Raw genomic sequence first — 144179 nt, 5'->3', positions numbered from 1 at the left:
ACTTATTTTTCATTAGTACGGTCTCTAGCAAGCCTCATCTTGCCAGTACCGCAAGTACCACGCTGCCAGGACGAATGGCATTTCCAGCACTTGGGAACCGCGCGATTTCAGGCCCTGTTTTTGGGGCTGGTGGGGCTCGCTGAGCTTTGCGGGCTCCTCAAGCCCCGCGGGGCTCGGAGAGCTCCGTGCGAGCCGGGCTCGTCAGCCGCGGCTCCGCCAGGGCCGCCCCAGCCGGGGCAGCGCGGGGCTGTGACCTCAAGCGCCGGGCCCAGGCCAACTCGTGCTCTCCAGTTCATTGAAACCCTGTTGGCTTTAAAGTTAATAATTCACCACTCGCTTTCCATTTTTGAACAAGGTCTTTATTTGCGTAGCTCAAGGTTTAATCACTTCGTTAGCAACTGCTTTGAGCTGCTGTCCCACGGCCCGTGGGGAGGGGAGGGGGGCATCTAACCCTGACTATCACACGCGTTTTGCAAAAAACGGCAGGGGGCTCGCCGGGTCCGCCCCCCTACGCAAACCCGGCGCCTTCCGCTGCAGGACCCCCAGAAACAGCGGAGCCTCGGGGCGGGGCAGCGGGACGGGCCGGGAGACGGCCCGGCCCCTCAGGGGTTAACGGCGGCAAGATGGCGGCGCGCTGGCCCACCCCTCCCCGCCCCCCGCGCGCGGGGCAGTGGCGCGCGGCCGGGCCCGCGGCTGTCGCGCGGTGATGACTCACCGGCAGGCGCGCGGCGCGGGGGCGGCGGGCGCGCAGCGGGCGGCGAACATGGCCGGTGTTGCCGACGCCGCCGCCGCGCCGGGCAGCGGCGGGGACGGGCGGCAGGACGGCGGCCGCGACGGGCGGCAGGACAGCGGCCGCGGGGAGCCGAAAACTCTCTGGGGGAGCAGCGAGCCGCGGCCGCCCGCCGCCGGCCCGGGACAGCCGTCCCCGCAGCAGCGAACGGAGACGTTGGGCTTTTACGAGAGCGACCGGGGCAGGAAGAAGAAACGGAGCCTCTCGGGTGAGGGGCGGCGGCGGAGCGAGCGGCCTCCTCCTCGCGGCAGCGGGGGCCCCGGAATAGGGTGACCCCCACGGGGAATCGGGGTGTCCGTGGCGGTGTTGCTCGGGGCGGGCGGCTCTTGGCAGCGCTGCCGCCGCCCGCCCGTGCGAACTTGGGCGAGCGACTTCAGAAAGTGCGCCGGGACCGGCGGGGCCCCGGGAACGCCGGGCGGCCACCGGCCTCACCCCCTGCCCGTGGCTTCGGTCCGTGAAGTGGCCGTGGCCGGCTGTGTCCCGGCTCTGCACGGGTCCGTTGGGGAAGGGGAGCGCGGGCGGACGGGTCCCCGTGCCCTGTTGTCACTGTCACGGAGTTTGTCAAGCGCTGCTCCTCAGGGGGCTTGCAGGCAGCACGGGCATCGTGCCGGGGGGTGTGTTCTGCCCGAAAGGTGGGACTCGATACCTGCCCGGTTCCAGCGGGCGGAGTGTGACTGGAGCGGAGAGGGGCCGCTCAGACCTGGCCCCGTGGCTCCCGAGCCTCGCGGGCCGGGAGGCTGCGGGTTCGCTCAACTTTCTTGCAGAAGTGCTAGAAATGTTTCATCGTCTTACCAGGTCTTGTTACACGCTCACAGATGTATCTAGGGTGCCGTTAGAGCTTGGAAGTTGTAGGCAGATTATTAAAAGTAATTTAAAGTAAATTAAATTTACCATCTGGGGATTTATAAGGAAAATTAAGGGGAAATGTCATGGACTTTGCTATCAATATGCAGCTATATTTACATTCACACTTCAACCGGTTATTTCGGGTATCTACCGAGTAATTTTTGTAAATAACCTTACTGTTTTTGTAAAAGCTGTCAGTCACCATGTCAGGATTAATTTAATGTTGGTAAGGTTATAAATAACTATTAGCACTGTATTCTTAATTGATTGGCTCAAAAATCTTGAAAGTGCTTAAGTGTTAAACTTTCAAGGGTTTCTCAGCCTTGGCTTGAATGTGATAACAGAGGTCTTATTAAAAAGGGAACTAGGATTTAACTTTAATAATGTGTCAACAATTGCATACTTTCCTTCTGAGTTTGATGGGTGCCGTGTCTGTTTCTGATGTGTTATGTCACCAGACATGCAGCATTATGGACTGCAGTTCTGTGGTGTTGACGAACATTACAGAATATAAAGTTGATGCAATTGCCGTAGTTATAAAGGAAGTGGCTTGATTGTAGTACTATGAATTGCTTTGAGGTGAAAAAAAAGAATGCTCAAGAGGCATACTAATGTGCCCGAAAAACAACTGAACAAATAACTTTACAAAAAGGTGATTGTTATCGGAGGTGGTGGAGAATACTTAACTATGTTCATGAAATTGATTTAAAATTTTAAAATAGTTAAAAATCTTTGGTGCTCTCTGATGGTTTATGTCAAGAAAAGATAAGAACAGGCTTCTTGATTGAGCAACTAAAAATTCTAACTCATCTAAGGGTGGAAATATGTTAAATAACAGAAGTAGGGTTTTCTTCACATTGATGAAGCAGGACAAGTATTGTAAAGAGAAATTGATTAGAGGAGAAGAAAGTGCTTTTTTAAATACATACTTTCTCAATTGATTAATTGGCATACTTATGGAAGAAGTGTGTATTTAGGATTGACAGGAGTGAAGTGAGTGCCTGGAATTGTTGTATTTAGGATTCAATTTATTATTATATAGTAGAAACTTATTGAAGTGCAGTGCATGTCACATTTCCACAACTTTTTCCTCTCCTTTCTGGTTAATGTTTATCCTTTGTGTAGTTATGCATTGAAGTATAACTTAGTTAAATCATTATCTTCATACCTTGAAGGAATTTGTGTCCTTTTGTGTTTTTTGAAGATGCTTATGCTTTCCAGTCGTGAGGTGTGGAGACAAATGAGCATACTGTAAGCATTAAGAGTATGCTGTCTGAACAGATTAAACTTGGGCCACAGTCTAAAACTTTCTGACTGCAAAAGAGGGGAATTTGAAGTAGGGAAGGAATTTGAAGTAGGAGTTAGAGTTTACTTTTAAAAGAAAAAGTTGCTTGATGCTTTAAGAGCAGAATTAAGCTGTTTTTCAAATGATTTATTACTTTGTTCTGCCTTGATGTCTCATGCTGTTCTTTTGGTTACTGTGTTTTTCCTACAGGGTCAGCCACTAATCTTTTTCACAGCTGGCACAGAGCTGAGGCTGGTGCTGGGTGGCAATAAGTGCTCAGAAGGGAGGTGGCTGAGTAACTGTGCGCTCCAGTGCATCTCCTGTCACTGGAGAGATGATTTTGCAGTCACACTCTGGAGCTTATGTGCTGATCAGCCTCAGTTACAAGGATTGATTATCGGTCAATATCTAGGGCATGAAAGTCTAAGGTGTTGAAAACATAAAATCATTTGGTTTTCAGCTATAGGCCTCTAAAATACTTAGTGTGAGGTAAGAAGGGGTGCGAACAAATAGCTCATTAGCTAAAATCTTAGAATATCTGAAGTTGGCAGGGACTCATAAGTTACTCTGTGGTACTTGCTTATATACATGTATTTAGTGTGCAGGAAACTTCAGTTGTTTGAGATTGCTTTATCTTTAAGTTAGAGAAGGTTGGTTATTTGAGGTGGAAAAAAATACACCTGGGCAGTTAACAGAGTAATTGCTTGGCGTGTTTATACATATCTGTTTTTACTTTCAAGTTTTTAAACACTGAAGAATTGGCATAACCAAAAAAGTTTTTCTTGTTACAAAGGAAGACTCCAGAAAACAAGTTTACAAGAGGTCTGAGAAGTGATTTCACAGGATGAACTTTGATTGAAACTTTATATGTAAATATTAGTTTATTACTACTCATTAAGCAACATGTTGATTTGTTTTTTTGTTGGTTTTTTTTTAAAATAAGTGCCTTTAAGGCTTTGAGTAGTTTTGGCTTACTTAGTAGGAGTGGATCAGTAATACACAGATCATCGAAATTACTATCCAGTGACAAGCTCATACACGGGAAAATGGTTCAGTTCTCATTGTTTAAAGGAAATCAAGATTTATTAACAACACATAATTAACGTGTAGTTAGTGAGTTTTATGGCTGTGATATCAGCAACATGATATAAACCACAATACTAGACATACAGAGAATATTAATGCACTACTACAAAGTGCCTGTAATCTCCCCAAGTTCTAATCACACCTCCCACCCAAGGTAATGCAGGCTGTAAACACACACTCTTTTGCTTCTTTTATACTTCTACTTGAGCTGGTTCCTTCTTTGATTTAAAACTCTTCATAATCTTCTGGCTACTGTGAAAGCATTTATCTTCAGTGTGATGAATATTAAGAAGGCATTGCCTCAGACAGTTTTGGGTGAATTCTTCATGCAGGGCGTCAATACTCGCATTCCCCTCTTAACACCTGCTACATAAGTTGTTTTGCTAAGAATGTATATACAGCCTCTTCCTGCCCTGAAAAATGCAGAGCATTCTACCGTGAAAGGTTATTTCTACCTCCTCTAGTCCCCAAGACTTTGGCTGAAATCTGAATTTACTGTTTGCGAGCATGTTCTTGTATCATAGTAAGTGTCTGTAGCTTTTTATCTGTTTGTCTAGACAAGTGATTTTCATCTTCTGGGTGTTGTGTGAACATTGAGAGTTTCTGTTTTTAAATGCTGGTAACCAGAGATATATTGAACTTCATTGTAGTGTTCTGTCACTTCTGAAGTGTTACAAGGAGGTGGTAATGTCAGACCTCCTCAGTGAGTGCTGAAGCCTAAGTTCAACATTCTTGTGCTGACAGCCTGAATTTCACAATTATAATTTCTTATGGTATTAATTCTGTAAGGCTACTCTGTGCAAAGTCTTTCTTAGAAGCCATATGAGCTGCTTTAACACAGGCCAGTCAGCCTTCAGGTTATTTACCTACAGCCATTAAAGCATAGGAGAGCTGTTTGTGCATGATGGCTTTTTGGTTGTGAAAGACCTGATCACCAAAGTTCTGTGTTTGTGCTGTTTGTGCACTGAATCACTTGGGATTGTGTATCTGTGAATGTTTTGCTGTTGCAGAAAGCTATTCTTTATTTTAAAGAACAAGTTGCTAATGTTGCTGAGAGAGAAAATAGCTTTTAAGAAGTCAAATATAGGGTTTAGTAAATTTAGGAGTTCTGATAATACAAGAAGGATTAGATTCACTCAGCATGTTGCATTTTGTGTAGCGGCTGTGAGTAATGTGTTGTAGAAGTGGGATGTCTGCCTGGGAAAAGTAGCTTGTTCGTTGGGTGGCAGCAGGGGAATGAATGGGGGAGCTTGAATCTCCTGTAACTCCTTCCATGGAAAGTTACTTAAACATCAGCAGAAACCTTCTGGGATAGAGGCCATGTAAGGGAAACATGTAGCAAGTAATAAGTAACAAAAGCATAGCAGCTTCTCACCCTGTGGAGGTCATGCCTGAAGTGTCTTCTGCTTATGTATGTTTCTGAGTAGATCTTTCGTTGCTGAGATTCATCAGTGCTGAGCTAACAAGAGGTTATTTCCTTGAACACAATGAAGCAAAATACACAGAGCGGCGAGAGAGGGTGTACACATGCATGCGGATACCAAAAGAACTGGAAAAGGTGAAGTATGCTTTAACATTTGATTCAATTTAGAGGTGAGATCTGTTGAATTAAATTATTTAAAGAACTATTTAGTTTTAAATCACTTTAACTACAAAAACAAGATGTAAATCTGTATCATAATTATTTTTCAATGTTAGTAACTTAAACATTTTTGTTTCAGGGGTGTTTTGCCTGTTTGCTTGTTGCTGCTAGCAACTCTTGTTATTAGTAGAGACAAACAAATCCAGATGATGACAAATTAATTAAAATATAAAGATGTCACTGATCATTAAAGGAGTAACCAAGCAAAAGACAACTTTTTACAGCAAAATGTAATTTTACATTTAAAAAAGTTTGGGTTTTTTTCAGATTTTTTTCAGTGTAAAATTCTATGAGGATGGGAAGGTTTAGAAAAATGTGGTGACAGATGAGTTTTTCTAAGGTTTTTGACTTAATTTTCCTAGTCTTTTATTTTGCTTTTTGCCACTGTTTACCACATCTTCTGTCTCAGTGTCAGGCCCTTCCTGAGGGATTCTTGCCACCTCCTTTATGTCAGCTTAGATATCATTCTGGCCATGCCGTGAGCCAGTTTTGTTCTGGCTTAACCATGTTGATTTGGGAGGCAGTGGCAGCAGCAGTGCGCTCAGGAATGATGAGTAAGGCAACATCGGTAATAAGGTTTGGCTAGGCTGCAGTGTAATGATTACATTAAAATTAATACTGCTAAAATTGCCAAAATCTCTAGGGATGAAGTTACGCAGGGCTAAATCATTTTAGTTTAGTCTGAAGGAAGAAACTTGTTTTGCTCTTTCTCCCACTTCAGTCTCCTGATTTATGCATACTGCCTGTTTTGCATGAGCTGTGGTGCTTGTTGGACCATTCCAGGAGTTAAATCCACTCATAATTCAGCAGTGAATGTTATACTTTACCTGCTCTGTTTGCTCTGTGCTAGAATAGTGAGCTGATTTGGTCAGCCAATATTCTTGAGAATCCAGAGTCTACATGAGGACAGAAGGGGAGCTTTATAACTAAAGATGAAAGAAGAGGGAGGAAGGGTAGTCAGGATTCCCTTGATCAGTAGTGCTCATGTTCCTGCCTCAGTATCATTAAATTAATCCGTCAGCCATGATGAGGCCTGGCCTTACCAAACTAAACTCCCAGTCAGTTACTGCAGAAAATCACAGAAGGAATGAGATTGGGATGGACCCGTGGAGTAGTCCATGCCCTTGCTTAAAGCTGTGTAACCTACAACAGGTTGTTCAGGGTTGGAGGCTTTGAACATCTCCAGGGATGGTGTCTTTGCATCCTCTGTATTTACCTATTCCGCTTACAGTAGAGACTCAGTTGAATGATACAGTATTTCTACATCATCTCCATTTTAATTATGTAGATTATTACATGCTGTCTCCAAGGCACAGAAATTATTCTGAAGGATCCTCACCATAGCTTTTCAATAAAACTTTGAGTGTGCAAGAACATGTAATATCCAGCAGTCTTTTTATAAATAAGATTAATGCTGTAAGTGGTGCAACTGATGGGTTTTGCATGGTAAATCAAACTTCAGTCTGTGCTTTGAATATGAAATATTATGAAACCAAATAATAAAGAGATTTAAAAAATGATAGTTATGTTTTGAGAGATTATGAAATAATTTTTTATGAAATAATTTTTTAGTTATTTGCATTGGCTTAGTCCATGTAAGTAAGTATGCATACTAACTATATCAAATTGAGCACCTTGAAGTCAACTAAATAGTGTACAGATCATCACCTGTTGCAGAAACCACTTGCAAACATGATATAAAAATCTGCTTACTTGAAATAAAGCATGTGAGACACTAGTAAAGGGAGAGAAGAATTTTCTTGATGGCTTGTTTTTGTTTACTACCTAATAGTATAATTGCAGAATAAGAATAAAAACTATAATCAGGCAGAGTGAGAATAAATTGGAGTAAATTTATTAAAGCTTAATCTCAGGACATATTACTTAATAGGCATTTAATTAACATCCATAGTTTTAGAGAGGGGTGTAATGTTCAAAGGGTGGTATTTTTGTTGTTGTTCTGAGTACCCCTTTTTTATTTAGAGAAGCAAGGCAATTTACCATGAAATGTGCAGTTTCAGTGGGAACTTTTCATTGTACTAGGTTACTTATACTAAATAAGGTGGTCTGGTGGTCTCTGTTTCTGCCATCTTAAGGGAACAGTTTCCAGTTGATCTCAAAACTAAACTTTGTGCTGCTCTGTTAAATTATAGTTATGATGATGGAAAAGCTCTGTAGGCTTTTCTGTTAGTTCCTTAATATCTGGAAAGGAGCAGCAAAAATAATGTTTACAGAAAGCAGTAGAAGGTTCAGCACTGATTATATTTCATCAGGTGCATGTAGTAAAAACATTGGGAAAATGAGGACAATATACAATAATTGCAAATATTAATGCAAGCTTATAGAATGTGAAAAACCATCAAAAAACCATCACTGCATTCAGGTGGAGAAGTCTGACTAAATCTAAAAGAAAAAGTAGTGCTGTTTTTGAGAGCATAAAGGTGTCCTCAAAGAACACAAGCAAAATGACAGGCTATCTTTCTGTTTTATTTGGATTAAGGAGTTTAAAAATACTAAGTGATCAGTTCCAGTTGTCTTCAGTGCTTGAATATTCAACACCTAGTTTAAATGTTATTTTAAAAGAAATAGGTAGCTTAATGACATATTAAGGCAGTGGATAAATTTATCCACAGTTCATGTAACCACTGCTCCTGATAACTTGAATAGTAACTCAAAATGCTGAAATTTTAGAAAATGGTACTAGAGGTGAATGAGTAAATATCAGGAAGGAGGCCTTAACATCATGATGGTGTTGAAGTATTCTACCACTGTAGAATTGGTTGAAATAATATTATAAAGGAAAGTAAAAACTCAGGGATGATGGCAGTGCTATTGTGGCTGAGTTAGTTGTCCTATGTGGCTTGTGGATAGTTGTTCTGGAATGCAGTCTGTAGGATTGCTTTCGGAGTTACAAGGGTGTATGAGGTGTAAGAGTGCTCACTGGATGTGGAACTGGCTGTTGCACAAGTTAACAAGGTACTTTGAAAGGCAAAGGGATTGTGAGAAATAAAAGTAATTTACTATTACTTTGTTTTACACCCCCACCCCAGTATCTTCCCTTTCCATCAGCTGTATATACAACTTTCACATGTAAGTGTGTATCTGACATGGATATCTAGGTCTGCTTAGATGTTGCTAGTTGTAATTGTGTAGCCAGTTAAACTGGCTTCTATGGGATTATGCTCACAGGAAAAAATACTAGCTCATGACAGAAGCATAAAAGTATATTTCTAGACTTCCATTTAGATAGAACACAGAAGATAAAGAAGGAATTTCATATGGGGATGGTCTGGTATATAGGAGCTTTGGAATTGTAGCGTTTTTGTCTAGTTCAATTATCATAGAGTTGCTTGGCTTGTAGCCACAATGAATGGCTTTAATGTTTGTGTAAATTAAGGATAAAACATTTAAACTGAGGGCAAGTGGAAGTTTACCTCTTCATATTTTATATTCTTTTTATGAAAATGGTGGTTATACTTTGAAGGAAATCTACCACAGCTGTAAGTAGCTGCACAATAGAAAATTTACAAGGTAATATAAAGCTTTTTGGAGAAGGAAGTAATGTTGAAAAAGGAGGTAGGCAGAACATGGCTGTGCACATTTATGCACAGCTCTATGGGTTTTTTCTGCTAAGGTTAAAACATGAATTGGTAACCTTACAGGAAAGTCACCATTGGAAAATGAGCTACAGTTATATTCAACTGCAGTTTATATATTAAATAAAGACTAAGTTCAGTGAGCTATGAAAGTCTACAAAAGCCTTCACTGCTTGGACCTTGTGGTGCAGAATTTTTGCTGAATAGTCTTCAAATGCATAGCATATTAATTTTTTTACAGTTCAGCTGATTAAACAAGTGAGAATATTGTGCTTATTTTGTTATTCTTATGTAAATCTATTTTTCCTAACATAATTCTTTATAAACTTTTTGTAAATTTTATAAATTACTAACATACTTCTGTTTTATTTTTGTAATTTAGTTGATGTTTTTTGGAATCTTTTTGTGCCTGGATGCTTTTCTGTATGTGTTCACCCTGCTTCCTTTGAGAGTTTTTCTGGCAATGTTCCGGTTCATCACTTTGCCTTGCTATGGCTTACGGTAAGTTGATTCAAGAGAAAGGTGTTGATACCCTTAGTAATGTTTCATTGTTCATGTGTGTGCTTCATTTTATGGCCTTTCAGTGCCATTTGAACTATTAGTGACTTCTTCCACTGTAAAATAGCAGTCTCAGTCTAAATTAGCCAAAGTAAAGGTGTGTGTGGGACCTTTAAGCTTTACCAGCAGTCACCAACTGTCATCGTTGCTTCCTTCAGACACAACAGTTGGATAACAGCACTAGTTAGGTATATTCAGGTTAGTGAATGACAGAGGTGTAACATTACCTTATAGTTTTATTCTTTTATCTTACATCTATTTGAACATTTTTAAAAATTTCTTAGATTTGGCTCGTGTCTTTTGATAGGCTCTTTGGTATTGAAACAATTTGTTTGGTTTTTAACAGTAAAAGCGTTCCTTATTTTCATGGAAAACTTTGCTGAAAAGATCCCTGAATAAAATATGTTCTTTTCTTTCCTCTGAGGAATCCTAGGGACTGAAACATAGAGAGGAAAACCAGTCAGAATAAAAAGTAATTTTAGATCTTAATGCCTTGATTTTCTGTTCATATCAATACTAAGAAGTTGCTAATACATAAAATTTTTAGATTGCCCTTCTGGCATAGGCATCAAAAATTAGAATTAATTTCCTTCATAAAATCTGCTACTTCATGGTGAAGTTGGTTGTATAAGCCTTAAGTGTAGTCTAAAATAAAAGGAACACTTGTATTGTTGTTATCTTTTTTGCTTGACTAAATAAAGACTTCAGGATCTTTATTCTGAATTTTCCAAAACTTGAAGTTGATTTATGGTTACTGATCCATGTTATTTTTAATCAAGTTGTTTCTATTTGCATTATCAGTATTATGTGAAGGTCTTTCAAATGTATAGTTTAGAAATGTATGTTCTGATTACAGCAAGTGCTAGTCTAGTTGCAAAAAATTAATATTTTAAAATACAGTCTAAAGCTGAAATGTTTGTATTTGGTAATGTTAAACATAGGCACTAGATGGCAGTCTCTAATGTTTTATTGTGCTGTTAATTTTGAACTGAACCTCAGACTTATTAGGTCAAGAGTTTTCTTAGCTGTGTAAAAATGACAGTTATTTGGTTTTAGCCTGATGACAAATGTGCCTATTTTTGGATATCTATATGGATACTATTACTAAATTCAGGTAAATGTAATTGAGTTCAATGTATCATTTGAATCTTACTTTTTTTCTTTTTAAAAATGTTCTTTCTTGTTTATAAACTCAGCTTTGCTTTTAGCAAAGAAATTTTCCTGCTCTTCTGAAATTACAATTAAAGATATCAAAGACAAATTGCTGGTTTATTGTTGAATATGCTGATGAAAGTGGCATTTGAAGCACCATATGCAGTCACATGTATGTAATATGTGTATATATGCATACATGCACCTGCAGTGCTAATATTTATTCTGCTTGCTTGACAGTATTTTGTGTATAAGGCACAATAGAAGCTGGTTTAATCCGTTGAATTTGACTCTGTTAAAGTGTTATCCGGTGCTGTGCTGTGAACCTGAGATTATCTTGAGTGAAGAAGTCTTTGTTTCTGTAACAACTCCTGAAGCAATTTATTTCGTGACAATTTCCTCCAATGTGTTTGGAATTTATTTCATTAGAATCTCTACGTGTTCAGTACCTCAGACTTTGTCTAATTCATTCATGTTCTTAAAGTTGGTGGCTTTTTACTGAAAGTTTTAGCACTCATGTCTATAATATGTAATAGAATTTCTTTAGATGTTATGGTTCTTATTTCCAAGTATTCAGAACCTACGCTTTGAATTCTTTGGGATTTTCTTGTTTTTTGTAGTTATACTGATTTTATTTGTTACAGCAAAAGATATTTGTGATTTTCTTCCAGCTCAGGAAATACATCTTTATGTATTTGTAACAAAACAGAGTTGAATAGGAAAAATGCATTTATAATTACAAAAGGTACTTACAAAGCAGGTGGCTGTTTATCTTTTAGCTTGCTCTTTCTTGCAAATATCAAATAAATGTTGACTAGTTGTTACTTGAACCTGCCACATCATATTCCATTCTGTGTGGTAAATAAAAGTGCTCCTCCCTTCATCTTGACTTTTTTCTCAACATCTCAGTGAAGTAATTGAGTAGTGAGTGTTCTGTTTTCCTTCCAGTTTACTGTCCAGTTTATTTCCTCATAATTCTATCTTCTTTTTTCAGTGTAGAGAAAGATATTACCCACTATTTTTTTAGAACAATGAAATTGCATTCTGTATAAATGGGCTATGGTATATTATGCCTATGGTATATCATGCAAAGTGCTTAAATATAGGGGAAGTGGTTTATAGCCTCTTCCACATGTTGTAATATTTCATTTTGCAGAGTTCTGAAAGAAAACAAAGAGTAATGTATCTTAAAGAAAATAGTTTCCTTTTTCTGCCTAGTCAGTATAGGCACTTCAATTGGACTTCTGTCATTCTTCCTTGTCACTTGATCTTTCCTTTTGAGCAAATTTAGTTCTGTGTTTTTGTCAGAGCTATATTGGTGTTTCAATCACAAACCAATTTTTTTAAAACTTCAAGAACTTCAGTCGGAAGAATCCAAGATTTTACCACTGAGTGAACTAAACTGCTTTGTTTAATCACTGAGATCAAACTGGCAAAGGCTGAATCATTGCATGGTGGTAGTTTTGGCAGGTGCAACTTCATTACGTCTATGCTCTATAAGTGGCAGGGTGCTTTTAAAAAAATTAACAAACACAATTCATAAAATTAGATTACATCTTCTGAAATTACAAAAAATCAGCTCTACTGTATTTTCTTTTGAGACAAGAAAAAAACTTTCCTAAATTATTCTCTTTGAATCTTATACACTATTCTCACTTCATTAAAATATTCTTTGCCAGCATAAAAGGTTTGTTGTTCCAGCAAAGTATGTGCCAAGGTAGAAAAGTGGACCTGGGTGCAGTTCTGTTTGAGTTAGAGACCTTGGTGACAGGTTCCTAAAGTTAACTCTACCCAAGGTTGAAAGGCAGAGTTTCATTTTACAATTCAGATAATTTTTTTATCAATACCTCAGACCCAGAGATTCTGGGTAGATTAATATTTTTGCCTTTTTTTTTGAAGCTCTTTCATAGAGCTAACTTATTCTTTTTCTTGAAAATATGTTGTATACCAATAATGTGGAAGAGAATGTGGAAGAGTTATTCTGTATTATTTGTGAAACATTGTAATATGAAAACTAAAATTGCACATTAGTGAAGCTCTTGATGAGACTCCCAATTTCATTATGTTTAAAGGCATTTTACATCATCTCAACAAAGCAAGAAAGGATTTGTGAGGGAAAGTGAGGTTCTTTTCTCCAAAATCTAGTTTTCTCAAGAAAATACAGTAGAAGATTATGGGGGTTTTTACATGTAAAGATAGATTGACAAAACTTTTACAAGACACCTCCCACACACACCTCATCTGAAGGGGTTCCCCATTCCCCACTGCTGCGAGTGTGTCCAGCACCTTTGGGCTCTTCTCAAGGGTTGAAGGCAGCACCTGGATGGTGGAAGCCCAACAAGATTCTGCTTTGTGTGAGCAGCACCCACTACCCCTCATATGCCCCAGCACCTCCAGTGCCTCACACTGGAGCTGAATCCCTGCAGGAACTAGAGCTGGGTGCTAATGACACCAAGGGTGTGGGTCCAATCCCTGCACAGGCCATTTACTTACCAGTTGGACTTAATGGTCCTTTTGGGTCCCTTCCAACTCAGAATATTCTGCGAATCTGTGAATTCTTCCATGTGGAAGTAGATATAAATAGATTATAAATACATGTTCTGTATTTTTCTTTTATTCTGCTCTCTGAAATAAGTGAATTTAGGTCCTGTCAGCAATAACATCAATAACTTCAGCTATATTGTATGTACCTCTCAAAATTACCATTGACCTCCTGTGAATTCACAGATTCATGTTTTCCAATAGGAAATAAATAGGATAGCATTATTCCAAGAAAGAAACTGCAGAAAGAAAGCATATCTGAAAGAATAAAACAAGTACACTGGCATTCTTCTTACGGATATTATATATTTCTTCATATTATCAGCCTATTAAATAAATTTAAACCTCTGTTGCACACTTATTTCCAAGCCTTTTTTTGCTGAGGAATTTAGCTGTGAAATCCATGAACTTCCTTTTGTCACCTGAAGTTCATTGAGGAAATTATGCATCTGCCCATCAAAATGTGTAGCTTTCTGCCAACCAAAAAAAGGAAGATGCATTCATTATTTTCTGTAGTATACTCTCAGATCAAGTACTCCTTTCTCCTTTCCATAACAGTGCATAGTGTAGCAACATTACAACCTTCTCTTTCTTTCTTTCTTGTAAATCAGACCGAAGGGAAGAGCACTTTCACTTCCTTTATAGGATGGAATGTGGTGTCACAGGGATTCCTCCTTGGTGAGTAAATACTGATTTTCTTTTTCCTTCTGTGCTGTCAGCCAAATTCACACATCTACATGTAATCAGTAAAAAGTCTGGTTACAAATGAATAGTGTAGCTAAATTAACCAACATACCTCAAAGGAGAAACCAACACTTAGGTTTAATAATAAACACATGAAATTGAATCAGTGCTATTTGTAGTAGGTGTATTTTCTTACATAACTTTACATCATTGTGGAAGTAAATTGTTATCTTAGATTTAAAACATTTTTCACACAGAGTGCCTGTGGATCAATTTGGCCCAGTTTAAAAAAGGATATCTTCAAAAAACTATAGCCCCTGCTGTACTTCAGTTTATAGTGTCTTAAGCTTTTTGAGGTTTCTTCTAAGTACTACTTCAGTCAGGTTCATACCTATATTTTTGCGTGTACTTAAAGCAGGTTTTTTTTGTAATACTTAACCTCAGTCTTAGGGAGTTCAGAAAGTTCATTGCCAGGTATCCTAATATTAGACTTACAGATAATTGTATTCATAATAAAATACAGCACTTTAGCACATATTAGTTTACTGTCTTCAGTTATATTTGATTCTGTTGCCTAAAAAATAAAAGCTTAATGAAAGCTTATTCTAGTTGTCACTTATTTAAAACATCTTTTTTTTTTATTTTTTTTTATTTCTTTTTTGAGACAGCTCTCATCGGGGCCTAACAGCAAGGTTGGTTTTGTTTCATTCTTAGCATGGTCTCGTGCTGTATTGTGTGCATGTAGAGGCTTTTTATTGTTTGAGCAAAATGCAATGCCACCTAATCTTGGCAAGCTTGGCACTCAGTTTTTTAGAATTCTTCATTGGGACATATTTTTGTATAATCACAATTTTACATCAGTGTAAATATTGATACTACATACTGTAAGGTGTAGTTAAAAATTCTCTTCTTAAAATATCAAATTAGAAATTAGATTTGCTCAAGATAGCTTATTTTCTTGAAGCTAAACTTGAGCATAAATATGAAAATATTTCATAGATCACATAGTCCATTTTAAAAAATTTTAGTGTATACTATGTGGGCAAGTGTACCCTTCTGACAACCTTGCTTGGATTTTATTTTCCTGACATCTTTACTTATGCTAACAGGAAAAGATCCCTTTATGTGTTCATGTAACAATTTTTTGCTAGTGCTTCATGTAAAATTAGAAATTTGACACCACAGTTCATTAATGAAGGATATATTGAAGAATTGAGAGTTTGGTAAAAACTACACATAAAATAAAACCCCGTTGTTCAGTTTCCATGTGAATATCTTTGATGTAAAATGAAGAAGAGATACCTAAGCAAGACTTTTAACTAGATCACCATATCTATAACTGAAATACATTATTACAAACCTCAGTGGTTGCCTGTTTGAAAATATTAGCATTGAATAAATAATACAGTTAGAAGAGGTTTACTGTAAAATACATGTATAAACTTGTAGCATGCTAAAAGACTTCTTCAGTGCATTATTATCTGAACAATAACTCAAATAAAAAGGGTTTTTTGTAAGTGTCAACATTTATGGAAACACTACTCTTACAAAAGCTTGAAAATATATATATGTGTATGTTATTAAGACGAAAATATGCATCTAAAACTTTTGCAGTAAGTGTTCATATCTTTAAATTACTGTATATATGACATCAGTATTGGAAATTTTATATGTGTTGATTTCATAGGAGTAATTGTTTAGAGTAATCTTAATTATTTGGATGAGACTAAATAATCTAAACTAAAGGAACCAATTAAAATACAGTGAATTGTATAGATAAACAAGAAAAAATCTTGAATGCTTGTTCATTAAAAAAAATCTAATAAAACAATCAAAACACCAACAACTCTAAAAGATGATTAGAATGTGTAATCAGACTAGTGAAGAACAGAGGAGCACCAGGAAGCCTGGAAGACAAATAAAGAAATCATATGACATCATGTGATAGTCTGCAGTTAAGTTTAAAATAATAAATTCAGGGTACATATGGGTTGGATGCCAAAGTAACTAAGTACTCAGACAAGTGTACTTGTCTGCAGATTACACAATGTAGTGAAAGCATTGTTCATTTTGTAGTGTCAGTTGCTGAAAAGCATACCAGAAACAACTATAGTAAGACATGTTTTTAGACTTCTTTATACAGCAAAAACAAATTTCTCTTTGTCCAAGTTGCATTTCATGTTCCCAATGGTTTAACTGCTTTAAATTCAGTAAGCAAGGCTTATTAAAATACCTAACACACAGTCTTGGTTTTCTTGGAAATCACTTGCTTAAGCAATCTTGTACATCAGCTACTTGTGATTTTGAACATATTGAAGACAAATATTGGTAAACTGTGATTTATTTTTAATAATGTTCTACTCGATGCTGAGTAGCTTCAGTTGTACAGCTGTTGGAACAAAAATGAGTTTGGGGTGGATACCAATACTTGGAAAGCCTTGAGCTGGTTTGCCTCTTTAATCAATTAGAGAAGGTACTGTGAAATCCATCATGCTGTTCAGTAGCAAACATTAAGGATCAGTAGTGTGACCATCTGTGTAGTAATAGCCCATACGGGTGATGGAACCTAATGCTTTTCAACCAGTAGATGGAGACAGAACTCACACTACTGTATAAAACATGGATCATGGCATTCTGAGTATGATGGTAAATAGAAATACCTTGAAAATTACAGACAGGTAACTAGTTCCTTAAATTTATACTTATTTAAGGAGTTTGCTTATGATGAGCACTGGTTTTCACACTAGATTTTTCTTCATTGGGTAGGAGCTGTATGTAGATTGTGATATAACTTTGACTTAATTTTGCAACGGGATTTTTTTACAAGTGTCACAAGTCACCTTGGAAAAAAAAATTACTGTTTTTCCTAAGATTTATCCAAGTTTGTGGGTAGCAGATATTTGGTAACATTTCAATTTGATAGTATTTTAATTTAATTCTATAGAATAGCAAAGTAATTCTAACTATTTATAAGACAATTTCCTTGCTTTTAGCTTTCCAAAGGGAGAGGACATAGACTGATCCAATGGTTTTCTTGGAAAAACAGAGGAAAGACTTGGATTTACACTTCGTAAATTTGTCTCATGGTGTACAAACCATAAATTAAAAAGATTGAAGCATGAGTATTAAACCTTGATTTTTATTGTGTTGTATAAAGTAGATTTTTTCTGTAGCAGACTGATTTGCTCAGTTCCTGGTTGATGTCAGTCAGTGCATTGTGGAAATTTTGCCATGGTTTGACTTTCAAGTGCTTTAAATACTGTGGGATAAGCATTGAGCGTGGCAGGCTTCTGCTTTTTTAACAATTGACTGGGCTGAACCAGAAGTGTGCTGTGGTGGAATAGGGAGGTATGGTAGTATGGCTTGCACATCACTTTATGTTAAAATGAATAATAAGCTTGTATATCCCCTTAAGTATGGATTTCTGTGTTTATGGTATTTTGAAAAATAAGGCTTTGTTTCAATGGAGATTTTCAGTCAATTAGTAGATGTAATGATAAATATACCCAAAGGCTGAGGAGTTTGAACATCTTGTTAAGTACATGCTGTAGGATGGTGAAGTCTCTGTGTGGTTTTTTTCTGTATTGTCATAATTTGCTGGTTACATTACAGTACAAGAGAGTTTCTCTGGAATGCTTGGATTTTCACTGAATTCATGCACATTGAAGGATCATCTCATGTTTGAACATTTTGGTGTATTCAGTGTTAGTAAAGCAATATAAGATTTTTACATAGTGGATAATAGAAAGAATGAATAAATCTTACTCTTTAGTATTGAGGTACTTGGCTGTTTGAAGAAGTTTTAAAATTTGATTCCATGACAGTCTAGGCTCTACAGCTAATGTAGAAACTTGAGACTTAGTGAAATAATGAAACCACTTGCAAAATTCTGTAAAGAGCATCTGAGAGACATGACTTATAGAAAAAAATATTTGAAGTAGTAATGAAATAATTGTAGAATCATTGAATGGTTTGGGTTGGAAGGGACCTTAAAGATCACCAGTTCCAGTCCCGTTCCCATGAACAGGGACACCTTCCAATAAAACAGGTTGCTCAAATAATGGCAGAAAATAATTAGGTGAAAAGATATAAATCATGTATCATAATAAGGTGCATTTGAAAGACAGACCAGATGCTCTGTATCCTTTTATTTACTGATTTGAGGTGTGAAAATTGTGAAGTAAATTATATTCAGCTAAATTTTGAAACCATGTAACATTATTTCTGGAATCTGGTGGGATATGAGAGGAACTACATCTTGGACAAAGGCTCTTATGATACTGTCTTTCAAGACCAGAGTTCATTAAATCCAGGCAAGTGTTAATATTTAACTCATTTGTGCAGCATCACTGTATGCCTGGGATAGCTTTGAAGGAAAAGACTTACTGCTTTCCACAGAAATTCTACTGCCCACTGTTCTGTTACCTTGCTACCAAAATGATTGAAGTTGTCATTGTAGTGCTCTTTAATTATTGTTCTCATTTTGTCACTCATGAGAAAAAAAGACCCATTTGTAATTTTCATGTGAAATCTTCCTCTCTGTATTCTGTTATACTTCATGCGCAGCTGTAAAAATATGAAGTGTTTGGAAATGAGCTAAGCTGTTTCAGCTTCTCATATCTCCATTCAATGGTTTTTAAAGTTGTACAATATCACACTCTGACTTATCACATCAGCTCTAATGTCAATTCTTAAAACTTGGGTCCCTACTTTCAAGTGAGGTATTGAAATTACAAGCACTATGCTATGTTTTTCGTGTTTGTTTTTTGGCCTTTTTGTAGTTGTCATACCTTGGCCAATGTTAGCTTTTTAATTTTGTTTCTTTGAGATTCTGTGGTACTCATGATGTGCATGACTACAGCAGTATGAGTTTGTATGTGATATTAATCACAAGATCTGATTAGTTAGTGCTTAAGATGTCCTGAAAGTACTATTCAGTGTTGGCATTTAGTAGTTACTGAAGACAATAAGTAGAATCGTATATTGAGAAGAATGAATACAGAATGCTGGGATGGTATGACAGGCATGAAATCGCATCAGGCTGTGTGTGTTTATGTGTACTAAACAGCTTAATGCAAAGGATAGGAATGATTTGTGACAAATACAGATGGAACCCCTGTGCTTGATTGTATACTAAAACTGCAATGGACAGCTCTCACTGAACACTGACTATATAATTTCGTTACTGTAGGCTTTGCAGTCTGCATATTCACCAAAAGGTGACAAATCATTAGACTTAATCTGTTTACTTGTTTTCCTTGTATTTGTAGGAAATAATTGTCTTTTTTCTATATTGTATTCAGAATCACACTGCAAAATCCTTCTTTGAATGTTACTAACCAGAGTGGAATGATTCTGCTACAATAAAAATGCTTCTATAGATTTATGGAGTAAACATGTTTAATTTCTCTCAATTGGAAACGTGTTAGTGGTACACTCTAGATTATTTGTTTAGTCAATATGAAAGGATCTTTCCTAATGTACTATGAAAGAACACTAGAATAAATTTTAAATGCCAGGATCTTCTTACTCTTTCTGGAAAACAGTTCTCTGTAGTCAATCTTTGCAGTAATCCCTTATGCTGAGTAGAGGGTTGAGATGCTGGCAGCTCCTCTGTCATCAAACTAAGGAAATTGAAACTCTGAGGATATTTTTTTGACTAAGATGTTGTAGTTTAGTCCTAGCTCACAACTAAGTACCATGCAGCCACTCACTCACTCCTTCCACCTTCTAACCATGGGGAAGGGAATTGGAAAGCTAAGGTAAAGCTCATGGGTCGAGATAAGAACCATTTAATAATTGAAGCAAAATATACTAATAATACTAAATATGATAATAATAATAGCAATGAGAAGGAGAGAGCCTAAGAGAAACCTTTTAAGAGAAACAAGTGACAGAGTTGTCCTCCAGCCTCTGCCTGGTACCCAGGCAGTCCCTGAACAGTGATAGACCCCATTCTGGGTAACTCCCCCAGTTTATATACTGGGTGTGATGCTCTGTGATGTGGAATGTCCCTTTGGCCAGTTTGGGACATCCTGTCCTGGCTACACTTTGTGTCAGCCTTCTGTGCAGCTCCTCACTAGCAGAGCAAGGGCCTCTGAAAAATCCTTGACTCACAGTAAGCACTTCCTAGCAACAACCAGAACATTCAGTGTCTTACCGACATTCTTACACTAAATCCGAAAAACCAGCTACCAAAAATAAAAGGTACTCTGTCCCAGCCCAAACCAGGACACTTGTTCTGAAGTTGTCACAGCATTTGTTGGTTCTGCTTCTCATGTGGATGAGAAGCACAAGAAGTTGTATAGACTGTATTTTTAATTAAAATGTCAGAAAAATATTATTTATTGCAGTTTTTTTCCTAGACATCCAGACAGACTACTGAGAAACTAAATCCAAGTCACCTTGAGAGGTAGGACAAAAACTTCTAGTTGTGAGAGGAGGTTTAGATTGGGTATTTGGAAAAATTTATTCACCAGAATGATTGTAAAGCAATGGAACAGGCTACTGCTCAGGGGAATGGTAGAATCATCATTCCTGGAGGTACTTAAAAGATGTAATACTTTGGTTTAATGATGGACTTGGAAGTGATAAGTTAACAGGTGGACTCGATTATCTGAAAGGTCTTTTCCAACACAAATGATTCTAAAATTCTCTAAAAACATAATTTGAATGGAATCTGCTCTACAAAAGTTTAATTCCTCTAAAGCACAGCAATCAAGAGTCGTTGATCTGACTCTTTAGGGACAGCTTTTGAATTGAAATTCAACGATAATCAAGTATGTTCATAGCACATTCTCAAAATCTTTTCATCTTATCAGGGTATAGGATTTGTGTGCAAGCTTCTATGCAACTTCATACAGAGTTAGTCTCCTGAGATAGATTTCATAGTTGAGACCACCTTTAGAAAAGAAGTTGTGCTCTTGGTTTTATGTAGTCTCTTCTCAGAATTTGTAGTCCCCTGTGATGGTTGCAGTGTACATTTACATTGGCTTCTCATGAGTTGGCTTTACTTGTGTAGTCATACAGATGAAATTGAACACAAGCAGAAGAGTGATAGAGTTATCAGTAGAGAACATCTTCAACTTCTGACTGGTGGTTGAGCATCTTTGATGTTACTTGTAAGCCAAAAAATCTTTGATGTAATATTTTCAGTCTGTATTGATTTGGGGACATCAAAGCATTTTCCTGTGAGAATCTTTCTGGACTGCTTTAGAAGCTTCATAAATAGATTCTACTCACTATTGCATTTCAGTAAGAGACCATCCTATCATTAAAATTCTTACCTTAACAAACTTTAAAATGACCATGAATGAGATTTTCAAGTCGGGTGTCTCTTATCAGGTTTTCTCTACCAGGTACTCACTACTTCTCTAATGTTAAGGTTGTTGTTGGCTGGAAGAATGAAGATGCTGATTTGCTGAGTGATAAATTCTGATTCTCTTTTTCATGTGCTAAGGCCTGGCATTACTGTTGTGACATAACAGTACCTTTACCACTGTATCCCAGTCTGTATTTCAGAGTTTGAGTGTTGGCCAGGAAACTTGTACAGAAATGACTGAATACACTTCCAAAATGGAAGTAGCTTGGAGAAAAAGGAATATGCTGTTACTCAGCATATGAACAATTAATCATAATTATGGGCTTGTTTAAGTCATGTAAACATTTCAGTGTATACCATTATATTTTAATAACTATAATCATTTAAGTCAGATGTTATTAAATAAGGCAGTAAATTTTCAAAGTGTGGTTTTACAGATTGGGAAGGGTGCATTTTTTTTTGTGCATCATGCAAGGACAGTCACAGGCTTTTTAAGCAGTAGGCAAAAGGTACTTTTCAGTTTAATTTTTTCAATTGGTGTTTGCAGTTAAAACTCAGTTTGGGAGCTGAAGAAAGGAAGAAAATTCACTGAGACATTTTGTCAAGGACTTATGCTGAAATAAGATATGTTGTGAATGTTTGTTACTTGAGTACTTCTGAAGGCAAGAAAATGTCTCTTAGGGAGAGAAAGCCTCTGTAAGCAGTTCTGGTATGCTGGACCAGGTTGAATTCTTTTATTCAGAATGTAATTGATTTCAATGCAGTTTATGCAGTAAAAAAGTATATAATAAAAGGAGAAGTTGCTCTCAGTTCAGTGTGCAATACTGTAAATCTGAGAGTTCTGGAAACTTTCTTGTTCGTACTCGCAGCAAGAGCACAACCTATTTGCCCGTTGCGGAATGTCACTTTGTGGTTCCATGACTGATATAATGTGTGAAAGTTGTTTTCAGGGCGTTTTGCTTTTGAATGGAAGACAACAAAGGAACCCAAAGTATAACACTCCAGCTGTGATTTAAATAGAATGAGTGAGGTAGCAGGGAGTTTTGACTTTTCTGCAGGGTCTGTAGAACTACTCCAGAGGTCATAAATAACTGTTTGGATGTTTTGTACAAATGGTGTACATTTTTACATAATAACTCTTAATTTTTTTTCTAAATGTGTTATCAGTTCATGGGAACATTGCCTAATCACTGGATGACCTACAGATTTAAGAGTACAGAAACTGGAAATTCATAACTTGAATTCTGCTATTTGCTTGCAACTTCTTTGAAACATTAACTTACGTTTTCAGTGTCTTTAAAAAAATAAATACATTCAATAGAAATTATTTCCTCCATTTTTATATCTAATTCTCAACCTTTTGAAGAAATTCAAAGGCTTTTTAACTGCTTTGCATCCTATTAATACTACACTAAATAAATAGACAAGTAAATATGGCCTTGCAATTTCATTATGCTTATGTATACTGTTGTGGCAATTGAGATAAAGCTATTTTCTTCCTGTAGTTTTACTAGGAAGAAATAGTGTATGATTCCTTTAGTCTTCTGGGTTACTCATGAAAAACTTCTGCATTTGGTTCACCTCAATCAGCCTCCAGCTCTGAGTTCAAATTGTTTGCATTTACTGCTTCAGAGCTTAGAGCTCAATGAAGATACAGAATTTACAAGCTGTTCCTCAGCATTTGGTTCACTATACTGAAATTGAAGATGACTGCTTCATATCTTCTTGATCATAGTGAATACAGTTTCTGTAGCTGAGGAAATCAAAATCATAGAATTGTGTGGAAGAGGGAAGGTAAATTAGAAACCAAAGAGCATGCATGCAGAAGGTTATTAAAAAGTGTGAGCTCTCAACAAGTGTTTTAATTACAGGGATGTAGCAAGTAAGAGACTATGATCCTGGTCATGATTGTGGTCTATAAATGTGTATCAGTCGTGGTGTTGGAGGGAAGGAGCACAATAAACTACATTAAAATATATCCATGATGAACAGCTTCTGTAAATTCATATTGACTTAGTAACGTCTGTATTTTGTGGGTATATGACATTTAGTGGAACTTTTTGCCCTTTGTATTTCAGTGACAGACGTTTGCTACAACCTGCTCAGGTATGTGACATGCTCAAAGGAGTTATATTGGTCATCTGCTACTTCATGATGCACTATGTTGACTACTCTATGATGTATCATCTGATAAGGGGACAGTCTGTCATAAAGCTCTACATCATCTATAACATGCTTGAGGTAAGAATGTTGGCATCAGAATACGAAGTATGCTTTTGTCAGACTATCTAAACTATTTTGTGTCCCAGTATTTGTACTTAGAGTGTGGCACATCTGGTATTCTCACAAATCAGTACACACCTAAAGTAATAAGCATAGATGCAGTGAAACAGACAGGTTTGTGAACAATAATGTTTTAGATACTGTTTCATAATGCCTAATTTATGGAGTTTATTAATCAGTTTCATAGCAAGAGACTTGAGAAATAGAAATGAAAGAAGTGTCTTAAGAAGTGGAAGGTAATGAAAGAGATTTTCAGCTTGCCAAGAAAAGTAGAAACTCTTGATTTGAAATAGTGATAAGAGAGCGCAGAGAAGGAAGATAATAGAAAACATGGAATTTGGGTTTTAATTCAACATTATGGAAATATAGCTTTCATTGTGTGCAAAGACATGTGTTACAGCTTTACCTCACTCCTGGCTAGCAGACACAAGCCTATAAGGTGAATGAATGAATGTAGTGACACAAGAAAAGGAAATTCTGTTTTGTGAGGTAAGGTAAATTCTGTCGAGAAAAACAGTTTGTTTTGCCCTTAATGTAAAGTATAAGATTTTTAATTGTACTTCTATGATCAATAGTTCACAAAGTAAATAATGTTTTCATAGGCACAGTGTTACCTTCATCCTGCAAATATAGGACATAGTAGGAATTAAAGGGACACAGCACCTTAAAGGGACTCAATGAGAGCTTTGTACACAAAAGTTATTTTGCTAGGGTTCTGGGATTTCTGAATGATATATTAATCCTTGTTTGAACATCTGTTGTACCTTTGTTTGAAGACTGCTGCAACAAGGTTGCATTCTGCAAAATCTGAATATTTTGTCTAAAGGCATTTGTTCTTTCCTAATAAAATATGAAAATATTGCATAAGGAACACAGTTGTACTAAATGAAATAAATATCATACAAGCCACCTCAGTTGTTTATTCATATGGTTTTTGTTGCTTTTAGTTTTACATTTGCTGAAAAATATGTACAAATATTAAATTGGCGCAGAGTTACTGTATCTGGATTTTAGTTATGTGGGGAAATACTCATCCACATAGAGTTACATAGATGAGAGATTATCACTTACTAAATAATTCCATGTGCTTAAATTAGCAATTTCTCTTTATTTCAAGACTACTTCAAATCACTTAGTGCTGTACTTTCTCAGTTTTGTGTGCTTACCACATAATTTGAAGTGATGCTGCACTGTTTGCTGTGAATTGGAAGCCATGTGCTATTCTGTTTGGAATGAGGAATTGAATTACTTTGCTATGTTTGGCAGAATCAAAACTGTGTGTCTTAACAAAGAAAAGTGCTGCATGAGTTTGTTTCCTTTAGGAAAGGGGGAAGTCTGTTACTACTCATGGTTATTAAAAAAATTACATTAGACTTTGAATTTGGAAACATTATTTAACTTCCATGGTGTCTCATGAAACCCAGCATGCCAAGCAGAGTGCATATTTTTAAGGAGCTTTTTTACTGTGACAGGTTGCAGCAATATCAGCAGAAAATGTTCTTGGTGTCCCACTGAAAGACTTGGTTGATAGTCAGCTTTCAAGAGTCTGAATATTGGCTTGCTTAGAATACTTTGGTGACTTTTATTTGCTACTGATGCAAGCAATTCTTTTTAAGGAATTCTTAATATGCTCTTTTTTAAGCAATACGCTTTACATTTTGTCACAAGTTTTCAAACTAAGGAAGATCTTCTTAGTCTAGTAAATCACTGAACAACAGAGATGTTTACAATGTCCTTATGTTTTCGGCTGTTGGCAAGTCCAGGGAGTATTGTCCTGGACACATATGAGGAATGCAGAATTATGTGCTGAATGCTCCCAACTGACAGGCTAAGGGGAGCATTCAGCACATTTGGCTTAAATGACACTTTTCTTTTTTAGATTCAGACCCACCGGCTCCTGCTCCTTGTGAAGCCCCAGTGTGCGTTACGTTGGTGACAGCACTCACCATGGAATTCTGCTGGAGCCTGGAGCCGGCATGTAGGGTTTAGGTAAGTCATATTTGGAAAAGCAAGCAACAATATTGTGTGGTGGGTTTTAATATTTTCTATCCTTTCAGCAAAGAACCAAGGACTGCTTAAATAGAAAGGAAAGCAAAGCCTCTATTTTATCTATTAAAACCCTCACAATATTGTGAACAAAAACTTACCAAACTCTTAAGGCTTCTGTATCTGGTGTTACTACACCAGGTGTAATTACTCAATGGGTCGTCACAATGAGCAGGAACCAAATAATGCAGACATTGTCAATTTACAAAATCTAAAAGCCGAAAACAGTGCCACTGTAAATATCTCTCAAACTGTTGGGATTGGGAGCTTCAGATTTATGATTATTCATCAGCTCATGGCTTTGTTCATTTTATTTCAAAGGTGACTCTTAGAGCACAGCACATTGTATGTTTGCTTGAGGCATCCTGTAAAATTTTGTTTTAATTCAATTTTTATATTTTAGGAAACTTCATTCAGTATAGTCAGATAGAGTCAGAAACAAGTACGACTTTCCTCACTTTGGTATCTTTACCTTGAGAGCTATTTGATTTAAAAGTCAGGAAATTATCATGAGTCTAGGTTTGTGTTGTCCCAAGAACTTACTTTCTATTTAGTAGGATCAAAATTTGCAGGTACACTGTGCACCTGGTTCTGTATTGCTGCATGTTGATTTAACATGTCCAAAATTGTTGTTTTACAGAAATACACTAAGAGAAAATATTCTTTGTCTTTCTTAAGTAATCAGTTTGTCATCTTTAACTGTTTTAATTTGGTTGAATTAGTAAGCAATGTTTTTAAAGCTAATTTTTTTTAGCCAGACATGTGCCAGGTTTAATTTTTGAAGTTCTGGTTTTGTTGCCCTGTGCAGCTTGGTTTTAAAATTACTGAACTGCAGTGTATGGATAGAAAAAATGTTCTTCCATGTAATGATTTTCAGTTTTATGTTTGCTGCTGATGAAATGTTTGGAACTGGTGGAACTCCCTGTGACCTTTCTTGCTGTGGTATTAAATTACAAGTTCAAAATGCTGTCCATATGTTTTCTATCTTTAGAATTACTGCTAAAGGGTTTTTTTCCCTATTTGTGTATATATTCTTCGGATTAATCACCAGGTATTTGTTGTTTTTTCAACATATTTTCCCTTTTTGGCAGATTTTCAAGTTCCTTTTAATCACTTTTTTTTGTGTTATAGTACTTTTAATTTTGAATTCTGCTTTATGCAGACATTTGCATTAAGTATCTATTTCAGTATGTGTAAAGCAGAAGAGCCAAGTCTAATTTCAGGTTTTTTGTACCTGTAAGCTAATGTTCCCTGTCATCCGGAATTCACTTTTTATTCTTGGGATTTTTTCCTATTAAACCCAGAGGGATGGGGAAAAACCTTTTAAATGGTTTGATACAAAATACATACTGCTTTATCAAAGGCTGAGGTTTGAACTGTACTTGAGTACAGTACTTTCAAGAAAGCACCTAAGATAACAATATATGATTATTCTGAATACTGTTGCAAAGGGGATAGTACATTTGAAAGGGAAAGTAAACTGCTTAATATACAAAAGGAACAGTATTGCTGTGAAATCCAGAGAAAAAATGGAATAAGTAAGAGATCAAAAGTGATAAGTATGTGAAGCTTTTTTTAGGTTGAGCTGTACTTTTACTTTGAACTGTTCTTGAACTGTGCATATTCAAGTGTTGGAGAGAAAGGTAGGCAGTAAAAGGCAGTAAAGTTGTTCTTGTTTAGGTGGCTGATCGTCTAATTTCTTCATTTGGACAAGATATTTTGGATGCTCTTTATTGGACAGCTACAGAACCTAAGGAAAGAAAAAGAGCTCACATAGGTGTGATTCCTCACTTCTTCATGGCAGTGCTGTATGTCTGTATCCTTTTTCTTTGATAAATTGCAAAATTTCCCAAGTTAAATTACAGAGTAATTTCTCTGCTTTATTTTAATACATTTGAAAAATGGATAGTATTCCTGAATCAGTGTTCCTGTACTTGAAAAGTTAGATTGTCAATACCATCTGCTTTAAAAAAAAAGAATCTCTTCATGATGGTGTACCTATTGTAAAATGAAAAATCATAATTGGATTGTTCATGGAAAATGTTGTTTGATTTGTATTTGAGTATTTTGGCTCACAGGGCCTTAAAGACAGTGTGGTTTTGTTATTTAGCAGAATGTTAAATGCATACAGCTTGAATATATTTTCTTGAAGTAAAGGGATAAACTCATGCATATTCAATATGCAAATGTTCTTAGTGTGAAATAATTTTACGATGAATTGATGAATATAAAGAGGTACCGTAGTCCAGTAGTTTTGGTAATGAATTTAGACTTCTTACTATTTTTCCCTATTTTCTCTGAAATCTTTAGGCCAATTCTGAATCTTTACCTTAGATTTTTTTCTTTAGATTGTACTGATGTTTCTCGCAACTAATTTCATTGGTTCTTTTAGAACAAGAAAAATTAGCATAATTATTGCATGCTGCAAAGCACCGTGCATATATTACATGTAAGTATTGTCTTGCTGTAAGTCTGGTTTACAGGGATATGTTAAATTTCAAAAGCAAAATAGAAAATCTGTGGTTCATTGCTCTTCAGTACTGTTGTGCAGAAAATGTATTTCAAATATTCTTCCTTAACCCTGCTTTGCAGTCCTGCATGCTATTCTTATAATGGTTCAAGCAACAACCCTCAATGTGGCCTTCAACTCCCACAATAAATCACTGCTTACCATCATGATGTCCAATAATGTAAGTATGCAACTTTATCATATAACTACCCTAATTTGTTTCAGAATCCTATGTCTTTGTGTATCATATGTTTTAAATATTAATATTTTAAAGTAACATCGTTTTTTATAATTATTCATTTATATCAGCTTTTTATGAATAAAAACTAACTAACTTTCTAAAAATTGCAGTTTGTCGAAATAAAAGGAAGTGTTTTCAAGAAGTTTGAGAAGAACAATCTCTTTCAAATGTCAAACAGTGGTATGTATAGCAGTGTTGATCAGGAGAATATATGAAGAGAGAGGCTGTTATTTAATTCATTAATATACTTAATGTAATCAATGTATTTAATGTTATTCTTACTATAAACATTTTACCTTGGTGAATTTGAGTGTTCTGACTTGTTCTGATCTCATCACCCCTTTTACTGTTTGGTTCAGTAGGATGAAACCTATTTCAGGGAACACTTACTCCTTTTATGGCAAGTTTTTAATTGAGGTGCTAAAAGAGCCTCCTGGCTTTGTGCTAAAATGCCCATGCTTCCAAGTGATCAAGTCTTCTGTTCTCAAAAAATTGACTTTATACTGTCCTGTATTGACAGTGATCTCAGAATACATGTTGTTGCGTGGCTGTGAGGGTGGGTCTTGAAGTACCTCCCCTCTAACCATAAAACGAACAATAAGCCTCCAAACAAATAAAACTCCAAACAAACAAAAAACCAATGTTACAAAGTAGCTGATAAATGAGGGAAGTACTAGAGATTACTCTATTCTTTTATATGCTGTCAAGATAATAGTTAGGGGGTACTTAGAAAACATGCTTCTGCCACTTCTTAACTGTGTTGCTGCTTAGGATGAATTTTGGGAACTCGTACTCAGTGTGTCTCATGAGGAAAAGCTGTTCAGGTATCCTTTGATGAAGATTCTTCCTGATATTGATATCAGCCATAATAAATATTTATTGAATTCTTGATTTCAAAGCTAGTAGGAGTGATTACACTTAAGGCTGTGCTAGAGCTTCTTTGCTTGTACTAGTTTTGTAGAATCTCAGAATGCCCTGAACTGAAAGGGACCTCAAAGATTGTCTCATTCCAACCCCCTGCCATGGGCAGGGTCATCTTCCACTAGACCAAGTTGCTCAAAGCCCCATCCACCTTGATCTTGAGCACTCCAGGGATGGGATATCCACAGCTTCTTGGGGCAACCTGTGTCAGTGCCTCGCCACCCTCACAGTAAAGAATTTCTTCAGTATATCTGATTTGGATTTCTCCACTTTAACTTTTACAGATGAGCAAAGCAAATAGAATATATTCTTTTCATTCCAGCGCATAGTTTTTAAGCCAGATAACTCAAATGTGCAATAGATTTAAAAAAAATAAAATAGCTACTTATTTAAAAACAGATGATTCATGTTTTTGTGTCACAAGTTAAATTTTCAACAGATTTACATCAGGTTTTCAGTTCTGACTATTGATATAACCTTTGTCTAATTTATCATCAAACATGCAAATGTTTTGTAATTCTTTGGGTGAAAGACTATTTACATAAAACTTTATCACAGAAAATTATATAACAGAAAATTAACTCTGAATTTTAAGCTACCACATAGATGCTCTTAAACCTCCCCAAAAAGATCTTCCCAGCTATGCTGATAATCTGTTTATTGTGATAATAGTATTCTTTTTTGGTTCCAAGATTTAATTACTTACATGTTTAAAATCAGAGGTATTTAACTTTACAATGAGAATGCTAAAAATGACATTGACTTAATTTTTGACAGAAAATTTAGAAAAGGTTTATTATTAATGCAGAAAACAGTTACAACTATGCATCTAGCTCTTGTACCTAAAGGTGAGGCCTCTCTCATGTTGAAATAAGCAAGGGACTGATCTTAGAAATTGCTAGTAACTTCCTCCATAAAAAGAAAAGGGTATCAATATTTTATTGCTGGACATTATTATTGAAGACCCATAATAGCAAAACCAGGTTGTCCTTTATCAGTTGATGGAAGAATTATTGCCATTCATTAGACAGTATGGGGATGGAAGCAGTGAATACATAGATAGAAGAGTGCACAAAACAAGCTAATTTATTCCTTTCAAACAGACAACTTTTCCTGGAACACCTTTCAGTATGCTTATAAATAGCAGTGTTTTTCTTCTCAGAGATAAATAAATAGCAGACAGATTTTTACTAGAGCTTTTTACCTGTTTTGAACTTGAACATATTTACTGCATCATAGCTTCAGTAAGGATGGAAAAGTACTGTTTCAATTCATGTATCAATTCATTAAGTGTCCTTTAAATGTTTTATTTTATGCAGCTGGAATGATGTTGCATCTTGTGTTGGCATGCTGTGCCAATACTTTATCCTACCCTGGAACTGAGGCTAGTCTGGTCCTGTCAGCTGAGCTTCCAGTTAGCCTTTGGAGTGTCTTGTGTGTCCTAGAACACATTGTGCTTAAACTGCATGCCTGGGCTGAACTAAACTTCTGAAAGGAAACACTAAATCTAGACACTCATATATTTCCCACCTTTCTCTGCTTCTTCCAGTTGTTTTCTGAGGTCTGTAGTTGTCTGTAGGGTAATGATGGCAGCAGTAGCTGATTAAGCTTGGACACACTCAGTGGATTCCCCTTGCTCCACCTTTTCTGGGGCTCAACTCAAAATATTACTGTTGTCTAATACATGTTTTAAATTCAGTGTAAAGGTACTGATTAGTACACAGCAGCTAAATATAGTCATTCTTGAGGGGAATAACAGGAGTCTCACAGGGTCATCTCAGGAATTTCTCAGGAGTAGGTGAAACTCTTCTTATTTAACATGTTAATCAATAGAAAAAATATGATATAGCAGAAAAGATAAGCAATGGCCACAAGAGTAGATGTTTTGTTCAAGAGGAGTTACTACAACTAGAATTAAAAATCAAGTAGTCTTGTGAATACAGATGTGAAAACAGAAGTGAGCTGTGCAAGCTTGTACTTTCTAAGAAATGCCCTGTATCACATATTGAAATGAGCCCTGCCTAGCTCAAGCTTCTCTGTAGTAAGACATCAGGATAGGAAGTCCCACCAAGCTGCCAGTTTAGATCTGGAAATTGTGAAATCGTGTTCACTTGGCATCATGCTCAGCAGCAGTTGGTGGATAGCAAGCTGATGTGTGGCTGTATTATTTTTCTCAGTATTTACATTTCTGGACTTAGTGGAGTCAGTGATCCTTCTCACTCCTGTATGGCCATTTAAAATTCTACTGTAACAGCTAATTCAAGACTAAAACTTCAAGACTAAAATAACTGTGAATCATCTACATAAAAATTAATTGAACAGGACATAAAATATACATTAGTTAATTGTTATCTAATAAAACTAAACCTGTTCTCTTTTAGGAGCAGATCAAAAAAGACCTTGGGGTTTGTATAGCTGCTTGAGACTGCAGCTACAGAATCTGGGACTTCAACCATGCTGTTCCTACAGCTTTGATTTATCAGCTGCAGCAAAATTACTTTTGCATTGTCACCCTGACTTTTACAAGGAAATTTATGTACACCCAGGCATTCTAAACACCGTGGTCATTGGAGAACATTTCTATACAGAAAACCTTTTATTTGTTGTATCAGGAAGAAATATTTCCCTAAATTTAAATAATGTATTCTCTTTTTGAAATAGTTATCTGTAAATTAATTTTGTAGGGTCAGTTTTAGAGAACAAGGAGACCAAATTATAAAAGAGAGATTCCTTCATCACTGTTGAAAGCCCAGCATGCTGCCTTCCTTTATGTTTTTAAATGTCTTATTTTAATTTCAAGCTGGGATCTAAATTAAATTTTTTCACAAAACTCTATTGTACCTCATACAAAGAAGTACATTTGATGTAGTGCATTAGGTTATTTCCAGTTGGTTGTTAAGCCTGACTCTTCCTTGTTTTTTAAATCTCTTATCTCAAAAATATAACATATTTATTCTGAAGTTTTAGGAACTTCAGTTTTCTTCTTTATAATTCTGTACTTTTTTTCCTTCTCTGTTCTTCTTAGTTCCCAATTTATCAGTCTCTTTGACTTTGATCACAATATTAAATAACCTTTATTTTTACCTTTGGTCTTTGAAATTTGAGCTGCTTTCTCATATAGCTTTAGGTTTTTTTAATACCATTATTCTAATCTAGTTGTTCATTTTAAGGATGAGGGATTTGGGGGCAGGACTATGTTTAAGATTGGTGTGTCCTTGGTGATTCCTTGTTCAGTGTTTGATCCTTTCTTGTGCTCTGGTCACTTGTTAAGAGGTAGTTGGCACTACAGCTATTTAGGAATTGCTGAGACTTAAACGAAAAGATCTTGTTTTGCTTCTTGCATGCTGCAATTTATAAGTAGCCTTTGATCTAAATGTATAAACAGTGGGATTAACATGATAAAAATTACTTTTTTTTTTTCTTTCTGATTCCTGCATAATGTGTATGGGAATCTGGAAGGAAGTAGCTATGTGTTCTAAAGACTATTTACCCCACTTCAGGATCTCTGTTCCTGGTGTCTCACTGTGTCCTAGGTACTGCGAAGTACCTAAGATCTTCAGGGTTCAGTAGTTGGTTAAGATATTGGCTAATTAATTACACTAATCCATACTAGATGCAGTGCTGTGCCAGGAACCTTTATTTCTAGTTACATTTGTTTAATGTATTTTACATGCTTTCTAAAAGCAATGATACCCTCTGGGGTTGCTATTTTTCAGGAGAATTTATGGATGGGCAGAATGTGTTATTAATATGGGGATAAAATTCTGTTAAAATTAGAATGGCAGAGTTCATGTAAGTGGGGGAAAAGTATTTAAAATCTGATTTGGCTATGTGCAATCCTTTTCTGGGCCTACTTTACACAGTGGTGAAAAGAAAATGCATCTTGTGTTTTTTCCCTTTATTGCATTTATAGCAGTTTGTACATTACATGTCTTTGAAATAAATGTTTACCACCTCTCTTCATATGATAACCCTTATAGGCACACATGACTTACCTAAATGGAAAAGGGTGTATTGTGGTTAGTTTTTGCCATGTGAACACTAAGTTCTGATGTACTAAGTTTTGGAATGTCTGATTCTTCCTTTCCCTTTTCAAAATACTGAAATGCATACTTTAAAGGCAGCTGAAAAGATGTAATCATATCAGTTTCACCACTAGAGGATGAATAGAAGCACAGGCAAATAATCTGGAGCGTGTATGGGCAGTGTGTAGTATGATGCGTGTCAGGCTGCAGGGCCAGCCCTGGTAAGAGTGCAGCTTCAGCATGGCATTATAATCCGGTCTGTCAGTCATGGAACAGCCTGGGTTGGAAGGGAACTGAAAAATAATCTACAGTTCCAACACTTCTGCCATGGCCAGAAGTGACCTTTTAGTAGATCAGCTTGCTCTGAGCGCTATCCAGGCCTTGGGATGGACTTCCAGGGATGGGACATCCACAACTTCCTTGGCAACCTCTGCCAGGGCCTCACCACCCTCACAGTAAAGAATTTTTTCCTAGTATCTAATCTAAACCTACTTTCTTTCAGTCTGAAGCCATTCCCCTTGTCCTGTCACTATGTGCCTTTGCAAAAAGCCCCTTTCCATCTTTTCTGTTGGCTCCCATCAGGTGCTGGAAGTCCACAATTAGGTCACCCTGAAGCTTTCTCCTTTCCAGGCTGAACAATCCCAATTCTCTCAGCCTTTCCTCATAGGAGAGGTGTTCCATCCTGATTATCTTGGTGGCCAGCTCTGGACTCACCCCAGAGCTGGATGCAGCACTGCAGGTGGGGTCTCACTGGAGTGGAGCAGAGGGGCAGAATCTCCTCCCTCACCCTGGTGCTCTCAGTGCTTTGGATGCAGCCCAGGACACGTTTGGCTGTGAGCACACGTTGCCAGCTCATGCCCAGCCTCTCATCCACCAGAACCCTCAAGTCCTTCTCAACAGAGCTGGTTTTCATCTGTTCATCCCCAGCCTGTGTTGACACCTGGGGTTGCCCCTACCCAGATGCAGCACCTTGCACTTGGTCTTACTCCACCTCTTGAGACTCCCACGGGTCCACTTCTTGAGCTTGTCCAGGTCCTTCTGGATGACATCCCACCCTTCTGGTGTGGCAACCTCAGCACTCAGTCATCTTCAAATTTGCTGAGAGTGCACTCAATTCCTTCATCTGTGTCATCAATGATGATAATAAATAACACTGGTCCCAATATGGACCCCTGAGGAGAAGCACTTGTCGCTGATATCCATCCAGATTTCATGCACAATATGTCATCAGCACTATGCGTGGTATGTGCTGACAAGAGACTGGTCAAGGACATAAATATATCTGAATTAGTGCTACATGTCAGGTTTTTAACACTTAGGATCATAAACACTGAGAAAGTAAGCTTCTTAATCACGTCCTTGTGGAGGTAGCTGAAGACTATTTAAACTGTCATTGGTCTGTCATTCTGGCTCTCATTTAACCCTGTTTTATAATGGCAAGGGTTATTGAAGCTATGCCGTGTCCTAATATAAAAAACATTATTTGATATGCTTATCATATATATTTAGTGGAATACATGGAAAACTGAGTTGAAATGGCTTATATCAGTGTTACTAAGCATTGTCACATTGGAGAATGAAAAGAGATCACTTTTTCTTTACTCCTTATTATGCTGAAGCAGAATAGAATGATTTCCTCCTGCTAGTACCTGCGCTGTCTGTAACTGATCGCTAGCACTGGTGGTTTGTCACTGTTTTGCCAACTTCAGAAATATAGTGATATACTTTGCCTTTGTCCTTAAGAGTGTGAGCAAGTGTGGATCCAGGGATGTAGCTTCACTTGTTTTGTAGTTCACCACGTCATCCAAGAAGTGGCAATGCATGGTACAGGAAAATCTCCTCACCGCTTTAAAAAAACCAAATGTACATATACAACATCAAATAAGCTCACAATAAATGATGAAACATTACTGTACATATTTTGTATTCTGGAATTTAATTGGTATTTAGGACTGATTACCAGTGGTTGTTTTGGATATCCTGAAGCCTTTTTTGTCCTTGTCCATGAGGGTGAGAAATGAAATGAATTTTTGAATTATTTTGAGTTTACTGTTGAAGCTGCTTTAAAGTGCCCTGTCTGCCTTGTTTGCAACTCTGACAGTTGATGAGAGGGATGAGGATGAAGAGCAGCAGCCACAGTCATCCCTCTCCCTCCTAACAGCCTTGAACAGCTGTGGCAGCAGAGATAACAGATTAGAAGGGAGACCACTGAGAATAGGGAAAATAAGCAGAGGGGAAAAATAGGTACCAGCCTGTCACCCAGACTCAGAAATTAGTGGAAGAAAAATAGGTATTATTACAGCATTTTAAGAGGAAATTTAAAGCCCAAAATGTCTCTTCTCAATTTAATCCTGTTGGCTGGTGAGCTAACATATACCAAGCAGGTAATAAACGTCTGGAGGATTAGCTTGAGACATGCTTTAATGTTAGGCCTGAGTTAAGGTCCTTGCTGCCCACTTGAGAGTATCCCTCTGTACAGGCCTCCCTGGGACCTGAAAAACTGAAGATGAGATCCGTGTTTGTCATGCATTGCTGACCAATGATGTGTTGTGACAGTGTAGAAGTATGATATGTGGGAAGTAGAAGATAAAACTATTTTGAAATTCTATGTGGAAGTCTGAAAACTCAGTGATTATTTCCGAGTCACTAATGGTCATGATAGAGAATGTAGATCAGTAAGTGCTTGACTGCATTTTCATCCATTTGTGACAGCATCAAGTGGAATCTTATAACTAGGTTTTTCAGACAATACTGTGCTCTGGTCATTTGGGCAGTATTTTGTGAATTCAGATTCACAGAAGAATGTACTTCACTCATTGGCCTGTTATTTACACAAATTCAAGAAATTAGGGTTAGGCTTTACCTATGTCCTTTTTTTCTGATTTAAATTTATTGTACTAAAATATTTCCTTTTTCTACCCCCCCCCCATATATATGCCGTTCGTTCTATTTTGAAAGCTCATGCTTCCTCTGTCCCTTCCCCAGCCCATACTGACAGATGAATTTATGTACTTAAAGATGTACCTTTTTATAATGTGCATGAAATCTCATTCTTCTTGAATTCTGTGTGCTCTTTCTTTCCTTCTCCTGGAGGATTTTTTCTTTCCTTTTTGCTTCATTTTTTCAGACTTGCCAGTATTTCCAAACCTCTATTCTAAAATTAGGGATATTATTGTACTGTAGTAACATTGCTGTTGGCCTGTAGTCAGTCAGAGATGATGGAAACTGGTGACAGAAAGTCAAATATTTTTTTTGTCCAGCTTAATCCTTGTGTGTTCTTCTGAACATTTCTATTTGTTGTTTCCCAAAACCAGTCGGTAGAACCCCACACAATATTAAAGGTGCTGAAGAAAATGCACCCTTTGGGTTTGGAGGGCTCACAAATTATTTTCGTGGTTATTGACAGGTGTAACAAGCAATAACAGTGTCTTAACAGATTTTCTTAGTAGCTCTATCTTCTAAAAAGACTTCTTTGGACTACCTAAATTGTGATGGTGTTATGTTTTAGGTTTTACCTTGTTTTTCAATACTACAGTTTCAGGAAGGTAGTTTTTAATAAGCTAAAAAACGTGATGCTTCCTGAAGCAAGCTGTGTGTCATCTCTGGAAACAGGACACCAGAGTAGAAAAAAAGGCTGCCTTGTCTGGGAGGCAAGTCATGGACTTTGTCTCTAGTTAGATTGCTTTTGTGTTACAGTGCTTACAGTTTTGATAACTGTGCTGATACATCCTGCTGTTCCCTTTTAAGATGGCAGTGTGAAAGACTGGTAGGAACCATCTAGCTAAGGTGTAACAGTTGTCTTCAAACATTTTTTCTTCTTTCTGCTGAACCCACTATACAGCAATTTGGATATCTAGGATCTGTAGAAAATGAAATGTACCTTGCTAATAGCTTGAAAGGACAGATAGGTATATTAATTTTAGTAACTGGAAGAGCTGGTTCTTTTTGAATCACAGAAGGAACGCACAGACTTGAACAGGAAGAATGATTATTTTATTAATGTATTAGAAGAGGTGATAGTAAGTCACAGGTCCCTTCTGCTGCTGGGAACTGGGAATTGTGTCAGCACTGGACAGACCAGGTCACAACCTACTGCAGAAATCCTGTCCATGATGTGGTTCCCAGAATTTTCCCCACCCCTTAAATCCAGTTAAATAATTTGTAGAAAGTGTTATCTAATCCAAGAATTAATAAATGATAGAATCTCAGAATGAGTAGATATCTTTGTATGGAAATAAATGTTTCTTTGGAGCTGACAGATTTTGGTTTTTTTTAATCCAGATATAAAGGAGAGGTTCACCAATTACGTGCTGCTACTAATTGTATGTCTAAGAAACATGGAACAGTTCTCATGGAATCCAGGTGAGTAAACTAGAAAAATTCCTATGCTAACAAGAGCTGTATCTCTTACTTCTTCCCTCAATCTGAAGGATAAGTGTAATCAACACATTTAATTAACAAACCTTAATTTTGTCAAATACCTTAGATTCTCATTTTTCTATTTCTGGTATTCTTTTAAGAATGACTCTGTTCTTTCTGCTAGAAATAGATATTGTTATGCTATAAACATGTATGGTTTTCTTACAAGCAGCGTCTGGAATGATTTTCTTCCCAGCCCTTTCCTTTCCTTGGAGTATACACTGTGAATGAAGGATCCCCTAGAAAGGGGCTAGTGAGATTGAAATGTGATAACGATTACATTAAAAAATACAATTCTTAATCTAATGCTGATTATACTTATACTTAATGACATATTTAATAAATATTGTGTAAAATACTGATTTTATTAAAACATTATTTTAATAATTTTGACCCCTGATCTGTGTGATGTATTTTGCCTGGATCTTACCAGTCTACCTAAATTTTACTTTAAGTATCTAAAACTTCAGATGCTGTGTCTGTTTTATACACACTGAACACATAGTATCTAGTACTTACAAAAGTTATCTTCCTACTAGAGGTAAAGGTTTACAAAGTGAAGAGTTTAGAGCCTGATTCTAACTGTGGTGTGATTGTACAGTACTGATAAGCTTTTAGGACAGCAATGGAATAAGCAAGAATTTGCACAGTGCATGCACAGTGATGATGTAAATTTACAGATTATTCAAACTCATCAGGATTTTTCATTGTTGAATAGAATTTTTATAATTCTTTTTGTATGCTGGCATTAAATTAAATTGCCTAACTTCTTCTTCACAACCTTCAGATCACCTCTGGGTGTTATTCCCAGATGTTTGCATGGTGGTTGCTTCAGAAATTGCAGTGGATATTGTGAAACATGCCTTCATAACAAAATTCAATGACATCACAGCAGATGTAAGTATCTTGTTTGGAATGCTGGGTGCTATTTTAAATTGTATTTGGTTTTGCTAATATTGTTTAAAATATTAATTTTTTTTCCAGTGCAGAAAACATAAAAATTGTTGTTTTCATATATTTGGTATCACTTGGGAAAGCTTGCTGATTTCCTAATACAATATACTTTTGAGGATCTTTTTAATATGTAACTAATACCTCTGTTTCTAAATTAGTAGTTCCAGATCCATAAATTATTGCAAGTGTTGTGTAACAGCTCATGTAATGGCTACAATTCATATTACTAGCAGATCATTTTGTGAAGAGATCATTAGTTAAATTGAAAGAAGGTTACTTGTTTTGCAGTCTAGGCAGAGCTTGCAGCCTTTCCTAACAAACTGGATTGTAGGTTAAAATTCAGGCTTTTGGAGAAACGGAGCTCGTTAGGCTGCTTTAACTCTATTCTTGCATGTGTGTTAAAAGTGGAATTGAAATCAGAGGTATTTTTTCCCACTGTCCCTAGAGCACTAATATGAAATAGGTTATGTTAGTTTCCTACTCCTGAAATTTCTTAGGCTGCATATATTACCCAGTCCTTATTTTAAAGCCGTAGATGTGGTTGCTTCTTGTGTGTTCCTGTGCAGAATCATACATGGGCCACTGGTGTTCCACACTGTGTGAATTCAAACATGCTTGATAAATTTGTGAATATATGAGTTAGTGTCTTTTCACTATTAAAACCACTTTTCAGGAAATGAGATCAGAACTTGTGAAGTGCTTTCTTTTTCAGCATCTCTAAAGTAACTACATTGGGAGGGTGTAGAAACAAGTGTAATAGATGCGCTTAATAAGCTCCCTTATGCCAGAGGCATTTATGCATGCCCTACTTTTGTACAGAGAGTGTGGAAAAGAGCAGTAATGAAGTCATGGTAGCCAAAAATGTAGTATGCTTCAGAGTGCTAAAACAGCTGGAGGATGGAGGTAGTCACTGGCAATTTTGCTAGGTTTATTTAATAAACTTTGTGGGGTGTGTGTATGAAGTTCTAAAGATTTATGGTTGCTAGGTCAGACTTTTTTCAGAATTATTAACACCTACAGTGCAAGTTGTCCTGCCACTTATCCCTAAAGTAGATGCTTTTCTTTCTTAATATGCTGAACTGTTTTAAAAAGAAGCAAAAACTTACTTCATCTTCACATGCAATTTGCTTAGTGTATAAGAAAGCTCTCTCATTTGTTTAATTTGTTCCCAGGGCTAGGTTTCCTGTAGCTTAAAAGCAGTTATGAACTGTGGGAAGAAAAAAATAAATATGATTAATATGATTTCTGTTATTTTGTGTTTCTTATGACCCTGAAATTCAGTAACTTCATAAAGTCTCATTCAATTCCTAAAGCACAGCGTAATGTTGTTTGTTAGTTGTATATATATTTATATATGCAAATTACTTTATTGCAGAAATAGAGGCTTATCTCTTGAAGAGTACAGTTAGATCTAGAAAAACTGGCTTTGACTCTTTCAGCAAATGCATAATTTTGTAATACTTTATGGAAATATTTTATTAATATCTGTGTTGCTTTTATAAAGTGTGACAATAAATTAGTCACACATCTGATGTGCTGGATTTTTTCCAGGTCTACAGTGAATACAGAGCCAGTCTTGCATTTGACCTTGTTAGCAGTCGACAGAAAAATGTAAGCCTGAAAATAAAATGCACTTTCCTGTATTAACTAACACAATTGTTACAGGGGGGATATTGGAACAAACACTTAAAGAAATACATGCAGTACTGTTACACTTACTGCTTTCTTTAATAAGTGATAACAGGAATATTTATGATTTATATTATTTTGTTGTTGTTGTCCGGTCAGTTTGAGCTTTATTTAATATACTGCTGAGTAGTCTCTTCCAAATACACTTATAATAAGGGGACAGTTATGACAACTTTACATCTTTGACATACATGGGGAGTAAGTAAGCTTAACAAGGTAATTTTAGATTACTGTTCTTTTCATGATATTTTAACTGTATTGGGTTACACAGTATTCATTAAGAGTTTGTTTCTTTACAGACAGAGTGCACAGATGTTTAGAGTTGTTTGCACTATGCATGTTACTGTCATGGCATGGGTATTTATAGAACACACAGACCACTTGTTCTTAATTAGTATAATTTTTGGAAAGCTGTTTACTGCATACCTTTTGTGGATGAGGACTCGTTAGGTTTTACTTGTTAGCATTCCACATGGCTTTAGATGTGTGCTCTAAATATTAAATGAACTTTATTACTATGATTTCTGTAGTTTTCTTGGGCCATTGTGAGGAATGCAGTAGTTAAAGCTCATAGAGAAGCTAGACACCATCAGCTACAAATAGTAATAATTTCTTAATAATAAAACCACCAGTTTAGTAGTTTTGAAAACTCCATCACTTTTCCTAAGGATTACCTGTGAGAAATAAAATAACATCACTTAGGCACTAACTTTGTTGTGATGTTCAATACTGCAGGCAAGCTGTCAAGCAAAGTACTTGTGTTTTGAATTCAAATGTAAAAACATTTTCAAAATAATTTCAACACAGTTATATTAAGGCTAATTATAGATGTTTGTAGAACGATTTAAAATTGCTAGTGTGGTGGATAATTGTTCTTTTATCCCTGTAACAGTTTTTTCTGTAAAGTATTTGAGGATCAGTCAAATTAATACAAAAAGGTCTCTAAGCTGGTAATAATGTACAGATGAAGTATCATAGCGCCTTTGGATTCTGTGTCCTAATTGCTCTCAATTTAGAGATTTGTATTATACTCCAGTTGCTCATGATTTAGAGCACTGGAGCTAATCTTTCTGGTCATGGTAGTATTACATTTTTGTCTGAGAGTGCAGCTATCTCCATGTGAATTCCAAAATGTGAACAGGTACACTTTATACCAGTATAGTGTTTGTTAACAGAGCCGTATTCTTATCTGAAGGGTGTGCCAAGCTAAAATAACTTTGCAAAAGTAGTTCATTATGCTTCCTCTTCTTTTCCTAGGCATATACAGATTATAGTGATTCAGTTTCCAGAAGAATGGGTTTCATTCCTCTTCCACTGGCTGTTCTGGTAAGTTGTATCATTCCTATCAGTTTTCTGTCAATAAGATCTCACTTTGAGAATGTGTCCCTCTGAGATAGCTGGCTGGATGTTTTGAGGATAAAACTATCATCTGAAGTAACTGAAATGATGCTGAAAGGTTGAGATAACTCTTAGTATAACCTATATCATACTACTTGTGGCTTCACAAATACATTATTGTTTCTCAGCCTTGCTTAGAAAATCAAATATATATTAATTTTGTGGAATTTGTAAGAACTTGAATTGTACCAGTGGAATTAAACTACATCTGTGTTTACTAAGCATATATTCCTTCTGGCAGTTATCCTATTCATTCATTTGGAATAGTCAAAGCAGCTGGTTGCCAGAAGGTTAGCAGTTTATTTAGGTTTTTCATAGGAGTCCTTGTGGCTGTCACTGTAATGGCATGCTTAATGACTCAATATTCTTTTATATGGGGCACTGAGCTCCTGAGCTGTTGCCGAGTGCATCCCTCTGAAATAGTTGACTTTGTAATACATACATGTTGCTGTAAAATTAATTTCTTCATTAATGGAACTGTGTCCACATGCTTTCCTGATTTAATTATTGCAGAATGTTTTCTCTAAATAGCTGCTCTGACTTTCCCCATACACACATGTAGACAAACAGTACTTACTATGCTGAGGATCTGTACATGCTTTGTCAGCAAATATGCTAATTCACAATGTTCCTGGAAGGATATCAATATGAATTAACTTAAATATAATGTTCTCCTGTAGAGAAGGGGAAAAATACTATGCACAGGATTTGCTTAAACTGCTGAAATAAAACTGAAATTTCAGGATCCATTTGTTAGTCAAACTTGGGAGTCATGTGCCTTGTCCACAAAGCAATTTTGTAATCATAAGGTTAGTATAGTGTGTAACACTGATTCTGTTTTTCATTGCATCTCTTTACATTTTCCTCAAAATTAGTTAACTCTTCTTCTAGCCTTTGAGTTTTGGAGGTTTTTTTCCACTTCTTATTTTACTTGCAAGTCAGTGTTAAGAAAACATTGTCAGATTCTGGTTTTGACAAAGTTGCAACTAAGTACTTGTATAATACTTATTCAAATCAAAATCTGGAGTAGTTAGTACTGCCAAGGGGAACGTTAGACTAAATTTCTGCTAATGTAAATGTTTCTGCTTTTTCTTAAATTTACCAAATAAGAAATGTCTGTTATAATGTTCTGTCAATAACTGTGTGCTAAGTTTTAACTTTTATTCTTCAAACAGCTCATCAGAGTCGTTACAAGCTCAATAAAAGTACAAGGAGTCTTAGCTTATGTTTGTGTTGTGCTGTTCTACTGTGGGTAAGTAAATTCACACAATTGAAAAGCATTCACTATTATTTGATTACATATGTGAAAGAAGTTTCTGTTGATAATTCTGGATGTAAGAATAAACACAGTTTATATTGAGTAGAACATAAATGTAAAACCCTTATGTTCATAATCTGAAATTGAGAGTGCAGATTTGTCCCAAAGTACTGTGTGAAAAGGGAAATTGAATTCCAATGAGTGAAGTTTTCTGTAAAATGACCAAAAGATTCAATAAGCAAACAAAAAGAAGCAGTTCAAGTGCTCTGAGCAGACCATTAATTTTTCTCTCAGGTAGTTAAATGCAAGGTTCACTTGAGTTTGGGAAACTGGTGTTAAAAAAAAAAAAAAAAATAAATGCAAGGCTCACCTTTCCTGGGAAGGGTGGGGTCAATAAGTAATCGTAATTAAGAAATACAATGTTCTATGGAAATTTGTTTTCCATAGCCAATGATGTGCAAGTATCCCTTCATTATCTTTTCACTGCCAAGTCAATTTATACTTGCCTTACCTTTAACTTCTCACCAGTTGTTAGGTACTTTCTGAGACTGCATAACTGTGCTTTACATCCAATTTAGTTTGCCTGTCTTGAGACACTTGCTGTGTAATATCTGTGGATGGCCACTTTCCAGGAAAGCTGTATGCTACATGTCATTGTTGTCTTTCAAAATTGATCATAAGCAATTAAGTGTTTTAAGTTGCTGATGGAAGAGGAACCTGCCTGCAGTATTGTGGGAGTACTTCTTCCAGTGTCCTACTAAGTTGTTTTAAGTGAAGGCAGCAAGGCTTGAGAAAGGTAAGACTTCTAAGGCTGAGGCAGTGATTCAGCAGGAAGAGAGGAGACCATGCTGGAAGAGAGATCTCTTACTGTTTTACAATAGCTTGTGAAAAGAACAGGATTACTACACATTCTTTATTAATAGGTGGACTCTTACCTCTAATGTGACCCTGATCTGCAAAAAACAGAGTTCGATAAGATGTGTTCTGTCTACATCAATGTAGGGACACACCTGTTTAGTGTCAGATAACTAAGACTTTGAAATACTGCATATAGGCCAAATAGTAAAATTTTAGCCACATCCCTCTGCACCATACATTGATTTTTCCCCAGCATACTATACTTCATGCTATGCCCATGTTCTCCCTAAAGCCAGCTTTGTGTAATTAAAAGCACTATGCCAAGCTCTGGTATACCACGGTCGCACTTTAATCCTGCTCAGTGGTTTTTCCTTTTTCTCAATATATGTGATATTTCCCTGCTTCTACCATTCCACTGCTGCAGCCCAGGATTTTTCACTGTCTCTGTGGCTTGGAGAATGGAGGGCAGAAAGAAGTAACGTGATTAACATAAAGTGTTAAATGGTGCTCTTTAAAGACATAGCTCACAAAAGTAAATACATTTTGGTCTATTTTGCCCTTATTAAAAAGTGAGAACAAATTTTTACTTTTCCTGTGATCTCAGACTTGGAGCTAGGTCACCTTGCATCTTTCAAGTAATTTTTGTTCTGAACATAAATTTCAGCTTTTCCTCAGACGTGAGAATATATATAGAATACAAACTTAATAGCACAGATATGTGAGAAAACCTGAAGCAGTTAACTGGGCAAAGAATTGAGCCTATACTATGGATTTATGAGTTTTGTGTTGTTTATTAACAACTCTAGTTAAATTTTAATTGTAGTTAGAGTCTTGCCAAAAAAACCCTTGAGTTTTCTATTCCTAGAATTTTGAATAACTGCAAGTTTACATTGTTGTTAGAGATTTGAGCCTGGGGTAGGCTGGCACAAAAGACTAAAGGAGAATTTCTAGAAATGCTTGTATAATGTCCATGAGAAGCTGGAACTGATACAGGGAAGTGGTGATTTATGGCCTTTTACACTTCTGATCTTATTAAATCAGAGTCAAACTATGCTGTGAAAACCTACTCTCACAGAAAAAAAAAGTTACATAAGAAGCATAAGAAAAACACCTCTAAAACATTAAAAATTAAGGAGAGCTTCTCAGTTCTCTGAAATAAAATCTGTCCCTACAATATAATAAAATTGAAGAGAAGCACAGCTTTCAACCTGTATAAAATGATATCTTTGTGGTTGCTTGGATACTAAAATGTCACTTTCTTCTGAGTACTGAAAGTGGTGTGCTTTGCTCATTCTTCCATTTCTCTATTGAAACAGAATAAACATAACTGATTTTTTCCCTTGGAAGTATAGTGTCGTTTGTTTTTCTGTTTGACAGGTTCTGATTACATTTACACAGAGAGATAGGGGAGCTGCTGCTGGAGTGTGCTTGGGTCACTTTATCATTAAAGAGTTAGACTTGCTCCACAGATCTGTGAATGTTCAAGTTGTCTTTTTAGTCTGTTAATGATGTACATGACAAACTGACTTTTCAGAGTGGAGAATGAATTCAGAGTCTGCATTTGGTTCACTCTTGTTACATAGCTTGATTTGCATAGAGAATATTTCATTCATCCTGCAGAGAACAGATCACTCTCTCCTTGTCATTCTGCAATGAGCCTTCGCTCCCTGGAGTGGACATTGCTCTACGAGTCATGTTGCTAGTAATGAAAATTAAATTTTGCAAAACTCAGTTGAATGGTAAAAAAGCACTTGATTGTAGGTGAGGCTTTCCTTTTCTTCAGATGAGCAGACAGGTGTAAAAGGGATTCAGTGATCTGCTGAAGTTCGTGCTGCAGTTTAGTCATAGTAGAAACAGAATCTGCTATCATCTGGACTGCACTATGATGGTAATGCAGTGCTGCCTCTTCAGATTTGTTGAGTTTTGCGGACTGTCTTCTGTGACGTGAAAAAGGACTTATTATGATTAGCCTGTAGTTTGTAAAAGCTAGATATTGGACTTGGCAGTGCTGCGTTAATGGTTGGACTCAATGATCTTGGAAGTCTGCTCCAACCTTAGTGATTCCATGGTTCTGTATTTGCTGTCCTGTGGTTCCAAGTTCAAGTAGAGATCCTTGGCTGGACACACTTAATTTGGGTGCATTTATTTTGTACTTGCAATGTTGAGGGCACTTTTTAATTCTGTGTTTAAATATTCGATGTCTTAAATGGCTGCTTAACTGTCCTTATAGTTCTTACTTAAATAATAAAACTTGACAATTTTCTCTAGATGCTTTCTGTGGGAAAAAGAAAATTAAGCATTGAATCTGAAACAAATTGTTCAGAAAAGGAAATTACCTTTTGATCTTGATATTGAAAGGATTTAATTTGTTAGCTGATCCTTCTAAGACAGCACTTACAAATATGAATATATGAATAATTTAAGTATTAATAATATGCAATTATTTTAATACACTAATGCAAATATGTAAACAATTTTTTTTTTCAGGTTAATATCTCTCAAAGTCCTTAACAGCATTGTATTGCTGGGGAAATCATGCCAATATGTAAAGGAAGCAAAAATGGAGGAGAAATTATTCAATCCTATCCTGACTGCCACCCCAGGGAAGCCAGCTGGCAAACAGCAAGGCACATATAAATCTACCCAAGGTAAGGCTAGCTGCCTGGTTTGTTTTCAGTGAAAATTTTTCGGACTAAATTTGATATTAAACCAGATGTCAATGTTTGCTGCACAAACCCTGTTGCTGAACTCTAATTGTGCCATAGCACAGCTGTGAACACAAGTCTGTAAATGTAAAAGAATTAATTGCTTTTAGGTCATGCATCTTCTTTTGGTAATAATTTCATATCTCTTATAAGATCTCACTGGGATATGTGGAGGTGATAGAAACAATGGAATAGAAGCATACTTTTATTTTAAAATCATAATTCTAGAATGGTTTGGGTTGGAAGGAACCTTTAAAGACCATCCAGTCCAACGCCCTCTGCCATGTCACTGCACAAATCAGTGAATATACACATCATCTGTGACAGTTCTTAAGTTTAGTAGAGAAGGAATCTGTATTTCTCATGGAAATCAAAGTAAAATGTGGTAGGCTTATGCATTGGTATAATTAATTGTAGTTGTCATGAACACATAATGAAAAGCTTTATGAAATCCAACTAGGAGTTTCAGTGGGTCCCTACCCCATTTCCAGTCTATGCAGCACAATTTCCTCTTACAGGTCGTCAGCATCATTGGTTAATTTATAATGGGAATATGGCATGATTGTATTTGTGTGACACATTATAGAAGGAAACAGAAACCTTCATTGTTCCTGTCAACTGAATTGGATTGCATCTTCCTGTGGGAAAAGCTCAATGAGAGCTTTAGAAAATTTAACAGTGGGGCTTTTATTGTGTTTATTCTGTGGCTTGCCAACAACTTGAACAGCTTGAAATGCAAGGTGCTCGTTAGTCGTCAGAGTGTCTCGCCAGCAAGGGGAGAGTTAAGAATCTGTCAGTGTTTGGCATAAACCTCTATGTCTCGTATGTGTGAATTCACATCAGGCAGAAACTTGGTGCTAATGTTTACTTCTAAATTCATACAACTGCTTTACTTTCATCATGAAGAAATGTGACATGAATTGTTCTGAATTCATATTTGCATAAAATTTTGCATTTCATTAGCGGACTATAATGATGATAATGTTCAATTAGACATTCTATTAATACTTTTGGATATGGAACTTAGTAAATTGTACTTAGTTATATTGAGCCTTTAACTTACCGTATATAAATCCTGAAGACTATTTTGAGCTGAAGTAGCAGGGATGCTTATCTTCTCCAGTGGAAAGATTTTGAGCAAAAAGTAGCAACCAAAAAGCTTTTATGGATTTTATTCAGAGTATTTCTAGTTTCCATTGCTAATGGCATTGCTCAATTTTACAGTTTTTTGGGGATTTGATATTTTTTTAACACCTCTTTATTTACTAGGAATCTTGATTATGTGAAATGATGATTTTACCTTCCCCCAGCTTTTGCATTATTACTGCTGGGCTCTACAGTATTAGTTAATCTCTGTGCCCCACTTACCAGGTTTTTACAATACGGTCTCTCAACCCATCTCTGATTAGGATGAGGGTAAGGGAATTAATCAGTCTGGTCTCCTTTCTACCAGCTTATGGTTTAAGTCAGTTAATTTTCTAAAGAGTTTCCACCTTGTCCACAAAAACAGTTAAAATCTTGAAGAATAAGATTCTAAATTTGCTCTTGAAGGATCAAAGCTCTAATTACTGGTAGTAATTTAAAGACTGAGCAGCTACATCTAGAAGCTGCTGGGTTAGGAAATACTTAGGTTTGTAACCAAGTTCTAGAATTAAACTTAGTTGTCTCCTTTCTTCATGCAAGTTTAGTACCTTTAACTTGCATAACACTGTAGAGGGTAACCCATGTACCTCCAAATAGTAGATGTCATACTGTGGACAGATGCTCTGCAAAAGTAAGTTTTTGTAACAATTTGGATAGTGCTACCATTCTGACAGGTAACATTTCCTTGGGCTGGTCTGCAGTACTCTCCACATTAGTCAGATTTTTTCAGATTCCCTTAGAAACTCAGTCTTTACTGAGGAGGAGATAATTTTTTTTCTTACCTTTTTTTCATATCTCTTTGTTGTTTGCTCGTACGTTTTAATTCTTTAAACATTTTAACAAAACGTGGAAAAAATACATGGATATTACTTACCAATATGCTAGGTTAATGAAGCCAGTGTTCAGTTCCACTGAAGTAAAAGACAGGAATAAAAATAGATATCTTTAATAGCACTGCTTTAGGAGCCAGTGCTATTAAAGTGCATAGCAGTGCATGAGTCATTTATTAGCTATCCTTGGAGAAGGCAGGTTTATTGTACTTATGTAGAGGATTAGGCACATCTAGTTCCTGCCACAGAGATTCTTTTTGTTCATTTCAGTAATAAACATTTGTGTGTTTCACATAAGGACTGTCAGAAATCTTTTTGCTTAAGCCAACAAAAATAAGCATATATGTTCTAATTTCTGCTGCTTATGCTCTTGCTGATTATTTAAACTTCCGTCGAATTTGTATTTTCTTTCTATTTATTTTATATATATTTTCTAAATCAGAAAAGGAAATATCTTACAGTAAATCTAAGAAGAGGTAGTGGCTTCCAGAAAGCATTTTTCTGTTGCTTCTGCTGACTTCATGCAGCACACTTTTTCAGGATACCTTTGGATGAATCTGGATGTTGCACATTGTATCAATATGTCTGTGTTAAATTCATTATTATCTTTGTAATTGTCTTCTGTTCCAGCAGGAATTTCCACGGATGAAAACGGTTCTACATCAGTTACCAATCAACCGGTGCATCAGAAGGAGAATATGCCATCTTTACTTGTTACAAGCAATTCTGATCAATTTCTGACAACTCCTGATGGAGAAGAAAAAGATATAAGCCAAGACAGTTCAGAATTAAAACACAGGTCTGCAAAGAAAGACTTGCTGGAGATAGACAGGTTTACTATTTGTGGAAACAGAATTGACTAAGAATTTATTTTTTTTAAAATCAATGTGCTAAGGATACTGAGCTGTTGGGACAGCAGATGCTACCAGAATGGACAGTTGCCAAAAGGCACATAAATATTTATTTAAAAACTTAAATTATTAATGGCAAAAAAAATTATTAATTTCTTTCTACAAGTAACTTGGTTTGGTATCTGGTCAGGTCAAGTAAGTGGTCTTTTACTTGCCTCTTGGAAAATGTGGTGGATCGTGAGTCTCTAGCCTGGTGGCATAGCTGCAGTATCGCTTTTCTGGAAAACGGACTGGAAAAAAGCATAACCCTGTTCTGCGTTACGGAACCATGCTTCCAGAACACTGTTTTTCCTGAAGGTTCCTCCAGTGTAAGGATATTCCTGGAAATTTATGGCGACTTGACCGGAAGCTTGCCTATCCAGTTACCATGTTTCATTAAACAACTGCAAGCAGAATTCAAAACTTGTGCTTATATCAACAAACACATAAAGCATTGGTACATAAAACAGTAAGTCAAGATAGCTATTCTTGTCAACAAAAATCTTTTCAAGATGTATCTTGAAAATCTTGTAATCAGAATAAAATTTTGCCTTTAAGTGAAAGACTTACTGCTTAGTATTTTATCTGAATACTAAACACCAAGGAAAGATCACAGTAATGAAGGTTCTGCTTAACTGGGCAAATATGAAGCATATTCATTTCATGTGTTGTGTGTCCTGCAAGGCAAATTATTTAGAATTTTTTTTTTTTTTTAAAGCTGAGGATTTTTTGTTGCTGTAGGAAAAAATATTAAAGGGGCACTTCTAATGTCAAGAAATGGCAGTGTTAATTGCAGCAAACAAGTGTTGTGTTGGAACTGTGTGTATGGCATTAACACAGCAGTAAAGAACCTTGCACTGCATTTTGCATTTAACTCTTAGAAGAATGACATCTGTGTATTAACTTGCCTGAGAACATGCCTATAGAAGCTCACACTGACAATCAAATCATAATTATCCATTTAATGTAATTGATTGGTTGTAGTCAAACTTAAGTAGATGGACTAGATCTATAAAGAGCATTTAAGCATTACAATGCATCTTAATTTCTGGTGTGAGATGCAGAGTTGAGAGGGTTGACAAAAGTAGTTTTGGAATCCTCAGACCAAGAATGGATTAAATTCGAGCTCAAAACATAGGCTGGAGAGTTTTATCAGAAGAGACCCCGTAGTTAATGATAAATTCTTCATACGTTGTTAAAACACAGCATTAGCTTCCAAAATGCCTTTCAGACATTCAAGTAAGCACCAATTTTACTTTCCAAGGGAAGGTATCATAAAAGTACTTTAGTGCTGAACAAATGAAGACAATTTGCTCTTTGTTAATTTCTTAATTTGTCAGAATGGGAAAGCCAAAGTTTATTTGCTGTATGAGCATGTGAAAGATTTATGTACCTGCTAATCCCTGAAACTTGCAGGACTACAGTAATATAGCAGATGGAGGCAGCTGGACAGAGTTACATGTCTGAGCAGACTTGGTAATGAGAGAACTCTGCTGTACAGTTTAGAGTTGTCTGCTCTGGTGGGAACTCCTTGCTGTGCTCTTTCAGCCTCTCCTCTCCCATAAGAATAGTGGGACTAATGGCCAAAATCTGTGGTTATGTTCAGGGATGAAAGTAAAGAGGACTTGTGCTATGGAAAAATTTGAAAATCTTTAATTTTTGATGTATTTTATACTAATTGGAGATGTTCACACATTGAAATTAAGATTATCTGTCAATTTGGTGTATCTTATTTTATAATTATTTAGCAGTTGCTAAAGAAAGCTTGAAATTGCTTTCATTTTTTTTCTGTTGAATGACATTCTGTATCAATTTTATAAGTGCATCTTGTGTGAAACTCAATAAAATTCAATTTTGTAATATTTGTTTAAAAAAGGAAAAGTACAGCGTTGACATTTCTTTTTTAGTATTCAGAGTTAGTGATCGTGCAAAGTATTTAATGTATTAAATTCCAGTTTCCATAGTGGAGGATTCTTGCGAATGTGGGACATGAATGGGTGTAAGAACTGGGTTATCAATAGCTATATACAGATATATTTCTGTAGCAGTTGGTTGTTGCCACTTGTAGAAAGAAGATATTGATGCCAGCCTATTATTAATTTGGTTTTTAGGGGCACACACCATGTGAATGAAAAAACACTGTGTCTCAGGAGAGTTGTAATTTCTGTAGTCTCTTACTACAATTGGATTTACACCTACACAGCAAAGCCAAGTGTGAACGCAGGATCAGCACAGGCTGAGTCCTTGCTGAGCACAGTGGTGGCAGGGGAAGGGGAATGGCTCACAGCCTGAGTCCTCCTGGGCCTTTGTTCTGGCCCTTGGATTGTGGTGCCTGGGTCTAAGGCAGTCGAGCTGGGCTTTGGGGTACAGCTGGTACATCCCTGCGTGCTGCAGAGGTGTGACTGCATTGCCCTGGGATCACCATAATGCCCTGGTGTACTCAAGGTACCGTGCACAGGGCATGGCAAACACAGCGCTTCCCCTTAAACTCCCCAAGTCTGGTAGGGGCCCAGCTGGGCTTTCCTTCCTTTTGCTTCAAGCTCTCTGATTGGTCTCATCTTTTTGTTCATGATTTATAGGGATTCCTTGCATATCTAGTAGTGTATCTTTAATGAAAAGTCACAGTTGCTTCTCTGACCCTGGGTGGTCCTCTCAGAACTCTAGAGGTGGCTGAGGGGGAACAAACCAAGAACAAAACAAGAAAAAACAGCAACACCAAATTTCTTGTCAATAGATACAGCTGTTCATTTGGGTTTTCTTGAAAAGCTTTTCTTAATAGTGATAGATACAAGAGCATCAGAGATTAAGTAGTGAATAAATTAAGTTCTTCAATTGATAAATCCCTCCAAAAATAAAATCTAGGCAAGCAGTGATATTTCAGCTAAAGTCACAGTTGCCAAATTAATTCCAAAAGCACACGTTGAATACAGTGTATATTCATAAGTAGTGTTATTCATTATGGGAGCATTAAGAAACAACTGGTTTTGACAGGATTATTTAATTTATCTTTTGAAGCTTTTCAGATGTTCATCAGCCAAGCAGATTTTCCCCTCAAGCACAGTAGTTTTACAATCATAAGCACACTGCTAATTTACTCTATTAATTTAAAGTGAGTTCATGGAAACTTTTCAACTTTGTCTTAATTTTTGTGGTGCAAAATTTTTAGTAGTCTAATAATTTGTTCCAAAGTCTGTTTCTGTGACTCAGCATAACTGATGAGGTCACTGTTGTTAAAGCCAGTATTTGCCCAGTTGTGGCTGATGTGCCGGCTCAGCTGTTGGGCTGGAGACGTGAAGCCTCTCGGTGGTGGTGAGCAAGGATGGATGCAACTTAATTATAGCACAAATGTAATCAGACTCTGAAGCTCCTGAAGCACTGGAACATTTTGTCTTACAAACTGGGCTCCTCCATTGTGAGTAAACTAGGAGTTGTACCAACTCAGTCTTGGGGTGTCATAGCTTCAGGATGCTCTTCACAAATGTTAAACAAAATTTGATTTTAAAACTTCTTCAGGATAAATGCTCTTTCTTGGAAAGTTGGACTGTCTTAACTTTGCTGACTGCAGGGAAGCAAATAGCTTTGTGTAAATACTGAGCAGCTGTCGGGGGGAGCTGCAGTTGGGACCACCTTTATCTCAAGGAAATTTTCCTGTATATAATGGTATAAAGCGTTCAAACTGTGAAGGTTGTCAGAAAATATGATACATATTTTGGATAAATGATACACGTGATGTTTCATTTCTGTAAATATTTTTCTTAGTAACTTTGATCAGCCATACCTACCAAGCCTGAGTCTAGTTAGGCTTTTTTTAGGCCATCGGTATACCCTGATTTAGAAAAGCACTGCCAGCAGAGTTGTAAAAGATCATAAATATATAACACCAAAGAACATTCATTAGTAAACTCACAGTTACAGTAACAGAAAAATCCAAAATTGCAATAGGTTTTAAAAAAATTCTCAATTTTGACCAAAACACCATATTTGTGATGAAATAAACTCAGATTTTAAAATGTGCCCTTGTTGTAATTCTGCTGCCCACCTGTGCCTCACAGCTGCAGCTTTAGGCTGTGTCGTCTGTCATTGCTTCCATTCATCACCACTGCCTAGGAGTGATGCTATCAAGCAGAGCTGAGGTTCATTCTCAGCTGGAGGCAGCTCTGTCTGAGAGATGAAGTGCAAGGAAGTATTGAGCACTGGGGGGAGAGGGAGAGAGAGGAGTCAATTTTTGTGTGTACAAAGATGTGGGTTGCAGCAGCACTCCCTTGGATTCTAGTTTTTTTAGGCTGACTTGTGCAGTTCTATTACAAGCTTTACTAGGTAAATCCTGTATTATATAGGCAAACATGTTGCATCCATTATATGTTGTGTTTACTTGTTTCCACATTTTTATATCAGAAATTACTAATCTTGGATTGGTGGTATGAGAGCTGTGTTACAAGGCAGTATATTTTTAATAGAACAATTTTTGGTGTTAAAGAAGGTCTCAGGTTTTATGTTGGTTGTTCCTCCCATCCATGCTCACTTTGTTGGACAAGAGCAGTAATAACTTTATTGACTGTTTTCAGTAGCAGGAGTATGTTCCTGTGATGCCCAGTCCTGACAGGTGCTTAGGTCACAGAGTCATTGAATGTTTTGGGCTGGAAGGGACCTTAAATATCATCTAATTCCAACACCACTGCCATGGGCAGGGACACCTTTCACTAGACCACATTGCTCAGCCACACCCAGCCTGAACAGCCTTCAACACTGCCAGGGATGGGGCATCCACAACTTCTCTGGACAACCTGTGCCAGTGTGTCCCACCAGCCTCACCGTAAAGAATTTCTTCCTAATGTCTAATCTAAACCTACTCCCAGTTTAAAGCCATTCCCCCTTGTCCTGTCACTACATGCCCTTGTAAAAAGTTTCTCCATTTTGTAGGTGCCCTGTCTGCTGTCCCTGAAAATACATTAAGTATCAAGGTAGCTCAGGAATCATTTGTTTGATGCTGACATTTTAAAATAAATGGAATTGGGGATTCTTAGGAAGTGAGGCATTTGATATACTGAGAAGTGTGAAATGAAACTTAAAATTCAGCATTGGACAGCATATTCTTAGGGTCAATACACTAAATCAGCACAGGAAGGTGTCAGTTGATGCTACCAAGTACAATCCTGGTGCCAGCTCTGAGTGTCAGACCAAAATTTTCCTGCAGGTTTGATTTGAACTTGACACTCCTGTTAAAGGCAGCAATGCAGCCACCAGACACCTTTCTATAGCCAAGGCAGCAGGAGCTGTGATAAGTGAGTTTCTTCTGGGAACAACTCCTGGAGTATCGTGTGTATCTAACCTGGAAGCTGTGGGACATTTTGTTCAGGGTGATGCTTTCTGTCCTTTGGATTCTCTCAAGGATAGCTGCAATGAAAATGAACCTTGTTTTGAAGCTCAGCACTAACCACTGATGGGAGACAGTGTCCCTAATCCAATAGCAGAGGACCCACCTGTTGGGCTAATCAAAAAATTCTGAGTGTCTTTAGTCACTTAAAATTACTTTGACATTGGAGTAGAGCAAGTTCTGCTGCATCTGAGGTAATGCTTTGTGGTGCCTGTTCAGCCATTCACTGACTGACCACGAGCTATTTGGCTTCCATGTGGGGGCAAATTAATTCTCCAGCTAGTTTTTGTGCTAGACCCTCATTTCTCAAAAGCAAGGACCAAAGCCCCAGTAGTGATTCTTTGCATGTTCTGCTAATGGCATCAGAGTAATTTTGTGGAATTGATCTACCTGCCTTGTAGAAGGCAAAGGACGCACTAAAATCATCCTACATCTGCTCCAGCCGTTCCACTACTGGGCCAGACACAGCTTGTAAAGAATCAGGGAAGATAGTCCAATGCACTAGACTAGAGCAACTGGAATGTTCTGGAAAGCCAGTGTCAAAATCTGGATCTTCTGGTTCTGTTCTGCTGCTGTTTCCCCCTTGTTGCTGTGTGTTGGAGCTTGTCACATAGTCCAGCACCCGTGGCTGGGCTGAGGTTTGTCCTCTGCACTGTTCAGCTGGTGTCTGCTTGCTTTGTTACCTATTTTTTTATCTTGTTAATAATCAAGCCTGTTTCACAGTATCAGAAGCTGAATAGAGCTGCTGATTCTAGCTCAGGTCCTGTCCAATGCAGTATCCAATCTTGATATTAACATCATTAACATCTTTCTCAATCTCACATGAGAGATTCCACAATCTTCTTGAACAGTAAATATGTATGCTGCAAATGCTGTTACTACTCTCCTACTATCTCTTTTAAGTCTTCCTTACTGAAATTTCATCCTCCCTACTTTTTGTCCATCCCTGGCATAGAGAATAGATTTTGCCTCTCCCTCTCTTTTCTTCTTACATCCTTGGCAGCTGAGACTGCTTTGTGTTTCCCTTCAGGCTCCTGCTAAACCCCCACAATGAGTTCAGCTTCTGTTTGTGTGGAGAGCATGTCCCATGCTCATTCTGAGCACAGAACTCCAGCTGATACTTTCCCTCACAGCTGAGCTGAACCTGCGGATTACATCAGCCAGCTTTTAGCTGCCATATCCTGCTATGGAATTTACCTCTTAAAAACAGGATGCCACTTCTGACCCAGGAGAGTTCAAATGTGCTGCAGCAACTATGTGCTTCCAGTGGAGCTGCCTGATTATTCCCAAGCCTGAACCTGTGCTGTAGTATACTGCTGCCAAAATGTAAAATCCTGTATGAGAACTGCTTCAGTTCATTTTACCATCTGTTTCTGTGGTTAGTCAAGTTTGTTTTGAACTCCTGTCGTGTAGTGTATCCACAGCCTGCACTTCACCTTTCTCTGGCACCTGCCCAGTATTACTGATTAAAAACACCGAGTGGCAATGGAGAATGAAGAGGCTCCTGCAAAATCTAACTGCTATGTGAAGATGAAATAGTGATAAATATTCCCCAAAGAGGATTTCCCAAGAAGTTTTATCAACTGCTCGAAGAAATTTTAATCTCTCCTATGTTTCCTTAGTTTGGGAATATCACATGAAAGAGTATCCAAAGCCTCATAAAAGTCAACATATGCGATTATCTGCTGCTTCTCACCTTATGGTGTGCTGTGTTGTTGAAGGGAAATGCACTGGTTTGAAATGATCTGACAAATTTATGCTGGCTTTCATTCATCATCACGTTACTCTTTAAATGCTGAAAAGAACAAAACCCAAATCTGATTGTGTGCCCAGAAAAACTGTGGAACACTGCAGTTGGTTTGATCTATCATTTCCTTTTTCCCTTTTCCAAAGATTGCTCTTTTAAATCACAAGAAATCTGCTAACAACTACGTTAGCCGCTTTTCAGAGTTTTCTGTTTTGGTGCCAAGGATAAGACCTAAGCCGAGTGAAAAATCTCACGTACCTCCATACTGACGTGTCAGGATCCCTGTGAGTTCCCATGAGGTTGCTGGTGGTATATTTGGTAGGGAGAATGGTGGGTTTGTACTGCTATATTTTGTCTTAGCTCTGTGCTTCTACAAAGAAGGGTGACATGAATAAAGAAGCTCTCACGATGTGCAAACCCCTACTAATGTGCCTTTGATTACCTCTAGGGGTAAAAGGAGAAAAGAGCTAAGCTATCACCAGAATTGATGTTTACCAAAGGCCCTTCAGCAGGAAGAGAGAAGCTATGAGATAAATCTCTGAAGCATTTTGTGATGTCCTAAGTGCCCAGTGATGAGAAACAAGAAAGTAAGGTCCTGTCAAAGTCAGCCACCATCACCCTCAAACACAGGGTAAGGGCTGTGGCTCTCTCTCTGTCCTGGTCCTTTGCTGTCTCAGGGAGATGGAGCGGTATGCAGCTCAGGAAGTATCCACAAGCATCTGAAACATTCAGTGGAGGCATATTCCTACCTGTTGTTCCCTTGGATCTACAGGAACTACCTGATTTTTTCTGGTCCTTAGCCTTTAGTTGAGATTGAACTGTTACTGTTTACCAATGGGCTCCTGTTATTCTTTTGCCGCCCAAATCTGTCATAAAGCCTCCCCATCCTTGAAAGCTGACAGACAAAGAAGCTTCCCTTGGAAAGAGGGTTCCCATCTTCCTCAACAGCTCATGCAATGGCATCCCAATGCTGAGGGTGACAAAGCCATCTTGGAAACATCACCTGTGTGCTTCCCTCCAGGAAGCTTTTGGCTTCACCTGACCCTAGTGCAGAAGGCTTAGAATTCAAAAGTCTAGAGCAGCATCCCTACTATTTTCTCTCCTGCTCTTTCTAAGTACCTTAGTTGATTGGCCAAGGTCCCTTGTCCCTTCCTGTGTGACTCTTGGCTATCTTTGTGCTGATTGGGTGCAGAGAACACATCTCCTAAGCAGGAGTCCTTCCATCACACCCATCTGAAAGTTTCACCAGTCCCTGCTGCTTTTTCATTGCAGTGATGACTGTAATTTATTTTTTTGGCAAGTCATTTGTTCTTTTCTACAACAAAGAATGAATTCTTACTTGCTTGCAGGATACTGAAGCAGCATAATAAACCATCTTTATTCTGATGATACCTGCTAAGAGCGGAAGCAGAGGAAGCCTGTGATACATTCATTTCCTTTCTCCTTACAAATCACTTTCTTCCTAACTATATTTTTAGTGGAAGACTGCTATCATAACTCTTCTTGATCACCTCTTTTGCTAGACTAAAGTAGCTTAAGGTTCTTCCCTCTAGACTCTCTCTATTTCATCTGCATTGGTCCCGAGACTGGAGCCTGTCCTCCTGTCAAAGCTTCAGAAAAACCTTCTGTTGGAACAAAACAAACAATGTGATTCTTCCTTTCCATGTTACGCTCCTATTGAAGTACCTTATCGTTGATAAAACAAATCTATCATTAAGTTAATCTATAGAAAATCTATCATCAAGTTGTCTCTGTCAGCATAAAGATTAGATGTTTCTCATGTAGCAGCATGGCCAAATTGCACTAAGTCTGGGCTGGACTTTAAAAAGATTTAGATGCTAATTAATTTTATTTAAGCACCTGAATACTTTTATGAAGCTGATCTCTTGAATATTCTGTTGAGATTGGCACTTCTCATTATTAAGGTGTAATAGCCATAAATATAGATTAATGGTTAGGCTTTGGGACCCTTGATTACAGATAATCAAATGTCACTTTATTTCAAGACCTGAAGCAGGCAATTGAGATGCAATATCAGCTCCACTTACAATGTCACTATCTTGACACAAAATCCTCAGTGCTGTAGTGCTGTGAAAGGGAGATGAAAGCTGCAAGCTTTGCCCAATTTCCTTTGCACTTCAATAATCTTTACATTTACACTTCCAGCGAGGTGTCAAAGATTTGGATGTTATACTTTTGGATGAGAATTGAAATAAAATACATCAGGCATGAAGTTAAGTTCTTAAGCCTGAATTCTCAGTGCAATACCACTAGACCACAAAGAATCAGAGACATCTCTGTGACAGGCTTTCTAGGCAATGAATGTATTTTTATACAGTGCTAATTTAGTGTAAAGACCCCAAGCTTGTCTATAAAATCTAATGAAAAAAACCTGAAGTCAAATACTTGTTAAAAAAACCAAACAAACAAATTCCACAAAAACAAATAAGAAAATAAAACCAAAGAAGCAAACAAAACCTCACAAACAGTAAAGGCCAAAACAAACCCAAAACTTCACAAAACCCATCCCACAATATTGCTATCAGGTAAATGGTAGCACTTTCCAGGGCACTGCAATTTACAAAAATCTTCAGAATTATGTGGGAGAGCTCCTCAATTGTAGCTGATTTTCCTAATTAAAACTAATTCAATCAGTAATTTCTAGGTTGTAAGTTGAAAGCACCACTATAGCTTTCCCTTCAATGCAGTAACATTTAAATATACCTTTAATCTGAAGTAAGTAATTAGGAAATACACTATAGATCGTCCCAGGACACTCCACTAGCAAACAACTGGCACCACTTAAAAGTTTCTGTCTGCTTGAAAGTGACTTATGAAAACCTACACCCAAAATTCCATGATAGCTTTCACCTAAGCCACAGTCCTTTCTGCTTTTTGAAATGTTCATTAAATCACTGTGCAAATGTAATATCATGCTTTCTCTTTTCAGTCAATAATCTGAAAACCAACAAATCTCAAGCCTCACAGCAGCATGCTCTCTCACAGTGGGACACAGAAACTATTTCTGCTTAAGAAATCCATGAAATGAAGAATGGAGAATCTAACTCACTGACCCCAAATCTGTCTCAGAGTAAGGAACGAGACCAGAAGGACCTATAGTGCTGGTCCATCTTAAAGAATAGCACGGGCCTGAAGCAAAGAAACTCTTTGATTTACTTTAGATTTACTCATTGTGTTAGGGCTCACAAGGGGAATGTGCAAGGCAATTTCAAGACCATATTTCAGGATTATCCATTCTCCATGGATAAAATTCAGGGCAGGTTCACCCCTGTCTGAAGCACCATGATTGATACACACTGTAATGTTTGGAAAACAAAAAGCTTTGAATGCCACTTTCTTTTCTTGGACCTCCAGGACATCTTTTTTATTAGTGGTAATTACTTGGAGGCTTTTGCCTGTAACCCTAAGAACTGGAGATGTTTTCTCTAAAATAAATACATAAATTGCAGATTGCTGTACATTAAGATGACCCCAAGAGTTTCAGCCTTAGGAAATTCAGCAAGCACAAGTGTTGTGAGACTGCAGTGCAAAGACACTTGCCACCTTAACCAAACATTTTCTCCCAGGGTAAAATGTTCCTATAGTGGAGAGAACCCACAGAAGAAATTTTGCATCATATCATATAATTATACGGGCTTATTAAGAGCAATCATGGTAAGAACTGAACAACTCCTAATTCCCATGTCTGTAACAAGCACGTTACTGAGTGGCCTTGGCTGTGCACAGCTCTCTTTCAAGGCAGCAATTAGAGCAGACCTGACTGTGAGCAGGGTTAGCTGACATACAGCTTGCAGAACAATCTACTTTGACTGAACTGTTGTCACAAGTTGTTGAGTTTACAGTCACATGCAATTCTCTAGAGCTAATAATAATCTGATAACACAGAGAACATTTTATCTCTTTCCTTCTTTAATGCATATCTGAGAATTCAGAAATCTAATTTTAAAGAATAATCTTCCTCCATCCTGACCTTATGATTTCTCCCTGTATTTGAATGGTACAATTAGGAGTGAGAAGGCAGATCTGCTCCAGGCCTGATGTACAACTAGACCAAATTTAGTATGGCAATACTGAAATTATTGCACCACTTTGGTAAGGTAAAGAACACATTAATCATACCTACCAGTTAAATTCTGACTGGCAGTCATGCTCTACTGCAGCTCCTCTGTTCATCTGGCAGCTGTCATTGGCCGTAGTAGAAAGCAAACAGTAAAATTCAGGTTGGGAAGCTACTGAAAAAAGCATCTTTTCCTTTATTTTCAGTTTATTTAAGCAACATTCTCCAAAACACATCAATGTGTATATCTGTGCCATCCAGAAATGGCTCTTGAAAACGAATGAAATTCAATAATTGTACTGGTCCCATGCTCGGGGATGAGCGCTGAAGACATTTCCCTCTCTAGCAGGAGCATTTGTTATCTGGTGGCTGCAACTGGTTAGCCAAGGCCAACCACTGTGCTACAGTTTTAGAGAAGCTGCTGTTGGGAATGCCCACAGCTCTGTGAACACTTGAGGACAGTATGTGATTATCTGAAAACTTGACTTGGGTGAGTACCATTTGCTTCTAGCAGTGCTCACCTGCAGAAGTTGAATGGGAGCATGAAAATATAGCAGCACAGCAACTTCCGTGCTAAAGAAGGCAGGTTTTTTTTCCAGGGATTTGGATAGACCAATTCTCTTCAATAAACTCTGAGTAAGTTGTAGTTCAAATTTATTTGTTTTCAAGAAAATCACAAAACTCAAATGCTTCTGTCTCAAAATCCAAACATAATACATCTCTAGCTTATAGAACAGATCAAAGATATACTAACACTGTTTGAAACAAATGCTGGATTTCACATATTCCTCAATGCAAAAACAAAACATTCCCTTAATTTCAGAGAGCTTTATTAGGAGGCTTTCTTACAAGAGTCGGAAAGAAATATAATGCTCATCTTCATTTTCTTGTTCCTGGTAACGCAAGGACAAGCCCTAAATCAACACAGGTTGTTGTGCAGATTTAATTTGTAACCTGGGGAATTTTTTAAATCTTCATAGGTTTCACTCTGTATTGCTGCACAACTGAACCAAGGCAGTGAAAGATTAGAAATGTGTTTCAGACTGTTTTAACTGCAGGAGGGAACTGAACATGGATGCATTTTTAATGGGATGCTGGCAAGACTGGCATTGTTTAGCAGAGCCTGAAAAAGACCAAACAGGATGGTGTCCTATCTCACATACCCAGAGTCCTGTCTTTAAAGACTTTCTTCTAGGGTCCTTCTATGTGTGCTTTTGCAGCTGTACCCCCTGGCCCCCTCTGAGTTCTTTCTTTTCTTGAGCTCCTACCTGCACAGACTAAGCAATACTCAAGTGAGCTTTGTGGCTAAGCTTGTACTCAATAAGATTCAAAGCTTTCCTCCTGAGCTTGGTGCCACTCCTGAAAACACAATGTCATGGGTTGGGAGCAGCACTCCCCAGGTTAGTGACCTCCCTCTCCACTGAGAGCCTCCCAAGCCAGATGGTACTCCCCCTTCCTCCCCTTCCTCCCCTTCCTCCCCTTCCTCCCCTTCCTCCCCTTCCTCCCCTTCCTCCCCTTCCTCCCCTTCCTCCCCTTCCTCCCCTTCCTCCCCTCAGCTGGTGGGGGGCAGAAGGCAGAGATTACAGGACAAGATAAGAACAAATTACTGGAAAGGACAATGAGATAAGAAAACAAAAGTAACAGCAACAATACTAATAATAAAAGGTATAAGACAAAGAAGATATTTACACAGAAAAAAACACGATAAAGTATCAACCTGCTCTTCCTCACCACACCATTTTTCCCTGCCCTGACTCCCATACCTTTCAGTGATGTAGATGGTACTGAATTGGCTACTGTAAAAAATTAACCCTGCCCTGGCTGAAACACATCCACTTTACTACGTCAGTCCTCTTCCCTTGCTGGACATGGTTTCAGTGTGGACATCCTGGTAGCTGATGGAAAGAAATGAGTTTGAATTGGACTGCCAATGCTTGCTGTGGGGCTTCACACACATTCTCCTCCCTAAAGCAACTGTGATCCTCTTTTTAACATTCAGCCCCTCCTCTCAGGTTGTTTATTTCCTGCTACAAGGCCCTTCTAACACCTGAATAATCTCCTTTAACCTAACCATGTCCTATTTAACCTGGTGGTTCCCACTGGGGGTTAACAGAAGAATGATGAGTGAGGTCATCAGACGCTAGGACAGTTCCCTAGCACACCAACGAGCAGCTGATTTCCAAAGAAGACCCTGTTTCACCAGCAGTGGTGAAGAGATGGAGATAAATGCAACAAAAAGTGTACAAACTGGGTTGTCAACAATTTCTCATTTCCAGTCAGGACCACTTTTTCTAGAACATTTGGCATTGATGCGAATCAGTTCTCCATCTTCAATCTTCCAAATTTTTTTACTGCTTTACTATTATCTCTTGCACAATTAATGCAAGTTGTTTGTGTCCTTTTATGGCCACCATATGTTGGAAACCTGAGCTCTGAAGGCAGACTCAGTGCTGCACAAGCTGTTGCAGTGTTTGAGCGGAGCTGCTGGAGTTCTGCCAGGGAAGGTTTCTCTGGACCCCTCCTGCTGCACTTGCTGCTGTCTGTTTCCCAGATTCAATAATATTCCTGATAGCTCTAATGATCCAGGAAGACACTTGCACAAGCACAAGCAAGAGTAGTTCCTATAATCCCCACAGATTGTCAACAATTGAGACTGAGCTGGAATTTAATATCTGTAAAAGACTCCAGTGAGAAATTTTCCAGGTTTATGTGCTGCTCTGTCCAGTAGTTGTTTGATGTCCAGCTCAGAAATAAAAAACACCATTGTCAACAGAAATTCTTTTGATGAATATCAGAAAAATACTTCTAGTAGGATCACTATTTGCTCTGATGTCTCTATTTTAAAAAACAAAAAAATTAATAAAATAAGGCAAGTTACTCAGAAAACAAATTAAACTTCTTGTATATTATTTTGACAAGAGACCCAGTCAATTCCCAATATTTATGTAAGTATTCTGTCCTGAAATAAAATAGAGTCTTTGAATCTGGGATATATAATTTTCTGGCAGGTAACTTTTCTGTTTTCAAGCTACACTCCAGGTGATTTCAGTACAGGTGATTTCCTGTACAGGTGATTTCAGTGTAACTCTGCACAGCCAAAAGTGTCTGAATTCAAGGCTTGGATTCCTTCATGTAACAGGGACTGTAGTCCTGCAAAGTGAAGGCAGCACTAGCTCTGGCTGTCTTAGATGCTTTACAAAGGTACAGATGGAGCATTTGGCTTGAAATTTTTGGATATCAGACATCCCTTCTTCCTGTGGATCTTCTTTATAACGCATGCTGGCAAACAAAGGGTAGCTCCTGCTTCATTCTTTTTTAGAGGTGTCCATACTTTTGCTTTGGCTATTAGCATCTGGAGGCTTGGAGTTCTTGTCCCACTGTATGAAAAAAAAATATTTTTTTTTTGTGTCTATTTACACATAACTGTGTAAATAGAAATGGTTGGTTTGATTTTCAGAGCATGAAGAAGATCTCCCTGATCAACAAATGCCACAAGGGAGTCAATATTCACCCAGCAGGAGTAAAGAGGGATGCTGAGTGAGGAGGGCATGGTATGATATGGACTATAACATTGGGTGGAAATATTGCATGAGTGCAAATAAACCCCAAATTTCCCCAGTCAGCCAAATTGCAGATAGAAAGAAAGTAGTGGCCATAGAAGATGAAACACAAAATAGCTAATTTCTTTTTTTTTTTTTTTTTTTTTTTTTTTTTTTTTTTTTTGTCATGGCATAAGTATAATTGGGTGCACCCAGAAAATACTGAGAAAAGGCTCCAGGTTAAACAAAAACATCTCTGTTTCTTTTCAACTGGAAATTGAAATAACTGTAAGGTGTGTTTGTGTTTTGGGGGTTTTTTTATGCCTTCAGTACCTGTTACTCCTAAACAGAGGAGGGAGGGTGTCATCTCCTGCCTCTAAGCCGGCTGTCCTGATGGTGAGCACGATGAACACCGAAAAAACACGACTACTGCAGCACCTGAGGACGGACTTTTCCTTTTTTTAGTCTTTCTCCAAACGGGTAATGGGAGAGGTTTCAGCACTGTCATTTTCTTGTGGAAGAAGTAGTTCTTCCTTGCTCAGGAAGAAATCTTGAGGAATTGCATGAGTGACACTTATTCTCTCTCTTTTTTCTTTTCTCTTTTAAGGATTGTTATTTCTGTGTCTTTAAGCAGCTTTGCACTGTGGATCACATCTATTTTGAAACACAAAGACTAAGTTTTGTATGAATACCAGTTAGGGAACCAGAATCCTTATCAGCAAGGCTCGAATCCCATTAGTATTACATTTTGCATAAAATATTCAGAATTAATTACACATCTTTGTAGGGCAAAGGAGGTGCAAATTAGTAAATAGGAAAAAAAATTATGTAGGAAAGCATGGCCTGAAGTGTATATCTGAGACTTGGGAAGTTATGTATGATGAATAGGTAAGTGTGCTGTTGAATTTGGATAGTTTCTGTAGGTGGATGATGGAAATTGCACAGTGCTGATGTGTAAATAATGCATAATCCCATAGTAACTCTGACCTGTTACTTACGAAACAGAGGAGAATGTTCCAGGAAGAGCCTGACAATAATGCTCAAAATAAGTCTCTGATGAGCATATACAGCTCCCAGCAGCCATTACAAAGGCAGTATGACAATTTAGGAATGGCATTTTGATGATTCCTTCACCTCTCCTGCCCTCTGATCACAAGGGGTTTTTTTCAACTCTGTGGATGAGGGCTTCCATTGCAGGATGTTCAAATACTGAACTTTTCAGTTTCTGGAGGGGAAAATTCACCTAAAATGTGTGTCCTCTCTACGTGCAACTGAAAACAAGTAAATGCACAGTCTAATTTATTTATAAAATCTCAGAAATGGGCATGTGCTGCTGTAGATGAATCTAAAAGAACAGCTGGCTCAAGCTAGATGCTGTGGATTGAAATACTAATTAATGTTTTTCTAAAGGCTGTATCTCATACTGCAATTCACCCCAGGACTAGGGAAAAACAATATTCACAGCAAGAGGCTGAGCACTGCCAGTGTTTATATGCTATTGAAACTTCACTCAAAAGCAGCACAAATTTACCCTGAGCTCCTCCTCTACTTCCACATTCCTAAATGGCTTTTTGCAATAGACCACAGTGTTTGTATTTGGAGCAAAACAATTGTAAATACAGAAGGCAGTGAGCAACTACTGTTTTCTATATCCTGACATTTTACCTACTGCCTCTCTGCTCTGGTAATTGCCATGGTGTTGGCAGAGTAGGGACCCCCAGGTAACTGCCTAGCAGGAAAATTGAAAAATTGTGTTGTCTCCAAGAGGGGCCACATGCTGGGGAGTCTTCCTTCACACCCTCTTCTTTTGGTCAGTAAAAGTAACTACATCTTTTGAAATCTGGAGAAAATAATTCCTCTACATATTTTTCCAATTACAGAGGACAAGAAAACCCCTTTACCTCCTCTTTGATTTCAACAGATTAACTGGAGGGAGCTAAGTTGAAGGCCTGGGTCTTTCTCCACTTGGCAGCAGTGTTTTGGTCTTTATTTCAGCCCCTGGTCTCTGAGGCACCAGGACTCCTGCTGTCCTGGCAAGTCGCTCCAAAACAAAATAATGCTGTGGCTTTGGTAGCTTTCCATTAGGCTTTCTATTGCCTCACTTCCTTCAAGTGTCACTTCAAGTGTCCCTTCCTTGCTTGGGGAGGGAGCTTCAACAGCCTCTCTCTTAATGTTTGTTTATAAGACCAAAGGAAGATCTTCACCTCCACAGTACAGAACCCAGAGCTTTGTCCCTGTCTTATATGCTGTCTAAAAAAATTGATAAAGGAATTAAATCTTTCAGGAAACATCTTAAATATTTGTGATATTTGTGCTTGAAGGAGATGTATGTTTGAATATGGAAAACTAACTCCCATCCAGTGCATTCAGAATGGATAAACAAGTTGTCATGCATAATTTTAATGGTGAAAATAACTTTCCATGGGTGACGGAATGAGGATAAATGCATGTAATATGAAATCCTTCTTTATATATGGACATATAGGCTAAATTTCTCATACATGGTGATGCAATTTCTAAAGCGCTTTTAAGGTTTTTATAGCTCCAGTTCTGCTCAAAAGAGAATTCACCAGACCATGTGAAAACTCTCCCCTTCCTTTAAGTGGTTTCATACATGGGCAAAAGAGGCAGCTGCTGAAGACAGAAGCCTGACAGGGACAGCAAAAACCCCACTGCCAGCCACTGCCTCCTTTGCCTACAAGAAGAAGAAGAAGAAGAATTGCTGCTGGTGGTGAGGGTTTTGGCAGTGTGGGGCAGGGCTGCTCTGGTGGCAGGCAGAGGCAGCTCTGCCCCATTCTTCAGTGGGAGCTGTATCAGGAGAGGTTCACTGCAAGAAAACACAAGTTCAGCTCTTTCTGCTCTGTCAAGAAGACTTGCTCCAGTCTTGTCCTTGACCCATGTAACATTGAACCCCTGTGGAGGATGAGTCTGTACTTCTAACATGACACTCTGATCTCAGCTGAGCTCCTCTATGTGGTGGGGAAAGCAAATTAGAGCATGAAAAAGGGGCTAAAATATATTTGGAATCTTCTGTCCTAACGTCAGTGGCCATGATAGCGGCATGGTTGCCATGCTGAAGGCAGTCTTTTTCTCAATCAAAACACAAAAAAAGGGCACAATTCTTAATGCCGACACTGTAATTTCATTTCCAATATTCTACTATCTGAAGCGAAAGCCCAGCACTGCCAGAGGGCTCTTGAATGGTTTTGACCAATATAAACAAGTATTCAGATGAGATTCTTCCTTTGCAAGCTGGTCCCCTAGTGTATTTACCTAAGCCATTCTCTTCTGGGGGTAGCTTGATGACACACTTCCAGCATAAGAATCACTAAACTAGATTTAGTCATGCATACTTGAGTCACAGTCTTGTGTTACTTAATTTAGTACAAGCCATTAAATATTTTTACCTCTGTATTAGGGTCAGGGTAGGAGAAATAATCAGGAGAGATTCACAGAGGCTTTATGTGTCATACAAAGTACTCAAGCTAATCTTCCACACTCAAACTTACGCCTCACCACACGTGACTGAGAGAAAAATACACAGAGGTCACACATTTTATGTATATACACATGTATTTACATGTGTGTTTGCTGAGACAAGTGTGCATGTGTGCAAAGGAAACATTAAACATTAAAACCATCTTCATTTCAAAGGAAAGCTTTTCAAGGTGATAATAAAGACGTTCATGGTAACAGCCAGAGCAGAGGCACAGAATCCCCAGCCTGGTATGACCTGAAGATGTTTTGTTGATACACCACAGAAGTATTGCAGTGTCACAAAATACTGCTTAGTTCAGCATTGCTATCTTGGAGCAGGATATGCTTGTTGGTGTTTCAAAGCACATGGTTTATTAATATATTAAGAGATAGTTGCACTGGTGCTAACATCCTTGCTACACAGAGGCCCAAAGTGAAAAAAAAACACGTTTGGCACAATCATTTTGGAAATCTTAATCTATTTATCCACTTTAGCATCCGTCTTGTTAAACATTTACAGCACTAGATAAATTGGTACTACTTAAATATTTATCAAATGTCTCCCTGCATGTTTAAAAAGCAAGCAGGCAGCCAGTCGTAAACATCAACTTTTTTTTATAATTCCTCCAGGATCATCTACATCTCTTTTTTTCCCCCCAAAGGCTCAGCATCACAGTCAGCCCAGTGGCACAGAGCAGGGAGAAGCGGGGCAGGGTCTGGCAGGCTGTGCCAGAGGTGTGGGAGCAGAGCCCGGAGCCCCCAGGTTCCTGGCAGTGCAATCCCTGCGTGGGGCTGCGGGGCTGGAGCTGTGCTCAGCCTCCTTGCACGGTTACCCAGTGCTGTGTGGGGCACCAGGCAAGCATTTCAGCACATTTTTATTAGGAACAAGTTTTGTTTACTCTCATGATTCCAAATCTCACTCTGGCTTCAAGCTGTTGTATTATCACAACCTTTTTCTGCAAATAAGCTTTAAAAACCTAGTTTGCATCACTATCAGGAAGCTTAAAAGCAGAAAGGAAAGAAGAGAACTATTTTAATATGAATTACAAAATCATAGCAACAACCGTGAACACAATCTCATCCCACCTCCTATTTTACTGGTGACTGGTACATTTTAGCAGCGCTGAAGTTTGTGCCAGGTGCATGCAAGGAATTGCAATTAGAATTTGCTTCCAGACACGTTTCACACTGCACCAGTGTTAGCCAAGCACAAACATGCATTCCACTGCTGGGGACCAGAAGGAGAAGTGGAAGCAAAGGGTCCTGAGCAGACCAGGACATGGTACAGACCTGGGTTCTGACACTAACACTGGATATCCTGCAGGTTCACTGGGCTCAGCACTGCTTGTTTCAACTGCATGAGTGATGACAGGGCTGGAGCACAGCCACAGACACCCTATGCTGCAATAGCATCTTCCCCTGAGGAGCCATGCACTTCACAAGCATCTTTGCTTCCCTTTTACAGGCAAGGAAATCAGTGAAAAAAAGAGGTTATAATAACTCTCTGACATAGGTATTAAAAGTTGGGGACAAACAGACCAACAAAATCAAACCTCTTGGACTCCTAGTTTTGTGCTATTCCCACAAAACCATGTTTAACCCTGCAAACAAGAATAATGATGGTGCATGATTCTTTTTATTGTACACAATAGGATGTTCAGTATCAATGGTTTAGTGACAATATTTGAAGTTGTTTCAAGTAGAGTTTTTGGGGGCCCAATTCTGTGCCTTCCAAAACTTTCCTTAATGATACAGATAAGGGAGTGGAGGGTGTCCTTGTGAAAAATGCAGCTGATACTAATTTCAGAGACAACAGCAAGCATTTTGGAGACAGAATTACTCAAAATAGTCTTTAGAAACTGGAAAAGTTCTAAATCAAATATATGAAATCAAATAAAGCAAAGTGAAAAGGAGGAAAAAAAAATCAAACACACACCCCACAAAACCCCAACCCTGAAAAGACATGCCTTACCAGCAATATTGCATAAGAGATTCTGGATATTGCAGGAACCAGTACACACACTGATTATGTGCCTACCAAGAAGGCAGATTCATCAGTGCATGAAGAAGAGGCTCTTTATGATGTGGGATGTTGTTAGGTTGCTTTCCTCGGGAAAGGAGCTCTCAGCTGGAGTAGCATGTTTACACAGGGGAACTACATGCTTTAAAGGAGACATGCAAACTGGAGAGAGGTCACAAGACAGAAATGACAACATGGCTCTTAGGATAGCTTTGAAGAACTGGGCTTTGATCCAGAAACCAGAAGACAAGGAAAGGACATTATAACATGTCTCAGTGTGTGTTTCAGTACTTCAAACACCGTTACAAAAATGACAATCAATTATTCCCCATGTCCACTGAGGGAAGGATGAACAGAAATTAACCTAATTTTCAGCAAAGAAAATTTAGGTTAAATATTAGGAAAATTTTCTTATTAGGAGCATAATTAAGTGTTGGACCAGACTGCCTGAGGGACATGGTCTGAGGCACTGCCTTCAAGGGAAGTGCTAGAGTCCAAATTGGACAAGTGCCTCAGGATGTTCTGGGAAGACTTTGCAGCTGGGAGTGGGGACTGGGGACCCTTCCCACTCTGTTTCTCTACACATGTGGTATTTCTCCTGTTGTAAGATCCACTGACACAATGAAATGTAATATTCTTGACACTACTATCTGTCTTAATAGTCATCTGGTCTTCATAGCAACTTCTGGAACAAAAGAGAGAGGCTACAAGCTTGCTCCAACTGATTAAACAACTCAGTTGATGAGACTGAATAAAAGTGCTCCAGAGAAACTACTTTGGTCACAAATAAGTTCAAAATTACTTCATACCATGATCAAAGTACTGCTAAATCTGTGCTAAACCTCTTCCTGCCCACCAAGAGGAACTGACATTCTGCAGATTTGAAATACAGCAACTGAGGCAGCCTGGATACAAAGGTTAACCTAGACAGATTAATATGAGCTTGTATAAAGCTCTTAATGCTATTCCAAATGCTAATAGTGACTGACATTATAGGGTTTCCTGGAACTGATTTAGAAAGACAAGAATTGTTTGCAATAAAAGTCTGTTTATCTAACAAGAAGAGCAAGAATTCCTTAACTACCCAGAAATTTAACCAATTATGATCTCATTTAACAGAAACATCATTTTAAAACATGGCATTTATCTTTCTGATTTCCCAAGACATTGTACTGTACCATATACTGGTCTTCAAACAGGGCTCCAGAAGCACTGCTGAAATACATGTTGGCAGAAAGCTGCAAAAACACACAAGTTTTATTTTAACCATTTTTCCAGTCAGTAAAGTGAACTGCAGCAAGTGCAGTGTTTTCCTCAAGGTGAGAACAAGTGGGACAGACAGATTTCTAGTGAGGGGCTTTAATTGTCAGTGTCCATCCCATGTCTGCTGTTCCAAGCCCTGGGATGGATGGCTCCTGGTTAAGCAGCAAATGATTCTCAGTGCTCTTCAGCACACAGGAGCTCTAGTTGCTTTTGAAGCTTTTCAGCCATGCACATATCTCCTTTTTATTTCAGCCAAACACATAATTTTCCCTTTTATTTTTTTTTTTTCTTTTGAGTGAAATAACAAATGTGAGACTATTGTGAATCTGGCAAAGGCATAAGAGGAATTTTGAGAACCTCAGGGAGCTGAGCCATTTCACTGAGAGTAATCTTAGCTCACAAATAGAACAGCAGTCCCTGGTAGTATTGGAAATCCTGCTTCAGCAGCAAAAATATCTTAGATTTTTTTTCCCCTTGTAAAGAAAGTGAGAAAATAATACACTTTGAAAGTGAGAAAATAATATACTTTAAATCTTTAAGTGCCTCTGCCAAGAACTTTAGACCAGATGATCCTTGAGGTTCCTTCCAATCTGGTATTCTAGGATTCTGTGATTTAAGCTTCCAGTTACAAAATACTATCTCCCCTCCTCCATCACAGAAGAACCTCAATTTTGAGAAGAATTCAAAAAATAAATTGAGCTTCTCAGTAAAAATCAAAAGACAGGATACTTCCAGAAAATAAATATCCAAATGGCTATAATATAAACTATTTTAGGCTGGAAATTCAACTGGAAGAATTTTTCGAGTATATGTGCTAGTTGTGTCATTAAGTACAAAGTAATAACATTTGATGTATACCAGAATTCAAATTTTTCCAACAGCTAAACACACATTTATTTCCTCTTGTTGAGTTCAATGTAAACTGTATTCATTCCCATCCAAGGGAATGTTTCCTAGTATTTCTGGGAATTTTTATAAATTCACATAGGCAGGAAATATTTTTGATCTCTCTGCTCTTTCTTTGGTAACTCTTGGGCAGAATTACTATGCACACTTTTTTATAACATTTTGCTGGGTTTTGCTCTGTGTATTGAGATATTCTGCAATCTACTTAAATGTAATTACAAAACCACTGCACTGTACATGTTTCATAATATGAAACAGCTGCTAAGGAAAGCCCAAAATACATCTCATGTGCACTTTTTAATTACATGCCTTTACTGTACCAACTCTCAGCTCATATAGAATATATAAACTAATACATTTTACTGCAGTGAATTGTGGATTACTTTTTATAGGATGATTGCTTTTACAACTACAGCACAAATTGGGAATTCATTTATTTCCATACTACAAATAGCAGAGGGTAACAACTATAAATCTGAAAAAGCAAATATTCAAGCCTGTACAGAGGCAAATGCTAGGATGAGCAAGGTGCATCAGAAACTAAGAAAGTTTAACCAAAACATGGTGAAAATTACTATTATTTGGACTATGCCTATAATTCTCTTGTAAGGCCCTTCTGTGGCTGTCTCATCAAATGGGCAGAATGAAATGCAGAGGGATTTAATGAAGTGTCCATTTAGCAAGAGAAATGGGAACAGAGTTTGCAATGTAAGCTCTAAGCTATTAGACCTCAGATCTTCAAGTATCTGTAATTCAATGTCCAGGGAATTAAGGAGCAGAAAGACTGCCACAATATGAGTGAGCCTCAGATTTATAGATAAAGCATTAGAATGATAAATAATGGCTTCCAGATTTGTCAAAAGGCCTTTTCTACCTTAGCAGCTGTGGAGGATTTGCAGGCTTCATATGCTGAAGGAAATACTGCTGCTTTCTAGTTGGAATTGGCACCAAAATCACAATCATTTACTTGTCACGTCCACTTTGGACCACTGCCTGTTCCAAGAACAGACCATCTTTTTAAAAACTTGATTCATTATTTAACATGCTTTTTTCTAATACATTATTAAGAAAGAAAAAAAAAGAGAAAAGTATGGAAGTTCTACCTGGCAAAATTCAAGAATGGTGCTACACTATCATAGTATCTTCAGTTTGTCAAAAGAAAAGACTAAAATAATCTCATAAAAGTCAAATGGCACCAAACAGTGTTGGGCCAAGATGTAGAGGTCAGACTTGAAGGCTTAGTCGTACCACACATAATTTTTGTTATTGCTTGGTACTGTGCAGCCACTACACTGATCATGAGTGAAAAAGAAACTGGAAAACTAAACTAGACTGCTGAGGTGAAGGTTAAAATTTTAGTCTTTAATGATAAGAGAAGATGTCTGTTCAGACTTTTCACAGTACGCCAAAGCCTACTCTCATCTGACACCCAGGTACCTCTTCCCAGGACTCTGCCACACCTGCTAGCTTAATATTGAAAATAGTATAAGTCTTCCTGGATTTGCGTATGTTGTGCATATGAACCACATGCAAGGTAATCAGAACACTCCTCTCTGGCTTAAAAGAAAAAAAAATATAAATCAAGGAGCTTATGAAACAGCACCTGGCCATTCCTTTCTTCACAGGCTGCAGCATAGACTGAAGAGTGCAGGACTTGCTGCAATCACCTTTATGAAAGCGTGTGATGAGCAAACTTGATGAAAGTCAGTCTTTGTTTTGCTCAATTATGGATGATGTGTGCAATGTCTGTTTTCTGTGTCTAAGTGGGCCTCTATTCCCAAGCCAAAGAGTACAGACTGCAGGATGTCCTCATGTGAACGACCTGCACCCCCCGATTTCACTATTCCTTGAACTGTACCAGTCTGGAGACTCATGTGGACTTATGGAGCCAGAGACCAGACACTTGAGCAAGGATGAAATGGGCAGAACAGCGTGGATGCACCCCTGCTGTACTCATCATCTCACTGTGAACTCAAGCAGAGAGGGAGGGAAGCTGTAGCCTGCAGCAGGGCAAAACCAAGAGGCACGCTGCAGCTCTTGGAGCATGAGGCTGATTCTTGCTCTGCTGCCTGCACAAATACAGCTGCGTGCTACCTCAAATCAGGCTACATTTTCACATTACAGATTAACTTTAAAGCAATGAACCACAGGTGTCCTCCAACATACATATTCTCTGTTCTCAAAGGCTTAATGCTGCCATGAAATACTTCTAAAATGAAAATCATTTGATATTTTGACATGCAAAAAGACAAAGGGATAAAGGTCAGGTTTTCTTTTTTGTATCTCACATGCTTCAGTAGTAGAAATACTTCACAGTTTCTTGGTCTTTTATAGTTTAGCAGCAGGAAGGTAAAATACAGGAAATAATAAATTAATGAAAACATTAGGGAAAGAAAGAGCCCATCTTCACAAAATTCTGAAAATACCTTCCTCGAAAAAAAAAATAATCATTACATTAGAGGGAAAAAAAATATAATTTTGCTTGGATCAGGGTATCATCAGGGCTGCAGTCTTTTGCTCAGCCACAATGAACGGTTTTGTATCAAACTTGAGAAGAACAAGGAGGGAGCTGGAGCTGTGAGGTGCCAAAGAGGAGAGGTTGCGCTCCTGTTTTGTGTGATAACAGCTTGTGGGTAGTAGGTTGCTATCCCAACTGCCCAGTGGAAATTGGGAGTTTGGGATGGGGACAGAAATGTTGGGGGAATTTTTAAGTGTGGATCTGAACACATGGAGAGAGAGGGAGAAGTTCATAACTTAGACCATGAAACTTGGACAATGATAAAAATTGCTCTCTGCCCACACTGTTAGAACCTTAGGGATCAGGTGCTTAGCACAGCTCTGTGAAGGGCTTATAAAACCCAGGCCTTTACTATCCTGCTAATAAATTTACAGCTGAGGTATAGTCTGTGTTAGATAAATCATTTTACCTCATATAGTTCATTTGAGGAGACTTGCACTAGGTGTAAAGTTAATAATAGAAACTGGAGCGAAGGGGCCTTGTCAGGTTAATCCTGCAAAGTGTGTTGTTTATGAGCTCCCTACAAGATGTTGTTGGTGGTGGTGTCATTCTCCCTGAAAACATAATGAACGGATGCCTTCCTTTCTTGTGTTTTGTTGTGCTACAGATTATTTAATACTGATATTAAAAATAACCTTCTTCCAATCTTCTTTACTAATGTCAGACAGCATTTACTACAGAGCAAGAAGACAAAAGAAGGTCACTGCAGCAGCTAAGCTCCTGAGGTAGGATTACATTTTGTGGAAAGCATGGGATAGTCACCCTGTGCTGAGGCGGCTTCTGTTTGTCAGAGAGTCACAAATAGAGATGAAAATGGATCTTTTTGTTCCTGAACAGTAACTATCCAGATCAATTACTTTGCTTCTGTGATAGCATTCATGTATGTACTCGGTTTGGCTGATTAAGTATTTTTGTAGTGTTCTGTTCTTACTGACATACAGATACTTTTATTGGATTTATAGCTTGTGTAAACTGTGTATTACAGCCTCTCTTGCCTCTGCCCAAGCAGTCCATCTCAGTTCCTGGCTTTCAGAAGAAATTTATAAATGCATTCATTTAAAAAAAAAAACCCAAGATAAGTAAGCCACAAGAAAGAAGGAGAATCTATCAGTTCTAATCCCCAGGTGTCCATGACAGTAGCCTGAGGTGAGGCCACTGTCTGGGCTGTCCCACATACAGCTTCTGGCCTCTTGCATCATCTGCACAGACAAACTCGTTAGCTAGGACTGAATTTTGTGCCTGTGCCCGTGGGACTCAGCCCAGCTGAAGCCTGTAGGTCCCCCACAAGATATCAGTGTATGACAAGAAAGAGCTGCACTGGTCACAAGCAAGGCATTTCCAGTATTGAAAACAGACAGTCCTGTGTCCCATGGCAGTACCCTGATTTCTGAAGGGGAAGGCACCAAACGGCGTGTTCAAGTTTGGTAAACAGGAGCATCCTTTTTTAAAATCTCTTTCTTTATCAGGTGAAATTACACATGTGCAGGAGGTTTTCAGGATTTCATCTGAAAGCGTTCATTCAAAGCTGTAAGTTGCTTTCTAACAAACTGAAATGCCCTTGCTAATATGGCCATGTCCTCTATCAGACAACTCATTACATTCAGTTCCCACAGAAAGAACCTTGGATATGCTGACCAGGCCCTTTTTGTTAACTAAGAAGCATAAGGTGCTGGAGCTGGAATCAAAATCTGGAGTGGTAGTTGGCCATTGCACCCCAGCCTGTTACCAAACAACATCTGAACCAAGTCAAGAACTTGAAAAGAATGTGAAAATGCAGAGGAGAAGAGCATGGAATGAAGCTGCAGAAAATCTTGACTTGCTGGAGCCAAAGACATTTAATTTTGAGTTTATAATTTTGTTCTAGTGCCAAAAAGACATGTGCCTTTCCCATTTTTATTTCAAGCATTCCTGACTTTGTAGCTTATCAGGATTCCAGGAGTCAAAGCTTGCAAGCAGAAATAAAACATAGAAATGATGGAAAAACAGAGTGAGTCTGTGGGGGGAGTGGGGGGGAGCTCATAAAAGAAGATACAAGCTTCAAGTACATGCATCATGTAATCCCTGTCATTTTGTATCTTTGTTTAGCTGTGAAATCTGTTATAGCAAGTACTACTGGTTTGTTTCCTCAGATGAAAAACAACGAGTATAATTTTTAAGTTCCCTGACGAGTTGACATGCAGATTTATCACAGTCACAAGAAAGGGGCACAACAGTGTAATGGCAAGATGTGTAGCTGACAAAACATCAACTCTCTGAAGGCATCCTAAAGTGATATAAATCTTCCATTCAAATGAAGGCAATCCTTACTGAAATCATATCCTAAACTGGCATGAATCAAAGGTCACATTGAAATGTCACATTGTTTTCTAAGCTTGAGAATTAATGTAACATTGTCCATTTCATTCTTTTATTTTTCCTTGTGAGTAAAAAATTAAGCAAGTACATGTCAGAGTATAGCACACAGCAATTGTACTGTTTCCCACCATTTTTATGGATTCCAATAATTCTTTCAAATTTTGCATGTTTTGTGTCTCATATAGCAACATGTTCTTCCTGCTTGCTCTAACTCCAGCCCTCTACTCTCACAGCGCCTGCAGAGCCTGGGTGAGCCTGGCTCCAGCCTCGAAGAGTTCACAGCTTGGAGCTTGGGTTGTGAACTCATACAGCCTGTAATCCTTTAAGCCTTGCATCCCACAGAAGAATTAAGGATAAGGAAGGCTGCAGCTGTGGACGTTGGAGAGGGGAGAAAGGGCGACAATGGGAGCTGAGCAGAAGGAGGGCATGGGCTATGCCGGTAGCTGCTGAGTGCTGCTGGACAGCATTTGCTAACTGGGAGGGCTGGCAGAATCCAAGGGGCTAAGCCAGGCCTGAAGGGCAGGGTGATATTGAGTGGCAGGAGGAAGGGCAGAGTCAGGCAGGGTGCACAGTGGCAGAGGACAGCGAAGGACTCAGGGAATGTAACCCACAGAAAGCAGAGCAAAGTGGGCAGGCATTGGGCTAAAGGGTAGAGCTGGCAAGAGGGATAAGTAGACTAGCTCGATTTTGGGATGCTGGCAGAATGTTGGATGCTGTCACTCTGACATGTTCTTGGCAAAGGGTTTACATAAATCACTTTTCCCCACAGCCCTGGTGTGCGGAAGGCATGCTGCTCCTCTCCCACACTTCCATGCACCCTCCTCTCCCTAAACAAACATCCAGAGGAAGACTAAACACAATGTAAGAGGTTTTCTACCTTGTCTGTTTTCTTTTTTGGGAGGTGTAAAGTTTGGAGTTATGATTTTAAGTCTCTTCAGGGAATATTATACCTAGCTTGACTCCAACTAATGAAAAAGGCTATTTGTCTAATAGACCTTTAATCACAAGCTCTACTTAAAAATCAATTACATGATACAACCATTATAGTTAAGCTCCAAATCTCATGTATCTTCATGTTATCTGAGGATTTTCCTCTGAGATAACAGAGATGATTGATATGCAGCCAGATTTTCAAATGCTCACCACAGAGTATGGGTCAGGTTTTTTTCATCGAGCTGTTTCTGTTTTGGATGCTTATACAGCAGGTTTTCAGAGGCCTTATCACCTACTGTGCTGTGGTTTGAACCACTGCTTCCTCATTTACGTGAGCAATTAGGGTTCAGCTGCCTCAGGAACCTGACCACAGCTCTGAGTGCTGACATCATTTAAAAGTTTTGGCCATAAAAAACAGAGCTAGAAGGAATCCTGATTAAATTTAGCCCAATAAGCCTAATAAGGCACAAAGGATAGCAGATAGAAGACAATGCATTCCCTCAAGGACAAGTTTTCTTGATGTCTCTGAGCTTGCGAAGAGTCCACCGTGTTTTTACACATTGTGCCTCTCTAATGTGACTGTGTTCCACATGCAGGCAAACTGCAGACCAGCACATCCTTCGCCATGCCCACAGGAGCGTGCAGCTAAGCAAGCCCACGCACAGCTGTGATTTGGAAGGCAGGGACACAAGAGGGAAAGGGCTGCAAACTAGTGCAGTATTTCCCACTTTACAGTTGTCTGCCTCTACCTGACGTACAGTTAACAGAGAAGAAACATCAAGGAAAGGTCACCAGCTGCTCAGAGCAGTTTCAGGTCAGACACATGCTTGGGGTTGCCAGCAATGTGACGGGAGGCAGCTGAAGAGGTCATGTTTCCATTTACCATCTCACAGTGACAAACTCTGACATCCTAACTAGGTGCTACTCAGACAACACATTTTCAGAACCCAATACAATATAAATTATCTTAACTCAGTCACTTCCAGACACCTTAGGCAAGTCTTTTATTTCAAGCTAGATCCCAAAAATAGAGAGAAACTCAGATATGACTGGAAAACTTTCTTATATTGATAGCAACATCCATGAAAATAAGCAGACTTATCGTACATACTAATCATGAAATAGGTGTTGAAGAAATAGGTGCTGAAGAAATGCCTCCATTAGTGAATTGGTCTTGATTCAGGTTCAATTTTTGTCTGAAAGCTAGTATCTTTTTCCTATTACTCTAGTTTTGTGCCCTTGTTTATGCAAACTACTGACATTTCTCACCCAGAAGTACTGTGGTAGCCTACCATAAATGGTAGAAAACCTCTAACTTGTATAAATTAGTAACCCCAGAGAAAATCTAAATTATTTGGGCTCCAGCAAATCAAGATTTTCTGCAGTTTCATTCCACACTCTTCTCCTCTGCATTCCCACATTCTCTTTGAGTTCCTACAGACTATTCCATCCTTGCAGATATCTATCGCTATAGCCATATGCCTTCACTCTGCATTTTAAAATCAGTCAATGAGTCACTGAGGTCAATAGGACTTGGTCTTTCTGGTTTAACCCTGAATGGGAACAAGGGAATCAAACTCACCATGTGGTCTCATTAACAGTGTTGGGCACTCACAACCCATTATCTGGAAGGAATATTCTCTTGTATTTAGAACAAGCTTCACCTAAAGCTTAAGACAGGAACTGCAATTCTCTTTGTCAGACTATCTGATTAATATAACACATTTGTCCATCTGTCAAGGTGTTCTGTTTTCCCCAGGCTACTCTGTTGCTCCTCTCTGACACCTGGCTTAGGGTGCCTATGACAACTATAACAAGAACTTGCACAAGAGCCTTTCTCTGAGCTCTGTACCACTCTATTTTGGGTTATGCCTTTACATATCCTCCTGCTGAACAAGCTAGGACTAGCTCTGGTCAGGATAATTGTTCTGTGTGCTGCCAGTGTAGCAAGTTGTTCTTTGATGTACATTGCTGGCAAATGCCCTGAGCTGAAATACAGGTAGATTTCAGCAACACCGAATACTGCCTGTGGGAAAACTGTTGGATATTTGGCCAGGCTTAAATTAGCAATGCAGAGTGATGCTACAGTTGTAGCCTTGTTTTGTTTCTGCCTTCAAAAATGAGACTGCCTTCTCCATCAGTTTTTTTACTGATTTCCAAGGAACCAGCATAACCTTGATGTCCAGCAAAAATTGCTTTGTTTTGCAATGCATTTGTGATGCTGAATAACGGAGGGTGTAGTAACAGAGGCAAGAATCATGTTCATATTTTACTATTGCAATAGAAAAACCACATTAATGCACCAAAGTTGCAAATAAAAATCAAAAGCACAAAAAAAATCTGCACCAAGGCAGAAGGAAACCACAACAGCCTTTGAACACGTAAGTTACTGTATTGCAACTTGTACAAGAAACACTTCTCGTTTTATCAATAAATCACTAACCTTCGGGAACAGAGAAAATTTCGGAAGATTGATAACAGCCTTAAAGGAAATGCTAAACCCATCAGTAAATAAGGACACCTCTCGAGAGGAGTAAAATAAGATTTTTTTTTTTCAAAAGCTAATAGGTAAGTAAGTCATCTTGATGGGAAAAGCAAATCCGCCTCGAACCAAAGTCGAGAGGCAATGGCTAAGAGGAGATGGCACGGCCATGTCCGGGACGGCGAGGCGGGATGTGCCTCGGCGGAGCCCGGCCACGGGTCCCGGCGTGGCGGAGCATCTTGCCGGTCCGGAACAGGGCGGGAGCCTGCCCGGGATGCAACAGGTCACCGATCGCTGCGCACTCGCAGGGGTGCGGGCTCAGCCTGACCCGCTCGGCTGCGTTAGACCGACCGCGGCAGGCAGCCTATCTGCGGCTCCGCTCGCCCGGCACATCCCGCCGGGGTTAAACCCCTCACGCTCCTCCTCTTCCTCCCCCCACCATCCCGGCCTGTCGGGGTGGTCCTGCAGCCCCGGCCCGGGGCAGAGCCCGCCCTCCATAATCCATGCGCGGGCAGCACCGCCACCACGGCTGCCGCGGCGCTCTGAGTCTGAGGCGGAGCGGGCTGTGCTGTGCTGTGCTGGCCGTGCCACGCCGCCTCCGCCTCGCTGTCCCCTCTCGACCGGTGAGTGTCTGCGAGCGGGGGGGTTCGTGAGCAGGGGTCCCGGCCAGTTCCGGCGGAGCCATGGGGAGCAGCCGGCGGGGATGAGGCTCCTCCGCCTTCTTGCACTGCGGGCGGGAGGTCCTGGCCGGGAGAGCGCGGCCCCTTTCCTCTCGGGAGGAGAGCTTCGGCGGGCGGGGGAGCTCCGTGGGAAGCCGGGTGAGGGGGAGCGGGTGCCTGAGAGAATGGGGCTGCCCGCGGGAAGGGATCCCAGGGTGCTCAGCAGGGGCTGGGAGAGCGACCTGTGGGAGCGGCGGGATGGAGGCGCCCGGAGAGCGCGGGGTGAGGCGGGGGCAGAGGGGCGGCCGGCTGGCAGATCAGTGCTGCGGGGGGCTGGGGAGCGGGATGGCGGGAGAGACGGGTTTAGCCGCGGAGAGGGGGCTGCGGCACGGCGGGGGGATGCAGCCGGTCCTCGGGGAGCCAGGGCGGGTCCGCCCGCCGAGCAGAGAGGGGCAGCGGACCCGGGGTACGCGTTCCCTTCCCACACGGGGTCGTGTGTGGCGGCGGCGGCTGGGGAGAGGTCGGGGGCAGCTGTGAGCTACCGGCAGATGAACTGAGAGGAGCGGCGAGAGCTGGGCGGTAGAGCCCCGGGGATCTCCGGGGAGAGGGGAAGCCGCCCCACAGGGAGGAGGAGGAAGAGAGGGCGGCCACTGAGGGCACCTGTCCGGGGCGAGGAGGGGCAAGGCGGGCGGTGAGGCTCGTCTGAGCCGTCTCGGGGAGGCGTACAGGGACGGGGCTGTGCTGTCCTCGAAATCGGCTCATCAGGGGCGGGGGGGAGCAGGGAGGCGACCCGCAGCCCGGGCTCTGCGGTGGATGTGAGCGGGGAGAGGGCCCGTGCGCTCCTGCGGGCTCCGCGCTCGGCACGGCAGCGCTGCGGCGGCTGCCGCCCGCCTCGGAGGAGCTCTCTGCTTGCTGTGCACCTGGGCAGATCGCGCCAGCCCACCCCGGCTGGCCAAACGTTTTCCTCAGCAGAGGTGAGCCCTGCAGTGAGCAGGGACCTCATCCGAGGGCTGGGGAGAAGGGGCAGTTGTAGTGGTAGACATGGGCTGTGTCTTATGCACACAGATGCAGAGGAGCCGATAAAGAAACTACCACATCGGTCGGTGCTCCAGCAGAGGCAGAGCTGCGGTACCCGCGCTCCTCTGCAGTTTGCAGATAAGGACTAGGCAGCCTGTTAGAGGAAGAGGTCTCTACAGTTTAAGTGATTGGAAAGAAGGTGAAGGAAAGGCTTGGTCTCAGCTACTAGTGGGAAATACGTGGGTCGTGTTGTGGTACCTTGGTGTTGGGACACGTACACAGTGCTTATCAGTTCACACTTGCCAAAAACTGCCTGTTTATGGGCTGGACTTCCAGTGTTTAACAATTTTCTATGTGATGCTGAAAAGAAATTTAACAAAGAATATTCTATGAATACTGGAGTAAATACACCACTTAGAATCAAATTAAATAAATTATTTTATTTGGTTAGTGAAAATGTACTTTATCTAGACAGTCAGCTGAAAATCAGACCTGCTTATACTTGGGGGAAGGTATCTCACCTGGAATTTTTACAGGTGTGCTTCCGCTTGCAAATGGCTGTGACTTGTAAAACAGATTTTTTTTTTATTTTTTATTTTTAGTTTATTAATTTTGAAATTAGTAGAGAAGCTGCTCAAAGCAAACTGGATTCTGAATATTCAGTTTTTCCTGACATGAGTATTTCCTCGATTTGCACATACAGCAGTCAAGTCAGATGGGTACCAAGGTTGCCTTGTGTGGAAGATGCTATTTGTTTAGTTTTTCTCAGTGCTGCCAAGCTCTGTTCTGCAGTCCCTAGTGTTTATTAGGTTTATCTGCCTCTTAATCTTCCTATGGCAACAGGTTGTAATTGTTGGTAGGCCTAGGCAGATTTTGTAACAGAAACGATACCTTTTTAACCTGCCGGTATCTACTTTGGCTTGCTCTGTTTGGTCTCTTGAATGGGAAGGTGGTGGTGTGGGTTTGGTTTTTTTTAATCCATGTTTAGCAGTTTCATGTGTTTCCTGTCACCGTGTTTTGTGGCTGTTTTAATTTCACTTCTGGTGGTTGCTGGCGTGGTGTGCAGGGATTATGGATTTGGATTTTAAAATGTGTAATTGAAAAAATGTAACAAATGCACTCCGAACCTTTGTGGGCTTCCTATGGACAACTGCATCTACCACCATCCCGGCCCATCCTGGTTCATTGCCAGCAGGCACCCGCATTGAGCTTTAGCAGCCTAGCCCCTGGTTGATTGAATTTCGGTTCACAGGGTTAATCATGGTTGCATCATTGCACTGCAGTGTTCTATTTGCATGGATTGCAGTTACACAGAAGGAGGCCAGTCCCATTGGAACAAAGAGCTGGACATCATGCTGCCTCTGAGCTCTGTTATTCAGAGTTGATGTATCATGGAAGTTGCTGAACTAAACCATCTCCAGCTCCATCTCCTCTTCCCTTGTTAAACTTAAAGCAGAGATTGGTTTTGGAAAATATTTTTAGTAACAGATAGGATATATCTAAGATGATAATGCTGCTGCATATTTGAGTCATGGTCTTTTCCACAGGTAGTGTTTAAAACCCCAGGAGTTATGCTTAGTGACTTGTATGTATAGAGTATTAGTGTCACCCACAGAATAAAATGCAAAAGCTTGAGTCTTTTCCAAATGGACATTTACAAACCACACATAATAATGAAAATCTTCATTTTAACTTGTTAAGTACTTCACAGGGTGTGTAGTAATGAAATCGGTAGCTTATTTGATAATTACTGTGAGCATTTCAAAATTTCACGCATCTTTTTATTCACTGTTTACTTGAACTTGGAGAGAGTTGTACTGGCAGTTCCTGTAACTCAGTGACTGCAGTGGTGCCACACTGTGTCTGAGGAAATGAGATGCCCACATGCTGCAGTGAAGATTAGCATAAACTGCTATTCAGTTCTCTTTATTTGTGTCACTCCTGTGTATGTAATTTTTTGAAGTTCTCAGAATTACAGATTTCAGGGATAGATTTGTCCTCTTTAATGCTGTTTGTCTAGCATATATAACTACTAATAAGCTCCTAGCTCTAAGTTTCTTTTAGATACCAAGAAAAGGAGAACTGCTGGGAGCTTTTTGCATCTGAGTTATTTTTAGGTAGGTTGAATATATATTAGATGCTTAGAGGCATCTTAAGTTATAGGTTTAATAGTGTTTCTGCAAGTTCCTGATTATTAATGTAACCTTGAAAATATTTGTGTTTTATATGTTCTCTATATTAGTATAGAGAAGAACTGATGTCAGTCTGGAAGAATTGCCCAGTATAGATTGTATATATTGTGTTTACTGTAATATATTTGCCAGAAAAGGGAGAGGAAGAGAGTATGGTCATAATTCTGCAGATTTGTTGATTTGCAGGAAATTCACCTGAATTTTATAAAAGCTTGACTGAAAACTGTGTAAAACTATGGAGACTTACGTTTTTCTACTTACCGGAATATTGCTAGTTTTCGCAGTACAGGGAGTGTCCTTGCAATTTCAGTAGTGTCCTTGTCTTAAGACTGCCCACTTAATCTTGGTTAATACATGACTACTTACTTTTAGAAGGTGTAGTGATTGTTCTCCTGTATTGGGAGAACATTTTAACTGTTTTATTTGCCTATTTGTGCAATTAGATGGACTTTAAATTGTCTTTGTTCTAAAATATTACAAAAAAATATTGTGTGTATACTTTATTTTCTTCTGCCCTCTCTCTAATGTAACAGAGCACACTACAAAGAGCTTTGCCTTAAGACACCAGTGAGAAAAATCATCGTCTTCTCAATTTTGTCTTTCTCAACCACACCTAACATTTAATTGAAATGGATGTTTTTGCATCTGTTTCCTTAACTTTTGGAATCAAGGCTCAGTTACCATGTGTGAGCTTTTTCTCCTGACTCACTGAAATGTTGAAACTGTACTTCAGAAATCTCCAGAAAACTAAACCTGACTTAGAAAAATTAAGATCTCTTTTTAAGAAAAAAATTGAACTGTTGCTTTTGAGCCTCTAAAATCAAGAGCCAAACAAGGTTAAGGTGATAAAAAGTGGTTACCATTTAATGAAGGTCCCTCCAGGAGCACAACATGCTGACATGAAATTGCCTTGAAAATGTACACATGATATAAGGCTTTTACACTTTTATAAGTTTAGCAAATTAGCATAATTGACAAGAATCCCCAAATAGACGTACAGATAATGAAGTAATTTCCCTCTTGGTTTGACTCCCTCTGAATACCCCACCCCCTCCTTGCTAACAGCTCTACCTTGTTTATGTCTAAAACATGAGAAAGCGTTTTGAGAAGGTGCTTTGGCCTTGATTCCCAGAAGCAGCAGGATTAGAACTGGCCTTCAGGAATTTGTCTGATAGGAAAAGTACTGGAGTTAGCTAGGAAACTATATAGCTATACAGTAATAGTCCACAGACCTATGAATATATATGAAGAATATATGTAAAAGCAAAGGTAATTTTGGCATCAGAATGGTGGTGTATCAAACTTGCACAATTGTCACTGTTCTGCCATAAAGGCAAAATTATTTTTTTTCACCTGGTTGTGATCTTGTGATATTTTGTCCTGTGTTGTTTCTGGAGATTTGATAATAAACTGCAGCCTAAGCAGTTTTCACTTTTTGACCATTTGTACATTTAATCTTATAGCAGGATGTGCATATGATAAAACTTCACTAAAAAGTATCTTTTAGGCTGAAGAAAACTAGTCTCAGCAAAAAATTAAAGAAGGAAAATTAATATTTTGGATCTGAACTTCCTTTTTTTTTTCATGAATCTTTAACAGAACATTCTTTTCCAGATAGGAAAAATCTTCATGGTATTATGTGTTCTAAATTACTGTGTGCTTGTGTTGAGCATATTTCAGAGTGGTTGCTAACATCTCCTTTTTGAATAAGGGTTGGATAATTGTTCTAATTGTAGCATTATTACTGTTCATATTCTTGGTTTTCGTAAGCCGTAAGGAGGAAAGACAGGTTTGAGTGTTCCCTCTTAACTCATTCGAAGAGCTGAAGACAAAACTGTCTCTAGGTCTTTGATCCAATCCTGTATTCCTTTGTTCCATATATTTCTTGATCTATCCTTTGAGTGCAGTACAGACTACTCAACAAGCTTGCAATGTGTTTTTGACTTCTTACAAAGTACTGGTTTTCTGAAAGGTAGCTGGTGTTTGGTGTTACCAGAGACTGTAAAGCATGGGAGAGATTTTAATCTTGCCTTACTACAGATTTTAAGTATTCTGTCTTCAGCATCTCTGACCTGGAAGTAGCTTGGAACTCAAGGTGTTGGTGTAGCATTGGGCTGACTGAAGCCATGACGTATTTATGTTATTTTGCTGTCATTTTTGCCGGTGAATGGTCTGAATACCAAGGTGGAGACTGAAAGCATTTCTCTTGGGCAGTGCTGCTGAAAAGGGCAGCAGAGGCCCAGCTGTGCTTGGGGAAGGCAGTTGGTGCTGGGTGCTCTCCAGCTGGAGGTGATGGCTGGTCATGAGCAGCGTGCTCCCGCATGGCCCTGCCAGCGGTACTCTGGGGGTTCAACAAAGGCATCCCAAAAAGAAGCCGGGCTGATGGGTGGGAAGGTCAGCACACTGCTCACTGGCACACTCATGAAGCATGTGCAGCTTCCAGAATCAGAGAAGGGCAGCAGTTTCTCTGTTGTCTTTTATGTGACTGGTCTGTTTCCTCAGAGACTGCTGTTGCACGTTGGAGTGAAGGAGTCTTAACTGACTTGTTGTAGATCGGCATGGTCACTTGATTTGTTGGAAACCCAAAGGTGTTTCTGGTTACATTTCTAAAGTAGTGGTAGATTAAGCTGCTGTGATTTTGTACATTCAGAATGTTCTTAAACATGTATAACCATCCAGAGTCATCTTAATGACAGTCAGCTTTAGCAAGCTGTAAGTAAAAATCATTGACTTCTTCAATTCCTAAGGAGGAGAGCCTTGACATAGCTTGAATTAATAGAAAGTACTTGCTAACACCCATTGTCATCTGTTAAGAAGTTGATGTTTTGTTGGTTTGGGAGGTTTTTTTTGTTTGTTTTTTTTGTCTTTTTTGTTTTGTTTTTTTTAGTTTTGGTAATATTTCAGTGATGTATATTTTTTTTCCTGAATCTTGGAAGACAGTTAAGAATATCCAGATCTGAAGATTTTACTAAAAAGTGTAAATTAAAGAAATACAGGGTATGACTAGTAATAAGTATCATCAGCTACAGAACCACCAGGTGGTAATTAAATGCATTGTATAATTGTTGTGGCATGACATATTGTATTTAGTCAGAAGCGCAGTTCATACAATACTCCTTTAGTTTTGTTTCCCTTGGAACTGTACCAATGTTCTTCTTTGTTTTTGAGAACTCAATGACCTGGAACTGTGTGTAATTCTTTTTCCACCTCTTTCAAGTACAATGTATGTAGCATAACATATTATTCACAAACCTCAATACTTTTTTCTTTCCTGTCCAGGTTATCTTGCATTTACCTATTTGCTTACACACACCTTAATGAACTGTTTCTTCTTTTTGCCAGAGATGGTGCATGGAGTCATTTTCAAGAGAGGCTGCTGTACCATTCTGAAGTAAAAATACAGTCAAGAATTGAAGGTGTGAGAGTGCACCAGCGTTCTTGTGGCTAGAAAGCTACCCCTCAAGTGAATGTATTGAAGATTTCTAGACTTGGTCGGACAAGTACCTCTACCTCCAATTTTATGAATACTGCTCGCTATGGCTGTGGAACTGTGTTTGCTGCTGCTGCTGTTTTGTGGAAGTACTATTTCAGAGGTACAGCCTATATACAAACCACCCCCTGGAACTTTGGATTTTGGATTTGTACCAGCCAAAACGTATGATACAGGTGCATACCATGAACCTGGGGCAATAGGAATTTTGTTTAAAATAGTACATGCATTCCTGTACTTAGTGCAGCCAAATACTTTTCCTCAAGGTAAGCAGATAAACTACTTTTGTCTAAAATACAGATTTCTTATCGATGTGTTCACCCTGTTGTAGATACCAAGGCCATAATTAGGAAGTAAAATATATGAAGAGCTTTTGTGAGTAGCACATGTTATGGCTTGGAAATCTGTACAGTTTTGTATAAAAGAATATTTTTCTGCTAAGCATAATGGGGTGGAGATGGTTAATGAAAATGAAATTAAAATGAAATGTTTGTGTCATTTCACAGAACTTTGCTTACATATCTCAGAGCTGTCACTGATGAATTTGAGGCTTGTTTTCTTAACTGAAACAGCATGATAAAAGTAGAGGATAAGCTGCTTTGTATTTAACATTAAATCCATAAGAGATGGCTGAGTTTTGCATATTGTGATAAACAGTCAGGTGGTTATAATATTGTAATATTTAGCCCAGGAAATTTGAAATAAATTTAATTTGTTTCCATATATGTGCATCCATGGTCAAGTTTTATGTAAGAGCAATTCCATTACATAGCCATGTGTAGCCTCTTGTTCCTTTAAAAGCTGTCAGGTTAAAACTTGAAACTGCACTTGTTTTAATGAGACTTTTTTCCCCATTTGTTCTCTACTAAGCTTTCCCTTCTAAAGGAAAACTTAAGATGTTGGAGAAGTGCGTGCAACCTTATTGAGGTTGCATTGGTTGAAAGGTGCTTTTGGAAATTGTCCTGTTGTGGATGTAGTAGCTTTATCAACTTTTCAATGTGCTTTTTGTTTCATTTAGCTCTTAAAAGTGCTAATGTGTTTGTAAAATACTGGCATTTAAAATTATATCAAGGTGAAGCTTTAATTAAATCTAAGAATGGCTTTGGTTTATAACCAATTCCTTTTGGTGGTTTAGCTGCAACTGTGTATAAAAGGTGTTTATATTATTTTGTAATACAGATTTCAATTTATACATTTAAACTTTTGGTAAAATAAAGCCTTAAATTCTTTAGTCTAATTAGTCATATATATGTGTATCTTAGAACTACTGTTTGCTTGGATTTTTGACATTTCTTTGTGCATCTCTGACATAGAATGAGCTCAGCTGAGCTTGAATGAATGATTTCTGTTTAGGCAAGTCCGTAGAGTCCCAGGAGTTAACCAACAGAATAATACCCTGGCCTGTTTTTCTGTGGGATATATCTTTTGAGCAGGTCTTACACAAGGTGTAATGAGGGCAGTTGCATGAAGGTGACAGTAATCTCTTCTTTGGGTGGCACTGTTTCCAGATACCTCTGCTTTTTTTGCATGTTTCCTTCTGTTTTATATGCAGGTGAGCTATTTGTATCTCTGTGATACCTGATGGTGAGGATTGCCATCTGCATTCAGCTCCTAGAAACAGGCTGCCACTCTGTCTAAAGCCCTGCTTGAATATTTTGTTCTCTTATGATTGTGGAGACTTGATTTCAATGAGACGTTTACTGTGTTTTTGTATTACCAAGAATTTGGTCTGTAGTCTTGTATGTCAGAACTAATATCCTGTGTCCTAAGCTTGTGAATAATTAGTGAGTATAGACTTTATGGTCATGGTTATTGGCCGGTGGGACTACTCGTAGTAAGTTACGCATCAAGATGGTATTGTGCCCTTCAGCATTAAAAAAGTAAAGAATTTGTTCTTAGCTTGTAAGCTTTGAATATCTCATACTTCTCCTTACTTCTTTGCCAAATCAGTTATTTTCAGAACTTTGCTTTTGTTATTTGCATTAAGTGAAGTCATGTTCCCATGGCCCTACATACTTCACTGCAAAACACAGATTTGATGGATCATGTCGGTTTGAGTCATACCATTTAATTGGCTAATCCCCATAATCTCTTTTGCCATATGCTGTTCTATTTTCACATTCAGTGCATTAATAGTGGAGTTACACATTTAAAATGGTTGTTTTGTTTTGTTTGTTTTTTTTAAATTCTGGCTTGAAATAGAGTTAATTCTGATTCAGAGAGGAAAATAAACATGATGACTAATGGGCACAGAAATCAAGCATATTGATGTTTCTATTTCAGACTTCATCATTCTGATGGGACTGGTGCTTCAGAACAGTTAGCTCCAGGTTGATGCCCTCTATTGCATATAACCACAACCTAGAGAAGTACCGTTTGTGTATAAGCCTTGGCAGCAGTCACTTAGACCTTTGATTTTAGTAGTCTTATATTTTTTCCTAATACTTGGAAGTACTCAATGTTCAGTTTTCCAATGTATTAGTACTCTTACCTGGGAGGAAAAGAAGTGATAGGATTGTCTAATTGCAGGTAGATACTCCTGCCTTTGCAAGTCATCTTCTAAAAGTGTTTGGATGGGGCTGACTGTGTTACAGGATAACATTCATACTCCTTCAGTCCAAAGTATGCCTTTATACTTTATGCTTTTATGCTTTATACTGTATAAATATATACTATATATTTATACATATATTGTATGCCTTTATGCTTTATACTGCTATGATAAAACAAAATAAGTACATGAGAGTCTTTGGGAAATGTTAACCTTAACTGCATGCTGCTAAGACTCAATAGATGAAAGGGATCACTTAAATTTAAGAAAAAAACAGTCAAGAAATATTTTATGAGATGGTTTTCTTTTAGTTACATCTAGTTAAGTAATTATTTATTCCCTTCTAAATTTGTTCATGTCGTTAAGTTTGTGGAAATACAACTTAGATTCAAGTTTAGATTTAACATGTAAGTTATTAATTAGATTAAATATAGTTCTCATGTAAAGTGCAGTAACAGAACCAGGGCAAAGAACTGTAATGCCTTTTAGGATTTTTTTAAATTGCTGAATCTTTAAGATCAGCACTGTACTCTTCGGCTATGGCAAAAAAACTAGCTCAAAAGAAGTGAATTAGGATATCTGATTGTAGTGCTTCAGTGAGTCTTAATAGATTCTGCTTTCAAATCCACCAGTCAAATATTTTTGTACTCATTACCAGATGATGTACTGCTGTAAATGGGAATGAGTTTACTCAAGTACTGTTATTCAGGGAAGCAGCTTCCACTTTGAGTTAATGATACACTGGAGTGGAAAAGACTGGTCACTGGTTTGCTACCTGAGGCTCAGTAGATCACTTTAATCTCAGTGTACCATTGTTCCTCCATGTTAATGATTGTGCTGCTACTCCATTTGTTGAGCACTGTTTAGGATAGAGGCATCATTTTCCTTCTTGCTAATAACACCACTTAAAGAGATGATAATAGGAAAATTACAAGTTGCTTCTATCACTTAGCTAAAAAAGAGGATGTCTAACAAAACAATCAGTTTTTCTTACATAAAAGTTTTCATAAACTGTAGCATTGATTTATTGATAAAGTTGTCACTTCATGGTTGTGAGATGGTGCATGTCATCTGTTGTGTTGGAAACCTTCAGATAGAAACTTGTTATGGACAGGGCACGGTCAGTATGATGCTATGGCTGCTATGAATTATCACAGTTTTGTCTTTGTTCCCATGGAAACAGTTGTTAGTTGTAATAAGAGAATGTTAATCTGAGATTCCAGCTGCCAGCAGGATGTGCCTAACAAATATTTGGCTTCACAACTTGTGTCTTGTAATAAAAATGTGAAGCCTTCACAAAGGAAAGAAGCTGGGACTAAAGCTACTGCTCCTGTTTTTAGGTGAAATAAGACAAAGTCTCTCTTATTAAACAAGCCTGTTTACCTTATCCTACTGTAGCTGAACATACTGCAGAACAGTTTTACCAGTTAAGTTACAACTGCTTTTATCCAGCTTCTGACTTTTACTCTAGATAATGGGAGTACAGCTTTAACATAAAAGTCAACTGTTGAATGCAGGTACTTTCTGGGCAAAAAATAGTATGAAGAGTTAAATGTACTGTTTGCTGTGGGGAGCAAAAACAAGATGATTTTTAGACCTGGACTACATTACTCAGTTCTTTCTGACTGTGGAATCTTGCTTCCTGAACAGTTTAATCAGGCTGAGAATCAGAACTTGAATATTTTAATGTCAGGTCCTGTTCTGACCCCTTTTGGTGTTTTTCTCCTCATCTAGTCAGCCTTTAAAGCAGCTGCAGATTGTGAAGTTCAGCAGGTTAGTTTGTGTTATCTCAGTAATAAATCACATGAGTGTATTCAGCAATTAAATTATTTCCAGATATTTTAAAGAAGAAACTTGTAACTTGATGTGAAAGTAAACTGTATCTGTGTCTAGTATAGCTGTAATATAAAATGCATATGCAAAACCCTGTTGTTTTGGGTAGGTTTGATGAGCTCCTAGGATACTGACTTTTTTAATCTATTGGCTGTATTGAGGTTCTAAAGCAAGTAATCAAAACACTTTATCACCCCCTCACTTAAATTTAGTAAGGCAGAACTACTCTGTGTGTCCATGTGCCAAACTAGCTTCTCTGCCTTTTGTAACTAATTCTTCAGTGCTTATTTTTACTTTAATTTTGCTTCCTGTTAGTAATAAGTCTTGCACAGCTTCCCTGAAAAAACAAATGCATATGTCTGGATGTTGGAGCTAAGCTCAGTTATGTGTAGTTGGTAGTGCCCTTTTATTTTTAAACTTAAGATTTTCCCAGGAATGTTGGGCATGTCTGCAGAAGGTGAAAGGATTGTGCTCTGGCTCTGACTCTGCAGGTGCTACAGTCCAGCACCATAAAATTTTGCATAGGTACCTGTAGCTATTATGATGTTTCATAAAAACATAGTTTAGGATATCCTTTTTTCCACTTGCGTAAGGTTTCACATTTAGTTTGGATATGATATACTACTTTTTTGAGCTAGTATTTGATAACTACCCCCCTGTGCAGGTGGGTTAGTTTTCTCAAAGCTTACATCCTGGAGCTGGGTTGGGAGCACAGGTGAAACTGGTGCAGGAGGTGAGAAGAGAGGAGAAGAGCAATGTACCTGCTAGAAAGTTAGCTTTTAGGTTGGCTTGTTAGATTGGTTCAGTTCTGTTGTCAAGTGATAGTCAGTGCCTTCACTCCATCCCTCTGGTGTTTTTCCACTGCTGTGAGTAGAGCTGTGGTGTGCATTTTGAACAGCGGCTTAAGTGTGTATATCAAAAATGCAGGTGTGACAGGTGCGCTGCAAATTGCAGTGAGAGCTGTTATATACAGTGGTGGTGAGGAACTGAGATAACAGTGCTCCATTGTTTGGAAATACAGTGAAAACTGAAAGCAATTTCTTGTACATAATGTTGGAAATACTGGGGAAGATGGAGAAGCAGGAAGACACAAGATAATTTAGCCTCTTCTTTTCTCTGCCCACTTGTATACATTTAAGGAAATAGTGTTAAAAAAATCACTGCTCATTTTGTGTTGGGAAGGTAAGAGCTGCTCTGCTTGGTGATATGCCCACGTAAACTAGGAGCAGTCTGAGAACATTTCTGAAGCAGATATAAGGCTGGATTTTTAGTTTTCTTAGGCATCAGAAGAAGATTCTTTTCCCCCTGATTTATTCAAAACGGCAGAGTAACAGATTGCTTGTCAAAAGGACTTTTGTGGGCAGGGAGGACACAGGGGTTTTAGGGAGGGGAGGTTTATATACATAATGTACTGGAAGTTACCACAGAAAACTACAGTTGCATACATTAAGGCATCTCTGATGCCTTCCTGCCCTTCTTTTGGATTATGTAAACAAGGAATCTCTTTCACAGAAAGGCATTTTATGGAAAATATGGAAGTAATTTTTTAATCACTATAGCATAGCTGATAATCTGAAATTCTTGCTCTTTATGCCCAACTAGAATCCTTTCTCTACAGTATCCTCAGTGCTTGCCTTGGTATAATTCTGCCTGCCAGCAGTGCCTAGGAGAAAAAACATGCTTTGACAGCAATTGGAAAATATCAGTTCAACTTTACAATTTCAACACTTAGAACAGAAGGAAGAAACTAAAGAAAATAAACCTCAGGTAGAGCTTGAGGGCATTGGGTTACTTTCCATGAGAAGGGTACTCAAAAGTGGCATTAGCACAGATGACTGTGGTAATTCCTGCAGCGTATTTCAAACAGCCATGCTTCTTGGAGTTTAATAATAATCATAAATTAAAGAGACTTAGAGTTGTGTGGTATTCACACAGCTCATATTTCCCAATCTAAACTGCCTTCTCCCCATTCCAAATCAGACAGTTACATGCTTTCTGTTGGTGGGAACATCTCTGGCCAGTGGGGTGGGTATGTTCTCTGTGGAGTACCAAGGAAATCTGCTGATAGTTACAGCATGGACAGTCCTTAAAACTGTCCTGACCCTGTTCCGTTTGTCTGTGGATGTTAGTGGGAAACACGAGGTATAGACAGAGAGCTGATCAGCATTCCCTGCTTCAGTGCATAGGGGATAAGTTCTGGATGCAACTAAATCCAGGGGTGCTGACTACAAGGAAGGGAAGGGTGTGAGTACAGGATGGTATTGTGAGTGAAAATGGCCTTGTTTTTTTGTCATGCTAAGTAGAGTCTTCATTGGTAGGGTTTGCATATTTTTAAAGAAAAAAGGCAAAGGTACCATGTTCTAGAAATGCATATATGTCAGAATCAGAGGCACAGAGTGTGTGGCCTTATCTATGATACCTGGCTCTGACATCCAAAAAGGCACTGAATTTCACATAACACCATGGAGACTACCGTTAAATAGAAAAACTGGGAGTGTGAGTGTGTACTTTAGAGAGTTTCCTTAAGTCACTAGGTGAGAAAGTTAGAGTTTAAGGTTTAAGCTCTTTTAAAAAACAAAAAAAACAAGATGGAGGATTTAGGGTGTTGTCTCTTCTTCCTTATTCTTCCTTCTTCTCTTCTTCTTTTAGGGATTTTTGGGTAATAATAAGTGATTGGATAGAAGGTGCCGCAATGCAGCACACAGGTGTCATTGGGTCACTAAGAAAAATAATTTATTTGGCATTTGTTAATTGGATAAATAGACATATAAAAAACCTTGAAGAAGTTCTTTGTTAGCCATTTTGCACCTCTCTATCTTAGTGTATACAGCTTCTTGTACTCTGTAAGAGAGTATAAGAGAAGAATAAACAGCCAAGCCATGACAAGAGAAAACTGTCTCTCTCTTGTCAATCTCAGTCCAAGGGAGAAAAGAACCCAGCCACTAGTGTTGCATCCCAACAGATATATTTAGTCAATTAGCACTATTGTACTTTCAATACCTCTAAAAGCATGATAGCTTGTTTGAGACTTGCAGAGCATACCTGCAGCATCTCCTGTAGTGGGAAGTGGGACAGAAGAGGTTTTGGATCAGCCACATTGTCTGGCACCATGGATGAACCTCTTCAAAAATTGCCAGCAACTGCAGACATCTTTTGGGTTTTCAGGCAACTCTGCTGAGACACCATGGTTTTCCCAGCTTAGCAGTGGTTACTACTGTGCTGTCCATCCTGCCCTTTCATTTAATTTTTACAGGCTTATCTATCCACATAGTGCTGAACCTGATTCTCATTTCTGACTTGTAGCTCTGGAACCAATGTGGGGAGAGAGAGGAGGGGGAGTATCAGTGAACTTACTGGAATTATGTTTGCACAAGCTTCTAATGGATTTAGTTCTTTCATCATCTTGGCTGTTATGAAGCATTTTGAGTTAATCATGTGAAATACTGTACAGAGACTGTCTGTTATTGGAAAAACAGTCATTTGAGCCTGTCTTTTCTTTGTTACAGACCATCATTATAAGATAGCACAGCCTAGCCCTATAATATTTGTCTGGTAATTTGATAAGGTGGTTGTTCACAGAACAATAAACTCTTAAATCTTGTTCAGTGATGGCTTTTTCTTGAATGATGGCAGCTGAAGTAAGGACAGCTTGATAGATCTTTGCAACAAATCTTTCCTTGAGTCCTTCTAGTCTATGTTTCATTGAATTAAAAATGACAATCAGTATTTTTTCCTCTCCCTTTTCCTCACTATTGTTTTTGCTTCTCAAAATGGTCTATGTAACTCTCATCTCAACCCAAGTGGTGCCTTTTCCAAGTGAATGTGCAATGTTCAAAAGTTGCTAGAGCAAAATGCGTAAATACTACAGTGGGTTTTGTAATCCTTTTAACAGTATTAAAGATTTCTGTATATGTATTAAAGCATTTGAGTGTACTTCTTACTTTTTCCAAAAATGAGTTACCTTCATGTTAGTAGAGAAACCAGGTGCCACAAATGTCAGTCACTGTAGTTTAAGCTGACTAATCTATCCGTATATACATTTTAATGTAAGCTCGCCAGTTACAAATAGGCCCCACAAAGCTACCCCTTTCAATAAGCACATAAATTTTTTACCTAAAAACACTTCCGTGATTAAATGATGACATGTATTGCATCATAACATAGGAGCTTTCTTTTGACAGAAAATACAAAATGGTGGACTTTAAAATGTGATTGCAGTTGTGAATGTGAATATTACTACTACTGTTAAGTATTGCTTTGGCTGTTTTACTCAGTTGAAAGATGCTGGTACCTGTACCAAATAAATCCAAGCATCAAGCCTAATTAGCTCTCTTCAGAGTAGCAATCTTTACTTTTGCTTTGATTTTTGAATGTAGTAGTGGTCTCTGTAGTACTTTGAACCACTATGTGTGCCCCAGTTATCAAATGTCTGTGGAAAGTTGTGGCTCTTGCAAAAACGGGGAAGCAGAGAAAGGGAGTTCTAAGGAGTCTCAGGGAAGCTGCCAGAATTCCAGTCACTGAGGTAATCTGGTCAGCAGGGCTCCAGCATGTCATTCTCAATTAGTTATCTCTATTCATATTTCCAATAATCCAAGTTATGCAAAAGAGGATTTTCTATGCTTTCCTCAGTTTACAGCAACTCCTGAGGAGATAAAGAGAAAAAAACATTTATATAGTCCAAATATTTACTACTTTGATCAATTTACAATTCCGGTATGTCTACACAACCCAAACTGTCAAGAAGTTGCTCAGCCTGTGCAGCATGCTAAACCAGACAAACATACAGTGCACCAAGTTAAATCTTTGACTGTAATCTGTTGTAAATCCTTACCAGATGGTGGCCTAGGGAGAACTTGAGGTAGCTACTACAAACAAAGCAAGTGGCAAAAAATAACTGGCATGGCACAAACAGTGTGCTACAGAAGTTTTGTTGCCTTCAGAAAAAGAGAGAATGTAGTTTCTGTGTGGAATACTTCTTCAAAGCTTTCAACTTCATTTTGTGTGTGCGTGATGCATGCAAATGCATTGCAGCCTCCTAAGGAAGGATTTTTCTAAAGGCTTCTCTCTCTTTTTTCTTCTTCCAAAACTCCAGCAAGAACAGAACTTTCTTTGTAGCAAGGAACAACTAGAAAGCCCCTGCAAAGGTTATTTTCAAAGGAGAAATCTTTCATTCCATGCATCCTGTATGGTTGATATTGTGGCTATTTCTTTTTTCTTCAAACCTTTTCCTTTAACCAGGAAAGGCTCTTTAATGTTGTCTGTGCAGAATGTGCCTAAAGAGAAAATGTGACTGCACTAAAGAGTAACCTCAAGTCAATAACCTGAAGTTTGGGGCAGCTGTATGTGTGACGGTTTCCTGAGGCAGACTTAAATTACCTGTTTGGTCTTCCTGACTAATAACTTCCATTTCTGGGAAATGGGAAACTTTTTTGCGTGCATGAACGAAGCTCATAGACTGTTGCTTTTATCTGATCCAGTGCTGTATAATTTATTTCTTCAGTAGACCAATATTATTTTCTGTTAGGAAGGGTGTAAAGGGAGTCTCCCTAATTTCACATTCCAGTTACCTTGGAAGCCATTGCAATTCCTTGTTTTCAGCAGTTCCACCATGCTTAGTCCTACCTGTGCTCTGGCTAAAGCTCTCTCTGTGTACGCTACTCCTACAGTTTCAACCTTGCTCATAGCTGTGCATCTCCTCATGACCTACTTCATATTGCATCTCTGCTCCCTGCTGTCTCTCATGTTGCCCTGCACTGCATGCAGTATAAGCTAAGGCATGCTTCTAGGTGGTCTGGTAGGTTGTCCTTTCAGTTATGAGTAAAGCAGCATATGCTTTACAAATCTGCCAAGACCTTAAAAATGTATTTATTGTGGTTTTGCTTGTGTCATGCTGTTTGTTGTTATGTGACTGCCAGAGTGCTGTAGGATAAAGAATGCAGAGTCAAAGAATGGGAATGGACAGTGATCATGTTGATGAGAGGAAACTGCATGCTGAAGGCAGAAGAGGATGACAAGACAGATTGCCATAGCAGATGAGAGGCTAAAATACTTAAGCAATTTAGTATATATTTATTGGATTTTGACCTCCATTCAAACAAGTTGTTCTGAGCATTGTGTAATGACAAGTTCTACGGCTTTATTTTGCACATTAGTGGTAAAGTACAGCAGCAAAGTTCCTTTCCTACTTGTGTTTTTCTCTTGTCCCAAAGCCATGGTGATTTTTTGCTTGTTATTTCTTTAATGCATGTGAATAGGTTGAATAGAGAATTTCCCTTCACCACCTCTGTAATGGAAATGGGCGATCTTGTGTGTGGGCTACTGAAGTAAGGGAAGATCTGTGTTGTTCAGGAGTTGTGCTCGAAGGGAAGAGGATCAGAATCTCCTCTTGAGAGGAACAGGAGGGTGGAAGCTGAATCAGCCTGGTGTTCCAGTAACTCAGTGGAAAGAAAAAAGTGGATGATATAGAGAGACTTTATCTAAAAAGAGGGGGGAGAAATTATCTAAGGAGGCTGGGCGTTTTTCTCTAGTTATGGACAAAAGCTATGTCCCAGGTCTGTCTGAGGAAAATAACTGTGTGAAGAGGGGAGTGAAGCTTTTCAATCTGAAATTGGAAAGGAATAGTTTGGACTATATGAGTGAATGCCTGGATTAGATTCCTTATCTGTGCACCAAAGTGATCTCTTACTGTGTGGGAATTGGGAAGATCTCCTTGTCTGTGAGACTTCCTTGCCACTTGTCCTACAGAGTGAGTTTTCTTCCTGCTCTGCACAGAGAGGACAGAGGGTGAGCAGTGAGTGTGTCAGGGCCCTCCCTTTCTTCAGTCACCAACTGTGCATGATGGATTCTTCACAGCCATCAGCTCACCTTGCTCTGCAGAGGAACCAGAGGGAAATGGTGGTGTGGGATTGGGGACAACAAGAGTGAGCAGAGCCCTAATGGAGGCAGGGACAGTAAAGTAGACCAAAAGTAACCTTGTGTTACCTTACGAAGGAGACCTCTTCAGTGGGAGCCAAATCCGACCATGGCTATTGGCTTGAGGCTTTGGGGAAACAGCCAAAGCTTCACTCAAGTCAAAGCAAGTATTTTAAAATGTCAGTGAACTGAACTTGCTATAAAACTTGCTTTAAGATACCTGGAAAGTTTTTGTCTCTGCTAGGTCTGAAAGGCTTTCCTGGTTTTCTTGGCTTTGCAGGAGATACTCATTAGTGTGACTCATACTTAGGAAAAAAAACCCAACATGTCTGAAGTCATTTTAATTCATTTATGTCAGACTAATTGACCTATATTCAGAGAGATTCTGAACTGTTCAATGTGTATGTAGTCCATTGACTCTATCTATTATAGATACACAGGAATAGACTGAAATACTGTTTATTTATGAGAATGAGATAGCAATAAAGTAGTTGCTAATTGATCATTTGTATTATCAATGTAATTCTCCCCTGTTGTTTGGAAAAAAATTCTTTTAGTGCAATATGAATGCTTCAGTCATGGTACTGATCGGCTTATTTGAATATCTTTCAGAACAGAAGTCTAATATATTATATTATGCAAAATTCCCTAATATATTATATTTATGCATAAAAAGACATTAATTTCTGTCATAATTTGATTAATGCTGGAGTTGCACTACAGCTGAACTGGTTCAATGGAATTTTTTGAGTGAAGTGGAAGCATAGCATTCCCAAAGGTTTTACTTCAGCTATTTTTCTGTCACCTAGATTTAAAAAGCTTCCTTGGAACTTGTAATTAATTTATTTTGGTACTTAATAGCCAGACAGCTTATTTTTAAATCTCTATTATTTTTGCTATCCCTTTCTGTAGAGCAGTTCTAAGAAGCACACTTAGTGATAACTTCATTTTCCTGCCAGAGTAATGAGATATTGAGTCTACATACACAGTACTATTGCAATGCAGGAGTTAGTGATTATATTTTTTTTTAACTGGAGATCCTCAGAGGTACTTAATATTTCTTCACAGATTGCATTGAAAAATTAAGAGTTCATCTGGCTAGTTAGATTTACTAGGGCAGATGGCATTTTGCATGTGTGATGAGAGCAGGAAGGATTCAGCAAAGCAATAATGTAATTAGCTGTGTAAATGAGCCTCACAAGGTAAATCTCTTTAACCCCAATGATAAAATGTGTTTTCCGCTAAAGCCATGGATTACTGGTGCTGTGAAACAATGTGGACAGCTGATCAAGCCAAGATTTCAGAAGTAATCCAGTTAATTTGAAAATAAAGGACACCACTTTTTATCAGACCTTCCTAACACTTCTGTGTTTGAAACAGAAATTGGCCTCAAGATGATACTTGGCAATAATACAAGAGAGAGTTGTGTGGAGTTACCTGAATTCAGTTGTAAATAAAAACTTATTTGAATGCTAGAGATGAGATGTTCCAGCTAGGGAGGAAAGATGCTTCATAAAAGCAGACCAGAATCCCAGGCTGAATAAAATGTGAGTTGAGATGTCTTTTCATTGTGCTGCAGCGAGCAGTGTAGCCATAAGTAGCTCCTGTTTACACAGTACCTGGAACAGGATGTTCCCTCATTTAACCCTTAAGCTCTGCAGTAGTACCAGTGATTGTCATCAGTGTGCAATAAAACTTATAGAATCACAGTGGTTGGGGTTGCAAGGGATCTTTATAGATGATCTGAGCAGGGAGGATTTTGGTGCTGAGAATTCACTAAGGCCTGTTTTTGCCTACAGATATGTGAGTTAGTGCAGGTAATCATACATTCAGTTCTAGCCAAAAATATTTTTTATGGGAATATATACAACTTCCACATTTCATTTGAAATTAATCAACTGGGGATATGTCTAACCGTGTTGTTATTGAAAGCTATTGAAATAATAAATTCATGGTAAAGACTGGTCAATCACTGTGTGCTGCCTGGTTAGAAAAACACCCTGAAGCATCATGTTACTTCCGAAAAATCATTGCAAAGTAATCTAAGTACTCACATTCTGTAAAATTAAAGGGGAAAAATGGGCTGTGTAGTAGCCCTTGTGTTGTGCATGAAACCTGTTCTTACTATTAAATTTATTTAATCCATGTGGGAACCTTTTGTACAGATTTTCAGGCTTTCTTGTTTATTATTAAAACTAAATGTTTTACTTTCTGGCGAACAAGCTTTAGCATCTCTAGATTTCAAAAAGAGTTACAAAGTGCTATTTTCTGTATAAGTTTGTCATAGTGTATTCAGGTTGACTTCTGTAATTTTTTTTACTCACAGGCTATAAAATACAGAAACAGTATAAATAAAACTGTGAATCAGGAACACTCTGAGCAATTTAGGCATATAACAAGAAATCAGAGGAAGGTTTGGGTTGTTTTGGTTTGATTTTTTTAAGTTTTGTCTCTTCTACCTGGGGATACTCAAAACCTAACTGGACATGGCCCTGGGTAACCTGTGGGTGGTCACTCTGGCCTGAGCTGGGAGGTTGGACTGGATGACCTTGATCTTCTGATCTCAATTGTTCTGTTTCTCCTGAGTAGTTACTTTCATATGCATAATCTGTGCCTAAAGAGGTCCATAAATCTGTGTGGTTGTGGGTGTGTGTTCATACAAGTATGTAAAATTTAATGTAACTTGTTTGAGGGATTTTTTTAATGTTTAACTTATTTTGGGGACAGACGCTCAACTAGGAGGATGGATAAATGGCTTCAATTTTTAACAGGAACAGCTAATGCTTTTAAGATTTTCTAGTACCAATTCTCAATAGTAGGAAATATATCAAAGGACATTTTTGTTAATAATAAAACCTTGCTTTCTCACATGCTTCCTGACATTGTGTTCTCACTACTGCACTAAATAATTTATAATAGAAAGTCATTATGATTGCAGGGTAACTTTGGAATAATTCACTTTGGTAGGGAACTTCAGACATCATCAAGTCCAACTTTTTTTCCAAAGCAAGAATAACCTCAAAGTTAGGAGCAGCCTGGAAATGAGAGCAGGTTGCTGGGGGCTCTTCTGGTTGCCTTCAGAGCAGCATTAAGGAGAGTGTGGCTACAGAATCTTGGGCAATTGGCTCCTGCATTTGATCACCTGCACACAGTCTGGGCTGCTTCATGCACTGAGGATGACAAAAGCTTTTCTTTTTTATTCCTTCCTATCCCATTCTAATTGAAGCTGGTCAGTTTCTCACCAGTGGCTGTCACACAGTGCTAAATAGTTGAATCAATATGTAAAAAAAAGCATTGTTTTACCATTTTTCCTGTATGCTGAAAGCTGTCTAGCTGTAAAAAAAAAATATTACATTTATTATTTCATGCAGCTCTATTTCATGGATTTATTTATGTAGCATAGAAATCAGCAGGAGGAAAGAAATGTTACCTCTGCTGAAGAAGAAAAAATTGTCTAACAGCCAGTGTGAATTACATCTTTGGGGTTTGTGCAGTTTTGCCTCACTTAGATTTGTATCTCCTTGTTACTGAAGCTTTTGGAGAATCACAGATGCTGCCTGGGGAGGACTCTGCTGGTCCCAGTGTGTGAAATGTTTCAGAGTTGCAGCAGTGGATCAGTTGTGTATTGCCCACACAGTGGTGTGTGCCCTTTCTTTTCAGCAGTCTCATGACTCCCATGATGCAGAGTGTGAAAGGAATTGCAGGGATCTCAGCTCTTGTCCAGGTGCTTATTCCATGTATGTTTTGATTTTATTTCTCTTCCTTGTGGGAACTTAGCCTTGTGTTGGCTGGTCTTTCCAAAATGGTGGTGGCCTAAGAATAGAGCCCTTGCTTACATACCACCAGCACTCTTTGAGTGTTTTGGAATGTGCTCTCCATGCGAGGAATGATTTGTGGCTTGGCAGTTCACTGATGCATTAACAGATTTCTATTTTTTAATTAGCAGTCTTGCTGGCTGCAGCTCCTTTGCAGGGACTACCTGCCTTGAGACAGCAGTTGGTGCATTGCTTCTTTTGTGTTTTCTTTCCTTCAACAGTTTCCTGTGAGGAAGTCTTCAGGAACTCTTCAATTAGTTGAGTCCATGTTCCCACTTCGGGGTATTGAGGAGGGAGAACTATGGACACTGCTTGCTTAGGAATTTGTTTTCCTGAGCCATGTTTGGGGTGTGAGAGGACTGAGATCACAAGCCCTGTGAATTCCCTAAGCATACTTCACAAGTGCTACAGTAAATTCCAAGAGGCCTTGTATTTTTGGGAGATGAACAGTCAGTTTTACACCTTCAGGTCCTTTATGGATCCCCAGGTTAGGTAACTTACAGGTGTTTTTTATCCTCCAACTGGAGTTTATTTATTAACTATGTTAATTGGCACATGGGGAGACTGGAAACAAGGGAATAGTTGGATGAAGTCCAGCACTGTATGAGCGTAGGGGGTAGAGTTCTTCCTTGAGCTGTTTGAGGTGTAGTGTGCTCCTTCCTAATGTGCTTCCTTGTCATCAGAGGAGACCAGAAGTTCAGTCAGTTATTTCTCCTGAACATCCAAGCACTGTTGCTTTTACACTGCCTAGCATGGAGCATGTTCAGGGTCACTGGTGCTTCTCTGAGGCAGAGTCTGCAGAGCTGGTGGTGCCCCTCTCTTCCAAGTGCAGCATGACACAGAAGTGACTGGGATCCACAGTTCCCAACTTAGTTTCCATAGGGTTGTCAAAACTTTGATAGATGTAGGTTGGTGATGTCCCAAAAAGGGCATCCATTTGTTGCAGCTGCCAGGGTTTACTGAAGGTGGCACTAGTTGTGTTAAATTCCTACTTTTTTTTTGTGATTGCTGTATTTTTTTATATCGTGAATAAGTTAGAGTGACTGTTGGATTGATGCACAGTAAATAGTAATATGTTAGGCTTTCTGATTTGTTTTGGTGGTGGTATATACTCGCTGTTGATCCAGAGATCAAAAAAGAAAATACAAAAATAAAAAGGGAGGAAAGGATTGGGATAATGTTGGCAAGATAAGGGTCTTTTTTGTACCCTTCAGACAAAAAGTCATCATTAGCTTGCTTGTTTTGCACATTATGTATCTAATGTTGTGTGTATTTTTATTCATGCATGCATGTACTAGGCATAAACATGAAGCAAAGCTGATACCCAAAACATTGTCCAAGTAATTGATTCATATGTGATGAAATGTTGTGATTTTATGGTACAGAAGAAGACATCAGAAAAACCTTCAGTGTATTTCAGTAGCAACTGATTAACTGATAGACAACCTGGCTATATTCCTGTGATCTCATAAAACACACACAGTTGATTAGAAATGTTGTTACTAGACAGATTTATGGGGGTACTTACATGCTTGCCTGTGCTGTTGATTGCTGTTCTTAATTTCATTTTGCCAACCTAACCGTAGAATTCATACTATTCTCTTTTCTCCGCTTTTGTAAATTATGTTGTTTAAAACTGTGGAATATTCTTGCTTATTTTCAGATCTCATCAGAAAGCTAGCACAGCAGCAGTTTGGAAATACACAGGGCGATTATCAAAAGGTAAATTGTCTATGTGTATCTGCCTAAAATAATGAAAATTATGACTTTGAAATTCAGGGGTTTTTCTAAACCAGGAATTAGTATTGTAAAACTATATGAACAGAATACAAATATGAATTTTTTTAATAAGTATGATGTTTTCATGAAAAATGTGAGATGAATTATAAAGAAAGTTCCACAAACTACTGTAAAGAAATTACTCATAGTTAAGGATGACTTAAAGATTCCAGCTGTAATGGGATTGTTGCACAAAGATTGATGGCTCTTTATATTGAAAAATACTGGTTTTATTTCAAAAAACTTAGGGAGAACCATTACTGCTTAGCTCTCATGTAAGCTTCAGCTGAATTTATATTATAAATATACTATTTATATATTAGCAAGAAGATGGAATGGAATGTGCATCTGAGTTTTTGGCTGTTCTGGAGCACAGTGTTTTTTGAATCAGGAGTTGAGTTTCTGCAGTAGGAATTGAAATGTGCCCAGGCAATGGTCAAGTTGCATCATATGAGCTACTTGCTTCTGGTCCCCACAGTATGGTGTACCCATCAGGAGGATGAATGTGGTGCTTGCACACAGACACCGACTTATTGCTAGGACCCAGCACGGCCTTCCTGGTGCTTCTGTGTCTTCCCAACAAGAAGCCTGTTTCTCCAGTAGCTCTGCATGACATCCTGGTGTGTGGGTTTTATTGTTAGGATGCATCAAGTGTCTCTTGCCTGTCCCATCTGCTTGCTTGATGGCTCTCTAGAGAGTGGTGCACCGCAGATTGTTCCTGCCTACCCAGAGAAGAATGTAAGGGTAGGCCTTGGATGGGAGAGTCTCAGGACAAAACTCTTAGGCCATGGATGGTATCCCTGACCACAAGCAGAGTATTTAGTAACTAGTGTGTAAGTCATGAGAAATCTGAGACTAACCCTGTGTAGGGGATGTGATTATAGGGTGGCAGTGAAAATATTAGGAATGCGTAAGAAGCAGAATGGATACAGGGCATTCATCAGTCCAAATTCTGACCTGAATACAGTGCAAAACCTTGAAACAAATTTGGAAAATGAAAATATATCAGGACAAGTAGAGTGTGCTTCAGAAGACAAAAGCATCAGTGAAAGTCAGCTGTGAAGCAGCCAGCATGGCTGTAGATGTGCCCCTGGAAGAATTTCCAATGGAGACAGGGAAGTGTGAATGTTGCTAAAGGGTGTGAGTAAGTAGTTAGAAATGTTTGCATGTGGTTTTGATCACTCAAATTCAGGGAGAATTAATTCAGACTAGGATGAGTTCAGAAAGTGTCCATTAGGGTGGTCTGGGAAAACTGTGGATCTTTAGACGAAACTGAAGGAGTTAACTTTAGCTTAGGAAAAGAGTTGATAAGGGGTGTGGTTACCCTTTTCAAATATATATGGTGAGGAAGCACTAGGAGGAAGGTTCTACCTCTAGGGTAAAATACAATACTAGCACAGAAGTATGGGGTCCGAAATGGACGTGGAATAAGAAGACTTGCTCACCAAGAACTGAGAACAACCCTTCAGTAGCAGAAAGGGAAATCTGCTTCTCCTGTTTATTCTGTTAAATTTCTGCTGTTGTTCCTCTGTAATTTTTTTAACCTATTTATAGAATGTTTTAGTGACCCAGGAGGCCCTTCCCACTTCTGTGCAGTGTGTCCTAGTGTTCCCAGTTGGACTCTAACCATGAACATCTCCCTGTGCCCTGCCAGGGGCAGCAGTTTGCCAGGTCAGCCCAGCAGCTGAGCCGTGCCTGCTCAGGGGAGCCAGCTCGCTGCTGCTGCCATTGCTTCACTTCTGCTGGGAGGCTGTGTGCTTGAAACATTCAAAATCATACTTGGTACCAGATTAAGAAGGGAGGGGAGGCATTAGTCATCCTTCCAATGATACAGGAGAAAATATGTTAATATGTTCAAAACATGATTTTGAACATTTTAAGTGGTACTGTACAGTAGAGGTTTCAAAAGGATATGTGTGATGCTGATAAATAAATCGCTAAAACTTGAACATTTCTGATTCTCACATATCAGACTTTGGGCTGAGGGATCTTGCCATCTCTAGCTTGTCTGCTTTTCTTCCAGTTAGGAAAAAAGGGAAAGCACTGTCAGCCATGAATTTGGCAGGCAGAGATGAAGGGGAAAATATAAGAAAGCAATTTTCCATTATGGAAACAAAGGGGAAATTGGGTTCTTCTGAAATTCTGTCATTGAATATTTAGTTTTCAGTGTTTTTCTGATTTTACAGATTAGAAAATAGGTCAGAAATGTTAAATAGATTTCTTCAGTCTTTCTTGAATGTCTTTTTTTTCTTTTCAATATAAATTAAACCTCTACATGGTTAATTAAAATTGAGACTGAATTTTGTGTGGAATGTGTTAAGATCCCAAAACTGCTATGGAGCTACTAAAATAAAATAAGCACTGAGAAGAAGTTAGCCAATAATATCATATCATTTATGACAGGTGGAATTCATGAAGAAAACACCAAACTTCAAAATTACACTATCTGTGGCCTTCTGTGAGATATATTGGGAATTATATTAACCAGATGCTCAATGTGGAAGTAACTGGTCTGTCATTGTTTTAAGATGAAAGTATTTGTTGGACAAATCCTAGATTCCTTTCATTTACCAAAGAAAACAGCTGCTATATTTTTTATTGTAAATGTTTTTCCATAATTATTTAATGGTGCTTCTGTGCATTATTTTACTTTAGTGGCTTGTTTGTTATTGTTCTGTGTTGTTAATTGTTATGGTCTAGTCATGGTTAATTATTCATTATTCACGGGATTTGTTTTTTGTGCATGCTGCCTGTGTATTATACACATTCTCCATTTGTTTTGACTTCCACAGCCAGAAAATGTTGTCCTGACTCTTCAGGTAACGTCTTATGGTAGATGTACAGCTTTGAAAGGAAATCTAACTATGTCTGCAATGCTCCTGTTAAAACATCCATAACCATTTTTAATGTTACTTTAAATACTGTTTTTCCATCGAACCTATCTTTAAATAACATATGCTGTCATGTAATTTTTAGAAGTGATCAGCTGTATAGAAAACAGTGATTATTTTGTAAAATCCAGCCAAATTCTTCTTTCAAGCATGTAGTTCAACTTCTTCAGAAGGAAGCAGAGGTTTTAACAAGCAGTTAATAATAATTGAAAGAGTAGTTTTCATCCTAGAATTGGTAATTAGGGCAGAAATTTGCAACTCTGCTAATGGTGGTAGTTGCTGTATTTGGCTCAGTTGGTAATTAGGGATTGTGAGGAAGGGCATCAGCAAAGCTTGAACTAGATCATGATTGGTATCTTGTGAGAAATTGTAACTTATTTTACAGGACGATTATGCACCCTCAGTTTCATCCTTTTGCTGCCAAGTTGCCCTTGTGCTGGTGGATTTGTAAAACAGAAGAGGACTTAAAGTAGTGTGAGAATTAGTTCTCCTAAGATTGGGAAAGGAAAGGAGAAGAGAGATATGTCAGGGAAGAAGGACGCTGGCGCATGCCCACACTGTGCTATCTTTGCGCGCAGACACCTCCCTGGTCGGGTTTCGGCTGGGTTTTGTTCTCAGCAGAGGGAAACAGCATGGCCAGCTCACAGCTGTCCCCTGGGAGCCACATTGCCTCGTGTAGGGCCTTGCCAGGGCTGCCTGGCCCAGCTTCTTGGTCCCGGGGCTCTAGCAGTGTGAAAGCAAGTCAGGGTATTGGATTGCCAGCGTTCCCTTTTACTCCTGCCAGCTTTTGAAAGCATCCTTTTTGCTGCTGCTGCTTTGCTGTATGGCAGCAGAATAAATGTCTTTACCTGAGAGATCTTAAAATCTGTCTGCTTCTTCATGTTTTCCAGTCCCTATGCAGTTTTAAATTCAGCACTTTGGAGTAACCTCTGCCACTGTAGCTGGTCATCCAGTGAAATACTTGCCTTTGGGGTTCAGATGAATTTTTCTACTCTTAACTGAGTAAAAAAGGAGAAAAAATAAAGCCTCCTCTTCCCTCTGATGAGGTGTTGCTCTAGTTAGCCTTGTTGACATTTCTGGAGCCTTTTTGGAAATAGATGTGAGAAACATTAAATTTGTGGCCTAGGAATAAAGATGTGTTAATTTTTAACCTGTTTCCATTGCATTGATTCACATTTATTTTTTGTGAGCCTGCTTCTCTCTTAGCACTCACTCTTGTAGTTTGCCTAGCTAATACTCTAGCGAAATAGTTAGTAGCTATCAGTATCTACAAAGTTATGTATCTTTTTGTTAGAAAAGTTCTCAATTATTGACAAAATATACCAAGTCCATAACCTCAGTAGCTTAGTAGATGGTGTAGTCTGTAGTTTGATTTTTAATTATTTGCTCTGTATTGATTGCAGTTACTGTGTGATACCTGCTATTACCACTATTTTTGTCTGAATTACAGGCCATCTACTATGAAATCGGTTTTATAGTCTCCGCAGCCTTGGGATTGCTATTTATTTTGTTACTGCCTCTTGTGGGACTTTGCTTCTGTATGTGTCGTTGCTGTGACAACTGTGGTGGGGAAATGCATCAAAGACAGAAGAAAAATGCTGACTGTCAGAGGAGCTGTTTTGCAACATTTCTTTTTGTTGCTTCTTTAATAATAAGGCAAGTGTGATAAAGAGAACAATACAAACCTTGGTATAGCAATTATTTTGCAGTGTCATATGACAGATAAGATCACTGTATTAGCCTACAGGTGCAGAAATTATTTTTTTAGATTATTGCTTATTAAAGAAAATGTAATTGCATTATGAAAAATGCTGCCACTATTGCTATCCACAGGTCATTATGTACTTACTTAAGCAGAATGCAGGTGTGAAACAAACAAACAAAATTGTTTGTATTGGGCAAATGACATTTTTGCAAGTCTCAGAACAGCAGTCACAGAATGTTACATTACACTTGTGAACACGAGAAGCCATGTCCTGTGCTCAGTCCCCATCCCATAGAGAACCTGAGATCTCTCATACTGCTTTGTTCTTGGTAGTGTCGTAGTGGTGAAAAAAACAAGTGACTTCCTTCAGTATTTGCTGTACTCCAGATATTTCCACAAGTTCAAAACAATGGGTTTTCTTCTGGGTCCTGTGTTGTTTAAACCATGCATGCACTCCCTGTAAATCCTGGAGTTTGGAAATATTTTTGTAGTGTTGGTGTTACGAGTATATTCCTGTGCTGGATGTGTAATGGATGATGAGGAACTACAATCAAGACTTCTTCCCTCTTTCAAAATACATTGTTTGCTTTTAGGCTTTCTGTTTTCTTTTAGTTTCATGTTTTCACCTGCCTACTATATTTTGTGATTCTGTTAAAGAATAAAAAAGTGTTTTGATCTATACACTGTGTCTGTTCAGTCATATGGGATGCACTTTGTCACTTCACTGTAATCTAAATTATTTTTTTTTCTTTTACTGTGTGTCATGACAAGTGGTGACCTTGCTTACACTCAAATAGAGGACACACTGATACCAGATATGGGAGCATTCTCTTTTCTCCCAGACATCTCTAACAAACACGACCCTCAAGAATCTGAAGACTCAAAAACAAAATGGTTTAGGATGATAGGTGCATCCCATGATGACAAGACAAAAATTCTTTATGGTTCAAGTATGCCTTGTAAGTTACTAAAGTAAGTTACTAAATTTTACCTCTCAGCATGCTGAAACTGGAGATAGGTTACAGAACTTGCCGGCTCTCTTTCCACCACATTGCAGAATGCTGCTTTCCGGCCATAATGGCTGGGGAATGTTGCCTGTTAGTAGAGAAATTAAGATTGTCCCCTTTGTTGGTCTCTTAAGCTGGCAGCAAATACACAAGTTATCCTTGTGGCATTAAGCATACCCAGCAGAGGCAAATGTTTCTTCCCAGATCATGACTGGCAGATCAGTGATCCCTAGTAATATGCTTTCCAGAACTAAGGAAATTGCCACTTTAATTTCTCCCTTTTTCACCCCCCTTTTTTATGAGACATCATGATGTATCAGATGCTTACCCTAAGTGCTGGGGGTATTGCCTGAAATCACATGGATTTTTCCTCTGAGATCAGGTTGAGTGGAGATAATCTCATATGAAGACTCCCTGGTTAAGTCTCTAATGCTGTGAGTGATGTGCAAGGTGAGATAGAACTTTACAAGGTTAATGTTACTGATCCCAGACTGACTGAGGGCTCAAGTCTCCAGTATGCCTTGGTACAAAGAGAGATTCCCTTGCCTTTCCTGGATGATCTTCAACTAAGGGATGAGAAGATGGATCTGTTTAAGCCCAGCTGTGCTGTAACACAAAAGGACAGTCTTACTGGTAGCCCTTGCCCCAACAAAAACTACTGCAGAAAGCCTAAGAGGTTTACTTAAAACTGTTTCTACATGTGTTGTATTGTACTCAGAAAGTTTCCTTGTGGTGACTTACTTGTGGAAACTTTATTACCTGCTTTTCCCCGAAGTTCCTATGCAATTTCAGCTTAGGTGGAAGGTTTACCTGTAATTCTGCCCAAAAATCACACTTCTCAAGGACTGTGCCAGAGCTGAATATGTAAGCTGTGACAATAACCAGGAGAGTTTAGTCCTGTGTGAGTAAAGTGCTTATGGCTACTTGCAGACAGAGACAAAAGAATGAAAACTTGAGTGTTCCATCAATACAGGGTTATACAGGTGCAGTGAAATTACTAAGGCAGGTCCTGTCATTGTTTGGGTGTAATTTCAAGTCCCCACAGCATGGGAGGTCTTCTTTGGGAGTAGGTCTCCCAAACCCTCGCCAAGTGACTGGAATGCCAGACTCAGCTTCACCCTTAGCTGTGCCGCTTCAGAAGATGCATTTAGCAAGGCTGGCATCCCTCAGAGTACCCTGAACCCACACCTCTGCCAGTAGAACTTTGCTTCAAAGGCACTTCTGTGGAACATGCGTGTAGAATAGCTGCTGGAGGGCCTGGGAAGGCTTTCTAGGGGGTGGACTTCTTCAGGATTACCATCTAACTGTATCTTCTCCCTCTCTCTTGCAGTGCCAGACATTCTGGGATTCTCTCATTGAGCCTTCTTTTTTTCTCCATCCTTTATATGGAAAAATAGTTTTTTCTTGGCTGAGAAGGACAGGTTAAATGCACAGTGGAGAGTATTAGTAGGACTGATTGTGGAGCTTGCAATGGACTGTGTATCTTGGCAGCATCTCTAGAAAACTCTAGTAACATGGAGATGGGTTTCTCTTGTGTCAGGATGCAAGTTCACACTGACATATATATGCTGTTAATGCAGATTTTAGAATATTTCAGCCAGTAGATTTTAATAACGATGAACATTTCTTCTCATTTTTCCACTGATATAGTGCTTTGGTTATTAGAACGAGGTTTTAGACTCAGTTTACTGGAGTGATGTGTAAAGGAAAGTTTGGAATTTTTCTTTCAATTTTAAAAAAATTAACTAAGTCTCCAATTTAACTAGTCTCCAACTAGATTTGCCTTCTGCATGTGAGGCTTAAGGTGAGAAGTATGCTTTCCTCAAAGGAGGGATATAAGAAAGAAGTCAGAAAACCTGTGATTATATATGCAGTTATTTATCTTAATAGGCCTTTAGGGTGTAATTTTCCAGTACAAGCACTTTCTGTTCGAAATTTTTCTTTATAGACTGAGTCAAAAATACTTGCAGTGTTTTTGGTAGTTCAGCTTTTATACATGGATTTTTCCCTACAAAGTAGGATTCTATTGCTAAAGAGGGGAGGATGTAGAAACAAAATATAAAATACATAGCTGAGCAGGTTTGATATTCTAGACTTATCATGAAAACAATTACATGCTTTTCTTCAAATGTTAACTGAAAGTTTAGGGACAGAGACCTGCTATTACATCTTACTCACTAGTCATCTGCAAGCTCAGGCGGCAAGCATGTTTTCTCTGGGAGAGTAATTTCTTTAGTTCTTGTACATTATAAAGGCAAGGGAGGAACGTTTGATTTTTAAGAAAGCATATATAGCAATACCAAATTTGTTGGTGATAGAGAATTTCCTGGTTATTGCATAGAAAAACTCATAGTCAGTTTTCTGTGCCTTCAAGAGAGCTTGTGTTAGAACCTCTTTTTTGAAGTAATACAGGTTGGGGAAGGTCAAGTCTGGAGGCAGGAAATGGTGTTTGGCATCTTTGCAAGTACCTCATCAAACTTCCTATTTGTCCTCTTGTCTCTGTAGGATTGGTAATACATGTTGTTCAGAACCTGGAAATTAATAGTATCTGAAAGAATTGGTGGAAAAGTTGATACAGGAATCTCTCCCATTTTTTTCTAGAATTCATTATCTGGTAGCAAGGAAGGGGATATTCTTCCAATATGTAAATGATCTCAGGGTTTCTATTTTGTGACTTAAAATTTTTTGCAAGCTCAGCTAGAGGGAAAACTTGGGTTCCCCCCTGCAACCGGTTTAGTAACGTTTATATGCATCTTTTAAACCTTACAAGAAACTTGAGTGTGGAATATTGGACTCCTGAAGAATTGTTAAAACAATTTTCTTAACCTGTTACAGAAGGGGCTTGTCCTTTTTATTCCTGCTCTATGACTTTGTCATCGTAGCTGCTTACTGAATGTTGACTCAAGGCTCAGTTACATAATAAATAGATTTTTCATCTGAGGTTGTGTGTTTGTTTAGTTAGTCAGAGTATAGTCACACTTGTTCTGAGTACCTTGGCTGCTTGAAGTATTTCCACTGTCTTGTTTCCTCCCACTCCTTCCATTTAGGAAGCTGAAGAGAAAGATGGTTGTGCTGAGATCTTACAAAGTACTGATTTGTTGGCTTCCAATTGACCTTTCTGATCTCTGAGCATAAATTTGAACGGACATAAAAATGCTGTCAGTCTGAAGAACAAGGATATGGTTATAAACTCTGAGCCTCAGAGCACTATACACATTTCTTTTTCCTGATAGCTTGAGATAGTGTGTCTTCTGATTAACAAAGAAAAGCTAAAAGTATTTTGATAGCAATTGCCATCACAGTAGAGTGAAAAGAAATAATATATTGCCTTTATCCAAAATTAAACTGTTTACTATGATTGTCATAGAATTATAGAATGGTTTGAATTGAAAGTTACTCAGTTCTTTGGTATTTAGGCATTCTGAGTTCTCATTCCTTGGGTGGTAGCTGATAATAATGTCTGCATGAGTGTTGGTCATAGGGGCAATAAATCTATGCTATTTGCTGTAGATTAAGTAGGAGAATAAATGTGTGTGTCCCCTTGTTCCTTAGTGACTTCCAGGAGGTTAATTGACAGCCTGTTTTGTAGACAGAGCTCTGAAATTTTGGGTAGAGAAGCAACCTCTTTATGTCAATCTCTGTCATCCTATCATGAATATTTTTGGATATTGAGAAAAATGTTAGTAAAGGAATCCTAATAGCTCTGACCTGTAGCATATAGTCCTGTCATTTCTCCCTGTGACCTTTGAAATTAGAATTTTCCTTCAGAGAGTATTTTTCAGAACAACACATTTTTGCATATGGGACCAGTTTTATGATGAGGACAAGCCTTCACACTGTTTGGAAAAGCTAAAGTAGGCAAAGCGAAATAAAGATGAAGGCTTGGTACTGATTCACTGAAGGAGGAGATGAGCATTATAAATCAGGGTGTTTGCTCCTGTCTTACCAGGTTACACAGGTCGTGTTATTTTAGGTACCTGTTAGGTCTCTGTCATTCCATTTATGTGGCTGGATTATGGCTTCCTTTGAATGCATACTCTTTAGAGCAAGAGCTATACTTATCATGTATCTTTTTTCCCATAGAGAGCCTGGATTAGGTTTCCTGTAAGTTTTATTTAAAAATATTAGTATCTAAGTCTTCTTGACACCCACCCCAGCTTAGGAAGTTTGACAGTTGGGCAGGAGTACAGTACCATTTGTCTTAGTGATTCCCTTCTTCTGTGTTGGGCTGTCCATAATGGCATTTCAAGGTACTGCCTCTCTAGTATTGAGGTGTTGAATTGCAATACAGAGTAAGAGACTTAATAAATGTGCCAACAAGGAATTGCCTGACTGTGGCCTCAAGGCACTGTCTGCCTTTGGGGATAAATCCTGCCTGTGGTGAGTGCATCTCAGCTTTCTACTGGTTAAATCTCAGTTAGTGCTTAGCCCATCAGATGGGTTTGTAGTCAGCCTGGTTTGGAGGCTATTACCACTCTGGTGGTCACTCTTTGACTTTTTTGCTATTTGTCTGGAAAGTTAGCTGTTGTGAATGTGAGCTGTTTAAAAGTCATCCTTCTCTTTAGGCCTGTTTTACACCTAAGCTAAACTAAAAGCTAATGTATGATAAGAGATCTTCGAAATCTCTCATGGGACCTTTAATTGCCTTTTAACTTACTGTTTATGCAGATCTGCTATGCCGTAATGATAACTTTACAGTGAGAAGTGATCAAATAGAAAATAATCATCCAGCAGTGTTGACAAGAAGTCTAGCTCACTTTCCACCTTTTGTTTCAGTATCAGGAAATGCATATTATTTTAGCATTAATAGGGACTATTTGTATGCTTTTGAACGATCCATGCAATTATGTAAATAAATCTTGCTGAAGTTACCGAATGAAAAATAAGTGCTTTTCACAGTTAACGGGCAAGCATTTGCTTGTAGCTGTGTCAGGGTTAATGATATTTGTAAAAGAGCCTAATGTTTCTAAGTCTCATACAATTTACTTAGGCTATACACATTTTCTGACAGTACCCATGCAAATGGATTAGTAGTTGTACATTAATAACTTCAGAAGACTTTGGGGTTACATCACTTTTCCTTTTTTTTTTTTTTTTAATTACTAGTATTGTAATATATTGTCCCTTTTGGCTCAGTCTTATAGTCTGCATCATGGTGTATGTGAGAACCTGTAGTAATTTATGGAGACCTTTCTTTCTTTTGATAATATTGACTCTTTTTTGGCTATAATTTTTTGATTCTGTCTTATGTTAGAATACGCACTTACATTAACCCATATCTGTTATCTATGTTTTTTGTAGTGTTGGAGTGCTCTGTGCATATGCTGCCAACCAGCATTTAACTAACCAAGTCCGAGGAGCAAAGAAACTGGTTAACAGTAATTTTAAAGATCTGAAAATTTTCCTTAATGACACTCCAGCGGTAAAGAATTTTTTCTTTTTGGGGAATGAGGGTGGGAGGGAAGATGTATAGTTAAGAAATAGTGCAGAAAATAATTACTTCTTTCTGCACACCTGCAGTGTTTTGTTTATTCCCTGTATATCAGTCTCACTAAGTAGAATAAACAGTGCAAGCTAAGATGTTTCCACACAGCAGTAAGTGCTTGGGAGTTATCCTGATGGACCAGCATTCCTTGAACAAATTCTGAGCTGTACTGGAGTATGCTGCTGTAATGCTTGTAGGCCATTTTCCTCCTACTGAACTAGTGTAGATCACAAGCAGATGATAAATAATTTGGGGAAAAAAAAAAGTTTTAAAAGGAAAACATTTTTAAAAAGTCTGATGTGAAAACTTGGATTCCTTATCGCTCTTTCCTGTTTCCTTGTATTTTGGGCGTACTTCTGTGGGCTCTGGGACAGAGCCACAATAACTTCTTCAGGAATATTTTGGACTATTTTTACTGTAAACCAGAGTCACACTGTACCATACTGAACAGGAAAGATTATTTTCTTTTTAAATTCTCCTTAGCATTCCATAAGCAATCCTCTGCATTTCTTGTTTTGTGTTGGGGGGAAAAAAGGAAACAAGGCTAGTTAGGAAGACTTGTACACAATGTGCAATTTCAATTCTTTGTGAATTTATAGGGGGGAAAAAAAAGTCTGACAGTTCTATTATTTTGACTTTCATTAGTTTTAATTATTAGAAATCAATTGTATTAATCTGTTTTACTTCCACATGACTGATAAATTAGAAATAGGTGGAATTCATGCAGTTATGTGGAATGCACAAGTGTCACAGTAATTCTGGGATGCTTTTCTGCTGACCAGGGCTGTGTGAGAACAGGAGACTTCTTGGGGGAGTCAAATGCTTCAAATGTTTTCCTATCTGGAGTTGTTCCCCAAACTTGTTTGATGCAGTGTTGTGACAGATGGGTGATGGAGGTATATGGCAAGAAGTGGAGGTCATGCCAGTAATCCCTCTTGAAACAGAGTGCTTTTGGTCAGTCTTGAGCTGATGCTGGGCACAGAAGGATCAATCCAGTCACATCAGAAACCACTGGAGTCCCCTTGACAGTGTGCTTGGTTCCGATAATCGGGATCTTCGCAGAAGAAAGAAAATCTGTTATGTAGAAGTAACTACCTTAATAGAGAAAGAATTAGATGCCAGCTGAAATATTAATAAAACACTTAGCTATTAAATTTCAAAGTGTCAGGACTTTGAACACTTTTGCCAGAGGTTAGTAGAAGTCACACTTAGTAGTTTTTTAGTTTCAGTGTGAGATTCTTACCTTTTCTTTTTTAGACTTGGTGTTGATGCAGTCATCAGCTATATCTCCATCTGCTATATCTCCTGAGTCATTTTGTCAGACAAGGTGCATGAGTATCGTGTATACACACACATTTGTAAGAATTTTTTGAGGAAAGGAGAAGAGCTACAGGTGTTTGAAAAAAGTTCTGGTATCCAACTCATTGTTTATAAAGCTTTGAAATTTGAGCTGATGTCCTTGACTCATCAGAGTGAGGTGTGTACAGCATATAAGAGGATTTGAAAAAGAAATCCTGTGTTAAGAGTTCGTGTCACAGGACATTTGCAGACTGTGAGTATTGAGCAATAACACTATTAGTTATACAGAATCTCCTTTTGTCTGGGACATTGCTGGAGACAATGCAAAACCTGTAGCCCTGCAAAATTTTAGTCCTTTGGTTAACCTAGGTGGACCAAATATAAGCAAAAATACACCTACAGCCTTCTTAATAAGAAACTCTCAATTTTTTTTCCTCTTGTTTTAGAAAAAGGAGGTCCACTTCCTACTTTGTCATTTAATTAGATTCTGTGATCTAATTGATCTGATCTGGTTGTTTTGAGGGTGGATTTTTTTGTCTTTGTTTCACAGAAGACTTGAGACTGCAAGCCAGATAGACTTTGGTACACATTTGAATCATGCTTGAAATTGGAAATCCATTTGTCAAGTGTGTTAACCTTTATACCACTTTAGCTTGGTTGGGGTAGAATTCATAGTGCATTATTTTAAACATGCAGAAATCAATAGTGTATTTTCAAAATTAGTATAAGTTTTCTGCTTGGGATGGTTCTTCATTAGCCTTTTATCCAGACCCAGGATTTGGTGGTAACTGGTTGCTTGTTTATATTGTTATGGTGTCTTGGTAGAGCTCAAGTTGAGACGGGGCAAATACACGTGGGGATAAGGAAAACTATTAATATATTATTATTAATACTATTTGTGGTAAGACAGAGCAGTTGACTCCTTTCCACAAGAGAAGCTCTGAGAGGCTGCTCAAATACGAATCCATTCAGTTGGTGAATTGTTCCAAAATTGACACTGCATCAATGCCACACCTTTCCATGAAGGAGGAACTAGTGCCAGGAGAAAATCAAGTAACAGTTGAAGGCATGGAAAACCTTATTTGCCTCAATGACTTGAAGCCTCTGTAAGGCCTGCTACTTGTTAATTTTGAGCTGAGTCATTGACCACAGAGATGTTCCAATTAAATAGATGTCCCAATTAAGTATCTTTTTTATGTGCAGTTCTCTTAAACAAATAAAATAGTTGTAAACAGTAGAAGGCCAGTGTCTGGAGGGGTTACACAAATATTTTGATTGCTTCATAGTAACTGTTTGACACATTCAAAAGTGTTACTTTTTTCCAGTTCTTTTAATAGTTTTTAAATCGTTGTCTTCTCAGCAAATTGACTACTTGGTGAGCCAGTACAACACAACTAAGGATAAAGCACTCTCTGACCTAAATAGTAAGTACTTTTACTTATAGGGGGTTAGCAATGTGTATTTAAAATCTTCAATAAGGTAGTAATTAGCTCATAATGCAAACTGAAATTTCATTTATGAAAATGTAGTTTTCAAATAGAAGTGCTGTTCTCAGGGTAAAAAGGACTAAAATCCCTTTCACATAAAATGTCTCAAAGCTGATATAATGCATATTTCCTGAAATAATAGTATTTTATTAAATTATTATTCAGTAAGGCTAATATTTAATTTTCCTTTTCTGTTTTGGAATATTTGCAATATTTTGGAATATTTGTCCTCAGTTTTTAAATTGCAGCCAAAAATCAAGGAAGAGAGCTACTAGCAGTTGTGATAGTTCCAATGAGAGAGATCTCTGTTTATTTTTCTTGTTCTGCCTTTGTCCTCTGTTCAGCTAGGAGTTGAGGTATAAGCTTATCTTCTTTCTAAAGCTGCTTAATGTATTTGCCATTTCAGAACAAGCAGTTGAAGAGCAGGAGATAAAACTTGAAGTAGAACTGCTGCACTTTCCCCTTCAGCACAGTTACAGTATGAGGCATCACTTTGAAAGCTCCCAGTAAACAAAAACAATCAGAAAACTGACCGGTTTTGTTTTGTTTTGGTTTAGGTTTTTTTGTTTTTTTTTTTTTTTTTGGTAATTTAAGATTCACTTTCCAAAATTCCCAATAGAAAGGGCTGCCCATGATCAGTACACATAATGATAGAAGGTGCATTGTTACCAGGTCTCAATAAATGAATACAGGTTTGCATTGTTGGACTGGGGGATTGTTGCTGGGATCAAACTGTGCAGCTGTGGCATTGTGCCACTTTCAATAAATTGATTCTCATGCCCAGAATCCCTGCTCCTGTGTAGGTTTAAAATGTATATTAAAAGTAGTTTCCAATTCAGCCAACCTGGCATACCCTGAGATGATGTGTCTTGTCTGTGTGAGGCTTAATTGCACATTGAATCTGCCTGTCAAAGTAGTAGTAGCAGTAGTTAAGTAGTCTTCCTACTTAGTTCTCAGCAGGAACACTCTGATCTAAAAAAATAGATGTAATCTTAAGTCTATGATAATAACAGTAATAATAAAAATTTGATGTTTGTATTTTGAGTATTAGCTTGAAGCGTCCCAGCCATTCCAAGCTGAAATTTCAAATTAAATGTTTATTTGTTCTCAAGGAAAATTTATAATGTTAGTTAACAGAACCTACAGGGTCTGTGATGAAAGCAATCATCAAATAAAGATAGCTTTTATTTTCTTGAAATACCAGAATTAAGAGTGTGACACCTGGGTACAGAAAGATTTTTTCTTAAGGGAATCAACAGTAGCAAAAATCTCTAAAGAACTGTAGATTAATTCAGTTTGCCCACCCTAAGGAAATGCTGAAATATTACTTGGTAGAAATTCTCATCCCAAGCCAGACATGGTAGTGCTGACAGTAAGAGATGCTTCTGTACTACACAGTATTCTCATCTCATCAAAAGGAAAACAACTGAGAAATCAGTGCACTGTGTTCTGAAAATGGAGAGGACCTGGTGATTACCTAAGGATGCAATTATTAACAATAAAATGCTTCACCCAGCTCTGCTCGGTGTTTCTCTGTCACTTTTCTGAACCAAGGTTCACTTCTGTTAGTGGGCAGTGAGACTGGAGGGTTTGAAAGTGGGGGTGGCTGGGGCTGTGAGTATCTGTGCTGGATGTACTGTATGATGGTACAGGGCCTTAATGTGCTTAAGGGATTTCAGCAGAGCTGACTGCCAGGTCTGGATTGTGGGTGACCTTGATGTTTCTGGTTACAGGAGGAACAGGAGAAAGGAAAAGAGTCCACTTTTTAGTTCCTCTTGCACTATGAAAACTTAGTATGTAGAGAAAGAGTATGCCACAAAATTCCTGTCCAGATGCTGGACCTCTTTAAAATGAATTGTGGGAAAAAATCCTGTTCCCAACAAAGTAGTAAATGCAGTGAAATACATATTGTGAAGTTTGTTGAAACTCTTGTGCATCTTTACCCATGTGGTCAAGTATTAATGAATATTTTCCACCATTTTTGATTTACTTCTTTCATTTATAGACCTATAGCTAGCTAAAGCAGAATGGTGTCCCTCCATTACCTTCTGTTACTTAGGTTCTGACTGTAAGACCTTAGAGAAGTTTCAATAATATATTTATTAATATGTATATGTATGTATAAATGAAACAGTATATATACAATATACATATAAGCATACATATATGGATATCCTTAATACATGTATTTGTTAAGTACAGAGTCTGATAGCAGGTAGTTTAAGAGACAGTTTAAATTGAGCTAGTGTTTAATGTGTTGTTTTTTTAATCTCCTCATACTACAGATGTTGGACCTGTGCTTGGAACCAGAGTTCAAGAACAGCTGGGAAAAGAAGTACGTCCTGCACTTGATGCAGCTCTGACAATGGCAGGAGGTAAAGATGTACATGTTGTTGTATAATGTTCTGTTGCCATGGTAAAACAGGCACAGCATGGGATAGCTTTGTGCAATACCATGAGTCAACTTTCCAGTTTTCTAGATACCTGGATATTTCTTTTCAACTGAGGATTTCAGACACCTTAAGATTTATAAATACACTTAAAATCAAAAGTTACATGCTATTGTTGATACTTAGTTTTGGCAGTCGTTGAATAGAGATGAAATCTGAATTTCCTGCTTCAGGTTGCTGTCCCTTTCTGTTGAATATAAGGGAAACTAGGAAAACCCCTTTTAGAGTTGTGTAATTATAGCCATAACTATTTGCAGATTAGTCTTTAACAGGTCAGGGATTTTTTCCTGTACACTGCCAAGATTATTCTGAGAGTGTTAACCAGCATTTCTTCATTGTATCTTTGAGTTTGGCATTGCTCATTCTTAGTTTTCTTTCCCTTTAGAGAAAATATTCCTTTCTTATTATTTCATTTAAGGCTTCTTTTTTCAGGAATCAGATACAGCTTAAAGAGCAAAGGGAAGGTATCCATGAACTTGAGTCACTTTGGGTTTGGTTTTTTTTTACACCCATGAATTCTTTCTCATTCACTTGTCATCGTTCTCCTTTTTTTTTTGCTTTATTTCTCTTATTTGTCTTGAAGTCAAAGTGGAAAGGGCTATCAAAGGTAAAAAACACGGTATAACCTTGTGTGGTGTGAAGTGCACTTTATTTTTGTAACTTTGTGTATTCTTAGTTGTGTCTGTGTGGTTCTTTGTGTACTAAACACCTGTTAAGTGTTCAGAGTTCTTTTAATTTTCTTTTGTTTGTTTGATGTGATTGGATTGGAATCTAAAGCCAGACAGTGTGGAACACTCATTAATGCTTGGCTGATGCAACATGATCTCCTTACCTTTCATCTTGCAGCTATATGATTTGTGAGTTGGATTATAAGGAAAATACTGAAAATACAATTTGATGGATATGGCCTTTTAGTTTCTAATGACCGAGTGTTAAAGTTCTTTACTTGAACCACTGAGGAAGGAGAGGTAGGGAAAAGGCAGAAAAGTGGGAAGTGTATGAAATCTCAATAAAAGTAACTTGAGCATATTAATTTCTTTGTAGGAAAGCGTAAGTGGTATATTTTTATATGCAATAAGTACATACTATGTGCTAGGGGGTTTTTCTGGGAGGGAGGCAGTAAATAAATCCATTGTTAAGAAGATCATGTGATTTATGCATGTACACTTTCTCTTCATGCCTGTATATTCTGCTTTCTAACTTCTGCTTTCTAACAAACGTGTTTTTTTAAAAATTTCACATCTTTGCAGCCATCAGAGAAACGAAGGAAGCACTGGAAAATGTGAGTGTCTCTGTGGAGGTTTTGCAGGAGGGAACAGAGAGACTTCATGCAAACTTGACAGATGTTAAAATGCACCTAAGCAACACCCTCAATGACTCCGCATGCAATGCGGCTCAGGCTGCCTCAACTTGCAATATCATCAGGAATTCATTAGGTCAACTGACCATCAACGCCAATTTTAGTGGGGTAAGATCTTTCAATAACATTTTTCAGGCTCACAAAGTGTGATTGCTTGGAATAAGCCCAGTAGTATTTCTGCAGCTCAGTGGCTTGGTGTTGTGCTTCACTTGTGAGATAAGTGACTTTCCCTTTTTCTGTGTTTCTGGGTAATTCCAGTGACTGTTTTCATCTTTTGTGCAGAAAAGGATATGTGTGTCAAGTAGCTATGTTAAAGTGCTGTTCTGGGCAGTGAAATAATCTGCCCTCCCAAAAATGCTGAGGGTTAAGGTTTGCTTTTGTACAACGGAGGTTTCACGAGTGTTTAGTAAGATTCTCCTAAAGATCACTTCAATTTCTTTACCCTCTCTCCTAACTTTGAAATATTTACTGAATTAGTAAAACTGCTATTTTGATGTGGCTCAGGCATGTCTTTTCCTTCCCAGCTGCCAGGAGTGAGCTCCCAGCTTGCAAAGGTCAATGATGTCCTTAAAATAGACCTTTCTAGTCTGGTACAAAAGGTATGTATCTTGATAGATTTTTAGACTGTTAATGAGTAAACTGGGATATGTGTATCACTTGTTTCCCCTTGGTTTCTCAAGAAGAATTATTTTGTTGCCACCTCAACCTGCTTCACAGTTGGATATCTCTCATTGTTTGGACAAGATTTACCACTTGAAAGTATGAATGTAGTGCTTTGTATCTCCAGAATAATACAAATCTAAAATACTTTGCAGGTTGTCCACTTGAAGGAACAGTCCTTAAAAAATGAAAAGACAGAAATGTGGATCCAGTAGTATGCTCTCTACTTTTTGGTTCAAACTCAAGAAATAAAAAAATCCATGGTCTCTTAATTAGTTTTATTATATTCCAGCTATCTTGAAATATTTATTTCAAATTCTTTATGTGCATATTTAACATTAAATCTGGTGCAATGGACCAAGTGTAATGGCTGTTAGTATTTTTTCAAGACTTTCCAAAAAAACCTATGATTTTCATCTAGGAGAAGAATGGCTTAGTTTGAGCAGTTGAAAAATCTAGGAATCTGAAAATGTGTGTTAGGAATAGAAGGCACTTTCTGAAACCAAAGGCTGTGTGTGGGGGTTGAGACCCCTTCCTGCTTCTGCAGTGATCAGGCTTTCAGGGAGTAAGGCTTCAGGTATCCACTGCAATGGTTTCTCCTTTCTGTCCAAATGAGCTACTGAGCTTGGTCCCCATAGTGTGCACCCCTTCTCACTGAAGAAGCCACTGCAGTGTCTTTAGAGGCAATTGGATTTCATTGTTTGTAACGTGCATTTCATGTTTGAAAGGCATAGACTTAGAAACAGGTGGTGTTAGGCTGGTACAGAGTAACTTCTTTCACTTAGTGAATCTTCATGTGTGGGTTTCTGGCTGGTTTGAGCTAGATCTGACAGGCAGCAATGTTTGAGATGTGTATGACTGATTCATGTGTACTTAAATATAGATTTTTTTTTTTCCCCCAAGGAATATTCTGGAGACGAAGCTTAATCTGAAATTTGGATTTTGCTTTCACCTTTTATAATATGCAGTGATAAACTGTATTTTTCTTGTATTACCATATACATTTTAGTATGTGTGTAATTTTGATCCTTGAATAAAAGGAGAAAAACTACAAACAATTTGACAATGAGAAACATGCCATAATTTTTTCACCCTTTTTTATAGGGTTATGCAGCATTTAATGATACTCCAGACTTGGTGGTGAATCAAACGAAGAATATTTTATCAGGTGGGAACAAATTATTTTTTCACTTTACTTAATGTTTTTGGGTTTTTTTTATTGGTAATATATTTTCCTTGCTAAATATCATTAAACATGGAAATGTGAAATTAAACTATTTTTTAAAAATAGTTTTATTTTGTTTTTAAATTTGGTGCAATAGGAAAAAAACATACAAAGCAACTGTGTCTTGATAAGGACTATAAATTAAATCTAAAAATAGACCATGTGGTATTTTATTGGAGGAGTTTTATCTGTTAGGCTTTTTACTGCACAAGTAATGAGAAATCTTGTGATCCTTACTTCACACTAATGCTTTATTGTTGAAAACCTAATTTTCCTTGACCAGTGTATTTGTGACATATTTAGGAGTGTGATGTTAGAAAAACTGACACCCCTCCCCAGCCCCCCACCCCCCCCGCTGCTGTATTAAAATGTGGTGGATGGCAAAGTGAAAGTCAAAATATGCCTTACGAATGACTTAAATGGCTGTCTCAGTTGTTTTGTTGCTTGGGCTTTACACTTTTTGTTCTTTGACTGTACCTGTATGGTAGGATAGCATATGTATACTAATCTTTTCTAATTTTTGTTCTTGCATTGTGGACCTGTTCTGCATTATATATAAGCAGCTGTTCCTTGTAAGTTTTTCCAGTTTGTTTGGTTTTTTTCTTCCACTCCTGGGCAAAATAAAGCACAGTATACATATAAACATAGTGTACTGTGTAAACTTCCCTGTAATGAGCCAGTTTTCTAAAACTGATATTACAGTTTTCATTAGGAAATCTTGAGCAGATTTACTCGTTTTCCATGTCTAAGATGTGTAAACATTGACAAAACATCTTAATTTATCTATTTATAAATTGGTGGGGCTTTGTTTGTATCAAAACCAAATTTGAGTTACAAAACCAAAATAAGTAGGTTTACTGGAAAAAAAATCACATTTATCTGTTAACTTCTAAAACAATTGTGATTTGTTACCTGGTTGGATTTGAGTAGTAATCATCAAAACAGACAAAGGCTTGTCCACTTGTGTTTTGAGAAAGAAGGAAGTACTGCCTACCACGCAATTACAACCTGTAGTTATGCATTCTGCTTTTTTAAGTACGTTTCCAGTTGAAGGAAAGGAAGAGTATAGAGAAACTGCATTTTACACATAGACATTATATATATTAAGTGAATTAGTCATGTCTTTGTATATCTAAATAATGTCTGTCTAAACTGTAAGTAGAGGGTAGCATGTTTGGCCATAATCTGAGGGGAAAATGGCTTAATGGATTTTTACCTCATGAGTGTCGCTACCTAGTTGGAATGAGTTCATTTAAGTAATCTCTTTTAATAAGATTGAAAATAACTAGTATAGATTCTCAATATAGGCAGGCCAATTTCTTTCACAGTGTATTCCCAAGGCATGGAGTTTAAATAGATTCTGTTCTTCTCCTTTGTAAACTTGCTGGCTAATTGTCTTGCTCAGTGTTGCCATTTGCGATATTGCATGAAAAGCAAGATTTAGGTTGGCTAGATAAAAAGTGACACATTCATTATAATGAGAGGAAAGAGGAAGCACTCTGGCTCAACGTCTGCATCTTGAATCATTATACTGAATGCTAAAAACGAAGTGTGTATTTTGAAATGCCGTTGTGCTGCTTCAAAGCTTGATGCTTTTGTTGCCTGCTTGTGTCTTCCTCACACTTGTCTTCATGGCTTGCTTGTTACATGTGGCAAATGGCTTAATAGCATTTTATAATGCATACATAGAATGTAAATTTCCTCTATGGATCTGTAACAGTAAAATATGTTTATTCTTTTAGATATCAAAAGTGTGCTGGAATCCATTGGTTCAAATATTACTACCTTCACAAGAGCACTCCCTGTTCAGAAGATTTTGGCAGATTTGATGGTGTATCTTACACAGAGTGAGACATACGTTCAAGATTATTTTCCAATAGTGGAGCAGTACGATTTCTACAGGTATGTACAAGAAATAAGGCAGGACTGAAGCACTACCTGTTGTTAATACTTAGTAATATTTTAATGTTCTGTAAAGGCAAGTAAACTGTTAATGATGAACACAGTGAAAGAAAGATGTATAAAGGAGTTGTTTGGTACTGGCATTTTAGTAAAAACAAAAAACGCATCTAATCAATAACTGGGTGCTGTTTCACCACAGAGCAAGAGGTATTTTCTACTCTGTAGACCTTCAGGTCTTTTTCAGGAAGGATAGATACAGGTAGATGTCAAAGACATAATACCCAAAGGAACTTATTATTTCATTGTGCCAGAGTGACCTTTTATCTAGGTTTTGTTTCCATTGATTTGCTGGTAAATTGTGAAGGCAAAGGACCAGAGAGGTCTTGAAGACAATCTGTTGTTACAGCACCTTTTGTCCTGCAGAGCAGGAGTTGCAGGGATTCTGCTTCACACCTTGTAAATCTTTGTGCACTTGTGCTTGCCCCTACTGGTGCAGTACTGGTCTTTATGGTTGATTTTATCATGAGAAAAACATAATTTTTGAGACTTTTGTGTCTCTTGCAGTTGAGTAACCTCATATTTTGGCATGTAAAGCTTCTCATTTCATACCATATGTCTTGGTCCAGATTTAGTCACTTTTGTCCACAAGCTCATCAAATCCTCCCTGTATTTTGTTTCATACTTTAGTTGACTTTATAACCAATATTGGCTTCTGTGTTTGGGTCATAATCAGTTTCACTGCTACAGAATGTGTGTTGCTGGCTTTAATGCAGTGATAAATAAAAGTGAACAGAAAACCAAACTTTAGAACCCTGCTTACTTTTACCTTTAGCCCATTTATAATCTGACAGTTTTAGTGGTGGGCCATAATTTGACAAATTTATTGATATTTTCATTGAAACTCATATTGCATTTAATAAAATAAATATATTGTTTTATTCCTCTACAGGAGAATAGATCTCATCTATATGGCATTCATCTATATACCTGGTTTTGTCAAACCTAACCTAACAGTACTTCAAGTACAAATGAAACCAATAAGCCTGTATTGTCCAAATTACTTTCCATCTAGTCCTTTCTTACTTACAGGTGCACTATTTGTAGTTCTTAATAAGTATCCTTTTATAAATATGCCTGTCAGCATTCATGTTTTTCTTTTTATTGGCTGTACATGTTCATTACAGTATTTCTTTTACAGATTTTTTTCTACAAAAATAAAGGGAGGAGAAAAGGGAATTTAAAAAATAAAAGCTGAAGAAGTGACAACAGAAGGGAAAAAGGAGTGCAGAGGGCATTGGGAGAGGATGAAAGGATAGATATGTAATGTGTGAATAAATGGATACGCTCCAAATGCCTGTACAGATAGAGCTGTTACATGATGTAATTAATAAAAATGAAAGTTCATTTCCTATCCTAGATTTTTCTCCTGATCAAATTCCATTAACTGTTCCATACATTGAAAGCAGTCCAGCACAGACACATAAAGCCCAGGTTTTTACAGCCTTAAGTATAGTTATTTACAATTACAAGCCTAACATAGTGTGCAGCATGTTAGTAAGCCTCACAGTAAGAGCAGCTATGTACTTCACGACCAATGGCCAGTCCACATTCATGAATTTATCCATTTATTCGTGAATAAATTGCTGTTTGAACATCTGCCTCCTCTGAGTAATTTTGAGTATTTTTTTGCTCCACTTGGAGCAATTTGGTTCTTCACCTGCATTAACTGGGGAACACCTTGTTCCTGTGGTGTTTGTTCCCCAGTCCTTCAGTAGCAGCTGACTGCAATCCAGCAGTGACTGTGTGCTGGCCCAAAATCCATGCTGGTGTAGCAAATATGTTTATCTTTGCTGACACTGGCTGCTGAGACAGAACAACGAGTAGGACATTTTGGAATATAGTATTGCATGATGTCTCCTGAAGGTCTCCAGTGTGTTCTTCCTGTGAAAATAATCAAGAACTTATATCTTTTATTCCGTAGGTGGTTGGGTTGTCTCATTCTATGCTGCATGTTGGTCCTGATTCTGGTCTTTTACTATCTTGGATTGCTGTGTGGCACCTGTGGGTATGATAAACATGCTTCTCCAACAACCAGAGGCTGCATCTCCAACACTGGAGGAAACTTTCTTATGGCGTAAGTTTCACTTACCAGGGAAAAATAACATAAAGGTAGAAAGTTAGTTTGGTTGACTTTTTGAAGGACACAGATATGAAAACAGTTTGGTTTCTTACCTAGGTATAACTGCTGAGAAATAAGTAGAACTAAATATTGATTTCACACACTTACAGTGCGGGGCTTGGGTATTTGGGGTTGTTGTTTCATTAAGGATCACAGCTGAAGACTAAAACCTCTGAATTTACCATTATAAGGCAAGTGCTTTGGCTAATGAATTTCTGTGCAAGTCCCTTTGGAAACTGCAAAACTAGGGACAGGCAATAGAATATATTAGGGGAAATTAATGACTTTCTAGTAGAATTAGAACATTTGTTCAAAGTTTCAAAAAAATCCATGCAAGGAGACAAGAAACACTTGATATTCTGAGAGCATTTCTGGATGTTTGGGGTTGAAAAGTGCCTGGGAGTGATTTAATGTAGTTTCTGCTGGCTGCAGGAGAAGATTGCATTTGAAAGTCTAAAACTTTTTTGAGAGCACAAGGCTAGAGAGTTGAATTTAAAAAAGAAAATTGTATGGCTTTGTGTCCCTTGAATGTAATTCTTAAAACAGTTTGCATGCCCAGTGCTAGTGTGAGGTTTCAAATGCATTTTAGCTGAAGACTTTACCGGGCTAAAACATTTAAGATGTTTCAGAGAGCAAGAACATACTTGGAAAACAGAACTATTTCAACCATCAGTCAGTTTTCATAATTCTATTGTAGCTGCTAACTGTTGGCTTCACTGTTGCCACAAGTATGTATACATATATATGTATACACAGAGTGTTCTTACAAAGCAAAAACTTTCTCATCTTCTTTTCCAGTGGTGTTGGATTCAGTTTTCTTTTCTCCTGGCTGCTGATGATTGTAGTGGTGCTCACTTTTGTCACAGGTGGAAATGTGGAAAAATTGGTCTGTGAGCCGTTTGAAGATAAAAATTTATTCAAGGTGAGGTTATTTATGTTATTAAATAATTAATAGAATCCCCATGATTCCCAATGGTCTTGTCTGTTCTGTATGGCGTATCATTTTTATAGGATTCTTCAAGTGAATTTGGACCTGGTTTTACTTCCTCCTTACAAACCAAACAGAGACATTCATCCTTTCTCGGTTTAATTTGCTTTGTAGGGTTAGTACTGCATGCCTGTCTTGTTTTGGAGACAGATTTTTGTGATTCAGTTGTACCTTGGTAATGGGGAGCTTTAATATTCAGTTTCTGCACCAGAGAGTTTGAATTTGCTGTTTCGCTTGTATTTTTGTTAGTGGGTGATAAGGTTAGATGTGGTTATGTGTCAAAAGACCACATATGAATAAATACATAAAGAAATTTGGGATTATAGTAACATTACTGAATTTTGTCTTCTAGGTTTTGGATACACCTTACTTACTAAATAAGCACTGGAAAAACTATCTTGCTGGGATCATATTTAAAAATCCGAATGTTAACTTGACTTTTGAAAAAGTGTACAGGTATTAGAGTTGATTATCTCATTACAGATGGTTAAGATTTAATTTGGTTCTTATTTAACTCTTTTTTTATTTCATTGAATTTATACATACTGTTTTTATGGTATCATATTTGCTTCATATTTGAGGCACATCCAAATATTGCACATGTTCCAGAAGAAATTCTGATTCTAGTGGTTCACAAGCAGAAGCAATTTGTTCCTATATATGAGTCATTAGAGATAGTCAGCATACTGCTGTATGACAATACTAGTCAAACTAATTGATAAAATATTTTACATCTTTCAGAAACTGTTAATCACTTCTCTTATTGACTGAGCTTCAGAAATTATAATCAGTATTTTGTTTTCTAAAGAAATAAGAATAAGAAAACATTGTTAATCATTCTGTTAATATTTGGTCCTCAAGGTGGTTTTTAGGCTTATCTGTGTATTTGTATTCTTTCAGTGATTGCAAGGAAAACAAAGGAATTTATACTTCCCTTCACCTAGAACATCTGTTTAATATCAATGAGCTTTTAAATATTAGTATGGTAAGTAAAGTATGAATGAGTGCATGATTGTGAAGGATGTTGGCTCTTATAGCATGTCTGGGTTTTATGGGATTTATGTTTTATACACAAAACATCCTACAGGGAGGCAAGAGCTGTCCAAGCTAAACTGAAAGAAAGAATTTGATTTACAAATAAGATATTTTTACCAGTCTCAGTGGGCCAGGGAAGATTTTCTGATGTGCTGGTTTTTTTTTAATGCGCTGATAATACTGTTCGTTTTAACTTCGCAACTTGTGTGGAAGGTTGTTGTCTGTCTTCGAAAGACTGCTTGTGGTGTTCAGTGACAGTTTTCTTTTTGTATAAACCCCTGTCTGGGTGTGTTCTCCTCTGATTCCAGTCAGATTTATGTTGCTCCAGGATATGGTACTTCCAGGTTTTAGTTGGAAGTAGTTGGAGTAAAATAGTCTTTCCAGTTAAGCTCTAATGATATATGACTGCACTGTCATTACAGGACTGTACTAATTTTGGGGTTGCCTGTAATACCTGTCTTCATTACAGCAACCCCTTGGGGATACAAGTTCTATTCTGCCAGGCACTGTACCCACCTAATAGATACAGTCCCTGCCCCAGATAATAGACAATGAAAATGAGCAAGGCAGATTCACTAAGAGGGAAAGTTATTTTGAGTTTCTACAATGGACTAATGGAGGAGGCTGCAAAGGAAGTCAGATTTTCAGTTGCCCAACTATATCTGCAGCCACTGCAGGTAACATAGTTTGGGTACAGTGCAGAAGGGTTCAGGTAACAATAACCAACCACCTTCAGTCACCACTAAAGGTATTTAAATGAGTCTCATCCAGTCCTGTGGCAAAGATTGTCTGTCCTGGCCACAGCTGAGATACTGACTTCTCTAGGTTTCTTTACTTTGGGCTAGGGGTAAAACTTAACATTCTTAAAGGGTAACATTTCCTGGAGGGATGTGAGTTAAAACAGAATGGAAGGCAAGTAATCCCTTGGTATGAAAGAGATAAACAGACAGGTTAGAAAATGACCTGGTAGATTCCATTCAATTTAATTGAATTAAACTGATATGAGCAAAAAATCAATGTGTGCTGCTTCATGAAAATGAGTCAACAAAAGCAGATGCTTTGGGCAGGGGCTATAGCAGAATATGTGTTGGTTGCAAACTATTTTTGTACTTTATTTTATTTCTCTATCAGTATACAGAAGATGTAGCACTTAAAATTGAACATATTCAGATAAACCTCAGCAAAATCATTCTGCTGGATGAAATTGGGAAGGAGAATCTTCTGAATTTCAGCTCTTCAGGAATAGATGGAATAGACTTTTCAGCATATTTGACAGAGGTGAGACTGTAGTCAACTACAGCCATGAGTGGGACAAAATATAAAATAAAATGTTTATTTACCAACAGGCAAAACAGGAAAATCTGCCTTTGTTTTGTTGAAACACCATGTTTTGGAGGTTCACACAAGTTGGGAAAAAAGCACTTAAGAAGTTAAAGTTAATAAATAAAAAAATAAAGAGTAGACAGAGTAGGTGGTATGGTTAAGTGCAAACTGTCTGTAAATAAAATAACAACACTCCTTTTCTTACTGCTTACATCTTGTTTCAGATCAATAAAAGTGTTACCAAGGTTGATCTTCTCTCATTTGCTAATGATTTAGAAGCAAGAGCAGACCAGCTGGTAAGTTCAATTCAGCAGTATATTAATACATAAAATATATCATTTATATACCATATCAGTATAAATACATAGCAAGGTAGACTTTATATGGGAGAATTTTTGTACTTCAAACATTTACATCCATGGTGCAATGTCATGTAAGGAAAAATATTGCAGAATGGTGTTTCATTTGAAGTGTATTTTAAATATTGGTAATTATTGATTTTTGTATACTCTTGTACATTTTCTACTTTGAAAGTGTATTTTCTTAAATTCCACTCTCTGCTTGGGCAGTGAGGGGAATACTCCATTTCAGTATTTCCTATTACTGTCATAGGGTCCAAGTTGGAAAAAAAATTGGTTAGATCATGCTGGAAAAATGATTTGAATTAGTTTTTTTTCAGTTAGTGAGCAGGAGATTTTTTAATTAGCAACAAATTGAATATTGTTGGCAGCTTGTAAGGACTGTAATGAGAACTGGAGCTCCATTGTGGAGGGAGAATGCACAAAAGAAACTGTCTTCTCTGAAGGGCTTTTTGAATGAAGGACAATTGTCAGAGGGTATTGCTACAGCATTGCCCACAAATTAATCTGCAAGTGACACAGATCCACACTAAGAGACAGTGACTGTTCAGTTGATCTATTTGTTATGCACATCCAGGTCAGGTCATACTCACTTTTCAGAATGAGGTTCATAGTTTGGATGCTGGCCCAAGACAGATTCCTGCACTGCGATGCAGGAGGAAGAGTTATGTTGCACATGGGCTACAATTGCTTGGATCGATGGACACAGCAGAGTGAGACCACCTTGTTAGGAATGTATCACATATCCATCCCTCCTCAAGTGGAGGAGGGCACTAGGAGAGGCTCCTGGTGTGTTTGCTCTACCTCTTGCATCATTCAGTCATATTCATTGCTGGGTTTTTTTGTTTGGTTAAGGGGTTTTCATTGTACTCATGTCAAGGCTAGACAGCTCTGGGTTTAAGTGAGAGCTGAGGTTCTTCAAGCATAGTTCCATAAAGAAAACTTCATATTGTGCTGCTAGGTGCTTTCACTGTGTTTGTAGAAGACTCTTAAGGAAGCATCAGAATTGAGACTAGATCAGACAGAGTAATCTCTTCATATAAAAGAAATACTTGTGTAAATAAGCAAATGTGTTCACTGTTAGAGTGTATGTTTTTATTTCTTCCCTTAGATGCTATTTAGTGTAATCTATGAAATGTCTTTAAAAAAGAGGCCAAAACCCCAATAATATAATGTATTATATAAGTTAGGTTGTTAAAAAAATTGTACTGGTTTCCAAGGATATTTTATAATCTCACTTTGTTACTAGTGATAGCTCTTAGAACAAATTAAAAGATAAACTAAAAACTATGGCATTAGTTAATTTTGGGTGTCTAGTTTGCATCTTTTGGCACCTTTTTACACAAAATTTAACATAGCTTTTTAGACTGGAAGGAGCAAATGGAATAAAACTTTGATCAAAACGAGGGGTCAGCATATGAAGGAGGGAGCAGTACCACCAGCATGTGGTTTTAGGCAAATGAATTCACTTTGTCAGTATGGGAGATGAGGCATCCTGAAACTGCTCAGTGCTCATATGAACACTTCACAGGAAGCAAGCACATCTCTGAGCACTGAGGTTTGCCATTATTACACGTCCAAAATGGAGTTAGCAGTGTGTATTCAGTGTGTGTGCAGGGAACCAAATGGTTTTGCCGCCAAAAGAAAATGGAAAATAAATTTACATCTGAGAGTAAAACCAAATTTTATAGTACTTGGCAATGGGCTTGAGCTCCTGACAGGCATCTGGACTTGAAAATTAGAGCAGAAATGCATACCTTCTGACTGAAAGGTGGGCGCCACAAATAACTTTCACCAGTGCCTTTCCAAGTGACTGGCTGAAAATAGTTAAAATTCTGTGCCCCTCAGAAAGCAGAAGGTGCCTCAGGGTGATGTCCACATTTCTGAAACAAAAGTAAGAGCCCATGACTGGGAGATGCTTGTCCCAGCTGGGGTGCAGTGCTGCAGGGTTCTTGAAGTCAAGTTTGGGTTGTGGCGAGTGTGAGGGAGATGTGCTCACTCTTCTGTATTTAAAATGACTTAGTGCATCATGTGAAAATTCTCTTCAGCTAGATCTGTGTGGATAATGTTATAGCCAGAAAAGCAAGGTAGTATATCTGATTTGGTTGCTGAAGTTTGAATTTTTAAGACAGTGATTTTTTAATTTTTTTTTTCCCTCCTTGTGTTGAGGAATTCAGTTTGCCATACCCCATTTTTAGCTTGAGGTGTTTTGGAGTGTATGTGTAAATTTCATTGTTTTTTGCTTTGAGGTTACTGAACAATATTGCATAATTGCTTTTTTTTTTTTTCAGCCAAAAGGAGCACTGGAAAATGCCTTAAAAGGACATGCAAACAACATTCGAATGATTCATAACCAGCAAGTTGTTCCACTGGAGCAAGCTATGGTAAAACATTAAAGCAATACTGAAACATATTTGTAGAAAATACAAATCTCTATATCTCTTAAAGAGGTTAGAAAGCCGGACTTCTATAAGCACAGATTGTGTCAATGAAGAGTAATCTTGCTAAAGTATGTGTTTAATAAATGGTTTTCTTCCTTAAACTGCTACTGTTTTATAATGCTGTCTAAAATAATGGCCTTTTGCTTCCCCATTCTTTTCTGTAGGTATTTACGATGATACATGAATAGAAGAAGAAGCAGGGGAGAAATTTACCAAACTCTTAACCCTAAAACACCCTAAATCACTCATTTTATTTTTTGCTTGTCAGTGGTCTTCAATATAAAAGCCATTATCACTTTGACACTTTATTTCTTGGAGTTAGCAGTCACCTAACAGTATTGAAATTGGAAACTCCTGGGAGTAGTATGTAGAGCCAATCTTTTTTATTGATGCTATGGAACAAACAAAATCAGGCTTCTGCCTGATTTTAACATGGACTCATATAGTATCCAGCCGTGAATCTCCTGCATGTTAGATTTTGCTTTTTCCTCTACATAACATGATGACTTTTAGTTTATCCTAGCATCAGATATTTTGTGTCTTTACCACTTAGAGAAAAATACCTCTGGTCCACTCTGATTCTATGCTGTTCTTTCCTGATTAACTCCTAATTATTTTCATCTCTTTTTTCTTTTACAAAACTGACTGTCAAGAAATATGTTAAAGCTAGGGTAAGTGCTTTTTCCCTTCAGAAATTGCACAATATAGAAATCTCTGAACCTTTGGGTCTAAGTTTAATTATTCTATCTTCCCTCCAATATTACTTACTTTATTGCATCTAACTTTAGTTTAATCAGTACTGTTGGTGAAGTACTGATTGAGTGATTAAACCCACAATGTATTAATTTTAATGCAGCTGTTGTTACTGCTGTATACAATGTAATATGTATTATTAGTAACAAAATAATCTATAGAAGATCAAATCATGAATATAAGCTTAAAACATGAAAGCTCTTACCAGTAGTCATGACTTGAAGCCTTTTTTTTCTCCCCTCCTTTCCAATAGAGCACTTTAAATCAGAGCATTAGGTTACTGAAGAGGACATCATCTGAACTTATGGTAAGCTTTTCTTTCTGGCAACAGGAACATTTTTGTGGTTTAAATCCTTCCACTGCATACACAGGGCATATATTTTCAGTACAGTTTTCTTCTATTGTAGCTGTTTTGTTATTGCAAGAGATTGTAATGCATTGAGGAAGTAATAAGGATTTAGATCTCTCTTCTGAAAAAAAAGAAAAATAAAAAAAAGAATATTCAGGATGGTTTTGGGAGTATGAATTGTAAACTGAACTGTCAAGTGATAAAATAAGCTTCAGTACCAGTCTGTGTAGTGTGTTTTTAATTTTCCTCAGAATCTAGGGATTTCTTTTCTAGAATCCTTGAAAGCAAAGGATTGTTGGGGGGAGCAACCATGAAACACAGTGCAAAAGTACAACTGACAAACGAGAGGTTTGTGCTTCACGTCCTTAACCACCTTTTGTCCATGCCCAGCTTCCACAGGGATCTGTTTCTTCAGGTTGTACTCATGTTCCTGCTTTGCCACCATCAGCCTCGCTCTGGGATCCTGGATCTGTATAGAGTTTTTTCCAGGGCACCCTACATTTCCCCTCTAAAGTAGTGCCTGCACCACAGTGAGACCAGCTGGTTTCACTCTGCCGGAGTGAGAAATGGGATGATTGCTTTCCTGGAAGGAAAGCGTTCAGCCACCACCGTGCCTTGGCTCTGGCAGCAAGAATCCAGCCACGCTAGTCTCAACAGCTCTATGGGCCATACCTACCTTAGTGCTTCTCATTACAGTTTTCACCCATCCACAGCAGCAGAGCAGCTTGGTATCTGTTATCTATATAGGTGTATGTTAGAATCTGTGATTTGAAGCTGGGTGAGGAGGGAAGAAGCCGTGACATGTTGATAAGAAAAGAATGTTTGACTTGAAAGTATATTTAAGAAACATATCTCTACATATTCAGGCTCTATGTACACTGTCCTTTGTGTGTATTCTGTGGGAGAATTTAGGGAGTTGTACTTATATTGCAAAAACATCTCAGTCCTTCAGGTAGTTGATTAGGGGCATATTCTGGCTGTACAGAATCCTACTTCAGTCATCAAGAGATGTTGTGATGGTATGTGGCCCACTGTTTTCTTCCTGTGTACTTTGTGTATATGTAGTGTACGTACAGACATTGATTTAAGGAAAGAGAGAGGAAGTTAAAACTGATCCTAGTATATAAATTAGTTATGTAGGTTCCAGGAAAAGATAGCACGTCATAACCACTGACAACATCCTTTTCCAGAATGAGACACTATTGCAATGATCATGAATCCTTAGGCAGGCTTGTGTTCTGTCTGGAATTGCATTTTTTGTCAGGTTTTGACAAGACAGTGTCACTGGTTTATCAAGAGACTAGGTTCCTGGCAGTGGCCGTAGAGCCATTGCAACAGCCTGAAGGGGATTTGTTTACATTAAACACCATCTCTTCCTGTCCAGGTTAAGGTGAAAAATGTCATTAGTGCTGTTAATGCTGCCCAGAATCTCATAAATAACAACGCTTCTCAAGTTATTGTCCAGGTAAGCTCTATTTGATCAAAGTACATTAATATATAATGTCACAGAGATAGAGTTTAACTTGCTTTTGTTCTCTTTGATCTGGTTCTAGGAGACAAAAAAGTACATGGATACCATAATTGGCTACTTCGAGCAGTACACTGAGTGGGTCAAGGAGTCGGTAAGGTGCATTTACTTTGAGAGAAGCTTTGTTTAAAAATAAGAAAGCTAAACAGTATTAGTAATAAAATCAATAATAATGTTACTTCGATAGTGTGTTTTAAGTTTCAGTTTTTAATGCATTTGTACTTAGCATGAGTGGGAAAATCTCTTACAGTTTTGTTGCATTTGCAGAATGGAAATGATGAGTTGTGTTGCTTGGAATGCAGTGCAAATTTAACAGTATCACTTTCAGGGCTAGCCTGAAATCTACTGTTTGTGCTGGTACTACTCTGAACCTGACACTGCATAGTTCAAATCTATGTCCTTAGCATCTTGTTTTGTTTTTCTCTCTTCAGCTGTAGCCTTTGAGAAAGTAAGCTGATGTTTAAAAGACTTTCAGTTGATAGCATATCCAACTGTTATTTATTTTGAACTTGGATAGGGTAAGATGTAACAATTTAGTAAACTGTAACTGTAAGCAAGTTTAGAGATTCTTATTTTATTCTGTTAGATACTTGTAATTTTTAATTTTTTTTTCAGATTTCCATGGAAGTAGCAGCATGCAAGCCTATTGCCAATGTGATAGATACAGCAGTAGATATTTTTTTATGCAGCTATATAGCTGATTCTGTGGTAAGAAACATTTTGTTACTCAGAACTGAGGCATCAAGGGGAAAGTTCTTTCAACATACATCTGTGTTTAATTATTCTGGCTAGACCATTCTGAAGTAAGATAATAAAGTATCACACACAAAGTTATGCAAGGAAAATGTTCTGATCTGGATCAAGTCCAAAGGCAAACCAGTGCTGGACTTTATAGATTTTCAGTAAACTTAAGCTTCTATTAGCAAGAATTTACTGATTCTGATACTGATTAACTGATTCTGAACCACCTTGAAATGGAAAAGCATAAAGATCTGAAGCTTCATCTCTAACTGTTGCTAACTTACAGGGGTGAGGTGTGGGCAGGAAGTGACAGGAAAATATCAAGGAAAAACTTTTTCAAGTATCTGTCCTGAAATCTAGAAAACCTGAAGGAGTTTTTATCACTAGACTTGTAGCAGACAGATCTTGATTAATTTCTGTATGTTGTAGACATTGAGCATGACTTGTAGCAGGATAGAAGGGCAATATTGGCTTTTTCATCTTGCCAAAATAACTTGGAAAGAGGACAGCATGTATTAAAAGTAAAGTAAGACACCATGTGCCTGGAAAGTACCTAAAATGCCTCCTAACTATTACTTTATGGCACTTTTAGTCAGATCCTAATCACACTACCAGTAATACATGTAATCAATCAAAGCCAAAACAGTGGCCTTGATAATGCTTAGCCGTGAAGTGTTTAATCTTGGTAATGCTTAACCATGAAAACCTCCTAATCTATGTTGTATTCATTGATTAGCTCATACATTACAGAGCTTCTGTTCTCCTTTGTGGAGCCATTACCCTCTGGTGAGAGATGGACCATGATTTTCCTGATGATAGAACTTAGCTGAGTCACTTGGAAGTAAAAATGCCTCCAGCCAATACAAATCAAATTTGAAAAATCATCATTTTAACAGCAGGTGATAACTCAGTTCAACTGTATGATAATGAAATTAGTTACACAAACAGGGCTGCAGTTTGCAAGTTATAAAGTGCCTTGAGAAGGTGCTGGAAACTCATATTTTGACAAGAACTAATTTCTACTGTGTTCTTTTGGTGACAATGATTAGAATATCAAGCAAGGCTTCAGTACAGTACTGATTAGTTTTCTCCATGACCTTTTTCCCTTGATTTTTCTGTTCCCTTTGTTTCAGAATACCTTCTGGTTTGGTTTGGGAGGCTCTTCAATGTTTCTAATTCCTGCCATAATTTTTGCTGTAAAACTCTCTAAATACTATCGTAGGATGGATACAGAGGACGTTTATGATGAGTAAGTATATATTCCAAAATAAGCTAAATGACAAATGGATTAAAATGTTTTTTTCTAGTGTTTCATGTGATGGCTCTATAATTCTTAAACCTGTGCTGCCAGATTAGAGCATGTTCATGTGTAATGCTGCAGGTCAGTGCCTGCAAAGTGCTTCATGCAGGTGGCCTTTGGTAGCCTTGACTTGCCATGAATGCAGAGAGTGCTGGCTCTGACTTTGAGAGCCTTACGTCAGAATGAGATCTTCAGAGCTTTGTGAGCAGCATTTATATAAATAAGTTCTAAATGTGCAATTTATTAGCTTTGCTAAGTAACCTGTTAAAGTGAATTGTGCCTGATTTATAGTCTCCTTGAATTAATTATTTGCTTTCTTACTGTCTTAGTTATTCCTAACCAGTCTTTCCTTTTCAATTGCAGTTCCTCTGTCTCAGGGACTTGGCATTTTACTTTATGATAACTATTCTTACATATTTTCCTATCAGTTTTTTTACTGTTTTCTTTTCTGCTCCTTGTTTTGCTCATTGTTCAGTTAGCCTGTGCACTGCATTTCTCATTTCACAGTGGTTGTTTTTCATTGCACATTCACAAGTCAATAGAGCAGAAACAGGCATGTACAGCTGAAATTACTCACTTATTAGTGTCTAGTTAATTATTCCTCCTTTTCTGTGTTTTTTAGTTTCGAAAACATACCCATGAAAACGTAAGACATTTTTGCTGATATTTATTAAAATTATTTTATTAATGTGGGAGGGTTTATATTTTTAATGTAACTTGTTACTTCAAAAGAGGTAACATGTTCTGTTTCTCCAGACTTAATGGACTATATTAGAGTCTCCAACTCAACAAGACTAGAAAAATAATTAATTGTATTTTGGAGAATATAAAAATACTATAAAATGTGAAATTATAATGGTGCCATAAATCTTGAATGCTACAAAGGAAAAGTTATATTCTATTGTACAGACATAATTTATCTTTGCATATAATACCATCATCCATGTACATGTCTTAGAAGCCATATTGTACATAGTGCATCTTATAGTTAACATGGTCTTTCTCGGTGTATTTATTTTATTACAGTACAGAAAATGGTAATAATGGTTATCATAAAGAGCATTTATATGGTATACACAATCCTGTTTTTACAAGGTAAACCAAGTCTGCAACTGCATGCCTTCATGTGTCCTTATATCAGCATCTCTTTCAATCACATTTCCAATTTTCTTCATGCTTTAAAGTGAATCTCTTAATTCTCTGGGTTTTTTTTTTTTGCATGATCATTCACTATAGCAAATGCTGTATGATGTATATTTCTCAAATACTCTTTACATAACATAACAGCAGATATTGAAGTCATTTCCTGCAACTTATACTAATTGGTAAATTTGATCTTAAAATCCATGTAATCAGGTATTTAGTCAGCACAGTGGGTGGTTGACAAACCTATTAAATTACAAACCTATTAAAATGCTGTGTTAGCAGATGCAAGTGATAGGATGGAAATGCATTTGTACTCCTGAGTAGTTTTATTTTATTAAATGGTGGGATCTCCTGTGTAAAAGGCAAGTGTTCCAGGTGTACAGAAAGCATGAACTTAGAAAATGGGTGTTTGTGCAGGGGTAGGACTAGCATGTAGCATCACAAAGCAAGAAGCCCAAGTTATGTTTAAAAAAGGAGGACATTTCGGTTATATTCTGCCTCTAAGTTTCTATGTTGTAAAACATAGTAAATGTAAATATAAACATGAGTTGTAAGACTCAGTTTCCAGGGGGACAGTAGTCTATATCCCACAACTTCATTATTTGGTTTTGCTAAATTTGCAAGTTGCTTAAGAAAGGTTTTAGTTAATGTTTGAAATCTGTAGGTCGCTGTGCCTTACTTTGCAACTTCATGACTGAATGTATAGATGGAGTATTTATAGAGAAGATACCACTATGCTTTACATAACAGATAAATAGAGAGTGATCAATGTTTGGGTCTTGACAGAGTTCATGGTTACATCTCATGATGAGGATGGTTATTATTATTATTTAGAAATATACCTTACAATAATTATTTACTGACCAAATCTTCATTCTATATCTTCTTCTGAATGAAGTCTTTATATAACAATATTTTTAGTGATATTTAGGATCTCAGTTGTTGTAGTCTGTTCTGCAGCTTAAGGGTGCTGATTCCCCAGATTAACTGACAAAGAGTTTAAGTCCAAAAAGCTCTCCACTGGCATATCTAAGGGCTCTCAGTTTTAAGGACTTTGAATATTTTACATAAGAAAAATTAATAATTTCCCAGGCCTTAGAATTTCTTTTTTGATCTTTGAATCTTTGACTGTTAATATTCTTGAGGTTCATAGCATGTTTTCTTTATGAAATTTCAGTCATTGATAAATAGTTTAATTCAGTGTTGCTGAACAACCTAAAAATTACTAGCATAAAATAATCTTTTACACAAAGATCCACTAGTTCAATCCTGACTTTTTTTGATAAAATGATAAAATTTAAAGATTCAGTTTAATACAGTGCTGTCTTCTGATGTGCTAACGGAGGTGATTTGAAAAACTGCTAATTATGGCATACATGCTTTGAATTTCTAAGTATGGCATTCCCATTTGAATAAAATCTTGATTTTAATTTTCTTTTCAGCATACTCTTTGCTTTTATTCTATCTTTGATTTTTCTCATTTCCTACAAATTACTTTTTGAAATAGTTTGAGAGATATGACTTTGAATAGATCTCTGTACACCTATACTTTTGCAGGTTTAAAGAATCCCAGAGGGTTGGGGTTGGGGTTCTTTTATTCTTCAAAATCAACTGGATAATTTTTTTTAAAGGTGATGCAAGTATTTTTATAACACTAAGATATGTAAGTACAAGTAAGAGCTACATGAGTTATATGTGTCTCACACAGGTTTTTTTATACACATATCAAAGACACAAATAACCTCAAATGCAGCCACCATTTTTATGAGAGCAAAACGTGAGGCTGGATTAAATCCACAAAAGAGAGGTGTTGAATGGGCAATCTAAGTATTTATTTCTATCATGAAATAAAGATAACTTGAAAGTTATCTGGTGCAGAAAATTGTGAATCTATTTCCTCTTGTTTGAAAAATGCTAGATTAAATGAGTAAGACATTGAGAATATCTTAGGCCAAATGAGCTTGTGTCACCTAAGTTAGACACATATTTCTGTTCCATTTGTGGGCAAAAGAAATTGATGGGTTTGTTTTATGTTTTATTTTTTCTTGTGTAGCTCTGTGGAACAGTGGTAACACATACTGGAAATGTTAAGGGGTAAGTAAAAAGCTTAAATCAATTCTAGATCTATTATTGCTTTACAACATGAGTGTTCTGTAAGGTCTAAAACCAAAAAAAGTTATTCAGTCGTATTGATATTCATATTAAAATCTATCCCTTTGTTCTGTTTAAATTACATTAAAATTCAGTCCTTATAATTTTTTTCCTGAATTTTTTTTCGTTATTATTTCCAGGCTATATAAATGAGGCTCAAGACTCTTCTGTGGGAATAAATACATCATTATTCTTCCAAGCATATTGGCATTTCCATTCATCTGACAGTTCCTGAGCCACTTGTTTTATGTCAGCTGTACTGTAAATCCCAAATGTACTATTGAATGTTATGCCATAAACTACTGTACAGAATATTTTGTGATCAAGGCACTGCCTCTCAAATACCACTGTTCAAGGCTTGATTAAAATGTTTTTTTGGTTTTTTACTTTTTTACACTGGGCTTTCTACCGTACATCACAGTATATAAATTAATTAGATTAACCGCCTTTGCCTAGCAATTCTCTTAAAATTGTTCAAGTTCTTATCTTAAATTGTTGACTTGTGTTAAATACAGTACATACACGTTTACATACAAATACATTTTGTATACAGAGAATTTTGTATATATGTTTTTCTTAAAACTTCTAAGTGTTTAGTTAAGATTTTAATATTGTATAATACTCTTCACAAATGAATTTACCAGCATGATCAGTGTTGCTATTTGGTGCTCTTGAATGACTACATTGGACTAAATTTGGATTGTAATGGGGTCCACAGTGTCTCTTTGTGTATATGAGAAGCTCAGTTGCAGTTTTGTTTTCTCTCTCTTTTTTTTTTTTTTTTTTCTTCTTAATTATTTAATATTTAGTGGGTTTTGCTGTATAGACCTGAAAGGGACTTTTTGGAGAAGTTTGTTTTTAAACTTTGGGTGGGAGGGTTGGGACTGTGTGGGATGCATAATATAGTGAAAAAGCTAAGCTTTCTAGAGTTCAGTAGTACTCAAAAAGAGCATGAGGGGTGTCCTATGTTGGCAATTTTTAGAATGCTTTACGTTCTTTATCTTCCTCTTCTTTCACACCCACTTCTGTAATGTCCTTAATAGTATCACTGTGGCTCTTGGAGGCAGTGATAGTATTTTTGCTAAATAATATTAAACTGATTTACAATATTGAAATTCAGATCTGTTTAGCAATTCGAGTTAATATTTGTACTGTTAGAGTTATTTCCTTGAATTTAGGCATATGGTTGAATTGCTGAATTAATTAACAGCAGACTTTATCAACACGGCCAAAACTATGTTACCAGTGTAAAACCCTCTGGCAGATGAAGTAGTTAATATATTGATCTAAAATAGTACCTCTTCATCTATCAGTATTTTTAACTTTGTTTCAAATAGGGTTCATTGTCGTGAAGTAGAGATAATCCTGTACATCATTATTATAATTTTAAAGAAATGCTGTAAAGTGATACCAGTCTTTAATCCAGAATAACCTTAAATTTTTCATTTTTATGTCGTAAATGGAAACATTTCTAATTGACAGTATGTAGCATATGTGTATATGTAATGTTCAGAACTTCAGATTTTTAAAAGTTTCTATTTTTAATTTGAGGAAATGTTCCCAGCTCATTTAAATAAAAAAGATCTTGCTTAACTACCTTATGTTTGGTTCTCCCTTGTTTTATTGCACAGACATCTCTCAGAAGAGTTGCACAGAATTAAAATCTTATGAAAGTGAATTTCTTTACCCTGATTAAAAATTTTTGCTATATTTGTCTTTTACTTTGGCAGCAGGAAGGACTGTAAGAACTTTGGGTGAGGGAGCTTCCAACTTCTACTAAGAATATGAATTATGCAAGACGGTAG

The 144179-nt window shown here is 38.0% G+C and overlaps 2 protein-coding genes across 13 annotated transcripts; both read left to right on the top strand.

Annotated features, from left to right (window-relative positions):
- The first annotated feature begins 706 nt into the window (after nucleotides 1–706).
- Nucleotides 707–50233, top strand: TAPT1 (transmembrane anterior posterior transformation 1). 4 transcript variants are annotated; one of them, XM_088056817.1, is made up of 18 exons: nucleotides 764–998; nucleotides 5435–5565; nucleotides 9628–9746; nucleotides 9962–10001; nucleotides 12112–12154; nucleotides 14067–14174; nucleotides 14845–14872; nucleotides 23580–23742; nucleotides 27511–27646; nucleotides 28423–28520; nucleotides 28691–28760; nucleotides 37808–37888; nucleotides 38733–38842; nucleotides 40451–40510; nucleotides 41846–41914; nucleotides 43162–43238; nucleotides 46590–46750; nucleotides 49414–50233. In XM_088056817.1, exons 1-18 carry the CDS (start codon nucleotides 764–766, stop codon nucleotides 49641–49643), a joined length of 1959 nt encoding a protein of 652 aa, XP_087912943.1. In that variant the 3' UTR covers nucleotides 49644–50233. The 4 variants fall into 4 exon arrangements, with proteins under 4 accessions (XP_087912941.1, XP_005517876.2, XP_087912943.1 ...); XM_088056815.1 differs by lacking the exons at nucleotides 9962–10001; nucleotides 12112–12154; nucleotides 14067–14174 and having other exon boundaries at nucleotides 707–998; nucleotides 14849–14872; XM_088056816.1 differs by lacking the exons at nucleotides 9962–10001; nucleotides 12112–12154; nucleotides 14067–14174 and having other exon boundaries at nucleotides 14849–14872; nucleotides 49411–50233.
- Nucleotides 50234–80811: 30578 nt separating this feature from the next.
- On the top strand, nucleotides 80812–143207 carry PROM1 (prominin 1). 9 transcript variants are annotated; one of them, XM_088056581.1, is made up of 29 exons: nucleotides 80812–80985; nucleotides 87573–87986; nucleotides 104495–104553; nucleotides 107403–107429; nucleotides 108952–109157; nucleotides 115515–115635; nucleotides 118358–118421; nucleotides 120770–120859; nucleotides 121518–121541; nucleotides 122185–122402; nucleotides 122819–122893; nucleotides 124059–124122; nucleotides 125922–126081; nucleotides 128063–128215; nucleotides 129059–129182; nucleotides 129601–129704; nucleotides 130149–130233; nucleotides 131415–131561; nucleotides 131831–131902; nucleotides 134257–134349; nucleotides 135060–135077; nucleotides 135413–135466; nucleotides 136893–136973; nucleotides 137062–137130; nucleotides 137652–137744; nucleotides 138911–139026; nucleotides 140104–140172; nucleotides 142277–142317; nucleotides 142515–143207. In XM_088056581.1, the coding sequence occupies exons 2-28, from the start codon at nucleotides 87767–87769 to the stop codon at nucleotides 142293–142295; spliced, it is 2625 nt and encodes an 874-aa protein (XP_087912707.1). In that variant the 5' UTR covers nucleotides 80812–80985; nucleotides 87573–87766; the 3' UTR covers nucleotides 142296–142317; nucleotides 142515–143207. The 9 variants fall into 9 exon arrangements, with proteins under 9 accessions (XP_087912707.1, XP_087912710.1, XP_087912708.1 ...); XM_088056584.1 differs by lacking the exon at nucleotides 121518–121541; XM_088056582.1 differs by lacking the exon at nucleotides 135060–135077.
- Nucleotides 143208–144179: the final 972 nt, after the last annotated feature.

The sequence above is a fragment of the Pseudopodoces humilis genome, chromosome 6 (genome assembly GCF_049639895.1).
Source record: "Pseudopodoces humilis isolate 2021_Gansu_Grassland_sample_001 chromosome 6, ASM4963989v1, whole genome shotgun sequence".
In the NCBI taxonomy this organism is placed as follows: domain Eukaryota; kingdom Metazoa; phylum Chordata; class Aves; order Passeriformes; family Paridae; genus Pseudopodoces; species Pseudopodoces humilis.
This window is presented reverse-complemented; position numbering and strand designations above follow the sequence as displayed.

Coding starts and splice junctions, on each gene's coding strand:
- TAPT1 (XM_088056817.1), top strand. CDS start 764: ATGGCCGGTGTTGCCGACGCCGCCGCCGCGCCGGGCAGCGGCGGGGAC. Junction 12,155..14,066: donor AATGTATCTTAAAGAAAATA/GTTTCCTTTTTC, acceptor TGCATAGTGTAG/CAACATTACAACCTTCTCTT. Junction 37,889..38,732: donor ACAGTTCTCATGGAATCCAG/GTGAGTAAACTA, acceptor CACAACCTTCAG/ATCACCTCTGGGTGTTATTC.
- PROM1 (XM_088056581.1), top strand. CDS start 87,767: ATGGCTGTGGAACTGTGTTTGCTGCTGCTGCTGTTTTGTGGAAGTACT. Junction 136,974..137,061: donor CTTCTCAAGTTATTGTCCAG/GTAAGCTCTATT, acceptor ATCTGGTTCTAG/GAGACAAAAAAGTACATGGA. Junction 137,131..137,651: donor CTGAGTGGGTCAAGGAGTCG/GTAAGGTGCATT, acceptor TTTTTTTTTCAG/ATTTCCATGGAAGTAGCAGC.